Source organism: Octopus sinensis, linkage group LG3 (genome assembly GCF_006345805.1).
Source record: "Octopus sinensis linkage group LG3, ASM634580v1, whole genome shotgun sequence".
Classification (NCBI taxonomy): domain Eukaryota; kingdom Metazoa; phylum Mollusca; class Cephalopoda; order Octopoda; family Octopodidae; genus Octopus; species Octopus sinensis.
In genome coordinates, this window is record NC_042999.1 from 77,553,262 (window position 1) to 77,678,741 (window position 125,480).

Below are 125,480 nucleotides of genomic sequence, written 5' to 3' on the forward strand. Positions count from 1 at the left end.
CAAATGAATCATTTCTAGTTAGTTGATATTTTCTTTATTGAATACTTTTGTTCTGTAGTTTAATGAGCATTTTTCGTATTCTGCTTTCAAATTTTATTTTGCTTACAAATATTATCAATTATCATGTCATTCAGTTTCATTTAAAAAAAAGTATGTATTAGCAACAGAGGCAATATTAATACCAAGAGGTAATATCTATCTCTACTTAACCCTTTAGTATTCAGATTACTCTGTTAAATGTAATGCTTATTTATTCATATTGTTTTGAACTAATCATGCATTATGTTGTAGCTTTGAGATTTCGATGGTGTGCATGTTTAGCTTTAGAATGACATTGTAGAATAGGTGTAAGAGGCTGAATCTTGCCAGTTTGAACATAAAACAGTTGGAATATTTGAGCCGGATATGGCCAGTTTAAACATTAAAGGGTTAAATGTGGATGTTCTGTTAGAACAAACTATACTATGGTAGATACCATGAGAGAAACTCTCATATTGGCTTTCAGTGCAAATTGCACTCTTGCTTATAACACTAGCAGGGAGATAAAACCCCACTATCTCCAGCACCGATTCTGCCATTGTCTCCTGGCTAGCAATATAAGCAAGTGTACATTTTGCACCAAATGCCAATATGAGAATTTCTCATATTGGTATCTACTGCAGTATAGTTTGTCAAAACTTACCTTCAAACCATCTTCCTAACACCTACCATCCCATGATCACCATCCACTGCATGCTCTGCCTCTCTTCCTCATCTGCCTGCTGGCACACTCTCCATACTGACCATTCCCCACTCCAAACCACTCCATTTTCTCTCACCATTCCTTGCTGTTACTTCTTCCTCATCTCTAAACATTCTCCTTCATGTTCTTATGGCACATCTCTATCCCCTCCGTACCACTTACATCCCACCCACTGAACTCTGAGGATAGGGCCCCCAATGTATATCCAATACCATCTATTTCTCTTTCTCTCTTAGTCTGACTGTCCCTATCTTTCACCCTAACTGTGTCTCTCAATTCTTTTCCTATTGGTGTCTTCAATAGTAAGACACCAATCTCTATCCTTTTTTTATACGCTAACTCTCACATGGGACAAAGCCACTTCCCTTGGTTCCACTCCCTCTCCTATCTGAGTGGTTTTCATCTCACAAGTTACTAGGTGACTATGCTGGTGTTGATGCCATGGTAGAGGCACTAGTGTTTGTGCCACATAAAAAGCACCCAGTACAGTCTGTAAAGTAGTTGGGTGTCAGGAAGGGCATCTATCCATAGAAACAATGACAAAGCAAACTATTGGAGCCTGATGCAGCTCTTTAGCTTCTTAGCTCCAGTCAAACCATCCAACCCAAAGATGACAATGAGACAATGATGATGGTGGTGGTGATATATATATATATATATTCAGCCATTTCAAGTGCTGTATTTCTTGGCAAAAACGTCAATGTAGTATACAGTGTAAATAGGCAGTGTACACATTCAAACATCAAGCACTATTTTCCCAAGCCCTGCTGCATTTCATATGGAATTTTTGGTCCATCAAAATTGACCTACCTTTTTCGTCTGTAAATTTTGGTCTGAAACATCTGACTTGTATGCCAGAAAATACAGTATGCAAATCCTATAAGAGAATAATAACAGTAATTTGATATTAGATACTGATCTAGAGAGACACTGTTCCCATTTTCAATAAAATGAATAGATTTGAAATCACTGATGTGTGAAAAATGCCAGTTGGCTATAAATCCATTTCTTTCTGTTGCACATTTTGTTCCTATAAACCTATGTGAAGAATTTTATATATTTTCCCATTATCCTCATGTCTCATCCTTTTTACCATTTAGTTTGAAACACCATAATTTTTGTACTTGTCTCATTCTGTCCTTTATATTGACACCACCAAATTGAACAATATCAGAAAGGTATTGAAATTGTGATGATTTTTGGTTGATAACTTACTAGTGTTTTTTCCCCATTTTCTTTATGTTCTTTCATTGCCCTTCTGTACCACATTTGACTGTTATATCAGTAGCAAATCGAAATATGCTGTAAGTGAATATTTAAATTTGATTTAATTTACCCATAGTTATTTCGTTGAAATCAGATTTATTACTGTTTCAAAACAAAAATCATTGTTATACTAATGGAGTCTAATACTTTCTATTTACTCTTACTCTCTCTTTTACTTGTTTCAGTCATTTGACTGTGGCCATGCTGGAGCACCACCTTGAGTCGAGTAAATCGACCCCAAGACTTATTCTTTGTAAGCCTAGTACTTATTTTATTAGTCTCTTTTGCCGAACCGCTAAGTTACGGGGGACGTAAACTCACCAGCATCGGTTGTCAAGCGATGTTAGGGGGACAAGCACAGACACACACATATATATATATATATATATATATATTTATTTTATAGAAGGAGCTTCTACAGGACTAGAACTGTTTCATTCAAATGAAATCTTCAGGAAGCTGGCTGTCAAAAAAAGGTCTGGTATTTATACATTTAGGCAGATTTAATGGGGTGGTGGTGGGGGACGTTTTTTGGGGTAAGCAGGGCACAAACTATGGAGGGGGTGAGTCATTTTGACTCATCTTCTTGGCACATCTCCAAATTCACCCTCGAACACTCGACGCGTTCTTGCTTCTGGAAAGGCGTGAGCAACCTGGGAATCCATCTGGCAGACACCTTTTGCATATGCAAATGGTCATGAATGATAGTTTCCACAGACCCGGTACTAATCTTGACCTCATGGGCTATTTAGCGAATAATTATGCGCCAATCTTCCAAAATGGCAGCCTCAACTTGACGGACAGATGCCTCATCAATGGCAGAAGGGGGCGACCATATCTGGGAGCTGTTTCCACAGAGTTCCGACCATGTTTGAATTCACGATGCCAGCGTTTTACAAGGTCATATGATGGGGCATCATCACCATAAGTTACTTTCATTTCATCAAAAGTCTCCCGTGGTGTGCGTCCTTTCAAATACAAAATCCGGATTACTGCTCGACACTCAACAGGCTCCATTTCACACTTGACTCGGTTCAAACACCTGTAAATCAGAAACCACAATTAATTCAGAGCTGTAATTTGCCACTTACTCTATAGAGATATAAATGATTGCACATGCAAAATTTCAGCAAGATCAAACAACTGCAAGTGGGTCAGAGGCATTACTTATTGAACGTCCCTCGTATATATATATATATATATATATATATACATACATATATACAATGGGCTTCTTTCAGTTTCCTTCTACCAAATCCACTCACAAGGCTTTGGTTGGCCTGAGACTATAGTAGAAGACACTTGCCCAAGGTGCCATGCAGTGGGACTGAACCCGGAACCATGTGGTTCGTAAGCAAGCTACTTACCACACAGCCACTTCTACGCCTATTACTAACTTTAAGGCAATTAAACATTCAGTACTAACTTGGTACTATGAACACAATGGAAATAAATTTCCTCAAATGCCTCGATAGCTCGAGTAGTTGGTAGCTTTTGTTACTTAGACTGTGTAATTACCAGGGGAGGTGGTTTCTCTGAAAATATAGCAACCAGGAAAAGAACATGTTGGAGAAAGATTAGGGAGTTAATACCGCTGCTGGTAATAAAGATCGTGTCCCTCAAAATGAAGGGCACATATGATACTTGCACTAGAACTGTGTTACTGCATGATAGTGAGACACAGGCCTTAAATGTAGAGGAATTGAGAAGACTGGAAAGAAACAGAGCAAGCATGCTCTATTGGATGTGCAATATAAGAGTGTATGAATGACATAATACAAATGTACTGAGAGAAAAACTGGGTATAAGAGAAATTTAATGTAGTGTACAAGAAAGAAGTCTGTGCTAGCATGGACATGTGATGTGCATATGGATGAGGACAGCTGAAGTAAAGGTCAAATCATAGAATATGATTTGACCTTTACTTCTATCAGACTGAGCCACAAGCTTTACAGTTTGAACTTGTTCAAATGAATCTGCTCTTGTCAATAAGTAATTTTGAGAGGTTCAACATACAAAAATAACTTGTATGTATAATGCTGAATAAAATTATCATCTTAAAATGATAATAGTAAATGATGATGGTAGCATCATCATCATTTTTTAACATCCATGTTCCAAGCTATCATGGGTTGAATGATTTGACAGGAATCAATGGGTTCAAAGACTGCTTCATGGTTCAGTGTTTGCTTTCTAAGACTGAATGTCCTTTCTGACACCAACCACTTAAAATTGTGTCCTGGAAGCCTTTTTCTGTGTCACCAGTACTAGTGAGGTACCTATGCAACTTGCAAAACTATGAGCCCCAATGGGGGCACAGCTAGGAGAATGAGGAATAGAGAGGGGTAAAGTTTGAGGGAAAAGAGCTGGTGCAGAACAGGTTTCTTGCTGTAAAGGAGCTACATGACTACTCACATTTTAGAAGAAAGGGTGGAGGTGATCAGGAGGTGCTGGAAAGCGATAAAAAATAGTGATGTGGCACTGGGGTAGACCTTCAATGTATAAGATAGGAGACATGAGTGGGACAGCAGTGCCAGATGAGAGTCAGGGAGTAGGGAATATCTGATAGTGCTAAGCAGCAGAATAGAAATGTTGGTATAGTAAAGAAGAACCGAACAAGGGATGACAGGCTGCAAGGGTGAATGAGGAAGAAAGAAGATGCAGTATATGTAAAGAATGAGAAGAGATAATTTGGTGCCACAGTGGGGGTGGGAAATCAATGAAAGTGTGGGTGGAAAGAACAGTATTAATGGATGAAGGAATAATAACAAGTGAAGTGATTCTGAGTATTAAGAAAAGTGGTATCAAGGGAGAACATAAGCATAAAACGTCCCAAAAGTGCAATTTGGGAGACTGCAGTAGTCAGACATGCCAGGAAAGAATGCCATAATGCTGAACAGGAATACAAACTGCATAAATCTGATATAAATAAAAAAAAAGTGCAATAAATCATCCAGTCATCTCAAGCAGGTGACAAAAAGGGCAGTGCTTGAATTTGAGAAGTGCATAGCAACCAACCCCAACTCTAAGGCGTTCTGGAAATATGTACGTTCAAAGCAGAGACCTCACTCTCCAGTTAGTCCTCTTCACAATCCCAGATTACTGACGATCCCAAAGAATGTGCAGAACTCATTGCTGAATGCTAAGCAGGCATTTTTACTGTTGAAAACCAAAACATATCATCTCCACCACCTCTACATGAAATTCTATAACAACTAAGGAATTTACAACTGCAATGTAACCTTAAGTGATGGTGTTATGTACCTGCTTCTCAAATGTGATGGGTACTTTCTCCTACACCAGCATTCACTCTTCTTTCAGTTTGGTCTTAACTGGTTGGAGTCCTTCATTCTCAGATGAAAAGAGGTAGTCACAGTCCTAGGACAGCATTCTTCACCCTATGAGATGTCATCTGGTGTACTACAGGGATGTGTTCTTGGTCCCCTATTCATTAACAACATAGATGCCAACTTAAAGAATGCCACAGTGCTGAAATATGCAAATGACATTAAGCCATATCTCAAGATAAAAAGGACATATCCTGAACACTACAGATCTTTCCTGCAATCAGACCTGGACACAATGTAACAATAGATCATAGACTGGCAACTCAAGCTGGCTGTGAACAAGTGTACCACCATGCATTTTGGGAGGAAATACCCAGCAACCACATTCTCCCTCCACAACACTAATATCAAGAAGTCTTCTTGTGAACGTGACCTGGGCATTACTAACTGCAGTGATTTGTGCCAGACAAAGCACATCTCTAAAATTGTCAAGAAGGCTGAGGGTGTCTTGACATCACTCAGCAAGACCATTATCAGCCACTTTTCAGCTATCTATTTAAGGCTGTATATGGCTATGGTGTGGCCACACTTGGAATTTGCATCGCCAGTCTGGAACCCCTATCTTGCTCAGGACATTGACCTCCTATAAAACTGTTCAAAGATGTGCAACCAAGTGAATACCCTCCATCAGGCATCTACCATACTCTGAATGCCTTGCTTCCCTGGGCATAGATACATTGAAGCTCTGATGTATGGCAACTGACTTGGTAAAAACCCATAAAATTATTACTCATCATGCCAACAACCACCTTGAGCACCTTTTTTTGGGCGTCTTGAAGAGGAAAGAAATAGGGTAAAGGGCCCAGTCATGCCTGTGTGTGTGTGTGGTTTGAGTTCAACAAGCAGTATAGCACTTGATCAGTTAAGAGAGTAAAAATATTACCGTAAATAAGAAACATACAACTCTTGTGAAATTCAATAACCCAGGGTTTCTTGGATGAAATATAAAATTTATTTTGTCATTTTGTAATCAGGTGAAGTCAGCAATATGGTTTGGTAATTGCAATTGATCTAATTAAAGTTTGAATGAGCACATATATTGAAAATAAAAAGTGATCATGAGGGGATAATTTACAGCAAGTATAGCAATTTTTTCTTGACAAACGTTGAAAATTTCAAACAAATTCTGGAATAGTCTATGCTCTACCAGGTGATTTATTTTTAATTCCCTCTAAGTAGTACTTTGTACAATGTAGACATGAAAAAATAATAATCTCAATTTTGGTATTTATACAGGTGTGCAATATATCCTCCGTAATTTATGAGACACTGGTAACAGCAAATTATGGCACTGGCCAGAGAGAAACCAAACGATATATAGGGTTTGTGGAAGAGAAATTTAAATCCAGATCAATAACTATCTTTCTACCTTTAGGCATCCATGGAAGAGATATATGTCTCTTTCAACATTAATCTAGAGACTTAAAGATGCCAGAATCAACTACAACAACAATTGGAAGATCCTTTCTAAGACCAGATCTTATATCAATAGGTCAAAAAGATGTGCATGCTCACTTGAAAAACTGCATTTTTTAAAGAACCCAAGAAGCTCCAAGAACAGTATAAACACCAAAAGCAAGATTTTTTCATCATCTCTGCATTTTACAAAGTATATCTTAGCAGGAATTTTAAATTAAATCACCAGACAGACCATAACCCATTCCAGTGTTGGTTTATGATAATTTCAACATTCGTTAAAACAAAACAAAAGCCATTGTCGTGCAGTTATCTCCCTTTGAACGCTGCCTTTTTCAATATACATTTTCTCACTCAAACTTCCAACACGGCGGTTCCCAACCTTTTTACAGTAGTTTCTAATAATCTTTATATATATAAAAGAGAGGTTGTGTGCTGTCTGTCTCCTACGATTTAGATTCCTAACTACTCCCACATTTTGCGGTGCAGTTTAACCAAAACCGGGTATCTTATAGTCGTGATTCATATCGAGCCCTTCTGGGTATTAGCGCGCGTCTACGATGAGTCTACGATAAAAAAAATTTACCATCAATTTCCCCCATTTTTAATGCATTTTTTGGCATATATAAGGGAAGTAACTCTCTAAAATGTTATTATTAAATCTCAGAACGTAAAAAGGTACAGTAACACCACCCCCCTTTGTGGTTAGCCATATTGAGATGGCTATTATACTTTACATCTCTAAAAATGCTTATATAGTTATTTCCCTTACAAACCCGAGCAACGCCGGGCGATACTGCTAGTTTAATTTAAATGAGTTTTCCCATGGATCCCTTTTAATATGCTTATCCTTATGTTTATATATATATATATATATATATATACACATACATACAGCAATAATAAGTCTCTGAGTGAGATGTAAACAGTCGCAGCACGACATCATGAAGTATGCCACCTAAATGTGGCTGACGCATAAGGAACAGTGCTACTGCAGTTTATAGCCCCAGAAAGACATCTCTTCCAGCTGGCTAATGACACACTGTCTTGGCCCTATCAGAATTTGTAACGGGAAATATATATATATGGTTGCTGCCACTATGAAAGGTTGCTCAATAAAGAAAATGAATGGGAGAAAGAGAGTCTGCCGAATGTCAACCCAACAGAAGGACCAGCTATCCGAGTTGACAGTACCTTGGTAGATAAAGCAATTAAAAGTATGAAGACAAGGAAAGACTCCGGCTCATCAGGAATCACTGCAGAGATGCTCAAAATATCTGGCTGTATTGGCTATAGCCTAGTCACCCGTATAGTTAACCAGGTGATACACGAAAAAGTCATACCTAATGACTGGTGTAGCAGCATAATAGTCAACTGGTACAAAGGTAAAGATGACGCTTTAGATACAAATAATTACAGAGGTATCGAGTTGTTGGATCAAGTAATGAAGGTCACGGAGAGGGTCATAGCCCAACTAATTAGGGAGAGAGTCAGTTTAGAGGAGATGCAGTTTGGGTTCGTGCCAGGGAAAAGCACCACTGATGCTATATTTCTGGTAAGACAGCTGCAGGAGAAATACTTAGCCAAAGATAAACCTCTGTACCTGGCTTTCGTTGACATAGAGAAAGCCTTTGACAAGGTCCCCTGATCCCTTATCTGGTGGTTAATGAGGAAACTAGGGATAGATGAATAGTTAGTGAGAGCTGTGCAAACCATGTACAGGGACACTATCAGTAAGGTGAGGGTTGGCAACGAGTACAGTGAAGAATTCCAGATAGAGGTAGGGGTCCACCAAGGTTCAGTCCCCTCCTATTTACTATAGTCCTCCAGGCAATAACAGAGGAATTCAAGACAGGATGTCCCTGGGAGCTTCTCTTTGCAGACGACCTTGCTCTAATTGCTGAGTCACTATCAGAACTAGAGGAGAAGTTTCAAGTATGGAAACAAAGATTAGAATTGAAGGGCCTTAGAGTCAACCTAGCTAAAACCAAAGTCCTAATAAGTAGGAAGGCAGGCAAACCACAAATCCCTTCTGTAGAAAAGGCGTAGGTAGAAACTCTATAAGATGTACCCAGTGTAAGCTATGAACACATAAACGGTGCAGCAATATCAAAGGGAGGCTAACTGGGAAGATAGTTTTTATAAGTGGCATATACTCAGGAGCAATAACCACTGAAAATGTGCAGAGAACAACTAGAAGTATTCGATAGCTTTCGTTACCTAGGGGACCAAGTCAGTAGCAGGGAAGGGTGCGCTGAAAGTGTAGTTGCTAGAATAAGAATAGCCTGGGCAAAGTTCAGAGAGCTCTTACCTCTGCTGGTGACAAAGGGCCTCTCGCTCAGAGTAAAAGGTAGACTGCATGATGCATGTGTACAAACAGCCATGCTACATGGCAGTGAAACATGGGCTGTGATTGCTGAGGACATGTGTAAGCTAGCAAGGAATGAAGCCAGTGTGTATACTCAACAGAGTGTAAGTACCTTGAGAGAAAATTTGAACCTAAGAAACATCAGATGTGGTGTTCAAGGGAGACAACTGTGCTGGTATGATCATGTGGCGAGAATGGATGTGGATAGCTGTGAAAAAGTGCCACACCCTAGCGGTTGAGGGAACCTGTGGAAGAGGTAGTGAAGTATGACCTTCGAATATTAGGCTTCACCAAGGCAATGACTAGTGCCTGGGACCTTTGGAAATATGCTGTGCTTGAGAAGACTCAGCAAGCCAAGTGAGACCATAACCTCATAGCCTATGCCAGGGGTGTAACCAGCCCACTTATGCATACCTTTCCTTCATTGGACACTAAACTCTGCTTGTGAAGACCTGTTGAGGCAAGTGAAATCGAAATCAAATTCGATGACTGGCATCTGTGCTAGTGGGGCGCTAAGAGTATCATCCGAGCGTGATCATTGCCACAGCAACAAACTGGCTTCCATACTGGTGGCATGTAAAAAGCACCATTTGATTATGGTTGTTGCCAGTACCACTTCACTGGCTCTTGTGCCGGCAGCACATAAAAGCACCCACTAAACTCTCGGAGTGGTTGGTGTTAGGAAGGGCATCCAGCTGTAGAAACTCTAACAGATCAGATTGGAGCCTGGTGCAGCCATCTGATTCGCCAGTCCTCAGTCAAATCATCCAACCCATGCTAGCATGGAAAGCAGACATCAAACGACGATTATATATATATATATATATATATATAAATATATGAAATTTTGAATTTAGTTTACGGATCCCCAGTTTCCCAGTACTATCTTCGTGGACCACCAGAGGTCCGCATCCTCCACGTTGGGAACCACTGCTCCAATACATCAAACACAGCTACTAGACCATATCGCTGGCTTTACCAGCTTAAAAAATGGCAAAACAAATTTAGTGTTCCAGCCAGAATATCTTGGGTAGCTGAATATCACAAGACTTATGCACTTCGTATTTATAACTACAAGTACCTATAGAAATTCCATGATAGATACATTTTTTTAGATGGTTAGAAGTTTATATAGAACTATAAATATTACTGTTTCTTTTGAAATTGTATATTTTGCATGGTTTTCATTAAAAAAATTCCGTTCTTCTGGATGAGAGATTCTTTTATAGATCTAAGAGCTTTACAATGACTACAGATGTCCCAAATGTAACTTTCAACCATGTTTACAGTTTTTTGATGTTCTTTCTCATTTTCTACATTGAACACTTCTTTGATTCACATTTTCTCTTCTATGCAGCACCAGTTATGGGTTTGGTGATTTGAGCCTCTGCTTCTCTTTGCATCATTGCCTACACTGTCTCATTCTTTATTTTGTTAGCTTACATTGTCTGTCATCTATAATATATAAACAAATATCAATTCCCAAGCAAGCAGATGATAAATAATTGCACTTACGCACATACATTGTTGGGCAATATAAAAAAGTTAGATCATTAAAAAAAAAATTTAAAAAAACATTTTACTATCTTCACCAACATCATTATTGTTTTCAGTAACAAAGCTGTGTCTAAGTTGTTTGCCAACCAAAATTATTTTCATTTCCTTTTAGTTCAGTTCAGCTGTTTGTTTATATCTTTCTTTTCTTTTTGTCGATGTATCGATCTTTAACAATACAAAATTTAAATAAATTTAAAAACAAAAAAACAAAACAAAAATAACTTCCATAGCAATTTTCTTATTTCACCTTCATTGAAAAATCTATCTATAAGTTTCTTATTACATCTAATATAAGTCTTCTTTCCACCATCCACCCATCAATGTTTTGTCAATGAGTAGATAGATAAATAGATCGACAGATAGAAGAAACTGCCGGCATCAGTTATTAGAGCACTGAATCCTTCAAAACTTCCATGCTTTCTGAGATTCGCCAACACTACACCTGATTTTCTCCCCTCCATACACACACAAGCATGTATCTGACTCATACATTGTTCGCTTTCCAGACATTTGTACATTACTGCATGTACTTTATATGCACTTTCTGACAAGTTGTGGTGCACCTGAGCACTGTATACAATAATTTCATTATTATATTATAAAATGTTATTTTGTCATTCACAATAATATATGATGTTTAAAATTTCCCTCTGCTAAACACTCTCTCTCTCTCTCTTGCTACCTCTTACTTTAACTTTTTAACCATGTTATTCCTCTCTTCATGCTGTTATACTTTCTCTTCATCTTTCACTTCCACTAACTGCATGACAGTGTAATGCATCAGCTGGTATAAGAGATGTAGGACTTTAAGTGTGATTGCTTTAAAGGACTACTAACATGGATTTATGTGGAGTGATAGATTTGGTGATAATGTATTTAAAATTCATACAAGTGAACAATATCTTCATTGATTTTATCATTATATTAAATTAATTTATGTTTCTGCTAACTCCTAATAAAGCATCCAGAAATTTATGCATTGATATCATTGAACAATATAGTCTCTTTATTATTCAATTAAATTAGTTCCTGTGTTTTATATTCTTTAACTCACTTTTAAATTAAGATTTGGAGTGGGGGAATGATTAGTAGAGGGGGCAGGCAAGGCTGAAATATCCATTTACAGATCTGCAGGAGTTGACAATATCACTGCAACAAAATATAGAGAAAACTGAGCTAAGGAAGAGCACAATGAAAATGAAAGTGGACAATAACATAGATCAAGAAGCAACTACCAAGGTCAGCCAACACAAGATAGAAGTGAACCAACTTTGGGCAGTGTTGTAAGCAGCACCGGTGATGTAATTCTGCTGCAGAATTGAGAAGGCAGCAACAATGTTCCATTTAGGTGGCCTTAAATATCAGCACTGATGTGAAATTTCATCTATATAACTCCATCATTCTGCCTACTGCAGTCTGTGCCAGCAAGATTTGGAAGAGCACATCAAGGACAGACAAAAAATGTGTATTCTATTAAAAGGTATTTAGGAAAGATTGTGAGTGTCAACTGGCAGGACTATGTCACAAATGAGGAGTTTCTAAAATAATTAAGGTCATGATCACTACAAAAGATTGTAGCAGAGAACTGATTCTGCCTGGCTAGCCTCATTCTGACTAGATGATCAAAGCATCCAGAAAACAGTCACGAGGTGGGTACCACCTGAAGGCAGGCCAAAGATCACTTGGCAGATGACCTGAAAATAGTCACCATTACATGGAATGAATGTGCAAGAGCAGCAGTTGACTGAATCCAGTGAGGGAAGCTTGCCATCAAAGGTGCTGAGAATCATGTAGGTAGGGAGTGGGACCTAAAGTCAAGAAGCTAATGGAAAGGATGTTAAAATGATTAAGTAAAGACAACAGGCTGGTGGGACTCATAAGATCACTCAGTACATTGGGTGAAGAAATGTTCAAGATATCATACCAACTCAAAAGAGTGGAATCAGTATGGCTTACATCTTGTATTTGATACAAGTGAGGTTGATATATGAAACAAATCACTAACATCCACTTGTAAAGAGTAATATGTTTTAAGGTTTACTTTTAATTCTGATACATATATGAGAAAAATTATCAAAACTCAGAAAATATACTGACTAGAAGACTATGAACTCCTCAATAAAATTGCATCCAACCAATGAATGAACTGAAATGGTGGGAAATCCTATCAAGTGATAGTTGAAATAGAAAATGAAAACATATTGACTGAATCACAGAGAAATAAAGAAATATGTCCAATAAAGAAAAAATTAAGAAAACACATTGGCTGGAAAAGCTTACATAGAAATCCAGAAACAAAAAGACAACATAACATGATATTTAATCAGATAAAGAAAAGTCAAAGTAATTTGAGAAGGGTCTATCAAAGAGAGTAAAGAAAAATCCACAAGTAATATGCAAATTCATTAAAGGCTAAATTAAAAACTAAGTGGAATAAATGAGCTGTATTAGAGTTAGAATAATTTACACCCTAGGCAAGTAGATGAACACAAGACTTGCAAATTTCATCGTCATTTAATGAAGAAAAAGATTTCAGTATTATCTTTATATATAAAAGTGAGGTTGTGTGCTGTCTGTCTCCTACGATTTAGATTCCTAACTACTCCCACATTTTGCGGTGCAGTTTAACCAAAACTGGGTATCTTATAGTCGTGATTCATATCGAGCCCTTCTGGGTATTAGCGCACGTCTACGATGAGTCTACGATTTAAAAAAAAATTTACCATCAATTTTCCCCATTTTTAATGCATTTTTGGCATATATAAGGGAAGTAACTCTCTAAAAATTTATTAAATCTCAGAACGTAAAAAGCTACAGTAACACACCTCCCTTTGTGGTTAGCCATATTGAGATGGCTATTATATTTTACATCTCTAAAAATGCTTATATAGTTATTTCCCTTACAAACCCGAGCAATGCTGGGCGATACTGCTAGTAATAGATAAAATGCTAAAATTTGAAGAACAAACTGCAAAATATCGAAAGGGCAAATGAGATAATAGATCTAAGAACTTTGAAATTCACAAGAACATTTGTACTGAGTTGTGATAAGAAAAGTAAATAATTCACTTCAGGGATAGATTAATCTAAAGGACTTTCAGATAATCTGGCAAAAACCAAAGTCCCAGTAAGTAGCAAGACAGAAAAATTACAAATCACTTCAGGGAGATGGCCCTGATCAATATGTAAGAAGGCCTTTGGTAGAAACTCTGTATGTTGTACCCTGTGCAAGCTTTGGACACAAGGTGCAGCAGCATCACAGGAAGGTTAACAGAGAATATAGTCTTCATGTGTAGCAATTGCAAGCCCTAAAATTGTGCAGACAATAGACTCAAATGTTCAGGGGGATCATTAAAAGTTGTAGATAGCTTCCATTTCCTAGGAGACCAAGTTAGCAGTGGTGAAGGAAGTTGTGAAAGTGTAGCTGCGAGAACAAGGAAGGGCTGGGCAAAGTTCTGAGAGCTTCTACCTTTGTTGGTAACTAAGGGCCTCTCCCTCAGAGTGAAAGGCAGATTGCATGATACCTGTGAACGCACAGCTATATTAAATGGCAGTGAAACATGGTCTTTAACTACAGAGGACTGACAAAAGCTTGAAAGAAATGAAGCTAGCATGCTCTGCTGGATGGGTAATGTCACTATGCATGCACGACAGAGTGTAAATGATTTAAGAGGCATCAGATATTGTGTGCAAGAAAAAACTCCACTGGTTTGGTCATGTGATGCATACAGATGAGGACAGCTGCATAAAGAAGGGCCACTAATTGTGGAGAGAGTACCTGTGAAAAGAGTAGACCCAAGAAGATATAGGATGAAGTGGTAAGAAAGGATCTTCAGACACTGAGCCTCATTGAGGAAATGACAAGAGACCAGATGTGGCTATTTGCTGTACTTGAAAAACGTGTCAAACTAAGTAAAAGAAAATCAGTCTTCCAAACTCATAGGCTTGTCCTTTCAGGTGCTGGTGCCACATAAAAAGCACCCATGCTGGTGGCACATGAAAAGGACCCAGTACACTGTAAAATGGTTGGCATCCAGCCATAGAAACCATGCCACACTGTCCAGCCAATGCCAGCATGGAAGATGGACATAAAATGATGGTGATGAGGTTTATGCCACAATTACAGTTCTATATTTAAGAGATGAGGAATTATGTACATTATTTACAATTGACAGATATTTGTCCTCATCTAGTTTGTTGTTAACACAACATTTTGGCTGATATACCTTCCAGCCTTTATCAAGTGTCTTAGGGAAATTTCGAACGTGGGTTCTCGTTCCTAAGGTATTTTTCGATATTATTACTGTTATTCAGGTCACTGCCTGGAATCGAACTTGGAATCTTGGGGTTAAGAGCGCAGGTTACTAACCCCAAGATTCCAAGTTCTGTTCCAGGCAGTGACCTGAACAACATCATCATTATCATTGAAAAATACCTTAGGAATGAGAACCCAGGTTCAAAATTTCCCCAAGACACCTGATAAAGACTGGAAGGTATATCAGCCAAAATGTTGTGTTAACAACAAACAAGATGAAGACAAATATCTGTCAATTGTAAATAATTTACACCACTAATACATCATTTTCTTTGTTGCAACACCATAAATTCAACAGAATTATTTTGGTCAGTCATCACGACACATGTTTAGCTGAATGAATCTGTCAGTTCTAGTATATTCACTATAGTGGAATAAACTTCAATCTGCACCATCTTACTACTTGTTGATATGAAATGATCATTTTTCATACTATCTGAAATACCCACATTGACATATTGCTTTAAATTACATTGCACATTAATTATTACCTCACTGATTAAGCTGTATTGGTCCAAATGGAAGTGTAATAAACCATTGCTCATGTACAAGCACAATATCAACATTTTGTTATTTCTCTGTGCAACTACAGTGTTTCATACCTTACATATCTACATCTCCTTGCAAAAGGCAGATCTATGCAATTTCAATCTAGAGTCCCTATAAGAACTCGTGGTTAAGATTGAATTGATACAAAGTAACTAAATAACTATCAAGGTTTTGCAAAACCCAATGTATCCGGAGAAGTTAAAAAAAAATACCAAACTGGAGATGCAGTAAGTCAGAGTGAATATGCTGGAAATATAGTAAATATTAAATGAATTATGAAGAGAATTTATGTAATTGTATTCACATTTGGAGTGAGTATAGAACAAGAGGAGAAAGGATTATATCTGAGAATACCAAATACAAAGAAGAAAGAAACAATTTAATAAAAATTTGGAATGGGTAATGGAAAAAGTAGCAACTGTAAACAATATAATTTAAAAACTAGTTGAACAAACAGTAGGAGCAATTAGAAATAAAAGATAATTTTAAAGTAGACATGATTTAGTTCATCACGCACCAAAGGAACCAGCAGTCCAAGATAAGCAGTTCATTAAGGAATCTAGAGAAGAAAACTAATAGGTACTGTACCAAATATACCTAAACCATAGGTACCTAAATCTTGGGCTTTGTACTTGCTATCATCTCATGAAGCCTTAGAGGAAAATATTTTGATCAAAATTGGAAGATACTGAAATTAAAATACAAGCAATCCAAAATGTAATGCTTAAAAAACAATCCCAAGACTTAAAAGATGTAACAAATTTAAAAGAATAAAATGCAATATACATGGAGTGGAAAAACTATATAACAATTTGAAAATAGCAATCAGACACAAAACAATTGGTAAGATTAGGTTAAAAAATTGCAGGGCCAGATCACAAACCAAAGGCTGCAAAGGATGAAATTCAGATAAATTGGAAAGAAATACAAAATACTGGAAGCTGCAAGAAATTTAAAAGATGCATGAGGTGAATATAAGTAGAAGAAACCATTTATTGTACAAGGAAACAAAAAAAATCTGCAGAAAGAAGGGGATGACTATTTGGTTAAGTTCAGTTTGCAACCATATGGATTTCAGGTTCATTCTCTTTATATGGTATCAAAGCAAGTATCTTCTACTACAGCCTTAAGCTGACCAATGCTTTGAAATTAATAGACTGAAACTGCATGGGAGCCTGCCTGCCTGCATGCACGCACACCTCTCATGTCCTGACATTTTTTACATGATAAAACTGTAAAATACTAAGACATGGCATGAAGTGGTGAGAAAGGATTAACTGACGTTGAGACTCACAGAAGGACTGACACTCCTGGCAGTTTGCTGTGCTTGAAAAGACATGTCAAGCTAAGTAAAAGCATGGCTATCTTTGCATACAGGCTTGTCTCCTACATCCTTCAACAAGCTGAGCATTTCTAATCTTGTGGGATTGTAGGTACTACTGCCACATAAAAAACACCTGCATTGGTGCCACAAAGTGCACTCATACTAGTGCTGCATAAAAGCACCCAGTACATTCTGTAAAGTGATTAGCATTAGGAAGGGCATCCAGCTGTATAAACCATGCCAAAAAAGACATGGAGCCTGAGTAGCTCTTCAGCTGGCCAGAGCCTGCCAAACTACCCAACCGATGCCAACATGGAAAACAGAGAAATGATGACGAGGATTAGGTCACCAGTTACCATACTTGGAAACAAGGGTTAGTGACAAGAAGGGCATCCAACCATAAACTACTGCTCCAAAGTTTTGAGTCACTTGTGCCAGCTTGGAAAAGAGAAAAATGTAAGAACAATACTGAAAGGTATCAAAATATATGAAAATAAGAAGGGTTCAAAAACCCTAACTAGGTAGACTAAGCAAACAGCCAGAAGATACAAGAAAATTGTATGGTACACAAATGCTAAAAATACTATGAAGATAAGTTGAAACAAGGGTTAGGGAATATTAATCAGATTTAACAAGATGTGAATCTTGACACGGAGTAATAGATGGAGTGTAAAGTATAGATTATAAATCATTTCAGAAAAATAATGTAAACAGAAATGGACAACTTTTAATTTAGAGAGATATATGGAGCCATCATCATTGTTCAACATCTGCTTTCCATGCTAGGATGGGTTGGACGGTTTGACTGAGGACTGGTGAACCAGATGGCTGCACCAGGCTCCAATCTGATCTGGCAGAGTTTCTACAGCTGGATGCCCTTCCTGACACCAACCACTCCGAGAGTGTAGAGGGTGCCTTTATGTGCCACCGGCACGAGGGCCAGTCAGGCGGTACTGGCAAGAGCCTTGCACAAATGGTGCTTTTTACATGCTACCTGCACAGGAGCCAGTCCAGCGGCACTGGCAACGACCTCACTCGAATGTTTTTTCACGTGCCTGTAAGGATCATGCTCAAATGGTGCTTTTTACATGCCACTGGCATGGAAGCCAGTCAGCTGCTCTGACAATGATCACGCTCGGATGGTGCTCTTAGCACTCCACTAGCACAGATGCCAGTCATCGAATTTGATTTCGAACATCCACTTTGCCATACTTGCATAGATTAGACCAAGGGTGGACTGAGAGTATTAAGGGCCCTCAGGTATAACTGTTTACCAGGCCCCTTTGAAATTATGCTTTAGTAGAGTTAACGTGAAGAGTGCAGGCCCTCAGACAGAGCCCAATTGACCAATGGTTCAATCCACCCCTGGATCAAACAGAATTTGCTAAGGCAAATTTTCTACAGCCAAATGCCCTTTTCACCAATCCTCACTTCTTTCCAAGCAAGGTAATATTTCACCGTGGCCAGATAGGTTTTCATGGAAGACTGGAAATGAAGGACACTGCTTGTATGACAGTGACACAAGTTTACAACAATCATATGAAATTAAAGTGGGACAGTAATATACACAAGTGCAGCCTCTTGACTTTTCAATGATATACATACACTGAATATGTTTATCACAAACAGGCATCTTTCAGTTTCCACATACCGAATTCACTCACAAGACTTTGGTTAGCCCAGTGCTCAAAGGGCAACACCTCCAAGGGGACTGGACCAGAAACCATGCAGAAGCAAATTTCTTACTATGCAGCCAAGCTTCTGCCTACAGTAAAAGAAACAAAACTAAAGTTAAAAATCCAATAAAATGTGATGAAAAGAAACTGGTTTAAGGATATGAGAAGCACTCTTCACATATGTAACTAGGAAAGGCAATGCAACGTGTCCACTTCAGAAAAAGGATTGCCGTCACCGGATTGGCCTTTAGTAAAAAGTTTTCAGGAAACTGCAGAATTGTTTAGAAGTTTTGCAATGATGAGAATAAAGATGATGAGCAGCCTGAATATTATACAATAAATATAGCTGCAGAAAAAAAAAATGCAGTTTTCAGATAGCTATACGACCTGACTATGTATCCAGTTTTAGCTCTGGGTAGCATTCAGTCAAGAATTATTTTAAAGCAGTGTGGTTACAATTAACAAAAACAAAACAAATAAATAAAACATATATCACTAATTTTTCAGTTAGTTTGATGGTGAAAATCATAACGAGAGTAGTTGCAAAACATAAATAATGGACTAATAACTAAATGCTAAGAATTTATCCCAGAGAGAACCCTTTGATATTGTGTACCTGGACTGTAAGAAAACATGACAAGACTACCATACAGAAGTATAGTGTGAAAAGTGGTGCATTTCAAAGATTTGTCCGAAGACTAGGTTTACTACTAATATTTGTAAATGATCTCTGGAAGATATTAAATCAATCTGTAGATTATTTGCAGAGGATGCAAACATAATAGAACTGAGTTAGTCAATAACATGGAAATTAGAATTTAACACAGATAAAATGATATTACTTTACTTTTGGTACAACTCAGACAGATTTTTCACGGAAATGTAATGACAACTCAACTAGTAAACGTATTAATAGAAAGAGATGACATTTAGTAGCCTATATTTCAGTATCGGAACGGCTAGCAAATTGCTAGAATTGATTAAATTTTAGTTTGGTATTCTAGAAAAGTTATGTAAGACTACATATGGAGTCTATTGTTCAGGAATATTCCCCGAGAGCAAGTAAATTTGTTCTTAAAAGAAGAAACCAGCCGTGTATAAAAAAAAAAAAATAATAATAAAAAGAGGGAGGCGGTTTAACAGAAATAAACTTCTAGCAAGGATAAGAAGTCAGGTTTCAATTCTTTGAGGAAAATACAAACAGGTTGAATGGAAACAAACAATAAAAGGTATTTGTCACGTGACCAGGAGTGAGTGACCTGATAAAGCATATGTAAACAAAAACTACGTTAACAATTGATAACTAAACCAAAGTAAACGATATGGTTCTAACTTATCATCGAATCTATGGTTCTATATATTTTTGATCAATAGAGGAAGACAGTAATTTTTTTTTTGTTGTTATTCGACTCACTGCCTACGTGTATGATAAGAGTTTGATATGACGCAATCACTGACGTTCCCAGAAATACAGTTCAGACATCTGAAATTCTAAATAGGCCAATATATTTTGTCTACGATATATAAAAATTTTAAATCTTAGCTAAAAATGGGTTTAATTTCATTCTACATAATTTTAAAATGCTGGATAGTCGGCCACAAGACAACATTGATAGAAAAGTTAATTCTGAACTCGTTTTTATTACCGGATGCTATAATAGTCAGAACAACTTAAGAATAATAAAACCAGCTTATTTTGTGTAGGTGTATTTGATATTTTCTACGTAATAGTTTAAAAAATAAAATTAATACTATCTTATTACGATTTGAATTATATATATATATCTATATATAAATAAAATATCTTTATAGCAACTTTGATGATTAACAGTTTTGAAATAGAAATTTGTTAACGTTTGTAAGTAACAATATGGAAAATTGTTTTATAAACCAGTGCATACAGATTTATTCATCTACATACAAACCAGTTATGTAGCGAAACTGGTTTTGTTTTTATGTTACAATCAATAAATTCTAAAAATCAACATAGGTTTTAATAGAATTTCATGCTCTGTAAAGAGAGTGGTTATTTACTTTTGAGAACCGAGACATCTCGTTTGACAACTTATAGAGGAGTTTTAAAATAATAGAGGCTAAGTTATAAAAACTTAGCAAGTTTATTTTTATTTATAGAAAAGTTAAAACGTTAATGTTTGCAGATTTAAATAGATACGGTAAGAGTTTATAAATGAAAAAATATTTTTTTTTATGCATGTCAATGATGTAAACATAAATGTAAAAGGTTTCGAGTGTGCGTAAAAAGACTATTTAGGGCAAGCATTTGCAATTAGGCCCCTTCCACGCCCTCGACCTACCATAGCTGCAAAACAAGGCCTGCTAGGTACATCTCTTTGCATAGCCACTTGTTGTCGGTAGGAGGGAGTCACTACCCGTGGTCCCGAAGAAATACTACTGGTTAAAGATGGAAAGTCCGTCTCCGATATATGTGAAGGTTTTGGTGTCGAGCTTACCCACGCCCGAGAAGCTGTAGTCGATGCTGGTAACTGGCTCCTTGTATTTGATAGATTGGGAAAAACGGGTTCAAATTGGAATGGATTCTGCAGAACTTCGTTTTCCTCAGAGATATGATTTAGTTCACTGTCACATTCGCTTACAGTATCAGAAACACTAACGTTATGACTGCAACAATTAGATTCATTCTCTGATTTCGTTCCAAATGGATGTAGGTCCTTATTATGATCGAAATAGCTGTGTTTTGTGGCACAAGTAACATTAGCGTTAGTAAGTGGTTTTCGGAGAGCTTCCAATTCTTCATCATCTGCAGAAAAATTCTGCTTAACCTTAGGAGAGTCTTGTTTAGTGTTTTCAGACCAATGTTTGTTTTTCTCAGTAGCTGGACGGGAATAGTTGTTTTTTCTGCTGCCGAAGTGAGGAGGGTTTAACGACACGCCTTTACTTTTACTATCTTTTACGGGAAGATGCTGAGAAGTGAGTGTGAATTCATAAACGTTGACCAGAGAGTCAGACATGGCATACGCATATCTTCGAATAATGGCCAAACTACAATGAATAAGACTAGCCTGTTCATGCCAAGGACAACGAGTATTGGGTTCGTAATCGAATGCAGTGGTTGTCAGCATGTCAAGAATTTGATATTTCGCGACAGAAAAGCCATTATGTTTAAACAAATCCATGACAAGCTTCTCAAGTGCATAAAGTTGAATATATTTTGACCGAGCACTTTCACTTCGTACACTTATCCAATTCAAACAGCTTTCAACTTCTTTAAAATCTCTTGACAAACAATAAAATTGTTTTTTATCAGAAAATTTAAGCAAATCCTTCCACAGTTGGGTATAATCAGATGTAGCCATTTCAAAGTTTTCTATAGGAATTTGATGAGTGTTATCACTGTGAAATTGAGCCTCATATCTATAGCCAACGGGAATAGAACCCGCGTTAATAAATTGGTGCATCTCTTTAGTAATACCCTCTTTCATATTGTATTCCAAAGCAGAAACTTCAACTGGTAAGCATTCGTCATCTGAGGTTTTACACAGTAGCTGGAAATTTAGAAGATAAAACTTTTCGTAGAGTATATCCGAGTTATGCGGCCATTTTGAGGTAACATCTCGATCTTGCTCAGCGTAAAATTTGGCAATTTCGTCGAGGGGTTCAGTGTGGCTAGAAATTAACTGTCCTGTACAGTCCAAACGCGAATCACTTTTCTTATTACTAGTGTTATTCTTTTTACGGGAATTTTCTTTAATTTCGCGAGACATTTTTTCATAAGGATATTTTTCGTTGGTTGTCATCAGCTTCCATTTGGGGCCAGCGATAGCAACAACATCTGCTAAGCCATTAGGGAAATTGTGGCCTTCTAGTTTCATTTCTTCCATCAACTGTTTCATATAATAATAAAAAGCGTTATGTTGTATTTTCTTATTTGGTGGCATTTTTGATGTGGAACACAGTTCCGGATAGACTGACACTACGCACGAGTACCAACCAACTAAGGTGTATATAAATAAGAGTTATCGACCTTGGCACCGTAAGTGAATTTAACTGACAATTCTTTTTTTTTTAACTGGTAAATAAATACTTTTATCGGAATATATCACATATAAAATCACAATAAAAATACAAATCCAAAACCAGGAGATAAAAATACAAAAGCGGAACAAAGAGTGAAAAACAAAAGAAAGCATAAAAAAAAAGAAAGAAAATGGAGAAAAACACAGTTTAAATTAAATTCGGGGAATTCCCAATCAAACTTAGGGGATTTCCAGAATTCAACCGAAACGTTGCCGATTGGCAAGTTCCATATAAAATTATTATTTTTGAACAGTGAAAAAGTCAGTCGCGCACACGCACACACACACATTGATTGTCTCAATTTGCACGAGGACTTGAACAGTGATGCACTCACACACATAAATATATACGTTTTATGTTTTCACGAATCATCCGCTTGGGATTTGTTAACATATTTTTGTATATGTATGAATGCATGCATGTATGTATGTATGTATGTATGTATGTATGTAGGTATGAGGTAGGTAGGTAACGGTTTGTGTGTAAGCTGAAACAGAAAGTACAGAAATAAAAATGTTTTACAGAACTTGCCGAACATATAGTTTCACTTTCTCGAGACTTATACCGATTGATTGTCCAGATTCCTATGTTTTCAATTTAGAAGATTACGATTTTGCGAAAAAAACAAAACAAAAACACGTTTTCAATATTTTAATCCCTCCTCCACCACCAATTTTTTAATTTGTGTCTTGATTTCGACTCATTTTTTAATCCACGTAGAAAAATACTGAGATTACGAATCCGGAAAATTTATATTTGTTTAACTTTACTTAGAAAATACCCCCATTATCCTCCCCATCATCTTCCCGCTTTCAAAAAGCTAAAAACTGCGTATGTTTTAGGCATGCGTAGATTTCTCTTGGAACAGCAAACGAAAAGATATCAAGCCCTCACCAGAAAACCCAGTATGCTAGAAATAACAGCTAATGTCAGGAAAATAGTTTTTTCTCTCATTTGACCACACTTCTTTTCTTAAAGATAAACGGCGTAATCACCCGTTAAAACCATCAAGTTTTGGTATTATTTGATCCTTTCACCCGCATGATTTTCACTAAGAAAAAAAAATTGGACTTTTTGCATGGAATCAAGTACCCTGACCTTCTAATATGCTGTAAATCCTATATTTTTTGTTCGGAAAAAAGTTTGGGGAAACCGGACCCCCCACCATATCCCCGTTTTCTGGATCCAAAAAAAGGGTTTTGTAGCATATTAGGAGGTGACTGGAATTCATTCAACGAAAAAAAAAAAAAAAATTCCAATGGTTCTGGGATATGGCTTCCCACTCACCCTTTTTTCCGAACAAAAATAAGGGGTTTGCATTTTATTAGGAGGCCAGGGTACTTGATTACATGCAGAAAATTTGATTTTTGTTTTTCTTAGTGAAAATTGTGAGGGGGGAAAAGATCAATGGGAGGGGGTGAAATTTCCAAGGCTTCCACCTCACCTCACCCCTTTTGTAGCATATCAAGTCACCAGAATTCATTCAACAAAAAAAAAAAAAAATTCCAATGATTCTGGGATATAGGGGAGGGGGTGCCTCCCACTTTTTCTGAATAAAAATAAGGGATTTGCAGCATACTAGGAGGTCAGGGTTCTTGATTCTGTGCAAAAAATCCGAGTTTTTTGTTTTTTTTGCAATTAAAATTGTGTGGGTGAAAGGATCAAAATTTACCCAAATTTTCAGGTGTTTTATATATTTTGTACAATTTCTGAAAAATGTTCATTTTAAATTTGTATCAAAGATAAGGTTTAAGTTTATATCAAAGACCATGACAAATTGCAAAATAAAATAGTTGGTTTCACTTGGAGTTCAGCTGTAGTTTTGTGCATGCACACAGCAAATGAAAATTGCTGATAATTTTTTTTTTCTTTTCTGAATCACAAATTTCCACTTCTATCTCAATTTTGATGCCAAGCAACATATTTTCATATTGTGTTTATAGCAAATAATTCGTATTTAAGTTTACCCAGTTACAATTGTATTGAACTATGTTTCTCTGCAAAGAAACCTTTGTATGAAAAAATGTTGTGCGTGAGTGTGTATGCGTGTGTGTGTGTGTGTGCTCACATGCATGCCTAGAAAGATTTTAATCGAGAAATGTAGACAGAAATTTTGTATCAAAATAACTTACTTTACATCCCTTGTTTTCAAATCGTTGGATTAATCCCAGCAAAGTGCTCCAAGTTTAGTCACTGATCACGTGTATCTATATAATGTTGAACTGCTATGAACCAGTTTGCATGTGTACACACACACACAGACACACATACACACACGCACACACACATAGATACATGATGGGCTTCTTTCAGGTGCAATCTACCAAATCCACTCAGAAAGCTTCGGTCAGCCTGGGACTATAGAAGCAGACACTTGCCCAAAGTGTCTTTTTCTAAGTTTCTTACTACACAGCCAAGCCTATGCCTATACACATAAATATTGTTTTAAAATAAGTTATACATACCATATAATAGTTTACATACCGTGTTTGCAATTCCTCATATAAATAAATGCTTACAAATTGTGTGCAAAATGAAATGAATCCAGGTTTAATCAGATTAATCAAGTTAGTAAACTTTTAACATTTTTGTAACAACATATTCTCTCCATACATTTTAGGAATGGAAAATACCTAATTAATAATACCTATGCAGCAAGGAGTCAAAAAAAAAAAGTAAGGGAAAAAAAGACATACTCATTGACCAATATTTTAATCTGTACATAAAAAATATGGGTGGTAACATCAGACATGTTTCAGTGTTATTATACATCCTCAGCAAAACCTAGCTTTCTGCCTACTTGTTAAATTAGTAGTAATATGAACCACTATATTGATGTACAATAATGGACTCTTTAAAACTTTCTGATATTTTGTCTTTATCGGAATATATCACATATAAAATCACAATAAAAATACAAATCCAAAACCAGGAGATAAAAATACAAAAGCGGAACAAAGAGTGAAAAACAAAAGAAAGCATAAAAAAAAGAAAGAAAATGGAGAAAAACACAGTTTAAATTAAATTCGGGGAATTCCCAATCAAACTTAGGGGATTTAATTTTGTTTTGAATAGGGGTGGGTGAGGAAAAATGTGATGTTTTTACTGCAATTTTGACTTTGAGACAAAATATAATTTTTACAAAAGTTCACTACCTTACAAAAACTATATCAACTAAACAAATGACCTTCCCTAGATGCATTAAAAGCATTATACCATAATCTGATCATGTAGGCTCTGTTGAACTTTGTTGCATGTGACCAATTGAGGTGCTTGGTGTTGAATTGATATTTTTCTTTCTTCTTCTTTTTCCTCTCCTTTCTTCTTTTCTTTTTCTTTTTCTTTCTTTGCTCATGTTTGTGTTTTATTCAGTTTGAGATTTGTATCTTAATGTGGTTTTGTATTATATATCTATCATATAGATAGATGTTATATATCTAATAAAATAAAGATGAGTCTTTTAAAATCTGATCATTATTTCAGAAAATTAGTGCTGTTCTCTTGGAGCACATAAAAGACAAATTTGTCTCAGGCAAAATGAGTAACACAAGATAATGTAAATTTGCCACTTCAGTTCTCCAGAAAACAGACTCATACATCAACATCCATCCCTAGACATCAGAAAGACAAGAAATGCAAAAGAAAAAAACAGAAATTTAAATATCTAGGTCAAATGCAAGAGGATCTGAGAAAAATGCCAACTTAAAGAAAACCCACAGCACTGAAATATGCAAATGACATCAAGCTATACCTTGAGATAAAAAGGACAGATCCTGAACACTATAGATCTTTCATGTAATCAGACCTGGACTAGCAACTCAAACAGGCTCTGGACTAGTGTACCGCCATGCATTTTGGGAGGAAAAACCCAGCATCCACATACTCCCTCCACAACACTAATATCAAGAAGTCTTCTTGAGAATGTGACCTGGGCATTACTATCAGCAGCAATTTTAACTGGACAAAGCACATCTCTAAAATTGTCAAGAAGGCTGAGGGTGTCTTGACATCACTCAGTAAGACCATTATCAGCCACTCTCCAGCTATCTATTTAAGGCTGTATATGGCTATGGTGTGGCCACACTTGGAATTTGCATCACCAGTCTGGAACTCCTATCTTGCTCAGGTTATTGACCTCCTGGAAACTGTTCAGAGTTGCGCAACCAAGTGAATACCCTTCGTCAAGCATCTACCATACTCTGAATGCCTTGCTTCCGTGGGCATAGATACCCTGAAGCTCTGATATATGGCAACTGACTTAGGAAGCACCCACAAAATTATTAACCATCGCGCCAACAATCACCTTGAGCTCCACACATCTACAAAGTCAGAAAACAGCACAGCTCCCATGACTTTCAGAAACATTTTTCCACACTCAGAGTTGTTGAAGCATGGAACAAGCTACCTTCATCAATTGTTAGTTGCCGAGACATTGCATACTTTAAAACCTCCATGCTTCATGATATTTGCTAACACTATACCTGATATCCACCCACTTCATACTCATGCACATTTGAATATCATGACTCATACACTGTTCACTTTTTGACTTTTGTACATCATTCTATATACTGTACAAGCACCCTTGATGAGTTGTAGAGTACCTGAGCACTCATCATAATCATCATTGTTTAACGTCTGCTTTCCATGCTAGCATGGGTTGGACGATTTTGACTAAGGCTGGTGAACCAGATGGCTGCATTAGGCTCCAATCTTGATCTGGCAGAGTTTCTACAGCTGGATGCCCTTCCTAACGCCAACCACTCCGAGAGTGTAGTGGGTGCTTTTTACGTGCCACCGGCATGGGGCCAGTCAGGTGGTACTGGCAACGACCTCGCTCGAATCTTTTTACACATGCCACCAGCACAGGTGCCAGTAAGGTGATGCTGGTAATGATCATGCTCGAATGGTGCCTTTTACATGCCACCGACATGGAAGCTGGTTAGCCGCTCTGGCAACGATCACGCTCACATGGTGCTCTTGGCACCCTACTAGCACGGGCACAAGTGCCAGTAAGGAAACGCTGGTAATGATCACCCTTGAATGTTGCCTTTTATGTGCCACTGGCACAGAAGCCGATTAGTCACTCTTTCAATGATCACACTTGTATGGTGCACCCCGCTAGCACGGATGCCAGTCATCGAATTTGATTTTGATTTCACTTGCCTCAATAGGTCTTTGCAAGCAGAGTTTATTGTCCAAAAAGGAAAAGGTATGCATATGTAGGCTGGTTACGCTCCTGGCATAGGCCACGAGGTTATGGTCTCATTTGGCTTGCTAGGTCTTACAATAATTTCCTTATTATTATTATTTTAAAATGGCACATAATATGAAAACTTGACTAAAAAAAAATTCATCATACATTATTCTCTACAGCTTCTTCACAATCTGCTGGAGTGTCCTCTTCATGATATATTTACACACCATGCAGTTGAAGAGAAAAACTTAACGAAATTAGTCATTACTCATTTTACCCCATTTTAGATATTTTTTGAAGCTTTAAAATGATCAAATTAGACATTAATGTGGGGAAAAATTGTCTTGGAATCCACAGAGTAAAGAATATTGATTGTTAAACACCAAAAATTATCCAGATATTTTATTAGCAACCTCAATTACAATCGGGTCAAAGTTAAGGAAAACTTCTTTGATAAAAGAGGACTTGCCATCTGACTGTGTTTCAGACTCCTTCAACTTCAAAGTTTAAGCTATGTCCTCAGGATGTAGCTTAAATTCTGCATTATTTTAAAGGATTATTTGCATTTTGCATTAATGCAGGCATGTAAGTCTTTTATTTATTATTAAATATAATAATATAAATCATTTACATGTTTTTAAGTTAACACTTTGTCATGATATTATAACTTTTTTATTCTTAAAGTTTCATCAAGCTATTTCTCTGTTATTTATGATTTTACATACATACATACATACATACATACATACATACATACATTATTATGGCTGCCCCCTCGTTATCGAGTATGGCCATTGCACGAAGCTTAACTGTTACTGGTGCTGTGATCAAATGTGACTTTTTAGCCCAGCTAAAGATCTACAATGTTTTGTACAAAATTGGCAACTAAAACCTTTACTGGTAATAGCCGGCTGTAGTTGCAACTGGGCTTCATGTACGTTTGCATGTCGTTTAAGTCCTCCTGCCGAATTACACTCTCTTCCACATACATACATACATACATACATACATACATGCATTCATATATGCATGCATGCAAGCATGGAAAAAAAAGGATAAGGTAGAAAATGCTAGAATAATTTTATAAAAAACATTTCAGTTCCGGTTTCAGTCACTGAGACTTTTTCAACTGTAAGTATGGAAAACAATTAAATTTTGGAAGAATTAAAAGAAAAGTTTTTTAAAAGAATATTTGCATAGTATTTAAATACAAGGGCATTTTCCTTGTTTCTGCCTATCTCTGTCTCTCTTGTTTACTCTTGTGGGTTCGAGGTTATATATATATTGATCGATCAGATGATGAAATTTACGGAGAGAGTCATAGACCAGTCCAGAGACGTGCAACCAAACGCATACCCTCCATCAGACACCTACCATATTCTGAGCGCCTTGTTTCCCTGGGCATGGATTCACTGAAGCTCCGGCGTTTGGCGACGGACTTGGTAAACACCCACAAAGTTATCAACCACCTCACCAACAACAACACTGAACACCTTTTTGATCTCCATGTGTCTAACACACGTGGACATGCCTACAAAGTCAGAAAACAATACAGCTCCCATGACTTTCGGAAACATTTTTTCACGCTCAGAGTTGCTGAAGCATGGAATAAACTGCCTGCGTCAGTTGTTGACTGCCATGACACTGCATCTTTTAAGGCCCTCATGCTTTCCGAAATCCGCCGAAACTTCACCTGATTATATATACACTTTAGATGAGTTGTAGTGCACCTGAGCACTGTACACAATTATTATTATTATTATTATTATAATTAGGGGGAGAATTAGTTTAGATGAGATGCAGTTTGGTTTAGTGCTACGGAAAAGCACCATGCTATATTTCTGGTAAGGTAGCTACAGGACATATATATAACCAAAAATAAACCTCTGTACTTTTGTTGACTTGGGGAAAGCTTTTGACAGGGTCCCCCAATCCCTTATCTGGTGGTCAATATGGAAACTAGGGATAGACAAGTGGCTGATGAGAGCTATACAAGCTACTTACAGAGATGCTACCAGTAAGTGAGGATTGGTAACGAGTACAGTCAAGTATTCAGGGTACAAGTAGAGGTTCATCAAGGATCAGTCCTAAGCCCCCTCTTGTTCATCATAGTTTTCCAGGTAATAACAGAAGAATTTAAGACAGGCTGCCCCTAGGAGCTCCTCTATGCTGATAACCTTTTTTTTTATAGCTGAATCACTACCAGAACTAGAGAATTTCCAGGTAGTTCTAAAATCAAAGAAGTTCTAGAATCGAAGGGCCTTAGAGTTAACTTAACAAAAACCAAAGTCTTAGTAAGTAGGAAGGCAGACAAATCACAAGTCCCTTCAGGTAGGTGGCCCTGCTTTATCTGTAGAAAAGGTGTAGGTAGTAACTATGTAAGATGCACCCAGTGTAAGCTTTGGACACAAGCTAGAGATAGTAGGTAGCTTCTGTTCCCTAGGTGATCAAGTTAGTAGTGGAGTTGGATGCTCCAAGGGCATAGCTGTGAGCATAAAATTAGGCTGGGCAAAGTTTAGAGAGCTCTCAGAATGAAAGGCAGATTGTACTATGCCTGTGTGCAAACAGCTATGCTATATGGCAGTGACAGCCGAGGACATACATAGGCTTGAAAGAAAGGAAGCCAACATGCTTTGCTGGATGTGCAATGTCAGTGTGCATGTTTGACAGTGTAAGCATCTTGAGAGAAAAGTTAGTCATAAGAGGTATCACATGTGGTGCGCAAGAGAAACAAATGCACTGGTATGGTCATGTGATGCATATGGCTGCGGATAGCTGTGTAAAGAAGTGCCGATCCCTGACATGGATTCAGTCTTGATATTTTTTTCTCATCCAATACCAGTTGACATGCTTGAATCTGAGAGCAATCTCTTCAATTTCATCTGCATCATGTCATAGAGTAATAATCCTCTGACATTCTTCTGCTACTGCCAGCAGAGTTAAATTTTGGCCCTCTTCTAATTTTGTTAATATCTGGGAATGTATATCTGCATCTTTGCTTGCAGTAAGCCCTTCAACAAAAATTAGACACTTGAACATCTCCGGGGTTAACTTATTCAATTTGAATTTCTCATATGTTTGTTAACCACTCCAGCATAGGTGATGAAAAATTTTCATCATCTTTTTAGACTAAATTTAAACATTGCCAGTAAGTATTGAACAGGGAACTTCTTACTATATTTTTCATGTTCAGTAGGGGATTACTTTCTTAAAAGTAATCATACCTTTTTCTTGTTGGACCAACTTTTACATTCTTCTTTGAAGATTTCTTTGTATCTATGAAAATATTCAGAAAAGGTAATCCCTTCTTCTGGTTTATAGCTGAATTCTTCAATTGAGTTTGCTATGCTGTGTGGTGAGTATGAACCTGAAGTATTTTCAGACGTCTTCAGCATTAATTCCAGCAACTGTTGGTTTTGTTGTTGTTACTGCTGTAGTTGTTGTTGTTCTTGCTGCTGTTGCTATTGCAACTACACCACGGAGGCCAATAAGTCTTCCATGTTAAAACAATTTCTTATATATGTTATGTGAACAACATTTTAAAGCAAAGGTGTTTAATATTTAATTTCATATACAGAGTGCAATGGGTAAACTGTCACCATTTTATACTTTTAATTTCGCACATGCACATTATTTGTTTTTGGTTTTGTTGACTACACAATATAGTAGGATCAGTTGGGCACCGTCTGTGATAAAAACAGCACCACGATGCAATTCACTCAGCCAGAAATTTGGAAATGACATGCTGTACTGCTTGGCATTTGCACTGGAAGTTCCAATACAAACATTTCAGAGTGTTTGGGTGCCAATCTGAGGACATGCACTGAGTGATAAAAATCAAACATCTAGTCAACATCATGGTGTTTGGAATGATCATTAGTGATGGTTAAGTTATGCCTCCATTCATCTTCCCACATGGCCTCAGACTCAACATGGAGGCTTACATCAAGTGCCTGGAGGAAGTGCTGCCCTCGGTCAAGAGGGTGGCTGCTGGAAGACCTTATATCTTGCAACAAGACTCTGCACCATGCCACACAAACAGGAGAACTCAGTTATGGCTGTCAGACAATTTCTGTGACCGCATCACACCTAACATCTAGCCACATAACTCCCCCAACTGCAACCCTCTTGATTATTATGTGTGGGGCACAGTTGAGTGAGAGACCAACAAAACTCCTTGTAACACCAAAGATGAAGTGAAGGCAAGGATTATGGCAGCATTCACCAACTTAAACAAGGAGACCATCCAGAAGAGTTGATGGTGATGTTATGCACGCTCACATGCATTATTATGTCTTGCATGAATGGAAAAAAAATTCCAAAAAGAAAAACATTGTTAAACAGTTTACAAGAAAACTGGAGTTAAATGTATGAAACGAGGTAAATTTAGTTAACCTCGCCATCGTCAGTGGTAATGACGAGAACGTGTTGCCTTGCTTCAGTGGTGTACACTTGGTGCAGTAATGATGTTTTTTCTTTGTTTTATTTTATAAAATATATTCATTTTCACTGATTTATTTGCAAATTGTAACAATTATTTTGTACCTCCCGAGAAAAATAAAGGCGTTTCAAATGAGATATGTTTATGAATTATCTCCTCTTGGAATCGAATGTGTTGCTCTTCGGTTTTAGAAATTAGAAATAGCTCACAGCATGTCCACTATGGAAGAGGTGTTTACACCTGCAATACCAGTTGATACAACATTAGATAATAATTACGATTTAAATATTCCTCCTATGACGGGGAATGAATACCTGAGGAGAGTTAGGTATGCAATAATATACATACACTTCTCAGTATGCATTATTTCATTTTTTGTGTATGTCCAATTTTACCCATTCTCTCAGGATTGCATGAAACTGTGACACAATATAAAGAAATTGAGTTAAAAGCAGAAGACTGTTATCTAGTGTAGCCTTCCTTTGTTTTCATGAATAAGAGACTAAGAGTTATATACATACACATAACAAAGAAAGCACCTTTGTCTGTTCTTCAATCCGTCTGTGACCAGTGAGATCGATTACTGCAGAAAAAAACAGCAACAACAAAACAGAGAACACGAGCAGAGATAGACTGATATTCTGGAAGGTTCAATGATTAGTATGGGGCATAGGAGATGGGTAGCGTAGATACATTATAGGTGACAAGAATAGAGGAGACACGTGGTTCTGGGTGGCAATGGGACGAAACTATTAATCTTTTTCGAGAGATCTCTGTAGTAGCACGACAGCTTTTCAGATAAATGTTAGATGTTTCAGTTTCTTACTATCATAGACCTCGATTTACAAAGCCTGATCGCTTGTTTTCATTGTTCAACCCCCTCCCCCCCGATGTTTGGCGTTGTTTATTTGACTGTGTAGCCGTATCATTCTTGTCTTTGTGGTAGCTAGGTATTTATTTATTCAATGAAGTTAAAGCCTACCATAGCTGGAATTTAGATTTGAAATTTCATCTCAGAGTAGATATGTTACTCTGAAGATTTAATCAGAATCGATGACTTTTCACGTGGTTAATATTTTTCATTCATAGTGATGTGGAAGAAAATCTTTGTTTGATCATCTAAAAGTACCTCTTTGAAATTTTAAGCGGACATTCACAAACTGATCGCCTGTGATTGTATGAGGCTGTGACAGGATAAAATAAAGCTAGAACACGAAGGCTTTTCGTTGATGTAGCCTTCGACCTGCTGGTTGTTTTGGTGTTTTCATTAATAACATTATTAAATGCAATCCTAAATGCCACTATTCTAGATGGCATTACTGTCAGGATCTCAGAAATACATAAGCATTTTTGCCATAATGTAACAGTCACCATGGATTGAAACACGTTCTCATTCAGCTGATGAAGTTTACTGTGAAAGGAATTTGATAGTTATCAGGTTGAACTATTATAAATAACGTCTCAGATTGAGACGTGGTATAATTGATTGATTGATTGATTCTAGTTTCAGCTTATGAGCTGTGGCCATGCTGGGGCACCGCCATAAGTAAAATAAAATGCAATGTCTGGATCTGGAGGCTATAACTTATCTTGTTCAAAACGTTATTAAATATAAATTTGATCATTTGTTAGAAATCAACACTCATTAATGACAAAAATAATGTATCTTCAAAGTATTCACCCTCAGTCTTTTTTTCTTTAGTTTATATGAGGGTCGCAGTTATCATCATAATCATTGTTTTGACATCTACGTTTCCATGCATGGGTCAGATGGAGTTTATTGAGGCAGATGCCACTCCTGTTGTCACCCTTCACCTGTTCCAAGAGACATGTTTGTGCAGAATATTGGAAATGTATGACACTGCTTGTATGACAGTAACACTCAATTGCAACTATCATGTGATGCTTAGACAATGGGACACAGTCACACTGTACACACACATGATGATGTTTTTTCAGTTTCACTCTACCAAATCCACTCACAAAGCTTTGGTTGTAGTTGACCATGGAACTGAACCCAGAACCATATGGTTGGGAAGCAAACTTCTCAATCTATATTCACACTTATGCAGTGCCTTAAATTTTTTCAGGTTCTCTGAGATTGGTGCATAGGTATTAGTTTGATTTGGGTCTTATAGGTTTGTGTTGGATAGAAAATAGATACAGGGAAGAAACTTAAGACAAATAAGTTTCAAAGGAGGAAGAATTCGATAAAATATACTGCTTGATTTGACTAAAAAGAAGGATAATGAGCAAAGGGTGCTAACTGCATTGCATGTGAGGGGGTTTGTTTCATAGATTCTTTTAAAAAATCCCATCACTCTGTGTGAGAAGTCCCATAACCCATGGGAATATGTTTGGGGCAGAAAGGATAAAGGAGGAATGTGTAAGATTAGTTTTGGTACTATTTAAAATATTAATACTTGGTGTTTAATATAAACAGTGGGAATTTCACAGGACGGCAGCCCACTTTTTTTTAATCTTAAAAGAAGAAAAAAAAAAAAATTTAGTATGAATAGTAAAAAGAGTGATGAGTGTAACATGTATGTTTGATTAATACCAATGAGGTATGCTGCAAATAAGTTTTAAAAAACAGTCTTCATTATACTAGTAACATAAACAACATACAGGATGTACTGCAGCAATAGGCAGGTATCTGAAGATTCTCATTGAGTGGAAGTTTTGAAAATATGAAACTGAGATGATTGTATTAATATGGTTATATTAAGTAGATGGACAATACTAGCTGAATAGTACTTTTTATGTTGTGTGACAATAAGCATGATATAACACAAATTCAAGTCTTCAAATATTTTATCATCTACTTTATATTTTTAGTTTCTTTAATGGGACTGATTGAAGTTACCTCAAAATAAGCAAATGTTTATAGGCACAGGCATGGCTATAGGCATGGTTGTAGCTATAAGCTAGTAGTGGATGTGTGGTAAGAAGCTTGTTTCTCAATCCCATGGTTTTGGGTTCAGTCCCACTGCATATGGCACCTTGGACAAATGTCTTCTATTATAGTCTTAGGCTGACAAAAGTCCTGTAAATGAATTTGGTTAACAGAAACTGAAAGAAACATGTTGCTTATATATATATATATATATATGTATATATATATATATATATATATATATATATATATATATATATATATATATATATATGTGTGTGTGTGTGTGTGTATGTGCATGCATGTGTGTTACTGATTCCTTTCTCCTTGCCTAGATTTTGCATGATAGTTATAAAATCGAGTGTCACTGTTATGCAAATGGGGTCCTTCATTTACAATCGTTCATGAACACTTGTCTGGTCATGAGGAAATATTTCCTTGCTTGGAAACAGGTAAGGTTGGCAACAGGAAGGACATCTAGCTGTAGAAAATTCACTTCAACAAATTCTACCTCATCCATGTGAGCATAGAAAAGTGAACTTCAAAACAATGATGATGCTTAAATTTGCAAACTCACTAAGTTTATATCATAATACAGACATGAAAACTAAATTTATTGAGTTAAAAAAAATGAGTAGCATCTTGAATTTATTATTAACAATATAAAATTGACCATTTTCTCTTTAGGGATGAAGCATTATGTTGTCCATCAGTGGTTGTTGCTAAATCATTAAACACAGAAGCTATGAATAGAAAGCAGAATGTCCATATTTTAGCAGTATGTATTCTGAATTTCTTGTCCACCATTTCTCACTTCAGCAAACTTTACTACATAACTCAGTCATATGTTAGTTACCCAATAGACTATTTCAATGTTTTTATGTATTGCAGTACAAGATGAAAAAACAGGATTTAGTGCTTTTTTTTGGCAAATTATATACAGTACTAGATTTCGTAATCTTATTGTTATTCTGGAATTCAATCTCTTGATTGTTTGCACTTATCTTTGCCAGTGAGATCCACCTCTTGCATGTAATCTGTAGCTGGCTGTGGGCTTGGATACACTTAGAAAGTCCAGTTCACTGTAATATTTGCTACAATTCTCTGCTCATGACATCTTCAATACAAATGGAGAATTTGGGCAAGAGGTATTTTTATTATTTTTAGATATGTCAGTATCAAGAACCATGTCATTGTAGTCTGTGTTGTGGTTTCTTCAGTATAAAAAAGGTAAAAGCAATACAGCAAAAACATGCATAGGTAGTATTTTGTAGGAGCATTTCTGTAAAAGTCATATATTTAAATAAAGCTGGGATTTGTAATTTTCTGATACTCTTGCCTTCCTAAGGAAATTTGTGTCATAAAAAAGCAACTTATATCAAGTGTTGAAACCAAGTTGTGTTCTCAACTCTTACTCTATAGTATTTGCCATTTGTCATTAACACTAATATTTCAAGAAATAACTTTGTAAAGTCTGTATCTACTTACTTTACTGGTAAAGCATTGTCAGGGAAATATTACTGGTAGTGTGTTACTGATTCCTTTATTGAAGTATTACCAACATTCCTTTACCAGTAATACTGGCACTTATTTTATTGATTGGTGTAATGAAAGGCAATATTTGAATTTCTGACTAAGAATGTAAGGAATTTAGATTCCTACTCCTTTAATCATGTTGCAAATAGTTTGGCAAAAATAGTAAAGGACTAAATTAAATGGAAGGGCATCTTTGGCGTTAGGAAAGGCATCCTGGCATTAGGAAGGGCATCCTTGGTGTTAGGAAGAGTATCCAGCTGTAGAAACTCTGCCAGATCAAGATTGGTGCCTGGTGCAGCCATCTGGTTTGCCAGTCCTCAGTCAAATTGTTCAACCTATGGAAAGTGGATGTTAAATGATGATGATGATGATGATGATTCAAAAGTTAGCTTTGTTCTCCTTAGTTCAGATCTCATCAGAGTTAACTTTGGTATCACTAACATAAGTGCCAATGTGATACAAAGGGAAAATCCATCAACCAAGCCTCTGTATCTGAGAATTAGTTTTTTTATCTTATGTAAAAAAATCAAGGTATACAGAAATGATCATTATTAAATATAACTAATTTTGGTAGTGTACCCACTCGTTATTGCTTGAATAAAATGAAAGTTTTTTTATTCCTCTTCCTCATGTTTACTAATTTATCATTAGGAATCACCTGTTTAAACTTGGAGTATTACTTATCAAATTTACCCTCCTAAAGTTTATATGAACTCTTTTTGAAATAAATACGTTAAGTTAGTTTTAATACCTTTAATGCAGAGAACATTAAGGTTTAACTATAAAAACAAGATATGTTAAAGAAAAAAATGATGACAGACAATGATTGATAAACATTCTTATATGCAAGTAGTGATGAATGCATCACTACATGTACAAGATTGTATATTTATATAAATATCTCATATTTGAACTGAGTTAAGGTTATGATTTTTTATTAATTATTAATCTTATGGAAAAATGTTTAATATTTATATCTATACTACATTTTGATCAGTTTGATCTATGATCATTATTAAGTGTTTTACCTTTGTGTGTATACATAATACTAGATTGTCCTTGAACTATCTATCTTGATTTCTAAACTAAAAGTCATAATGTTGTCATCTTCTTGGTCACTGACACTTGTTTAATAATATAACTATTTTAGGCAATTCATATTTATATTTCAAAAAAGACATCCATATGGAACTGATATCAGGACTAGGATTTACTGATTGAGTTATTAGGAAGTGTTTTATTGTTTTTTTTTTCTTCTAAGTTTCCTCTGTAGTTCTCTACAAGTTATAGAAATTTAGTTCCATATTGATATATAATTTCCTTTCTTGCATCATATATGTTCATCTATTTGTGACTTGTTTTCTACTCATTAAGGCTTTCCAATGTTGTATTCTGATTTTTAGGATGCCACCCAATTTCATCATCATAAGTAGTGAGGTTGGGGTTAAACATCCAACTGCATTTGGAACATCCAATGCAGAGTTCCAACAACCACAATGGTTAAATGTACAGAGGAACAAATGATACAAACTTGTGTTTATTCTAATTTTTCCTAAAATAGTTAGATATAAATATTAATCAGTTTTTGTCTTTATTAATAACCTTTATTAAAAGGTTATTAATCTGAAAAATTATATTTGTAAACATTATTCCTTGACATATTTAGATTTCATTTTTTTTTACCCTTATGTTCTTGAAATTCCCAGAAAGACTGCTGTCTTCCAGCACCAACAGGCTTAGAGCCTTCAGCTGAATGGAATAGGAAACAGATTGCAGATTTTGCAAAAATCAGACAAGTAAGTTGTGTATCACTTATTTATGTTTAAAGTAAATTTAACAATTAAGGACAGGGACACACATCATCATCGTTGTCATTAAATGTCTGCTTTCCATGCTGGCATGGGTTGGAGAGTTTGACTGAGGACTGGCAAGCCAGGAGGCTGCATCAGGCACTAATCTGATTTATCCAGGTTTCTACAACTGGATGCCCTTCCTAATATTTTTTTGCTGCTATATTGAGACTCAGATCTTTTTTCAGTTCACTGGTCCTCTGTATATAGGCACTGGCATGATGGTGTGGTTAAAAAGCTTGCTTCCCAACCTTGGTTCAGTCCCACCTTACAACACCTTGGGCAAGTGTCTTCTACAATAGCACTAGGCCAAGCAAAATCTTGTGAGTGGGTTTGGTAGACAGAAACTGAAAGAAGTTCATTATGTATGTTTGAGTGTGTGTGTGTGTGTATATGCATGCATGTTTGTATGTTCCCTTGTCTAGATATCAATTGATTGTTGTAAATGAGCATCATTTATAATACAAGTGAGGCTGTTCGATTCCAGTATTCCATGGAAACAGGTCTGGCTATGGAGAATTATTACTTTGCTCAGAAAAAGTTGAGCATTAGCAGCAGGAGTGGCATCTGGCTGTGGAAATATAAGGGGACTGAGAATTGAGCCCTTATGGGCCCATACTTGTTTGTGGAATTTGTTTCTGAACTCATTGCTGACTGCACCTCTGTACATGGCTTTTACAGCCTTTATTAGCCATTCCTTTACCCCTTGTGTCCTTAGAGATCACTAAACTACAGTGCATGGAACCCTATCAGAGGCCTTCTCAAGGTAACAAATGCTAGATATTGGAACTTGCTCTGGTGAAGTACTACTTCTGCTGCTGTCTCACTAGGAAGTTGACATTGGTAGTATCTCATACTGGCACAAAGCTGACTTGCATTCTCCTCTGTTTTCCACAAGTTTCATAATCTGGTCCATCAATTTGATATTTCTGTAGTTGTCTCTAACTAGTGCATCTCCTTTACAATCATGTTGTTAGTTGACATTGATACTGTTACATCAGTATAACTACTTCTTGAACTACTTAATTGAATATGCAAATGGCTTGCACATGACTTTTGCAAGATGTTTTAAGCACCTCAATAACTACTCTTATATGATCAGCTGTGTTGCCTGTGTTTCATATCTATTATTGCACTTGTGACCATACTTCTGTCAATTTTAGTGGATGCTCCCTCTTGAGATTTACTTAGAGTAGGTCCTCTCTAATCCATGTATTTTTTTAATATTCAACAAACTCTTATAATAACATTTCCATACTTCTTTCTTTTTGGTTTCAATAAGAGCAAGTGTGCTACTATCATTCCATATGCGCTTTTGCCTAATTTTGTGTCAATTCTCTTCAGCATACTACTTCATAATGCAAAGCACTTCATGTTTCTGATTCTCATGTCACAGAGCATATGCAAATCTTTTACTTTATGTCTCTCTACATGTTAAGTATACTTATATATAGCTATTTATGGGCATGCATGTGTGTATCTACACATGAATATGCATTTTCAGTATTCTTTGTTACAGTTCCTTTTGAAATTTTCTACCAGAATTAGAATTTAAAATAGTGATCCCAGCCAAAGATGAAATACTGGAAACTATCTACTCTTGTCTAATTCTGATTTCTTTTATTAAGTATGTTATCCGCAAATTTGAAAGTTAAACCTAAAACTTTATGTACAACCATCATAAAGCTGTATCATGTCTTTATTTCTTCTATTTTTACAATAATAGTTTTTTTCCCTTTCCAACTTCCTGTTACTCTCACTTTATGTATTAGCCTTTACTATTTTCCTTAGCCTCACTCATCTCACCACCCTTTGTCTTTATCACACATTTTCCTCAAGAACTGTAATCTTTTAAAAATATTGTGTGTTTATATTTAGATTTGGATTGATAAGCATGAACCTAATGTATAGTAGAGGTATGTTTACAGTGTACTAAAGGCATGGATAAAAGGAAGGATGTTATCTTCTAAGTTTCACCAAACTGATGCCAACAGTTATAATGTATAATTGTCTCTACACTAAAACAATGTCTATTGTATGTCTGTTTTATGCTGGACTGTTAGCAATATTGACATGACTTGTAGTATTATCAGTTGTGTTCCTGGATAAGGTGTGTCCATCTGTTTATTTTAGTTACCTACTTTACAGTGAAGTAGCTAACACTAAGCAGGATATCCTGATGTAAAACAATTGCTTCAGTAAAGAATAAGTACATTTTTCTAAAGCATCACTATCATGTTTATATTGATAAATAAAGAAAAAGTAACGAAAACAAATAAGGTATTCAAATTTAATCTGGCAAGATGACAAAATAGGAGGAGAAGGAGTTTAAACAAATGCTATTATAGTTCTTTTATTTGTTTCAGTCATTTGACTGCGGCCATGCTGGAGCACTGCCTTTAGTCAAACAAATTGACCCCAGGACTTATTCTTTGTAAGCCTAGTACTTATTCTATCGGTCTCTTTTGCTGAGCCTCTAAGTTATAGGGATGTTGACACACTATCATCAGTTGTCAAGCGATGGTGAGGGGATAAACACAGACACACACACACACACACACACGTACAATGGGCTTCTTTCAGTTTTTGTCTACCAAATCCACTCACAAAGCTTTGGTCAGCCCAAGGCTATAGTAGAAGACACTTGTACAAGGTGCTATGCAGTGGAACTGAACCCAGAATCATGTGGTTGGTAAGCAAGCTACTTATGACACAGCCACTCCTATGCCTGTTGAAATTATTTTGTTTTCTCTCTCAAATGAAGAGTTAGTTCATATCAGATTCCTTTTCTCCCCATGCCATACATATCCAAACTACTATAGTAGAATGAAGTGACTTTGTGCCCTTAATACTTTGGTCTGTAGTCACATCATTTTCAGTTCAACCCCACTGCATGGCACTTTGGGTGGTAGACTTATATCATAGCTTTGTGTTCACCCATATTTTGCATGGTAAGTTAGGTTGACAGAGACTGTAGAAGCCTGTCAGATGGATTGTACCTGTGCATGGATGGTAGAACTAATACATTATCTAATTTAACATTATCATCATTCTACTGCAGGTTCTTGAATCAAGTCACTAGTTATAGGATACCCTCCCCCATCTTTCCCTCTTGCATCAGTGGTGGGTGAGGGTGGCCTGCAAAAATCATGGGCACTGCCTCTCCTATGGGATGCATTGTAATTTCTTGACATATTAGTCAACGGAATTATTGGAAACAGTACAGCCAGATAGACTTCATTCTCACCAGGACACTGGATAGACAGACATGATTGCTGTTGTGAATTATAATATCCTATCATTAATTCCTTTCTACAATAGTAAATAATAGATAGAAATATAGATATCTTATTTTGTATTGAGTACAAAAATGCAGCATAGTGTTGAATGACATTATAGATGGATACTGTCTTTACCTAATAATAAAGCAATGCATCTTAATTGTTGGCCACCTGTGATTAATGGATTAGATGGCGAGCAGAATAAAGTTTGAATAAAAGCCTTCTTTGAACTGGTTTATGACAATTTTGAATATACAGTCTTTTCCTGGTGAAGAATGGAAGATAAATGCTGTATCAGTGGGAAAAACATAATTTGTTGTAGATATGATATTTATTGGTAAGACAGGTGACTAATAAACTATGGGACAAAATCAAAGACATAAACTAAGGTAGACACAAGCATATATATTATTTATATTATTTGTGAGACAATTGACTGCAAAATAAATATTTTAAATTTTGATATATATCATCATCATCATCATCGTTTAACGTCCGTTTTCCGCGCTAGCACGGGTTGGACGGTTTCGACCGGGGTCTGGGGAGCTCGGGACTGCCCCAGGCTCCAGTCTAGTCTGGCAGTGTTTCTACAGCTGGATGCCCTTCCTAACGCCAACCACTCCGCGAGTGTAGTGGGTGTTTTTTACGTGCCACCTGCACAGGTGCCAGAGGGGTCTGGCATCGGCCACGTTCGGATGGTGCTTTTTATGTGGGGGGGGGAGAAATATAGGGGAGCACCAGTGGGGAGGGGTGGTTCAGAGAAATGATGACAGGTTCTAGGCAAGTAGAACGTAGGATATCAAGAGAGGGGTAATGCATGGTGAAATAGCGTATTGAAGAGGGGGGTTCGAAGAGTAGACACCTATAATTGTGGTGGGAGAAGCGACATCCGGTATAGATGGAGCAAAAATATAGAGATATCCGGTATTGGTGGTGGGGGTGGGCAAGGGCGGGTGCACCGGGAATATGACGGGCTGGCTTAAAAATGCTCTTAGCAAAGGAAGAGGGGGGATGGCAGACAACGTAAAAGAGGGAGAGAGAGAAGGGAAATAGTGGAACCCCGCGAAAATGGGCTGCCATTGAAAAAACCCCTGTATGGAGAAATAATATGCAATACAAGGCGAAGCTGAAAATAGTAATAATAATAATAATAATAATAATAATAATAATAAGCAAATTTTCGACCGAGGATCAAAGGGACAATACTAATACTAATAATAATAGTAATAATAATAAATAATAAACAGCTCAACCACAACATTAGATTAGAAAGACTCTCTTATCTTGGGAACATTTCGTTCTTCGGCCTGACACGGGAATATGACGGGCTGGCTTAAAAATGCTCTTAGCAAAGGAAGAGGGGGGATGGCAGACAACGTAAAAGAGGGAGAGAGAGAAGGGAAATAGTGGAACCCCGCGAAAATGGGCCGCCATTGAAAATATATATATATATATATATATATATATAATATATATATATATGAGTTTTGCTAGTTTAACAATAATGAGCATTTTATATATGTTATTGATAGGTTTTGTTTTAGAATTCACAGCTTAATAAGTATGCTGTCATTCAATGGGATTGTGGGATTAAGTCCAAACATATGAACTTTAATCTAATATGAAATTAAGGATCTAGTGCAATGTATGATCCTTTGTTAAAGTATTACCAAAATAGTTGTACTGTAGCAGAATAGTATTATAGATAGATTTTAACTTTGATTTTCTTCCATACTTAAGATACTTTAAAGCATTATATACATCATTCTTTCAAGCATTTTTGTTTGTTTTAATTACACAGTCACAAGGAAAGGGAAAAGAAAATTAAACCAGTATTTTTTCATGGACACTTGTATGTAGCTGTTTCTGCATATGTTAAAGCACATTTGAAAATAGATAAAAGATAGAAGTAGCGGCAAGTATATAAGAAAGCTGTTCTCTTTTAAGTATTACATATGTGAACTTTACTCCATCTCAAGAATCAAACACTTCAGAGAAAATACAATTTCAAAAGGAATAATGTATTCCATACAACTCTATGCACTTCCAATAATCTTATTGTTTTTAAAATAACCATAGAATTTCCATGAGTATTGCTAGTTTAACAATAATGAGCATTTTAATTAATATTCCTGTACTTTATTACCCTGTCATCGCTATTATTTTTCTTGTATTATATAATTTAAGTTATATAAGTTAATCTTTTTGTTGTTGATTTCTATATTTCTATATTTTGAGAATTTTCCTTAACACTTTCCTTATTTTCATCTCTTCTAGAAACTCAATGAATACAAAAGTACACATGAATCAGAAATAAAGAAAACGAGGCGAAAACTTGTAAGTTCTTGAGAATATTTAGTTTTGCAAAAATATTTTTTTATCCAGCGTGGAAGATGTTTGTAAGCCATTTAAGAACACACAAAAAACTGATAGATTCACTTCAAACATTTAAATTTAATTTGTGTCAAAATATTTTCATCGCTTTGAAACTGCGACCTGTTCACTGACAAAAGTTTGTGCTGCATCAAACCATCTTCCACACTGCAATTGTTTTTGTTTCAACACGCAATCTCAGATCAAGTCACTTGCTATGCAAGTACATCTCCGTAATATTTTTATTCATTTTAAAGGAATAAAGAATAACTTGAGGCATGGTTATTACCAACTAAAATCTATTTTATTAACGTTTTGTAGATGAAACCTATTGATTCCTCTATATTAGTATATATGTTCTTTTTTCATCTTGTGAAAAAGTTGCTCTAAAGTTTTTTACAAGAAAAAAAAAGAAAATGCATGTTATTGTTTAAAATTTAGTAAATAACTAGCAGAATCTCAAAATATGTGTACAAAGAAAAGTATGTATATCATTAAAAGGAAAACCATGAATACCAAAAGTTTAATTGCTTCATTCTTTAAAGTCTATGTGGCTGATCACCCATTAATTTATGTTTAGTCACTGATTTTTATTGTGCTGAAATGTGGGGAAGTTATTGCAATAAAATGTTGAGCTCTATAAAATATAGGTAAACTAGCTGCAAGCTAAGTCTGTTTCATTGTTAGTTGTAATTATTTCACAACATTTGTATTGCTAATGTCCTTGAGAAAGGCATGAACATTGCACAATCTCATTTTTGCTCAGATGTAAACCTGAGGCCATATGCTTCATTCAGTATTTGGAAATAGTAAATGAATTGAACACAGAAGTCTCACCATTTCTCTCCTGAAGTTGGTAAAATTAATCCCATATTAATGAACACTATTAAATATATTTGATAAGATACTGAGCTGGCAGAATTGATAGCATGCCTGGCAAAATGCTTTGCAGCATTTTGTCCAGCTTTAGGTTCTGAGTTCAAATTCCACTGAGATTGACTTTTACTTTTCATCCTTCTGGGGTTGATAAAATAAGTACCAGTCATGAATTGGGGTCAATGTAATCGATTTACCCCTCCCCCAAACTTGCTGGCCATGTGCTAAAATGTGAAACCAATGTGACTATATTTAATAATGCTTAATGCATGATTTCTACTTACTTCATCTGTATGTGAAAAGTTATATTCCTGATATAAATAAAATAATTCTTGATATTTGTACAAAAATATTACTTTGATGAACAACATTTTCTTACTTCCAGATGGTTTATTTTGAAGTATCTTGTCTTTGCCTGCTCTTTTATATGCACATATTGCATTTCAGAAGTTTCATACCCTTCACTTCATACAGTGGTAGATGGAAGTGTATTTTGGTGTATGATGTATTTTTAAATCAAAGGGAAGGTCATTTTTGTGGTATCTAGACATAACAGGGATTCAAGAGAGGGATTTCAAAATAGTGTTCTGTATCATTATTTAGCATCATCAGAAGAAAATAATAGAATCAATGGCTTGTCTGCTAAAAACCTAATTTATCTCTAAAAGGCAATTTGTCTTTTGACTAAACCATAACACAGCAATTTATCTCATCATCTTTTCTCAGACATGGAACACATCTGGATATAGATCAAGCAGTAACAGTTAAATCATACAATTTTAAAAAGTTTTCCTTTTTTCCTTTTAGCATGGTTTTTTTTTTAAAGCTATTTCTTTTTGACAGTTCATCAAGGGTTTCAAATCTTCGTACTCCATGACTGATGGTAAATCGTCAAATTCTATCTCAATACCTAAAGGCTCTATATTACCTCTGAACAGTTCTTTTAGTTTACTATATCTTTCTTTATTGATTATTATTCCTTTGATGTGTTCTGGATATTTCTCTGGTGGCAACTTAACTCTCATAACAGATTTGTATTTTGTGATCTTCCGTTTGATTGCCGTACTCTTGACATATGTGACCATATGCCATTTGTTCTTTCTCTTTTTTACATTTGTTTGTCTCAGCGACGGACGTGGGCTGTCTGAGCAAGTCATTCCTCTTGGTCCCTCTGTTGGTGCGCTAAAAAAATCCTCAACGTCTATGTCCTCCACTACGTGTTACAATAATGTTTCTGCTTCCACGTTATCTTCTATTGTTGGTACTGCCTGTGCATCGAACTAGTTCCTTGTCTCCATCATCCTTTTCTGGATCTCTGGTGGAGAGCTCACACACTCTTTCCTTTTCCTTGTATTCATGACAGTGAATGAGTCTTCTTTGTCTGTCTCCTTCCGGCACTGCCACTTTGGCACTCTGTCCTTCACACTGTTGCTTATGCTCCTCCTCTTTTTCTTTCTGGAGGCACCTTGCTTTCATGTGCCCCTTTTGACCACATAAGAAACTTGTTAGTGGTCTGCCTTCTACCACCACTCTTAGCCTAACATCTTCCAGTAGAATAATCTCCTCTGTGATCTTATGCAAGTCTTTGAGGCTTATTTGTATGGCCATCTCGAGGCCATACCCCCACCAATTAACCTTTTTGGTTCTAGTAATCTTCAAGATTTTAGCTTCATCTTTCATTCTGTGCATGACCGCTGCCACCAGCCATGCTTCCTTAATCTTGAGGGCACTCTGTTGATTGTTACTCTGGTGATGCATTTGCCACAGTATGTTGGCAGAAGTACCCATTCCTGTGTCCTTATCAGCACAGTGGAGTGGATTACTGTGTTCTCTTCATTGGCAAACCTTACCCCCACTGTGCCGTACTTCCTTCCACACGTATAAAAGGTGGTAAGCCTCCTTATGTCTTTGAGGCATTCCTCCATTGCCTCAATTTTTGCAATCTCTATCCCTTTAGAGGACGTGGATAGCGTTCTGTATACCACCCTCCTCTTTGTCACATTATTAGTCAATTCCTCCAGTGGGGTCAGCCTCAAACTGGCTCCTTCATTTTCTATCAATTTACTGCCCTCCTTCCACTTTCTGGGCTTCATCTTGATATCTTGTCTTCAAAAATATAATTTAAAAAAATGTGAGTAGGAGCATCAGGTTGTACTGTCCATGAATTTCAGGAAGCATGGAAGTTTTGAAAGATGTAATGTTTTGACAGCCAACAACTGATACAGGTAATTTATTCCAGGCTTCAGCAATTCTGAATAAATTCTGAATTATGTGCAATAAATTGGTCATACTTCCCCAAATCACCAAATATTTTAGCATTTATTAAATACAATCCCTAATATTATTTAATTATAATAATAATAATAATAATAATTGTGTACAATTATTATAATAATTATATAATTGTGTACAATTATTATAATAATTGTATAAAAATATAATAAAAGTTTTTTAAACATTGAATAGTTATAAGGGTCCATCCAAGTAAAATAGGAATGAAAGGGACCCATAGGTAAAAGATGGTTGAGAACCACTGCTTTAAATGATGTGTGCTTATAATATGTGGTTCATTTGTATTTTTTTGGTTTAAGGGGACATTGAAGCTTGAGACCTTGTCGATTTTCTCCTCAGTCAATGATATATCACCAGAACAAAGAGTCTGACAAGAATACAAGCTCTTGTTCATAGGAATCAACAAACAAATTATTTGCTGATGTGTAAACATGCTCCAATCAGATTCATCTATGGTGGGGTTGCTTTGACTGAGGAGACACAAAGCTGAAACTTCATGGTGACTCAAATTCCTCTTGCATCAATGAAGTGATTAATTGCGTGTGTAATAAATACACATCAGAAGTGAGGAGGCATTGTCTGATGATGAACAAACAACAGCAATCAAAAATATGTCTTCAAATCTACAAGAATGAATTAATAATGAATAAATACATTATTAACATTAGTTTCAAATTTCGGCACAAGGCCATCAATTTTGATTATATCAACCCCAGATCTCAGCTGGTACTTATTTTATTGATCCTGAAAAGATGAAAGGATATAGTCTCCCATGGCAGAATTTGAACTCAGATACATTGTTAATATTTTTAACTGTTTTACATTAATTTTTCCTTGTTTGCATGGTTTATTGCTACACTTTTAGTCATGGATGGGTGAGTTTCTTACACAACACATTGTGAGATTGTTTAATTTCACTTCCTTAATTATATATATTCTATTTTATTGCAGCCTTTAGCGTCTGAAGTTGAAGAATGGTTTAAACTATGTTTTGGAAAGTTGAAAACCCTCACACCAGATGAGTCTAACGCGCTAGAAGGTGGTTGTCTTCCTTTGCTCAGTTTGGTTGCTGTTATGGAGCAGGTAAGACTCTTTTCCGAGCATTTTCTTTGTATTGCACTTGTGCATTTATTTCTTTGTTGTAGACTCTGTATATTTATTGTTTTAAGAAGCTTGCATCAACCTGAAGATAATATGGAAGACATTTGCCTAAGGTGCCGTAGTGGGATCAGTTTGCAATCACAGAACCATGTGACTGCAAATTGAAATGATGCATGAAGATATGGATATGGAAGAAGGTCAAAAAATGCTTGGAGCAATGTCCCTCCAAAAAATAAGTGAGATTTGGAATTTGTCTAAGTATTATGAAGAAACAATGAAAACATGCCAGAAAAGGTCTCACAACTTAACATTAGGTTCATGCCTTTGTCATTTCATGCAGAAGACATGGCTGAATGGTTAAGAAGCTTGGTTTATAACCATATGGTTTTAGGTTTGATTCCACTTGGGTATCTTCTTCTATAGCCCAAGATTGACCAGTGCCCTGTGAGTGAAATTTGGTTGACAGAAAGGATATAGAAGCCTGTTGTGTGTGTTTATTATTTGGGTCCTCAATGTTTAGTGTCCACCTCATATTCTTGTGAGATTCATTGGTCCAGTGGAGCAGCTTTGACCGAGGAAATACTCAACCTGGTTGAAATACTATAGTGTCTCAAAGTCCTCTTAAACTGGTGAACTAGTGTATCATCTGTGTTTTGAACGCACACTATCTGAAAAGATAGATGTATTCTCCACTGGCAAACAAATTTATTTATGTTTACACACACACTCACACACACACATACACACACACACACTCTCTCTCTCACACACACACACACACAACACACACACACACACACATGTAACCATCATTATTGTTTTATGTCCACTTTCCATGCTGGCATGGGTTAGATGGGTTGCCATGGTCAGAGTTAGCATGTATTTGAGGGGTACTGCTCATCTAGATGGGTCAGGTGACCTCACTTTGCTTGTGATTAAGCTTTGGCTTGATTTCTTTGATTGGATGCCAAAAATGAAAGACAAGGGAGATAAGTTTCTCTGACTTGTCATGTACACTAACACAAGTGCACATATAGTCATTCATACATATATATATATATATATATATATATACATATATATAATATATATATATATATGTATGTCATTCATACATATATACATATATATATTATATATATATATATATATATATATATATATATATATATATATATATATATTATATATATGTTATATATATATATATATATATATATACACATACATACATGCATATCATCATCATCATTAAATGTCCACCTTAAATGATGATATATAGCAGTTACCTGCCCTTCACTCTGGTCTGTACTGTATTCAAATGTATTCATATGGCATCTATCGTAATGCCCATGTGTCAGATTGTAGCTAAAGGCTGCGAGTCACCACTCTTCATGAAAAAGGTTCTAAATTCTAACCTGAGTTGTCATTGCTTTGATGTCTCCTGTTCTCTGGAGCAAGCATTTCTGGCTGCGATACTTTTTGTTCTATTAACATCTGTTCTCTTAAATGGGCCTTTCTATCAGCTTGAAGCTCCAACCTCAATTGTTTCTGCTCTGGTGTTTCTTGTTCCCTCAAGCGGGCTTTCCTGGTTGATTCAAACTGAAGTGTTACTTCCTGTTGCTCTTATGTCTCATTGTATTTTGTCATCTCTGAGACTGGTACCTGTCTTGCCTTTCTTCTTGTGTTTCCTTAGCTGTTTCACTTCTGAACACCAGGCTTCAATTGATTGAAAAGTGTTATGTTGTCTTCTATGCATCATATTGAATGTTCTAAGTAAAATATTTAATAGGCTAAAAATGATTCGGTGACATTTAGTTCATTTTTTGCTGTTTCTAAATTCAGTCATGTGGCTTTATTTCATCCAACTACCACCTAGCTTCATAAAAATTGGTCTGGGTGATATGATATGCTTGAGAAGACCTGTTGAGTCAAGTAAAACCAATATCATAGCTGGGGCTGGTGCCCCCTGTCTGGCTAAGGCAGGTCTGCCTGACTGGCTCCCATGTCGGTGGCATGTAAAAAGCACCAACTAATCGTGACTGATGCCAATACCCATTGACTGGCTCTTGTGCCGGTGGCACATAAAAAACACCATCAGAACATGATCATTACCAGGCCTGCCTGACTGGCTCCTGTGTCGGTAGCATGTAAAAAGCACCCACTACACTCTCTGAGTGGTTGGCATTAGGAAGGGCATCCGGCTGTAGAAACTTTGCCAGATCAGATTGGAGCCTGGTGCAGCTGCTGGCTCTTCAGATTTCAGTCAAACTGTCCAACCCATGCCAGCATGGAAAACGGATGTTAATCAAGGATGATGATGATGATGATGAAATATATATATATATATATAAAAAGGAAATGAAGAAAATGCTGACAAAATAATTTAAGTAAGGGAGAGTGTATTTAATTAGGTGAAAGTTCTTTTTACCGGTTGCGCATTTGTTATGCTTATCAAAAGATATTTTTTAAGAGAGATAGAGTTCCTTTCTGATATATTTTTTTTCTCTTATCTGACTTTATGTTGGGTTTGCTGTCTCTTATATGTGAAAAAAGAGGCTCCAGAGTTGTTTAAGATTTGCTTGGTTTCGCGCCTAAAATTTCTTATGGACAATGGTCAATACAATTTTGATTGGTCATTATGAAGGGGTCACTTGAATGTTTGAATGGAAGTTGGTGTTGGGGTAAGAAAATAGGCTCCAGAGATGTTAAAATTTGGTTAGTTTCGCTCCTAAAATTTCTTATTGGTCATAATAAAGAGGTCACGTGGATGTTGTCATAATAGAGAGGTCATGTGAATGTTTAGAATGAATTTTGGTGTGGGTGGTGTATGGAGTTTTCGAAAATAGTGTTGTTGAAAATTCTTATTGTTCAGGCTGGTCAGTAGACGTCATGTGGATATTTTAAATAGCTTTTTAGCAATTAGTTAAGGAGTGTATTTTCCGCTTGACTGAATTTGAGCTGGATAAGTAAGTTCGTTTAGGACAGGAAGAGCTATATGTATGTGTGCGCGCGTGTGTGTGTGTGTGTGTGTGTGTGTGTGTTTATATGTATGTTGGGGTGCGCGCGCATGTATATATGTGTGCGTGTGTGGGTATAAACACACACACACACGCGCGCACACATACATACATATAGCTCTTCCTGTCCTAAACGAACTTGCTTATCCAGCTCAAATTCAGTCAAGCGGAAAATACACTCCTTAACTAATTGCTAAAAAGCTATTTAAAATATCCACATGACGGCTACTGACCAGCCTGAACAATAAGAATTTTCAACAACACTATTTTCGAAAACTCCATACACCACCCACACCAAAATTCATTCTAAACATTCACATGACCTCTCTATTATGACAACATCCACGTGACCTCTTTATTATGACCAATAAGAAATTTTAGGAGCGAAACTAACCAAATTTTAACATCTCTGGAGCCTATTTTCTTACCCCAACACCAACTTCCATTCAAACATTCAAGTGACCCCTTCATAATGACCAATCAAAATTGTATTGACCATTGTCCATAAGAAATTTTAGGCGCGAAACCAAGCAAATCTTAAACAACTCTGGAGCCTCTTTTTTCACATATAAGAGACAGCAAACCCAACATAAAGTCAGATAAGAGAAAAAAAATCTATCAGAAAGGAACTCTATCTCTCTTAAAAAAATATCTTTTGATAAGCATAACAAATGCGCAACCGGTAAAAAGAACTTTCACCTAATTAAATACACTCTCCCTTACTTAAATTATTTTGTCAGCATTTTCTTCATTTCCTTTTTTTATATATCACAACTCGTGTTCCACATCTCCTTTTTTAAATATATATATATATATATATATATATATACATATATATATATATATATATATATATATATTGTTGTATTTGGGGATGATCATGTTGCCAGTTTAGCCATTAAAAACACACGTACTATATATTTGGTGTAATTATTTGTATCTAAAGCATCACCTTTTCTTTTGTAGCAGTTGACTATAGTGTTGCTACACCAGTCATTGGGTATGACTCCTTCGTGTATCACCTGGTTAACTATACAGGTGACTAGGCTATAGCCAACACTGCCAGATATTTTGAGCATCTCTGCAGTGATTCCTGATGGGCCGGTGGCTTTCCCTGTCTTCATACTCTTAATTGCTTTAGCTACCAAGGTACTGTCAACTCGGATAGCAGGTCCCTCTGTTGGGTCAACATTCGGCAGACTCTCTTTCTCCCATTCATTTTCTTTATTTAGCAGGCTTTCATAGTGACGTCTCGAAACCTCTCTCTCTGCAGCCTCGTCTAGTGCAAGTGAACCATTATCCATGTGAACACATTCTCTCTCACACACTGTCTTGCAACATGAAATACCTCAAGTCTTTGGTCCTCATGGCACTGAACATTGGCAACTATTTTCTTATCTGCTTCCCCTCTGGCTAAATAAACCTGCCTCCTAGCTTCCCTTCTGGCAGTCTGATACAATTCCCTGCTACCACCGTTCTTCCAGTCCTTCCAAGCTTGTTTCTTTTCTCTAATAGCCCTGTCAACAACATTGTTCCACCACCATGTTATTTTGGGTCGAGAGGGGGCTTTGCACCATCCACAGATCTGGTCAGTGGCCCTCAACAGGTTCTCCTGTAGAAACCTCCAGTTGTCTTCTACATTGTGATGTATATATATATATATACAGCTCTATAAAGAAGTGCCAATCTCTCAAAGTAGATGAAACACATGGAAGTGGGAGACCCAGGAAAACATGGAATGAAGTACTGAAGAACAGCTTCAGGATAACGAAGCCTTTCAGGCAAAATGACAAAGGACCGAGGTGCCTGACCCCCTGCTGTACTCAGAAAGACCTGTACTCTGCAGCAGAAATGTATATTGTTCAGCGAGCATGTGTGTGTATTGTATGATCTAATAGAGGTATATGCAAGTGCATGTACTTGTAAGTTTTCAAAGGGGTAGTGTATGGGTGTGGAGGAAAGTGAATTAAGAGAATTTTTAGGGTATAAAAGGTAAGGAAATATAAAAATAGATAGAAAATAAGAAATAAGGAGTTATAGGTAATATATTGGTGGTTGTGAGGGTAAATAAAGGTGAATATTTATGAGGGCAAGGGGAAATTAGAGAATGATGTGGGGGTGAGGTGGGGTGGGATTGTTATTTGTATTTTGAGAATAGGTTCTAATTAGCCTATAATTGAACTGGGTCTTAGTTTAACATGTATGCAAAGTTCCGTGAAGATTAGTTTGCTGCTATAAGCAGCAAGATGGTAACAGGCAGACAGACAAAAATTGTCATTTATATATAAGATATCTCTCTCTATATAAACGCCAGTTTGTTTGTCTGTGTGTCTGTCAGGTTGTACCCTCACCCTGACCACGGCTTTCAACCGATTCTGATGAAACTTAACTCACACATAGCCCAATGTCATAATTCAAAACTAACGCAGCGAAAATTTTGAAAAAGTTCCCCCAGTTCTGAGAAAAAGTGATAAATTCGACATGGGGTCGAGAATCTAAGCTTTTTATTTGCAACACATTTTCTGTTGTAGTTTTCGCAACTTGCAATCGATTTTCACCAAACTCATGGTGAAGCTTAATGTTACCCTAAGAAACTTAATTCTGACGTTAGTTTTCCATGCAATACTTTACCATCAGAAAAAATCGATAAAATCATGCCATTTTGGGAAATCGCGTTCAAATTCAAGATGACATATTTTCGACAATATCTTTCACAAATTGGCAGGAATTTTTTTAAAATTCACAGCGAGCATCATGTCTGCTCCAGGGGCTCTTACATACCCGGGCAATGCCGGGCTATGCTGCTAGTGTATATATATGGTTCAAATGTACAGAAAACAAAAGACAAAGACAGGTGAAGGAACAACAAGCAGGTGTATTAGTTGGTAGTTCAGGATGAGTGGAAAAGTCTTTGATGTTTTGAACCTATGCACTTCAATAGAAAGGGATGAGAAGTAAAAAATGGAGAAAGAGAGAGAGAGAGAGAAAATGTGTTGGGATTAACAGTTTCATCAAATGAAAAGGCTAGTTGTCTAAAATAATGTAATAATTGATAATCCTTAGTATGTACTTTTGCTAATTGGGAAAAAATGTACATATAATCATCATTCTTTTACATTTGCTTTTCCCTATTGACATAGGTTGGACAGTTTCCTAAGGCAATGTTTTAAGGTTGGATGTCCTTCCTGTTGTCAAGCCTTTTAGTTGTCTTTTATGACATGGAAGGATTCTGTGAGTCTATTCTAAAATTGGGATTGACTACAAAAATTTAGAGGGAATTTTGCTTACTATCTATTGTACTATAGGAGCACATTTTGAAGGCACTTCCTTTATATAGTGTAGTACAAGTCAACCTGGTAGAACCCACCCATCTTTAACAACAACCATGTGTAGAACCTGTTTTCAGTGTAGCAAACTGAGACAACCAGGTTCATGTACTTTAATGCAATGCTTGTAGGAGTGGTCACTGCATCACATTAGCTTCATAACTTTTGTACTGTGTAATCTCATGATGTAAATGTTCCAGATATATTTTGGTATATCTCTAAAATGTCTCTAAGACATTCATTCTACTCTTTTTCAGCACTGTATTGAACAACTTTTGAATTACCATATGAACTGCTTTGAAAGCATTGGATTCACACACCACCAGGTAAATATTAATAGTTCATTATTATCTAGTTGGACACTTTTAGGTGCAGGAGTGGCTGTGTGGTAAGTAGCTTGTTTACCAACCACATGGTTCCGGGTTCAGTCCCACAGCGTGGCACCTTGGGCAAGTGCCTTCTACTATAGCCTCAGGCCGACCAATATATATATGCATGTGTGTGTTTGTGTGTCTGTGTTTGTCCCCCTAGCATTGCTTGACAACCGATGCTGGTGTGTTTATGCCCTCGTTACTTAGCGGATCGGCAAAAGAGACCGATAAAATTAAGTACTGGGCTTACAAAAGAATAAGTCCCGGGGTCGAGTTGCTCGATTAAAAGGCGGTGCTCCAGCATGGCCGCAGTCAGATGACTGAAACAAGTAAATGAGAAATGAGAGAATGAGTTTTTCATATACGTGAGACTATTGTTTGTATACATGTTATCCTTGCATACAGGCATGTACCCTACATCCCTCTTCAGCTCATGGGTGCTGGTGCCATGTAAATGTGCCTGTGCCGGTGCTACATAAAAGCATCCAGTACACTATGTAAGGTGGTTGGTGTTAGGAAGGTCATCCAGCTGTAGAAATCATGCCAAAACAGACATGGAATCTAACCAGCTCCTGTCAAACTGTCCAACCCATGCCAGCATGGAAAATGGATGTTAAATAATACTTATGAAATGATGATGATGCTAGTGCTAGTGCACTGTCTTAAGTCTGTAGCATTCAGATTACTCTGTTAAATGCAACATATATTTATTCACATTGAATTAATCATGCATTATCTTGTAGCTTTGAGATTTCACTGATGTAATTATTTATGTTTTGAAGGACATTGTCAGGTAGGTGAAAGGCCAGATGGGGCCAGTTTAAACATGGAACAGATGAAATATTTTGGACTGTATATGACTGGTTTAAATGCTAAAGGGTTAATGAAAGCATGTTCGCACATCATCACCATCACCATCATTTAACATCTGTTTTCCATGCTGGTATGGGTTGGACAGTTTGACAAGAGCTGACCAGCTGAAGGGTTGTTCAGGCTCCCTGTCTGTTTTGGCATGGTTTCTACTGCTGAATGCTGTTCCTAATACAAACCACTTTACAAAGTGTACTAGGTGCTTTTATGCAGTACTGGCATGGGTGCTTTTTATGTGACACCAGCACCTATGTGCTTACAAGATTGGGGTTGCTCAGCTGGCTTGGGTTGTAGGGGACAAGCCTGTATGCAAGGGCAGCCATGCTTTTACTTAACTTGACATGTCTTTTCAAGTACAGCAAACTGCCAGGAGTCTTGGTTCCCTGTCATCCCCTTTGTGAGTCACCTTCAACAAGAGACCCTTTCCTATCAACATTTGGCATAAGTCACCTGCAATATCACGCCCTCCTCAGCCAAGAGGTCTTGTTTTTGATTACTTGATGACCATAATAGTGACATAAAAAAGCACTCAGTACACTCTGTAAATGGTTAGCATTAGGAAGGGCACCCAACTGTAGAAGCCATAGAGTCCTTTGGCTTGTTGGATCCTATCAAATTATCTAACTCATGCCAGTATGGAATATAGACACTAAGTGATGATGATAGTGTTTTTTTATACTTAATGCTTACTTTTTAAATTTATTTTATGACATATTTGTTTCTATTGCAGGGTAAGTGGATTTTTGCATTATTAACCTGTCTACAGAAACCTCTTACTCCAGAAGCTTGTTCTGCCATAAGGAATTTGGCAAGGATTTGTGCTCGACTACGGTCATTGATGGTATGTTAATCTGATAATATTACTTCCCAATTTTGGGTTTTCACAAAGTACATTACTAGGATTGCTATTATAATTAAGAAAATTGTAATGTAGTTAGACCAGTTTATAATGTTTACATTGTAGAAAGCTAACAAATGTGAATACATTTTATTAACCGCCAATCCCAGGGGAAAACAAGAGATGTTATCTTGATATGTTTCATTTCTTATTGGCCACTTTTTTTGGAGGACATGTACTCCTCATACCTCCGCCTACAAAGAAAAATAAATACTATACACTATTTAAGTCAAATACAAACTAGGACATGTTTGAAATGGTTTTCGATTAATTTGTACTGTGTGTATTTATCAGAAATAATTTAAATAATTGATAAGTATTTTATGCATCTATTTTATTCTACTTTATTCTAATATTTGGTAATCCAGTCTCTTTGTTCCCTTGCCCTCTCATTTATTTCCAAATTCTCTTTCTCATTCAATGATGTGCACAAAACCTCTACTTTTCTCTTGTGTCTATCTAGAAAGTGTGAGTCCTGATGTGTGTCTATGTGGTGCTTGTTTTTGTATTATTTTGTTTGGATTAATTGTTAATTCTTTAGCCATTGTGTGTCAGTATACATGTATTATATGCGATTCTTTATGTTGACATCAGTGACATGGATTTTCCCTGTTTAAGTTGTGTGTATTTTATGGAACACAACTATACCATCAGTGACACCACAGGTACCAACTATCTTTAGATTGTGGATAATAAAGTGCGATATTATCTCTGATGAGATTTGAATTCAAAGTGTAGTAGGGTGAGGGAGTGACAATGAAAATAAAATATTAGTTTATTTTAAGTGGTACAATGATTGTGAGATGAATGTACTAGGTTATTGGGATCTTTTCGGTTTGAACGGCAGTTTTTAACATAATTTCTAGGTAACTAAAAAATTTTAAACTTCGTATACTGGTAGAATGTGTTTATAAAACATCTTTTTCTCTTGACTTTATTGAGAAAATTCTATAGTTTGTAAGATATTTGTTGTTTTTTTTCTTCAATTTCTGCAATTTCAACCAATCACTGATATCTACTGAGGTAAAAAAACATTCTGTGCTGTATGAATATGTCCCTCATTTAAGAAACAGATTGGGTTTATTTACATTTGTGAAGAAAAAAAAAGATACCCTTCCCACCACCCTAACCCTAAAACAGATTGAAATGCAATAGATCGATACTAGGGTCATAATTATGGGTGATAATTTCATATGACACCGCAAGAAAAAACTACCGTTCAAACCGAAAAGATCCGGTTATTGATTATGTGGTTATAAGTCTCTCTTATTTCCTCCACTGGGTGGTGATTATGAAACTAATAGTGGAAACAGGGCCAGAATGTGAACACTCCTGTTGTAAATCCTTACCCCATCAAGCATAAGTTGAATCTACAGCCATTATCTGTCTGAGCAAGGAACCTAATTATGCTTGCTTGACTATAATCATTAAGATAATGATGTTTGTTCTCATCACTGTTGGTGTGATTTTAATGTATTACAACTTTTTGGCTCACTATATTTAGGATGTTAGCACCTGCTTTACTATTAGTTTTTCATGCAACAGACTTTCTGAGTATTTTTCACCTGTCATTCTTTCATGCCACTCAGTGTTCATTCATGGACATATCTACTCTAGTCATTAAATGATCTAACAATATAGCTAGACTGTGCTTCATCAATTAGTTCTAATAAGACTGAAGCATGTGATCTTTAGCGTACCGCTAAAGATCATACTCATTCCCCTCTATTCTATATGTAATTAATTTAAATTTAAACCAAGCTTTCCTCTCATGTCTTTCTTAACTGGAATTGGTCATTTACACATTACTACATAGTGTCCCAAAACTGGACAGTCAGAAAATTAAGCAATATAGAATATTTTATTGGTTGTAAATTAATCTATGATATTATTTCACTTGTCATGACATTCATGTGTTTGAGAGTTACACTTTTAAACAACACTTAGAATGAAAATGTTGACATAATAATAAAAGTCTTTAATGTAAGGAAATAAGTTTGAGTGTTAAGCTTTAAACGACCTTAACTGTGGAATATAATTAAAGATATTTAACAAAATGAAACTGTAATGATGATCTATAAATTTGTGCATCAAAACAGAAATATGGAATTTCATAAAACCAATGATTTCCACTGATCCTACTAGTTGTGATTTAAAGTAAAATGAAAATTATACTTTATGCATTAAATGATTAAGATAATGCTACTTTTCTCCTCACTGTGTGTGTAATTTAAAATAAAAGTTTTTACCTTACTGCATCTTGCTTTATTGATATGAAGCATATATTTCTTAGTTGAGCTTGTTAATTGTAGTAAGAGAATATAGTTGTAAAGTCTTTTACTCCAATAAATTTTTCCCTCTTTAAGATGGCAGCATATAGTTTGAAATGTACTCTACTTGAAATAAGTGCTGAGGTATAGCTACTATTGTTGTCCTATGAAGTCCATCTTGACTGCCTCTGTTGTAGCCACCACAAGAAGAAACCTTTATGCAATTATTAGGCCTGCTAGAAATAGTGTTCAAGTTCCATGCAAAATCACATCCTATCATCTTGAAAATGGAAAGACATATTGGATAATGTAGTCATAGCTACACTCCATCTGAAACAACTGGACTGCCTTTGAGTACAGGTCTACTCAATCAAGACTGACTTGGAGGCTAAACAACAAAAATAACCAGATAACCACATACATATAAAAAGAAACAGGGCAGTGGAGAAAATGCAACATATCTAAGTTACCATACTCTACTCCACATGTTAAACTTTTTCATGTTGGAATAACCAGTATAATCCTTTATTAGACTGAGACATGCATATCTAAAGTATTGAATTTGTGCTTTAGTGACTGTCTACTTGCTATGATCAAGGCTGACTAGGAAAGTGGTTACTCAATGACAGTGACTAATAAAAAAAAAAATTAATCTACACTAATAGATGAGGTAAAATTGCTTGTTATTAGCTAATTTAAAAAAAGATTCTTTTAGATATTGATTTCTTTTTTAGTAATCACAAAACCAGATATTTTAGGAGGTAACATTATAGTCAAATGAATTGAGCTTAGTATAGCGTCCGCTTTCCATGCTAGCATGGGTTGGACGGTTCAACTGGGGTCTGGGAAGCCTGAAGGCTGCACCAGGCCAATCAGATCTGGCAGTGTTTCTACAGCTGGATGCCCTTCCTAACGCCAACCACTCCGAGAGTGTAGTGGGTGATTTTATGTGCCACCAACACAGGTGCCAGACGAGGCTGGCAGACAGCCACACTCGGATGGTGTTTTTTATGTGCCACCGACACAGGTGCCAGACGAGGCTGGCAGACGGCCACGCTCGGATGGTGTTTTTTATGTGCCACCGACACAGATGCCAGACGAGGCTGGCAGACGGCCACGCTCGGATGGTGTTTTCTTATGTGTCACCGACACAGGTGCCGGACGAGGCTGGCGAGCGGCCACGCTCGGATGGTGTTTGTTACGTGCCCTCAGCACGGAGGCCAGTCGATGCGGTGCTGGCTACGGTCATGTTCGGATGGTTTTCTTGTGTGCCACCGGGATGCAAGTTCCATTGATGTTCATCTATTTTGGTTTGATTTGATTTGATTTGATTTGATTTGATTTGATTTTCACTTGCCTCAACAGGTCTTCACAAGTGTCACAAGAAGGAAGGTATGCACAGGTGGACTGACTACGTCCCAGGTAGGGGCCACGGGTTATGGCTTCACTAGCCTTGCCGGGTCTTCTCACGCACAGCATACTTCCATAGGTCTTGGTCTCTAGTCATTTCCATGGTGAGACCTAACGTCCGAAGGTCGTGCTTCACCACCTCGTCCCAGGTTTTCCTGGGTCTACCTCTTCCACGGGTTCCCTCAACTGCTAGGGCTTGGCACTTTCTCACACACCTATCTTCATCCATTCTCGCCACATGACCAGACCAGCGCAATCGTCTCTCTTGCACACCACAACTGATGCTTCTTAGGTACAACATTTCTCTCAAGGTACTAACGCTCTGTCGAGTAAGTACACTGACATTACACATCCATCGGAGCATACTGGCTTCATTCCTCACGAGCTTACGCATTGTCCTCAGCAGTCACGGCCCATGTTTCACTGCCATGTAGCATAGCTGTTCGTACACATGCATCATACAGTCTGCTTTTACTCTGAGCGAGAGGCCTTTAGTCACCAGCAGAGGAGGTAAGAGCTCCCTAAACTTTGCAGGCTATCTTATTCTAGCAGTACACTTTCAGCGCACCCACCCCACACTACTGACTTGGTCACTAGATAGCGGAAGCTATCAACTACTTCTAGTTTTTTCCCCCGGAAAGTGACGGAAGTTGTTTTCTGCAGATTTTCGGAGGTCAATACTCCCGAGCATCTGCCACATACAAAAACTATCTTCCCAGTTAGCCTACCTTTGACATTGCTGCACCTCTTATGTGTCCATAGCTTACACTTGGTACATCTTATAGAGTTTCTACCTACACCTTTTCTACAGATCGAGCAAGGCCATCTTCCCGAGGATATTGTGGATTGTCTACCTTTCTACTTATTAGTACTTTGGTTTTAGCTAGGTTGACTCTAAGGCCCCCGATTCTAAACCCTCCTTCCACACCTGGAACTTCTCCTCCAGTTCTGATAGTGACTCAGCAATTAGAGCGATAATATATATATATATATATATATATATATATATATATATATATAAATATATATATAATCTATATAAATATATACATATATATTATACATATCATATATATATATATATATATATATAATATATATATATATATTATAGAATAATATATATAATACCTATACTATATATATATATATATATTTATATACATATATATATAAATATATATATTATATATATATATATATACATATATAAATATATATATATATATATTACAGCTATATATATATATACAATATGAATATATATATATATATACATATATAATATATATATATATAAAAAATATATATATATATACATATATAAATATATATACATATATATATATATATATATATATATATATAAATATATATACATATATAATAAAATATATATATATATATATATATACATCATCATCATCATCATCATCATCGTTTACGTCGTTTTCCGCGCTAGCACGGGTTGGACGGTTTGACCGGGGTCTGGGGAGCATGGACTGCCCCAGGCTCCAGTCTGATCTGGCAGTTTTTCTACAGCTGGATGCCCTTCCTAACGCCAACCACTCCGCGAGTGTAGTGGGTGCTTTTTACGTGCCACCTGCACAGGTGCCAGAGGGGTCTGGCATCGGCCACGATCGGTTATTGCCTTTTTTCGTTGCATTGCGGCAGGGGGGGGTTCCGGCAGAGAGGAGAGAGGGAGAGAGAGTGGTGGGGGGGTGCATGTAATATAGGGGAGCACCAGTGGGGAAGGTTTGGGGTAAAGAGAAACGATGACAGGTAGGGTTGGTGGCAGGTTCTAGACAGAATGAAAAGTAGGAAGTAAAACATAGGATATCACGAGTGGGGGGGGGGCTGGAAGGAGATAGCCGGTTGAGGCAGTAGGACACATTTCAAAACAGGAGGAACATAAGATAACAGGTTAAGTGGGACGTTTGATGAGCTGCAGCGCTAGCTGCTTCTGTCCAGGGGGGGGGGAGAGGCAGGGGGTAAAATACATAGTGAGAAGTATATTGAGGAGGAGTGGTAGGAGGAACAGACACACGTAGTGGTGGCGGTAGTAGAGGGGATATCCGGTGAGGATGGTGTAAACAGAGTGTTCTCCGGTATGGGTGGTGGGGGTGGGAGGGCGGGCGAACCGCGAACGAATGGCGGGCTGCGAAGATTTTGATTGGGGACAGTAGATTTAAAACAAACGAATGGCGGGCTGCGAAGATTTTGATTGGGGACAGTAGACTTAAAACAATCGGGGTTTGAAGAAATGAACAGAGTAGTAAGAACAAATTAACTTTGGTACCGAGGGGATAAACAAATTAAAGGGTTATATTTTAAGAACAAGCAGAATTAGTGAATAGATTCGAACATTAAGGGTTAGCAGCAAATGTTATATATATATATATATAATATATATATAATATATATGTGTGTATGTGTGTGTGCGTGTATGTTTGTGTGTCTGTGTTTTCCCCCTGGCATTGCTTGACAACTGATGCTGGTGTGTTATTTCCCCGTTACTTAGCGGTTCGCAAAAGAGACAGATAGAATAAGTACTGGGCTTACAAAGAATAAGTCCCGGGGTCGAGTTGTTCGATTAAAGGCGGTGCTCCAGCATGGCCGCAGTCAAATGACTGAAACAAGTAAAAAAGAGAAGAAAGAGCAAGAGAAAAGAAACTTTATATCAATTATACAACCCACAGAGTAGGGGTTACATTTTCACTGTCTTGCAGGATACTTGGCCACCCAACTAGTGCTGGGTTAATAAAAAAAATACCTGGTACCCCCTGCAAGTTGGATGGCATCGACAAAGGTGTTCAGCAGAGGAAACCATGCTCATGAAGTCCTTTACCCAACCTAGGGAAGTTGGATGTTAAATCATGTCTATTCTGTTGTGACTATGTGTCTAGTTGAATTTGAATTGTGAGGAGATGATTACTATAATTATGAGTTATACTGAATTCGGATTGTTCGGTTTGAACAGCAGTTTTAACATAATTTCTAGGTGACACCTTGGGCAAGTGTCTTCTACTATAGCCTCGGGCCGACCAAAGCCTTGTGAGTGGATTTGGTAGGCGGAAACTGAAAGAAGCCCGTCATATATGTATATATATATATATAGTGTGTATGTGTGTCTGTGTTTGTCCCCCTAGCATTGCTTGACAACCGATGCTGGTGGTTTATGTCCCCGTTACTTAGCGGTTTGGCAAAAGAGACCGATAGAATAAGTACTGGGCTTACAAAGAATAAGTCCCGGGGTCGAGTTGCTCGACTAAAGGCGGCGCTCCAGCATGCCGCAGTCAGTCAAATGACTGAAACAAGTAAAAGAGTAAAAAAGAAAAAGGGAGTAACTAAACACTTTTAAACTTCGTTTATACTGGTAGAATGTGTTATAAAACATCTTTTTCTCTGGGCTTTATTGAGAAAATTCTATAGTTTGTAAGATATTTGTTACTTTTTTTCTCCAATTCTGCAATTTCAACCAATCAGTGACGTCTATTGAGGTAAAAAAAACATTCTGTGCCGTATGAATATGTCCTTGTTTAAACCTTTAGTGTTCTGATTATTCTATCAAACATAATGCTTATAGATTCCCATTGATTTGAATTAATCATGCATTATCTCATATCTTCAAGATCTTGATGGTGTTATTACTTAATGTAGAATAACATTGTAGGGTAGGTGTGAGAGCCTGGATCTGGTCAGTTTGAACATAAAACAGATTAAATATTTTGGCCGGATAGGGCCGGTTTAAATACTAAAGGGTAAGAAACAGATTGGGTTTATTTACATTTGTGAAGAACAAATGATACCCTTCCCCCACCCCTAAACCTAAAACAGATTGAAATGCAATAGATTGATACTAGGGTCATAATTATGGATGACAATTTCATATGACACCGCTAGAAAAAACTGCCGTTCAAACCGAAAAGATCTACAGTTTGTGTTATGAGTAGCAGGATTAAAGCTTTGTATGTGTCTACGACTTTTGATTTCACCTGTATTTTTGACCTGCATTTTCAATCTTTTGAAAATTGCTTTTGACTTGTAATTTAATCTCATTCAATTCATTTACTGTAAAACTGTGTTGGTGTAGTATGTGTATTATTAGTAGCATAATAGACAGAGTTGTGTATAATTGTGTCATTTGAAGTCTATCACATCAAATGAGGCCATATATATAATATATATACATATATAAATATATATTTATACATATATAAAATTATATACATATATATATATATATATATATATATATATATATATATATATATATATATATATATATATATATTATATATATACATATATAAATATATATATTTATACATATATAAATATATATACATATATTTATACATATATAAATATATATACATATTATTTATACATATATAAAATATATACATATATATTTATTACATATATAATATATATACATATATATTTATACATATATAAATATATATACATATATAAATATATACATATATATTTATACATATATAAATATATATATATAAATATATATATACATATATAAATATATATATATATATATATATACATATATAAATATATATATATATATACATATATAAATATATATATATATACATATAAATATATAAATATATATATACATATATAAATATAGATACATATATATATATATATACATATATAATATATATACATATATATATACATATATATATATATACTATATAAAATATATATATATATATATATATATATATATATATAATAGATATAATATATACATATATAAATATATATATATATATACTATATAAATATATATATATATATATATATATATATATTATTATATAGTATATACATATATAAATATATATACATATATACTATATATATAAATATATATATATATATATATATTTATATAGTATATACATATATAAATATATATACATATATACTATATATATATATATATATACATATATATATATATATGCTATATAACTATATATATATATATATATATATATATATATATGCTATATAAATATATATATATATGCTATATAAATATATATATATATATATAATATATGCTATATAAATATATATATATATATATATATAAATCTAGAGGCAAGTGAAAATCAAATCAAAACAAATCAAAGTAGATGAACATCAGGGAATTTGTATCTTTGTGGTACCAGTGCCGGTGGCACACAAGAAAACCATCCGGACGTGGCCGTAGCCAGTACCGCATCGACTGGCCTCCGTGCTGTTGGCACGTAACAAACACCATCCGATCGTGGCCGTTCGCCAGCCTCGTCTGGCACCTGTGTCGGTGACACATAAAAACACCATCCGAAGACCCGGCAAGACTAGTCAGGTCATAACCTGTGGCCCCTACCTGGGACGTAGTCAGTCCACCTGTGCATACCTTCCTTCTTGCGACACTTGTGAAGACCTGTTGAGGCAAGTGAAAATCAAAACAAATCAAAATAGATGAACATCAATGGAATTTGTATCTTTGTGGTACCAGTGCCGGTGGCACACAAGAAAACCGTCCGAACCTGGCTGTAGCCAGTACCGCATCGACTGGCCTCCGTGTTGTGGGCACATAACAAACACCATCCGATCGTGGCCGTTCGCCAGCCTCATCTGGCACCTGTGTCGGTGGCACATAAAAACACCATCCGAAGACCCGGCAAGATTAGTCAGGCCATAACTCGTGGCCCCTACCTGGGACGTAGTCAGTCCACCTGTGCATACCTTCCTTCTTGTGACACTTGTGAAGACCTGTTAAGGCAAGTGAAAATCAAATCAAATCAAATCATATCAAAACAAATCAAAATAGATGAACATCAATGGAATTTATATCTTTGTGGTACCAGTGCCGGTGGCACACAAGAAAACCATCTGAACATGGCCGTAGCCAGTACCGCATCGACTGGCCTCCGTGCTGTGGGCACGTAACAAACACCATCCGATCATGGCCGTTCGCCAGCCTCATGTGGCACATAAAAACACCATCCGAAGACCTGGCAAGACTAGTCAGGCCATAACCCGTGGCCCCTACCTGGGACGTAGTCAGTCCACCTGTGCATACCTTCCTTCTTGTGACACTTGTGAAGACCTGTTGAGGCAAGTGAAAATCAAAATAGATGAACATCAATGGAATTTGTATCTCTGTGGTACCAGTGCCGGTGGCACACAAGAAAACCATCCGAACGTGGCCGTAGCCAGTACCGCATCGACTGGCCTCCGTGCTGTGGGCACGTAACAAACACCATTCGATCGTGGCCGTTCGCCAGCCTCATCTGGCACCTGTGTCGGTGACACATACAAACACCATCCGAGCGTGGCCGTCTGCCAGCCTTGTCTGGCACCTGTGTCGGTGGCACATAAAAAACACCATCCAAGCGTGGTCGTTCGCCAGCCTCGTCTGGCACCTGTGTCGGTGGCACATAAAATCACCCACTACACTCTCGGAGTGGTTGGCGTTAGGAAGGGCATCCAGCTGCAGAAACACTGCCAGATCTGACTGGCCTGGTGCAGCCTTCGGGCTTCCCAGACCCCAGTTGAACCGTCCAACCCATGCTAGCATGGAAAGCGGACGTTAAATGATGATGATGATGATGATGATGATGATGGCCAAATGCTTATTTTAGTCAATTTGTAATGACAAAGTTGCTCATGAACAGATGAGAAAATGAGAAGAATAGAAAAAAAAATATATATTAATTTCTTTTTGGTATGGCAGAAGAAGGCTTATATTTCAAAGGAATGGGAATGGAAAATTAAGACTTACATGCCTTTCTCAAGAGTATTAGCAAAAAAAATACTGATTATGATTTTGATATAATATTTTGTTGTTTTCAAATAAAAGAAGATGTGTTTTTTTAAAATCTACATCAGAAATTTTAAAACATTACAATATCTATTTTCCTTTTACAGAACAGCTCTACAGATCCTCATCTCACTCCATTGAACCTCATTATCTGCCTTGTGTGCCAATATTTTGAACAGAAAGATCTTATCAGCTGTTAAAACAAGAGAGATTTCATTCACAGAAAAGACTGCAAAGATATCTTAACAGCAGCTAATGATTTAACTTATGATTTGAAAGTTAATTTACTCTAATTAGACTTTTGCTGGCTCAGCTTATTTAGAAGAAATATTGGACTGTATATAACAAACCAATCACCTTGTTTATCAACTTACAGCATAACTCAGTGTTTCTACAGGCTGTCTATGATTTTTGCAAGTACATTTCAAAGAGACTTCCATTCTGTTTTTTTTTTCATTCATTATTTGATAAACAAAAGTTTTCTCTTTTATTGTTGTCTTTATTATTGTTGTTGATACTTAGTTTGATCAAACTTATGATCAAAGCCAATTCACCCATGACCAGATCATCTTTTTCTTTATCTAAGAATATAAAATATCTGGTGGAGTTGGATATAGCCTAGTCACCTATATAGTTAAACCAGGTTGTCCATGAAGGAGTCATAGCCAATGATTGGTGTAGCAGCGTTATAGTCAACTGCTACAAAGGCAAAGGTGACGCTTTAGACAGGAATAATTACAGAGACATCATATTGCTGGACCAGGTGATGAAAGTCAGAGGAAGGGCCATAGCTCAATTAATTAGGAAGAGAGTTAGTGCAGATGACATGCAGTTTGGATTTGTGCCTGGCAGGAGCATGACTGATGCTATATTCTTGGTTAGGCAGCTGCAGGAGAAATATCTAGCCAAAAATAAACCCCTGGCTTTGGTTGACGTGCAGAGAGCCTTTGACAGAGACCTCCACTCCATTATCTGATGGTCAATGCAGAAGCTAGGGATAGATGAGTAGTTGGTGAGAGTTGTACAAGCCATATACAGGGATGCTGTCAGTAAGGTGAAGGTTAGCAACAAGTATATTGATGAATTCAAGGTACAAGTAGGGGTCCACCAAGGATCAGTCCTTAGTCCCCTCCTGTTCATCATAGTCCTCCAGACAATAACAGAGGAATTTAAGACAGGCTGCCCTTGGGAGCTCCTGTATGCTGGTGACCTTGTTCTTATAGCTGAATCACTACCAGTACTAGAAAAAAAAATTTCAGGCATGGAAGCAAGGTCTGGAATTGAAGGGCCTTAGAGTTAATCTAGCAAAAGCCAAAGTCTTAGTAGGCAGAACAGGCAAATTATAAATCCCTTCAAGTAGATGACCCTGATGGCCTTGCTCGATCTGTAGAAAAGGTATAGGTAGTAACTCGATAAAATGTACCTGGTGTAAGCTATGGACACATAAGAGGTACCTCAATATCAGAGGAAAGTTAACAGGAAAAATAGTTTTTGTGTATGAGAGATGCACAGGTACAATTAACACCAAAATGTACAGAAAATAGACTCCATCAAATATCAGTGGGGAAAACTAGAAGTAGTTGATAGCTTCTGCTTCCTTGGGGACCAAATTTGTAACAGAGGTGGAAGCTCTGAGAATATAGCTGCTAGAATAAGAATAGGCTGGGTATAGTTCAGAAAGCTCCTAACTCTGTTGGTAACAAAAGGGCTCTCTCTCAGAGTGAAAGGCAGATTGTACGATGCCTGTGTACAAACACCCATACTACACAGCAGTGAAACATGGGCTGTGACCGCCGAGGACATGCGAAGGCTTGAAAGAAATGAAGCCAGTATGCTTCACTGGATGTGTAATGTCAGTGTGCATGTATGGTAGAGTGTAAGCATCTTGAGAAAAAAGGTGGGCATAAGAGGCATCAGATGTTGTGTGCAAGAAAGACGACTGCACTGGTATGGTCATGCGTATGGATGGGAACAGCTGTGAGAAGTGCCAATCTCTAATTGTGGAGGGAAACTGTGGAAGAGGTAGACTCAGAAAGACATGGGACAAGGCAGTGTAGCATGATCTTCGAATGTTGGATCAATGTAACATGATCTTCATGGAGGCAATGACAAGTGACTGAGACCTTTGGTGATATGCAGTTCTAAGTGAAATCGCAGTCATGGCTGATAGCAGTGTCTTGTAACTGACACTTGTGCCAGTGGCATGTAAAAAGCACCCTTCAAATGTCAGGTGATATGCTGTACTTGAGAAAACCCATCAAGCAAGTGAAATTGTCGCTGATGCCACTATTGTGTTACTAGTACCTCTGCAGTCTGGCATTGTCATAATGAAAAACAGTGCCTTTAGCAAGTACTGGACACTTCTAGTGGATTGTTGCGTTTAATTTGTCCAGCTTGTCACCATACACATCCGAATCAGTGGTCCTGCCCATTAGAAGAAGCTCATAACTGTCGATACCCCTCCAATCCCCTGACATTGGAAGCATAACTTTCTTCAAGTGAAGTTCTGCTTTGAAGGTTGTCTGTGGTGTTTCGCTGTTCTCCCATGATCGTTTGCACTTCACATTGTTATAGATGTCGTCTAACTCCATTTTGTTGCTGTTAATCTTAAAAAGCTGGCCAGAGTGAGGTGCATCTTGAATCAAAAACTTTCCTGATCTAAATTGTCAGAACCACTTCTGGCACACATTTCAGTATCCTCTCTGTACACAGCACTTATCTTCTTGGAAGTTTCTGCCACTTTCTCACCATTTTTGAAATAAGAAAAAGCACATGATGTCAATAACATTCATTTTGGTTCTCCATTTTCAGGTGATCCGAAGCACACAAAATAATACCTGTCGCAAGATTGTGTCAAACTACGTTGAAGTATCAAATCTCAAATGAGTGTGCGTACACTGCGGTAAAACTGAAGTTAGCTACTTATTAGTACTTGAAGTTTAGTACCAACAAAAACCAAACATACTTTTTGACTAACGCAATAGATAGCCTGTCAATCCATATTAACCCATTCCCTCAAATGTTTAAAAAAAAAGTCCAGATATTATCTCAGTTATCATCTGGAAGAGTCCACTCGTCTACTAACATATATTGGACTTCTGTAACGAAGAAAGAAACCAACTGTGTTCTTGAAATCTACATTTAATTCTTAAAAAAACCTGTGATCATCTGCCTCAGAGTTACTGAGAAATTAAACCCTAGCCTCTTGCTTTAAAAAAATGTACAATTCTATGCTACTTAATCACATTGATTCCTTTATAAGATGGAACCAAAATAGCTTCTGCTAGAACTTTGCCCTAAGAAGAATTATAGAAGAGCTCAGGATTTCCCAGAAAAAGTTTTCAATTGTATTTGTGGATTCCTCCAAAGCATTTGTTAGTGTCAACAGAAAGACCATGTTACCTATCCTGCTGAACTATGGTATCCCAGATGAAATTATCAAAGCTGTCACCATCATGTGCTAAACCTCATCAAACTTTGTGAAAATCATACAGCAGGAATCCCTCAGGGAGATGGACAACATCCTTAAGCAAAGTCTTCCATTCAAGACAAAGGCTTCACCATTAAGCAGAAGTAATTCAGACATCAATAGAGCATGTATCTCTTTGATCTTGACTATGATCTTACTCTCACAGCTCATCAACAGTGTTACATACAAGATTAATTAGCATCCCTTAAGAATGCCTTAGCCAAAGTTTGTTTCTCAATACAAAGAAGATTGAATATATGACCATCAATGAAGATGAAGCCTAAGAGGCTGAAGACAACCAGTCCCAGACTGGATGTCGACAGACTCAAAAGACAATGGTGTAAGCAAGACTTATTTGCTGCAGTTCGGGTCTGAGCTAATGTAGTGCTGGTCCCTTGACTGAAGCTGTGGGGATGTTGGAAACTTACAAGGACATGCTGTTGTCGACTTTCAAAAAAGGGTCAGGAGATGTGGTCTTTACTGGGAGACCCTTGCATTGGTGGTGTGCAGCAGCAGGGCGAGGTTAGGTGGATGTCCCTCATGATTTATTTTGGGGACTGAGATGTGCGGTAGTCAGAGCACAAAGAAAAGCAGGTTTGAGGAGTTTCTGAGGAGGTCGATAGTCAACTTCATACTTCTGACTCATGTACTGTCTACATAAGAATTATTATGCTTAGGTGGGCAGAGCCTCCCCTTCAGTACTCTGGAGTCTTAGACTATGATGGAATGCTCCCAATGGAGGAGCCCAAGGTGGTGGATCGCTAGGCATTGTACTTTGAAGAGTTGTATAAGGTGGACCAACCTAGTACTGTTCTGAATGCTGTGATGCTGTCAGCCCTGGTGACTGATCTGCCAATCAGCTGTGATCTGCCATCCTTAGGCGAGGTTTGTACGGTGGTAAATCAGCTGAGGAGCAGGAAGGCAACTGGCATTTGTGACATCCATGGCAAGATGATCAAGACAGGTGGGCCTGCTGCAGTTTTGTACTTATGGTGAATCATCTGTTCAATTTGGAGCAGTGGCATCATATCTCCTGACAGGAAGAGAAGCATAATTATCCCTATCTGGAGAGGTAAAGGTGACTGCCGCCATTGTAACAGTTACTGGGCTGTTACACACCCCTTAGTGCCTGGTAAGTTCTATGTCTGGGTCATTCTAAACAGAGTGTGAAATCATTTGCTTGTTACTCAGAAGTTGGAGCAGTCAGGGTTCACACCAAAGAGATCAACTACTGACAAGATTCTGGCTAATAGCGTGTACGCATTGAGTGCTAGAGGGGCTTTTGGCAGGGGCTATTTGCAGCTTATGTTGACTTCCGCAAGACGTTTAACTCGGTGGATAAGGATGTCCTTTGGAAGATTCTTGGGCAGTGAGGTATGGCTCCCAGATAGGCTGGGTTGATGGTGGCCCTATATACTGGAATGGTAAGCACAGTTCAGATTAGAAGCTCAATGTCTGACTTTTAGCCAGTTAGATCTGGGGTCTTTCAAGGTTGTGTTTTGATTCCTACTCTGTTCAAAGTCTGTATGGACTGGACTCTTGACCAGATGGTGGCTCCGTTGAGTTCTGGAGTGATCATTGGTGCAACTAGGATTAATGACCTGAATTTTGCTGATGATGCGGTTATTCTTGTTGAGTTTCTGGGTGTTTTAAGGTGTACTGCCCTTTCACTGAGGAAGTGGAACCACTCGGTCTTAAAGTTTCCTCGGTGAAGACTAAGATCCAAAGTTTCATTGGCTTTCTGGAGCATTCCATCTCACCTGTCTCTGTTGCAGGTGATAATGTCGGAGTTGTCGACCACTTCACTTATATAGGTAATGTGATCTATAGTAGCTTTGAGTCCGAAGTCTAAGAAAGACTGAGGTGTGTATTCTATCGGTCTCTTAGGTCGAACCGCTGTTACGGGGACGTAAACACACCAACATCGGTTGTCAAGCGATGTTGGGGGAAGAAAACACACACAAATATATACATATAGGCGATCTTATATATACACATATATACGACGGGCTTCTTTTAGCTTCCGTCTACCAAATCCACTCACAAGGCTTTGGTCTGCCCGAGGCTATAGTAGAAGACACCTGCCCTATGTGCCATGAAGTGGAACTGAAGCCGGAACTATGTGGTTGGTAAGCAAGCTACTTACGACACAGCCACTCCTAATTGCATCAATTTTATTAAATTTGTCACTCTCAAAATACACCTTTATTACTCCCTTCATATGCGTGTTAATGTTTTACTTTCTTAGAAGTTGTGGTATTTCAATACGCCTAAATTTCCTTCTCTTTCTTTCGACCATACGCATGACAGAATGCGTAAGATCATAGTTTCCTCCCCTGCTCAGAGCAGATCATGTATGAATGAGTCAAAAACAAGAACATCAACTAACACGAAAATCAAATTGTTTAGTCCTTCGGGCATATGGGTGTACTCAGTTTTGTTTAGAACATGATATATCAGAATATATCAGCCACACGCACACTACGCACTTGTGCGCGCGCGCACACACGCACTTACACGCGCACACACGCACTTACACGCGCACAATAAAGAGGATGTAAGAAGATAAAATTAATTCAAAGAAATCAATGAAACAGTATACAATATAGGGGAATGACACCACCTATATCTGTCGAATGGCAACATAGGTCAGTGAAAACCTGAACCAGTCAGTGACTGACACTGATACACATTACAATGTGTTTTCATTAGATTTAACAACACGCTAGTACTTTCAAATTTTATTAAATATCGCAGTGTAACGCTTTCCGAAAAAGTTTTGGGATGTATTAATTTCAGCAAAGAAAATCATGTCATTAAAGAAAATAACCAATATTTATTGTAACTATATCTGAGAAGCAAATATATTTGTCAAAACATTTCACACTTTTGTGACAGGAAAAAATGTTTAAATACAACAGTCTACAGTACACTGGATATTTTTTTTAGCAAAATACATGGTGAGTAAAAATTTTGAAACAAATTATAATTACTTGTACCCTCAATAATGTTTTGTGTGCGTATAAATATGTATGTACAGACATCCTCGTAGAACACAAACACAGACACACATGCAAACGTACATATACCTATTTCTTTACTACCCACAAGGGGCTAAACACAGAGAAGACAAACGGATTAAGTCGATTACATCAACCCCAGTGCGTAACTGCGTAATTTATCGACCCCCGAAAGGATAAAAGGCAAAGTCGACCTCGGCGGAATTTGAACTCAGAACATTTCACAGACGAAATACTGCTAAGCATTTCGCCTGGCCTGCTAACGTTTCTGCCAGCTCGCCGCCTCAAACTCATGCTAACGTACATATACCTATTTCTTTATTACCCACAAGGGGCTAAACATAGAAGGGACAAACGAGGACAGACATAGGTATTAAGTCGATTACATCGACCCCAGTGCGTAACTGGTACTTAATTTATCGACCCCGAAAGGATGAAAGGTAAAGTCGACCTTGGCGGAATTTGAACTCAGAACGTAACAGCAGACGAAATACCGCTAAGCATTTCGCCCGACGTGCTAACGTTTCTGCCAGCTCTAACGTACATATACCGTCAACTTCAGGATTACAGAGGCGCACTTCATTTGTAGAATAACCAAGCTGGCAGAAACGTTAGCACGCCGGGCGAACTGCCTAGCGGTATTTCGTCTGTTGTTACGTTCTGTGTTCAAATTCCGCCGAGGTCGACTTTGCCTTTCATCCTTTCGGGGTCGATAAATTAAGTGCCAATTACATACTGGAGTCGATCTAATCGACTTAATCCGTTTGTCTGTCCTTGTTTGTCTCCTCTATGTTTAGCCCCTTGTGGGCAATAAAGAAATAAGAATAACACCTAACCTGAACCGTGGTAATGAGATAGACGCTCGGAAACTCATTGACTGCTTCCAAGATCATTAACCAGCAGTAGCCAACGTTAAGAAGAAGAAGAAAGTGTCTGATGAAGAATCTGTTACGAAAGCGCTCACGAAGTAAACTAAAACATCCATCAACAAGCTCACTCCAGATTACATGCCATATGTAGCGTAACCTATCCATCTATCTGTCTATCTATCTATCTATCTGTCTGTCTGTCTGTCTGTCTACTTTTACGACCCTAAACCTCCTACAGAAACTTAACCTTCTTGTATTTTACTATCTTTTGTTACCCTTTATATTATATATACGAGGAGGTGCTAAAAAGTGCCTGGCTTTGGGTAAAAGAAAACAAAGGAAGATCAGTTAATCATTTTATTCAACATATTCCCTTCTCAGGGTCCTTCAGTTTTTCTAAGCCATATAAAAGAAACTGGAAGGTTGGGCTTCCAGCCAAGCCTTTCACGACACCCTCAAAGTTAGAAACTTTTCAGCACCCTTCGTCTGTGTGTGTGTATTGTGAGTAGTCCACACATTCGAAAAAGAAGCACATTCTAAGTCAGAGTAGTAATATACGTATTTAGAAGGTTGTTTGTTATGGCTGGTCAGAAAGTGACCATTGGTTTCTCACCTATAAAGCACTTAGCTACATAGGCAACTCGTCAGAATCAGTGGCCAGAGGCACATAGCCTCTCTATCTTTTTTGCACATGTATCTGTGTATGTTCTGGTCAAACTCTTTACCGGGTTCCTAGATATTGGTGGTGGAAGAACCGAAGTTGGAGAAGTGGTAGTTATTGTCAAAATGGTATGTTATTGATATGTAGGTATGATAAAATATATTTCTTTTCATATGGGCAAGTGCTAAAAATTTCACTTCTGTAGTTTATGTGGATGACTGAGTGTTGAGAGTTATTTAATATGGCTCTTTTCTCTGTTAAGTATAATCTGCATTTATATATAGACTTAGATATTTAGATAAGATTTGGCCAGAATTGGTCCAGGCCATGACTAACTTAACAACACCACCTGGAAAAGACATTTTATGTTTCATATAACTGTCATTCTTTGGCCAACTTAGTCCACTCAAGCAATGAGTTATTGTTTGTAGAGATATATCTGGGTGTAGGTGGTTTTATATGGAATTTGTTGGAGAAATTCATCTAGGAACCGTTTGAATGTTATGAGATCCTTTTGCTTCTCTTATGTGTCTTGATATGATGTTAAAGTTGAGGTAAAATAGTCTTGTCCTAGTGTTGTGATGTGATGCATGATTGTTGTAGAGGATAGATGTGACATGGGAATGAAACCTTGAGTGAATTTTAAAGTTGGTGTTAACATCATTTGGGCAATGCTATTGGAATATTTTCCACATCATATTAATCATATAGTGTTTAATATAGTACTTAGTATTTGTCAATTAAATTCATAGAAAACCAGAGCGAAACATTTGGTGACAGTGGGACTGTATACTATACTCACCCTAATTGTTGTGTCTATATTAGAAATCATTTGCATTGACTATTATATTGATACAAATGTGTTTATTAGACATTGTTTTACCCAAGATAGAAGTGTATGAATGAAAGAACATGAATGTGGTGGTTCAACCTGCTTGCGATAGTAAATTTCCACCGAATCATACTGCCATCGTCTTAAAACCAGCCTTGCATGCACAGGGGAAAATTTCAGATGATCATGACTGCTGATCTATTCAGTAATGGTTGACCTGGGGTTAAAAGACACTATAACAACTCTGTCTATCTGCGTGTGCCTCTGTCCCCCTCTCATTCTCCCCTACTCTCTCTACCTTTCTCCTTCCCTCTTCTCTCTCTGTGGTGAGTTAACTTGGAAATTCCAAGTGACAATGTAACCTTCATTTAATTAAGCTAGGTTATGTAACTTCCTGCTCCATCCCTCAGTTTTGATATATATATATATATATATATATATAATAATAAATCTCTGAGCGAGATATAAACAGTAACTGCTCTATAACATAAGGGGGATCAGCCATCTGAATGTGGCTAGGGACAGGACGGGGTAGTGGGGGTGTTACTGATGCATTTAGCCCCAGGCGATCATCAACGTCACCAGGTGTCAGCCCTTCTGGTGACGTTGATGATCGCCTGGGGCTAAATGCATCAGTAACACCCCCACTACCCCGCCCTGTCCCTAGCCACATTCAGATGGCTGATCCCCCTTATGTTATATATATATATATATATATATATATATATATATATATATATATAATATATATATATATATATATATATATATAATATATATATATATATAAAATATAATAAATGTGAAAATGAATTTTTGTATGTCAGTGTGTCACACTTAGACCCCTTCTCTCACTATTCAATGACACTCATGATGGGGTGAGAATAATAGTAGGCATAGAAACGGTGAGGGTGGTGGCGAAGACAGATAGAGAGGGAGAGAGAAAGAAAAAGAGAGACAAAGAAATTTAGGGAGAGTTGATGATGTTTTATTAAAAGTAGTAGTGTTGATGGTGGCAGTGGGAGTAATAATAAGAGAGTGAGAGTGGGTATGTGAGAGAAAGAGGGAGATGATGTACAACTTTAATACATATATATATATATATATATATATATATACACACACATACACACACATAAAATTCACTTTAATTGAAATAAAGTTTCCCCCAGATTAAACATATCTAATATAATAAATGTGAATGTCAATGTGTCACACTTTTTCAGCTTTAATAAATTCTTTCACTGGAAGTACAAAGCTTCAAATTTTAAAAACTTTGATCACTGTTTTTCTTCCATCTTGCATACTGGCAACCAACACCTTAACAACACAGTCTTTACAATTGGTGACAACTCCAATGTTCCATCCTATTGTTTATCTATTATTGTACAACTAAAAACATAACCATTACATACACGCACAGACATATATATAAGGCAGAGAATATTATAGTAGGGAAACACACGTGCTGGATATATACATAGAAAGAGAAAAAAAGAAAAAAACACAAAATTTGTTTTACAGGATTTAAGAGTATATTAGAGCCATGATAATGAAAATATACAATTTTGTACAAAATAAGGTTTTGTTCTTTCAACATAATTGAAGTAAGGACCGATTTCACATTGCTCATCAAGCTGAGAGTTGAATAATATCTTCATTATCATGGCTCTAATATATTCTTAAATCCTGTAAAACAAATCTCTGTTTTTTCATCTTTTCTCTTTCTATATATGTGTGTGTGTGTTGAATAAAATGAGATGACAAAGCCTAGGCTGTATGGAATATTCAGGACATTTTTAGAGAGAAAGTTAGTCTTACAGCTGTTTCTGGGATATTATGGATATCCCTTCATCAGAGACAATGTGAGAGAGTTAAATAGAGGGACATAGTAGAATTCAATATAAGGAGTTATTTTGGAAAAGGATGGAAATAAGAGAATAAAAGTAAAAATAAAAATATATGTAGGATGTTATAGTTGCAGTTCCAGTATCTGAGGAAAGTGGTGTGTAGAAGTGGTAGAAATGCATCTTGTCCATCGTATATAAATTCCGATAGGAGTTCATATTTTGTCATTACAAATGGAAAATGTGGACACATAGGTTCCATGTGCTGTTCATTCAAATGGGTCTTGTGGCGTGAATGAAATTTTAAGAATGTAGTGGTAGTATTCAGTAGATAGAGAAAAGAGGATAGATATGCTGGAATGAGGAGAATGGATATGTTAGAATGATCAAAAGGAATGGGTGAGGAGATGAGGTGGGCAATGTTAATTGAAAAGTTAACTTCATCAATCGTTAATCCGTTAACCAAAAAGTTAATTTCGTTAATCCGTTAATTCTTAGAAAATGTAACGGAAGTTATCGTTAATATGTTAATGTTAACTTTTATTGAAAAATGTTTAATACCCCACTGACTTTGTTGCCTCATAATTTTAAAAAAAGAAAGATACTTTTTAACAAAATTTTCACCAAATAATCGCTTATATCCTGTAGATTGAAGAAATTTGTAGGCAAAATTTTTGGAAGGGAGGCTGAGGGGGGAGGAGAAGCTTCTGAAAAATGGAGTTTCAGATCAGATGGTTCACATAAATTGGAATTTCTCCGTTTTGATGGGTTTTTTTCCAATGTTTTTCACCAAAGTCTTCAGAATGATGGGAGGCATCTTTTCACAAAGAAATGAAAAGAATTTTGAAAATTTATTTTTTCCACTCCCGCCACCCCCTTACTACACCAGTCCGAAATTATTTTGACCATTTTTCTTTTTTCCTTATGTACTTAAAACCTGTGAGAGACACATTTTCAATTAAAAAAAAAAATTGTTAATAATCTCAGAGGAAAGTGTGTGATTTACAGGAGATCTGGCAGTTGCTTTTAGCACATCCCAAAATCTCCCACCTTGTTTCTTTCTCACTCACACATCTATTGATATTTTCAATATTTTTCTCCCCATAAACAAATTTTATGGAATGGTGATGTCAAAGTAACACACGTGTAGTCCCAACCGAGCGAGGCCGTATTATGTGTGTGTGTAAGAAAAAAACACCTAAAATCATTTAATGTTCATATTAATCTGTCAAATGTAATGCTCATTTATTCATGTTATTTTGAATTATTCAGGTTCAAGAGGGGTGTCTACAATATTTGCTTGTAACTTTGTAAATTTTCTACATAGAGATTTGAAATTTTGTCAGTGGGTGCTTTATATACCACTGATTTATAGTTATGTAATTTTAGCTGATTTTGCTGAATAAATTTTACTTTTATGGGCATGTAAATTTAATTAATAGGTGTAAAAACAATAGCATTATTGAAAAACAATAAAATAGAAATTCTTAATGCATCTTACTTGTTTGATTTGTTACTAAAATGATCCCAGATGGCAACCAACAAAAATTTTGCCACTTTTCAAGATGAGGTACATTAGTTTGAATTAATTAAAATACTGGTATAATCTGTACAAGATTTAATTGTTTTGGTAAATATTTTGTATCTTGGTGTGGAATAATTTTTTCCATTGTTTTTTTTTCGGGTGCATTCAGTGTATCTGACTTTTAAATCTGCCGCAAGCCACTTTTTTCTGGCAAAGAAAGGTAGGAGGGATGGTGGGGACCTCAAAGTTTCCCACCGAGGGAGTTTTGTTTTGTGGGTCTTTTTTCATTTCTAGGTTATTTTGCATGCTTTCAATGAATGTGACATTGAAATCATGCATAAGCGGCTCCTTTTTCCAGAAAAGGAAAGATTTGGCTATTTTTAGCATGCCCTACTACCACATAACTATTTGTATTTGCACCGAAATGTTTACCAACTTTTTTCCTTCCATTTATTTTTTCCACTTTATAGAAGTCAATATTTTCTTTGTTGACATCTGCCTCAGCAAGGTCACAGATCAAGTGAAAACACATCAATCACTGTTCCCTCTTGATAGGACAAAGAAATTTCCTGCTGTTTTTGCAAGCAACAAGCGGATGGATTTGGTTTCAAATCCAGGCAGGGCCAAATGAGGTCCTACAAGTTATTTATGATAATAAATGACATTATATCTGGGTTAATAGAATGATGCGTACATTATTAAATATGCTAAGACAATCTGAAAACAATAGGAACTTTAAAACGTTTACCGATTTTTATGAAATTTTGGGGTTAACAGACTTGAGTTAATGGAGGCTAAATGTAATGGAAATTAATTAGTCAGATAAAAGTTAAATTGTTAACGAAAATGTTAACTTCGGTAATTAACGATTAACGTATTAATGGACTTACACCCAGCTCTTGCCGCCAACACTTTTTTCTGCAAAATAGGGGTAGCTTATCCTGTTCAAGCTATATTATTAGCATCATTCTGCGTTTGAGAATTTAAAATCACTTCTTTAACTTTCTAAGATATCTCAATGCTTCTAAAGCAAACTTTGTTTGTCTACGTTCATCATAATTTGAATTTAATATATATATATATATATATATATATATATATGTTAGCATCTGCTAATACTTTACATGTACCATGTCCTCACATTTTTTTGTGTTTGTTCTTCGGAGCGCTAACAGCTCCATCTGAGCGGGGTCACTGCCAGAGCAGCTGTCTGGCTTCTGTGTCGGTGTCACAGAATAGAGGAAGGCCTGTTTAGGACTTTGTTGAAGTGCTCAGCAGATCTTTTCAGGATTGCGTTTTTGTCAATGAGGAGAGCAGTCCTGTCAGCACTGAGCAGTGGTGATGTTCCAGAGGATTGCAGCCCGTAGATGGTTTTCAAGGCATTGTAGAAATGTTCAAAGTTGTTGCTGTTGGTATACTTCTGTATCTTATCTGTTTTGTTGCTGAACCAGGAATCCCTCACCTCTTTGAGCTCTACCCGGACCTTGCTTTTGATAGCATTGTAGGCTGTTTTCTTGGAACTCAATGTGCTGTCTTAGTTGGGGACTTCGTAGGCTTCATGCTTCCCATTGAGCAGCTTTTGAATTTTTTTTATCATTTCCTTCAAACCAGTCTTGGCGTCTACACATGTCCTGGCCCAGATAACTGAGTGCAGTATTGTACACCACATCTGTGAACACTACCCACTCCTCCTCTACTGACTTTGTACCAATGTTGAGTTGGCTCAGCTTGGTGCTCAGGTTTTCACTGAGGTTCTGTTTCACATTGTGTCGGTCCAGTTTGCTGATGTTTAATTGCTTGTTTGCCGGCTTTCTTTCTGGTCATAGCCTGGTATGGATGTGCCTGTGAAGTTTTGTGAGGATGAGTCTGTGATCTGTCCAGCATTCTGCACCACACATGGCCTTTGTCACCTTAACATCCAGCTTGTTGCGTCTCCTGACTGTGACATAGCCTATCAGATGCCAATGCTTGCTGTGTGAATGCATCCAGAACATCTTTTTGTGGTTGGGCAGGTGAAACACTGTGTTGCTGATCAGCTGGTCATGTGCTGCACAGGTCTTCAGCAGTAGATGACCATTGCTGTTGCTCTTGCCAACTCCATTTCTCACAGTGACCTCAGTAGTTATTTCTTACAGTCTCTTTTACCAAACTAGGTTACGGGGATGTAAATAAATCAGTACTAGTTGTTAAGTGATAGGAGGACATGCACAAACACAAAGTCACACACACATAGCTATGTATAAAAACACACATTTCACTCTTTGTGATGTACTTTTTGGCAATGGTTGGGAGAAATCAGCAATAGGTGTGTGGAGGTCACCATGAGAGATCAAAGATAGTTGAATAAATGAAGGAGCCTTTATGTGGTCACTAACCTTTTAGAAGTAGCAGCCTAAGCAACATATCCTTCAGTGTGGTCCTGGGTTCTCTTCACAAAGTAAAAAGACTTGATGGTTACGAATAAAACTTCGATCATAGTTCTGTTTGCTCACAGCAGGTTTGGAGGGTAAACAAGTACAATATCAAAAATTGTAAAGACCTAGCATTTAAAGCAATTTTGAATGTTTTATTTGTTTGTCATCCATGACTAGAATATAGATGGGGAGGTACAAGTTTGTAGTGATTGTGTATTTGTACTTTTGAAAGGATTTAGGTTATCATTGTTGGAAAATATTCTCCAGGTCATTGCTAACTGAAATATGTGTTTATATTGTTGATGACACCTGTCTGTGGAAGTTCAAGATGGTGTAATGAGTGCTGTGAATTACTAAAGAATATGTGTTGCTAGAAAAATATAAAGAATGCTGTAAGTTTTTCAAAATAGTAGCTTAAAAATATCTCAATGATAAAATATCTACAATGAATGTTCAAAAGTGTTCTCTACAATATTTAATACAGATCTTGATCTCTTACAATAATAATACCTAATTGCTGTCAAACCTGTTCTGTTGCTGTTGTTGTTATTTATATCCAGATTGACTCTGAATGAGCAGACATAATCAAAGGCATTCTATCCTGTAATTTGGGGATTTTGTCTATCAAATATATCTTTTTATTATTTTAATGACAGAATGCAATTGAAAAGAGATTTGTCTGCTATTTTAGAAGGTCGAGTGCCCTTTTATGCTAGTCAACTTTGTCCTGTTGTTTAACAATGAGTCATGTTCATTTAGAGAGTCTGAAAATAAGAGCAAGCATGGCTATATGGTTAAGAAATTTGCTTTACAAGTAAATGCTAACCTAGCTTCTGTTGTCTTTAATGGTTATAGAAAACAATATTTTCTTCATGTTTTATAGCTATTTTAATTAGACTTCATCTATTCTTTGCTATATAATTTTGTAGTTTTACTGTGGATATTATTTCATCATAGTTTTCTGCTTGTAGATCTACCCCTTTCATGTATACACAATAAATGCATTATTGTACTGAATTTTGGGTGGTGCATTCTAAATGCGGCCATTATTTTTTTTTCATTTTTTCTTGTTTTCTTATCTTAGTGTCTAGCTGAGAATAGTATAACCATAACTTATTACTGGAGCAGCTGCAAATTGGCGCCTAACACCTTATATCTTTTTAACTAATTTTCATTTTGTAATAATCTCATGCATGCATAATATTTCTTTGAAGCGATTTCTTTCACCTGTGTAGAGCACACTGTCTTGTTCATTAATTTCTAAAAATTTATAGTTTTCTCTTGGCTGCTTCTTTATATAACATATTACTGTATGTTTTTTTTTCAAGTTCATTTTCCTCTTTTCAAAGGTAGCTAGCATGATTTTCTTAGCTGACTTTCATATAAATTCGTTTAATTTATCCGTGTAATCTATGCAAAAGTATTTTATTGCTGCAGTGTAGGTCATCCATATACAAAATATGGCTGATTGTTCTCACATAGCATTTATATCAGAGTCCAATCTGGTTTAATACATTGGTTAAATGTACTTACATCAAACAAACCACTATTTTGCTTATTTTAAAAGGAATTATTTGCCCTTGATACATATTATTGGTACTACTTTCTTCACGGCTAATGTTAGTGTAGTGAGTGTGCGATTTGAATATAGAGGCACCTACCTTCTCTTTGTAGTGACGGAGATCCTCCAGAGATGACTAGTCCTTCCTCACAGCCCCGACCCGAACACTAACGATAGCAGCTGCTAGCCCAAACCCTTAGCGACGTCCTGGCACGTCTTGTGACCTGCACGACCCACGTTGGAAAGGTCAATTTCCGCTCCCTGCGCACGCTAGACAGCTGACCCCTTCTGCTTGCCCCAGCTTCCGGTCAACGCACCCCGCTGCTGACGTCCGGCTGCTGACGTCCAGCTGCTGACGTCATCCCACACGCCACCCTGATCTTAAAGATCACAATCTCTCCGCTCCATGTTGTATTCTACCATCCAACCGGGAGAGCGCCTTGCTCATCAAGATCTTCTCAAGCTGGGCTCCTCATTCTCCCCCTCTCCCGAATCATCATCCGTCGAAGCAACAATCCTGCAATGGTCCAAGACGTGTCGTGGTGTGCCATCTACGGATACGTTGCTTCTGGAATTGATCGCCGTCACCGTTCCTCTGCTCCATTGAGACGTACAGCGCGCCTTTGGTGGCTTGACCCAGACTTCCTCCCCTATTTTCACGCGAACGGGTCCCTTCTCTTCCTCGTGACCCTCCGGCGCTTTGCTCGGGTGCCTCCATTCATATTTGAACACAGCTCTCTGCGGCACAGATTCCTCAGCTTGTCCGGATCGGGGAGACAAGTTGTACCAAAAAACTGCTTCAAGCGGCGAAATGTGCCCTCTTTCCGCTATGGCCTTGACTGTCCGATGGTGCCACTCCACGATCCCGTTACCGCCCGGCCTATACGCTGCTCTGAACAAGCGTCGCACGTTCCACCGATCAAGCATAACCCTCAATGCTTCCGAACGAAATGCTGCCCCGTTGCCCATCAGTAGTTCTTCCACGGGACCTCTCTCTAAAAATATCCCGTTCAGGATCTGCACGATCTCGTCAGCAATGCCCGATCTCAACTCCCTCCAAATGGCCAGCCGGCCCGGCCCACAGTCGACCATGGAGAGGTACATTCGCTGACGGTAGTGTGTCACATCCACAGCTAGCCTTTTCCAGTTCTGCTCCACGGAAAGGCTTCCCTGTCCATGCCCACACGGAGCAGGGTCGATGGACTGACACCTGTCGCAGCTCCCGACCACCTTCCGGACGCTTCTCCTGGTGACGTCAGCATCAATTTTTTTTGCCAGATACAGGGTCCTGTCCACACCCAGGTGATGCATAGCGTGCAGTTTCTTCAATTCAGAGTCATCCAACTGACGCCGCAGCTATCCCTTTCCGGGCCTCCTCTGGTTCTTCCAACCACGCCCTTTTCACCCTGGTCAGTACGTTCGCCTTGTTTTTCTCTGAAGGCACGAAAACCACGTTCAGCTTCAGTCCGAATTCGGCGATCAATTCACCTAGAACTCCTAGACAGCGCTTCACTAACATCTCCGCAGCACCTTTCGTCCGCACTCTCCTGTCACCGGTGATCACCGATCCTACCCAGCCAAGCACAGTGGCCGAATCCGTCCGCATTTCAATCGTGCGCAGCCCCCATTTCAAGGCCAAGTTCACCCCTTTCAGCAGCGCGTCTAATTCGGTGACATTGATGTGGTTGAAATCATCTGCTTTCCGAAGCCAGGCCGCGTCCTCCACCGCAGTGCCTTCGATTGCCAACACCACCCCTATCGCTATACTGCTAGCATCACACCAGACGGTCCCGCATTTCGTCTTGGGCACGTACCAGTTCCCCCTGACCGGGTCTTCCGCTCTTGTCCTCTCTAGGATCTCCTGCATCATCGCCACCGTCCCTTCTCCCACCTTGTCACCCCACCTCTCTCCCTCTGCTCATCTCTTGGTGTAACTACACGCCGTGCGCAGCCATCCAGCGATCGGGTAGTGACCGACCAACTTCCCACACACCGAGAACAGCTCTCTCCTGCTGACGCTGGAACTCAGCTCTGGGATTTCATTTCCTCTCCGGAACACCAATTCACCTGATCCATCTCTTCGCAGCTTCAGCCCCATCGCGGCTCCCCCTTCAATCGACTCCGGTGGCTTAGCAATCAGTCCGAACTTCTCCAGATGTCTAACTACCTCGTTGGCTGGCACTACAGTTTTGTCCACCAAAATGTCGTCAATGTAGGAGCTGGTGGCCTTTCTAATTTTGCCGTCTTTCCCTAGGACGGACCTAAGCACTGCCGCCATGATCTTCGTAGCGGAATTCAGCCCGGAACCCAGCCTGGTTAGACAGTACGTCCGGCCCTTGTACCGCACCAGCTGATATCGCCATAGTTTGTCGCTCACATGGAGCTGCAAGTATGCCAATCTCAAGTCGACAATCGTCGCTGCCTCAGTCGACTGTCTCCACTTACGTAATGCCTCACCACAAACGTCTGTCGCCTCACCTCCCGTGTGACACGATATGTGCTGGTTTAGCTCCCGAAGTCCAGCACCGGTCTGACTTTTCCCTTCGTAGGCTGCACCACCGCCATCAGATGTAGCACTCCGCCCGCTACCTCCTCCTTCCAAGGGACAAGGACCCCTTCCTCGATCCACCTCTCCACCTCGTCTTCAAACTCAACCCTGGCGTGGCCTTTCAGGGTATGCTGGTAACAGCTCACCCTGTTCTCCAGTGTCGGGGGCTCGTCCTTCCATTTCCACTCTATCGTCCACCGCTGACCATCGAACGCCGCCTGAAAGACTTTGTCCTCGATGGTGTAAGCGGCGCAGTCCCTCGCGGGGTTCTGCTCCCTCTGGCGATCCTGACTCGCAGTGCACGACGCCCCCACGCTTCCGAACGTGACCTCATTTCCCACAACACTGACGCCACCGAGGCAGTTGATGGCGTCCATCCACATCACCACATCAACTCCATTTATCACGCGTTCGGCCACAATTGCCTGTAGCCTTAGCGTCGCGCCGCGCACCACTATCTCTACCTTGCTGCTGCCTCTGCAACGGATTTCGCTGCCGTCGACCGCCCGGACACTACACACCCCGTTCCATTCCTTCGTCACCCTCGAAGTCACCAGGGTGGTTGTACAGCCCGTATCCACAAGGGCCTTGAACGTCTCCCCCTCGGCCTCCACGTCAATCAATGGCAGCGTCTCCAATAGCGCCTCTACTCGTTTGAGGGGAAAGTTCGAGAGGCAGTAAGTTCCCCGCGGTCGTTTCCCTGGCCGCAATCACGGGCAATGTGCCCTGTCTGCCTGCATCGAAAGCAAACGGGCCCCGGCTGCGTACAGTCCCGCGCCATGTGCGGTCCCTGGCATCTAAAACACCGTCCTGAGAACGGCCGCTCTCGTTGCACGGTGAGCTTCTGTACCTCTTTCTCGGGACGTCGTCCGTCTTTACGCGCTTCCGTCACCGCCATCGCTATCGCCTTCCGCCCAGAGTGTCTCGTCAACGTGCGAGCATGAGCTACAAGTTCGCTCAATTGCATCTTTTTAACCCCGGGCAGTCGTTGTAGGTGAATCCCTACATCGTCGGGGAACCCATTCACGAACGCCAGTCGGGCTGCTCTCTCCAGTCCTTCTCCGGCAAACCCGGCCAGAGTCGCTAGCCTTCTAGCTTCTGATGCAAAATCGTCCACCTGGCCTCCCGTCCACCTGATTGCACCTAGCTTAGCGAAAGCTGTGTACTCGCATTCCGTGTATGCGTCACACAAGCGTCGCTCTATATTCTCATCGCTGAGCCGTTCCTCTTCATCCATCTCTAGGTAAAGCGACAATGCACTCCCTTCCAAATACAGCGCCATAAGACTCGCCACGTCGCTTATGCCCTGCAGTCTCGCCACCAGCCTGATTTTCCGAATCCAGGCCACTACATCGCCTTCGCCGTTAAAAGGTCTGACAACGTCACTGGCGATCCTAATTTTTGCAGACATCGTGTTGAAAAAAAATGTGAATGTTTACGAACTGCCGAAATAGCTTGTAGTGAGTGTGCGATTTGAATATAGAGGCACCTACCTTCTCTTCGTAGTGACGGAGATCCTCCAGAGATGACTAGTCCTTCCTCACAGCCCCGACCCGAACACTAACGATAGCAGCTGCTAGCCCAAACCCTTAGCGACGTCCTGGCACGTCTTGTGACCTGCACGACCCACGTTGGAAAGGTCAATTTCCGCTCCCTGCGCACGCTTGACAGCTGACCCCTTCCGCTTGCCCCAGCTTCCGGTCAACGCACCCCACTGCTGACGTCCGGCTGCTGACGTCCAGCTGCTGACATCATCCCACAGTTAGTTGAATTTATCTCGTCTAGACGCTAAGATGAGAAATCCGTTAATAGTAGACAGTCTTTGTTATGCTTAGCCCCAGGACCAGATTTAAACCATGATGGTGGGAGAGGGGAGGGCACTTCAAGTTCAGTGGGCCCCTTATACACGAGAGTTAAAATCTTAGAAAATTACCAAATTTACATCTCAAAACCCATCTGTTTAAAATAATTTAATTTGATGAGTTAGCAGAGAAAGTTTAAATAAATGACTGAAAATCTTGCTTTATAGATACACTTTTGCAAAATTCAAATTTCATTTTTCACACATGCACTTGCAGTGTTTGACTTTTCCCTCATTGTGAAAAGTACAATGGAGGGAAGAGTGGTTTTTTTTCATTGTGCGTTACAAATTTTCAGAATATAAGATAAAATGACTGAAAATTATGAAAAAACAAAGTAAAAATTTTTGTGGTTGTTGCTGTTCCAAAAGCATGATGAGTGTGTGTGTGTGTGAAAGAGAGAGAGAGAGAGAGAGAGAGGGCGGGTGGGTAGAGATACCCTAATTTAAAAGACATGAATTTAAAAAATTCTTCTTTTAAAACAGCTTCCCTTCATTGTTTTGTAATGTGTGAAAAAGAAAAAAGGTGGGGAAACCCTGACAAAAATGAGGAAATTCAAACAGTTATTTTCAAAAGTCTGCTTTTCCAGTTTCCAGTAAGAGTAGGTGGGGCACAATGAGTAATACTTACTACATTTTTGACTTTGAAGAAAATATATTTTTTGCAAATGTTCACTACCTTGCCAAAACTATATCAGTGAAGTAAAGATCTCTAAATGCAGTAAAACCTATAACATATTCAGAACACTATTTCAGAAAAGTATCACTGTTCTCTCTGAGCATATAAAAAAACAAATTTAAGCGGGGTAAAAAGACAAGACAAGGTAAATATGCCCTTCCAGTTCCCCAGAATTGAATTTGAAGAAAGAGTCATACGCATAAACATCCATCCTTAGACATCATAAATGCAACAAAATTTAAGATATCTTGGTCAAATGAAAGAGGATTATGGAAAAATAGCACTTATGAAATTAATGAAACTCAACATAAAATATTCTTTAGAGCTTCTTCACCATATCTCATTGCTGAAAATTATCCAGATATTTTACGAGCTATCTCAATTACAATCAGGTCAAATTTGAGGAAAAATTTCTTGAAAATGGTACCTGTCAACTATGTTTTAAACTCTCAACTTCAAGAGCAACTATATAGACCAATTTTTACTCCCAACTACGTAACCAATACTGACCAAATTTTACTCCCAAAGATGATGCAATGGTACAAAATGAGAGAAAATAACAAGAAATCAGAAATTATTCATTTTGACCTAGTTACTAATTTTGCCCTGCTTCCATATAGTAATTCGAAGTGCTTGATAGAATGACAAAAAAATACATACAAAAATAAGAAAGAAAAAACGGTTTGATTTAAAAAAAAACATTTGAATATATATGCAATAATTCTAAAGCTGAGAATGCTTTTAGCTGTTGAGAGATGTAATTTTATAATTAAAACTAAATTCAAAAGTTTTCTTTACTTACATGCCTCATAAAATAAGACCAGTTTTCAAAGCTTCACTGAAATAAGTTTAGAAGTAGACGTGTGTGTGTGTGTGTGTGTGTGTGTGTGTGTGTGTGTGTGCGCGCGTGCATGCGTGTGTGTGTGTGTGTGCCTTTTGCTGCTATTGGTCAAACCAAAGTCAAGCTCAGTCATGTGTTGAAAGAAGGAATTTAGCCTAGAAACAATAACATTTTTCTATCAATCTCTTTATCTTTATATACATTTATACTCACACACATACACTCACAGATACATACATACATACATTTTCAGGAATGTTCTGTTGTTTCCGTTGTCCCTTGGGAATTGTAAGTGCCTTGGGTATATTTTTAATTAGATTATTTGGTGTTTTTAAAGTGGCAAAATATATGGGTATTTATCATAAACGACAATCCATTACATTTTTTAAGCAGTCAAGATACCTTTGCATATTGAAAGAGAACCTCTTCATGCCTGATTGCTGGGAGGTTGGAGGACCTCCTGTATTCAGTACAACATACCCTTCCTAGCAGGGATCCTCTCCAAAATCTAGATACCTAGGGCAATTGCCCCCTCTCCACCTCTATAAATCCAGCCCTACTCAGCTCACTGCCCCTTTGTCCTTATACAGTGAAAAGTAATTTACTTTGCTGACCAGTGATTGATTTTTACAACCTTATGACTTCGTTTTCTTTCAGTTCTATATTTAAGAGATGAGGAATTATGTGCATTATTTACATTATTTACATTCAACAGATATTTATCCTCATCTCGTTGTTAACACAACATTTTGACTGATATACCCTCCAGCCTTCTTCAGGTGTCTTGGGAAAATTTCAAACCTCTCATTCCTAAGGTATTTTTTGATGTTATTATTATTGTTCAGGTCACTGACTGGAATCAAACTCGGAATCTTGGGGTTAGTAGCCCACACTCTTAACCACTACGCCATATGCCCGTGGGCATATGGCATAGTGGTTAAGGTTTGAAATTTCCCCAAGACACCTGCAGAAGGCTGAAAGGTACATCTGCCAAAACATTGTGTTGACAACAAAGAAGATGAAGACAAATATCCGTCGAATGTAAATAATGTTCATTTTCTTTGTTTATACTATTTTGTTGTTAAGTTTTACATTTGGAATGGTCTTTTGTTGGTCTGTAGGAGTAACTGAAAGAAACTCTGTTGAATACATGAAAGCGTGTGCTGTCATTTGATTAAGAAAAACCATTGGGAATCAACTGCCTATTATTCAAGACTGTGAGGTGAAGAGAGAAGCAGTGGTAATACATTTATTTCCTCATAGCTGATATCACAGTATATGTGGTAGTTCACTATAAGAATCACATTTAGGAGCATTGGTATGATACTGACCCTGAATTCATCTTCTTTGAAGTGCTATATGAAGAGGTTGTCAGTAAGAGGTTATGAAATATGACATGTAGTCAGGGGTAGGGGGCAGTTTGAACTTACAAGGTCTAAAGATTCACCGAGACCAGAGCTGTACTCTGTCGTGGATGCAATAAAAAGTGATGAGACTGGTGGTGCAGAACAGACAGCCCTACTGTTACACTCATGGCCGTAAGATATGCATGAGGATTTTGCACCTCGAGAAAGTTAGTAAGACAGTAGAAGAGACAGCAACAAAATCAGCTGCAACAATATCACTGCCAGCTGAAGTTCTGGTAATGGCGGAGGAGATCACCTTGTCGACAAGGTCGAAACCCTCTTGTAGTAGTACCATTCAATTCTCTTGTAGGGATAAAGTGAAAATGGAGATTGGAGAGGAGAGGCGCATGATTCAGAGAGTTAGGGATTCTTGTCTGAGGTTGTCTGCAATGTATCATCACACCCTTAGCAAATTATATCACACATACAGAGGGCTAAATGTTAAGAATTACCAACAACATTCACGCTATACACAGAAGACTTAGCAAAGAAAGTAAAGCAATGCACAAACACACTTAAAAGCACTTGCGATTACAATATTTGGTTAGAGCAAGAAACATTATTGGAAATTAGCAATTCATTTAATGATAGAGAAATTATATTAAGAGTTACAATGAGTCCCAACTTGGATGACTTTAAATTTGCAACTATTATGGCTTTGGGAAAGTAGTCTTTCAAGACTATTGAAACTGACATGGTTGATGTTAAAGTGCTACTTTAGTATACCATCTATGTAGCCAACATGATCTGCTACATCAAATTCTACTATAGTATGCAATCTACATGTTTCATTTATTTATTATGGCTTCAATAAAACATTCTTACATTTTTATACGTTTATTTAAAAAAATTAAAATGAAGAAGATTTGAAACATGTTTACTAATTTTATGGGTGAATCAAACAAACATCAACTAGAAGAGTAAAAAATAGATGATTAAAATTTTTATACGTTTTATACATTTATTATTAAAAAGAAATTAGAATGAAGTAAATTTGAAACAAGTTTACTAATTTTATTGTTAATACATTTATCATTAAAATTTATTATTTAATACATTCATTATTAAAAAGAAATTAGAATGAAGAAAATTTGAAATGGTGCTACGTTGGTAGCACCCTTTCTGCGAGTTTCCTTCATTTCTCCACCACAGTGATGACATGGTGCAACATTATCTTCTTCATCTAAAAGGCCATTTCTTTGTAAAAATGCAACTGCCTTCATCTCGTCTGTGATCTCGTTGTAGAACTCTTTAGCCAACATCTTGAGGGTTCTTTAGATATTCAGATATCAATAAGCAGGTAAAATCACAGAAGGCAGCATGGGTCGGCTGTGAAGACTAATGTCTATGCTGGTCTGAAGTGTGTTGTTGATGCACCTTGTTGAGTTGGAACTGGAGCTTTGACACTCGAACAACATTCCATTTATGCTTCATACTCTCTAACCAGACATTCTCTTGAAACCGATACAGGTGTTCTTGTTCTTGATAAGTATAAATAAGCATAAGCAGTTTCATGATACGTAGATCACATACCAACATAGCACCGATGTTAATCTTTAACAACTTCAAGTTCATGTCTGGAGGTTAAATACAAGCAAGGAGGGATTTTGAGAGGGTTGACATTCTAGGGAAGAACTTGGATGAGTAGTTAGTGCACAGTCTGTTGGGAAATGAGAACATTCTGAACATTGCCATGAAACAGTGTTTCGCATTTTACTGATACCATACAATTGCCACCATCTACATCATTGTAATAGTCCAGAGTTACGTCTTTTCTCTAATACGCTTAATGATAAAATTTTCAGCATTTACCACCGTTTCTCTAAATTATTATTGTTTAGCTCAGTTATTTTCCATTTTATCAATTATACTTCATTATATCAATCTATCCTCTAAACTCTTCTCTTACAAGTTTACTGTCGAAAAGCTCATGAGACTTAACTTACAATAATATTTTCTGATTCAGATTTCATTTATAAAAGGTACGGAAATATATTCAAGATGGGTATGCCCATATGAAGTATCTACTCACGTTGCTGAGTATTTATAACAGAATCCAGTTGCAGTAACAATGAAATTTTTGCACAAGATTTCATAGCCTCAAGTATGAGTTACACTCCCCATTTTTGTCATGAAAGTGAGATTTAAACTGTGTAAATACGGCACACACACACATTTACGTCTATACTTTATATATATATCATCATCATCATCATCGTTTAATGTCTGCTGTCCATGCTAGCATGGGTTGGACAGTTCGACTGGGGTCTGGGAAGCCAGGAGGCTGCACCAGGCCCAGTCTGATCTGGCAGTGTTTCTACAGCTGGATGCCCTTCCTAACGCCAACCACTCCTTGAGTGTAGTGGGTGCTTTTTACGTGCCAGGCGTGGCTGGCAACGGCCACGATTGGTTGGTGCTTTTTACGTGCCACCAGCATGGAGGCCAGTCGAGGCGGCGCTGGCAACAGCCACATTCAGATGGTTTTTTTACATGCCATTGGCACTGGTATCACAACTACAATTTCCGTTGATTTTTGATCGATTTCGATTTCACTTGCCTCAACAGGTCTTCGCAAGCAGAGTTTTGTGTCCCAAGAAGGAAAGGTATGCATAAGTGGACTGGCTACATCCCGGGTAAAGGCCACGGGTTATGGTCTCACTTGTCCTGCCGGGTCTTCTCACACACAGCATATTTCCAGTAGTTGTGTAAAGCCAGAACAATGCGAGAAGGTACAAAGTAAACTACAAATTGAAAAGAAAATAGAACAAAGTTGAAGCTTTACTTTTTATTTCTATATTTCGGAGTGAAGACCCCTTATTCAGGACATTCAGAAAAGTGGTAGTTGGAAAAGGCTGTTTGCTCAGATGTGGGCAACAATCTTTTCCAACAACAGCCTTTCCGAATGTCCTGAAGAAAGGGTCTTCACTCCGAAATATTGAAATAAAATGTAAAATTTCAACTTTGTTCTATTTTCTTTATCTTTTGTAGTTTACTTTGCACCTTTTCGTGTTATTTCGGCTTTACACAACTACATTCTTTAAAACTATACCTCACAATGCTTCACCAAAACTACCTTATATATATATATATATATATATATATATATATATATATTAAATTAGAGATAAAACTACTATTAGGCAAATCAAATTCGAATTATTAATTGAATTTAAATTATTGTTATTGAATTAGGTTATGGGCATGAAACAATCATAGTGGTTTTACTTTTTATCTTATATTAAACTTTTTAATACTTTTTGATAGTTATATATATTTAAAAATAAAAAAAAATTAAAATTAAAATTAAACTAAAATTAAAATAATAATAAAAATAAAAATAATAATATATATATAAATTTATAAGTATAAATCAATAATTGAAAAAAAATTTTTTAATTTTAACTTTAAATTTAAATAATTTAAATTTTGAATTTTATATTTTAGATATTTTGTATTTTATATTAATTAATTTTATTTCTATATTTTGGTTTATGGTTTTCACTGTTTGATTTGCCTAATAGTGGTTTTATCTCTAATTTAATATATATATTTATACTGTAAAATTAGGTTTAATCCTAAATCTAGTTTTTCCCTGTAAGTTTGGATTTACTGTATGTATGTATGTATGTGTGTATGTGTGTATGTGTGTGTGTGTGTGTGTGTGTGTGTGTGTGTGTGTGTGTGTGTGTATGTATGTATGTATGTATGTATGTATGTATGTATGTATGTATGTAACACACACACACAAAATATATCAGATGAATGGATTATCTGGCTGCTACAACTGTTTCATTAAGAGTCTGTATCATAATGTAAACATGCTGCAGTCAATTATGCAGTGACATATTGATTAATCAACTGATCATCAGTAGGTGAAATTTCTAATCAAGTGACATTTCTAAAAATTCTCCAAAATAAAAAATTTATGAGGGGTTATACGGGGTGCTTAAACCAGAATTCCACCTATGTATGTATGTCTGTATGGGTGAACTGATCGCTGAATACGCAAACCAGGTGTAACACTCTACATCCATCAAGACCTAACAACAATCCATTAGAGCACTTACCTAGCATACCTAATTGTTTAGATCACCTGTGAACTAAACCCACCACTATTTTGTATGAGTGTGTATATATATATATATATATATATATGTCTGTTATATCTTGTCATTATTTCTTATTGTACACGCAATGTTATTTTGTCTAGTTCGAAGTGGAGTTAGAAAATAACAGACGTGAACATAACATACTTGATAATAGAAATATTAGTAGCAAAAATATTAATTATAAAAATAATAATTTAAATCTTAGTAATACTAATATTAAAAATAATAATTCTCCTAGTTGCAGTTGTAGAGTTAAATCCTGTTGTTCTTTATTAGGCCGATGTTTTACCCAGAACGTAATATATAAATGTACAATAATAACTACAACTAATAATTATATATATATCGGTTGTTTGATTAATTTGAAATAGCATATATACAGTCCCATGTCGTCTTTTAAACTTAAACATAAGGCAAATTGTATGTTATTATCTAGTAAGATTTGGGAATTGAAAGAAAGTGGAATTGGGTTTAGCCTCAAATGGGAAATAAAAAGAAAAGCTCAGCCCTATAGAAATAGCAGATATGGGTGTGAGCTTTGCTCTATGGAAACATATGACATTTTTAAGCATAAAGATAATGGCAACCTGATTAATAATCGACTAGACCTTAGGGTATTATGTGTACATAGTGCCACCTGTACCTTTAAATATTTTAGAAAGTAGCACTTTATTGATCTTGTGATTTAAAACCTATAATGTACTTCTTGGTTTAAAATCAGTGTATAATTAGCATGTCCTACAGTATTAATATCCCTTTAGTTACTACAGAGTATCAGTCATTACAGCTACAAGCTAAATAAGTAAATAAGCAATTTTTAGTTTTAAATACTTGAATTATTATACAATTTCTATAAATCTTCTCTATTGATGTTACTAAGTTGGTACTTCATCATTATTTTTAGTGATTAAGCTATTTTATAACTCTTTAACTCTTTACTCTTTTACTTGTTTCGGTCATTTGACTGTGGCCATGCTGGAGCACCGCCTTTAATCGAACAACTCAACCCCGGGACTTATTCTTTGTAAGCCCAGTACTTATTCTATTGGTCTCTTTTTGCCGAACCACTAAGTGACGGGGACATAAACACACCAGCACCGATTGTCAAGCAATGCTAGGGGGACGACACACACACACACACACACACACATATATATATATATATATATATATATATTATATATATATATATATATATATGTATACTGTAGGACATGCTAATTATACACTGATTTTAAACCAAGAAGTATATATATATATATATATATACATATATATACATATATACGACGGGCTTCTTTCAGTTTTCCGTCTACCAAATCCACTCACAAGGCTTTGGTCGACCCGAGGCTATAGTAGAAGACACTTGCCCAAGGTGTGGGACTGAACCCGGAACCATGTGGTTGGTAAACAAGCTACTTACCACACAGTCACTCCTGCGCCTATCCTTACATTTTCTATAAATCTTCTCTATTGTTGTTACTAAGTTAGTACTAATTGGTACTTCATCATGATTTTAAGTGATTAAGCTATTTTATATCCCTTTCTATGGTGTTCTACCCTACCTGATCATTTTAATACTTTTTAATACTTTATAATTACCGTTAGATAAACCTAAATTTTTGTACCCCTATAAATTCATACTTAGCTTATATAAAACAATATGGGTATCTTCACAACTTAAAATTAAACTGCTTAGATTATTATTTAATCAATTTATAGTAAATTTGTTCTTTCACCTCAATGATTACCTTAAATTTTAACTTTATACAATATGGATATATTATTTTAAATAGTTTTAGTAATTAAGTCTTTTATCCCTTTCTTAAAGTGTTCAGTCCTCCTGATCTTAGTATTTATAATTAGCGTTATACAAGCAGCCCTTCTAATTAAGTACCCTCAAGAAACTGTAATATCATGTATGGATTAACACTAATAACTTTTAAAATCTATATAATACCTCTTAATTTAATTTAGTATATAATTAGCATGTCCTTTTAACAACAATTATTCCTTTAACCAATACTGGGTTTCAGTCTTGATTGAAATAAGCTAAATAAGTTAATTAACAATTTTTAGCTCTTAATATTTAAATTATTATACATTTTCTACAAATATTCTCTATTGAAGTTAATAAGGTATAGATATTTTATTATGGTTTTAGTGATTAGGCTATCTTTATTCCTTTTCTATGTTGCTCTACCCTAACTGATCATTTTATTATTTTATAATAGTCTTTAATAAATCTAATCTTTGTATCCCTATTAATTCATACTTAGCTTATAAAAGACAATACTGGTATCTCTACAACTTAAAATAGTTCAATTTAATTAAATTAGTATATAGTTAACATGTTCTTTAACCTCAGTGTTCCGTTATTAAATACCAGTCAAATTGATCATTCTCCATAGATATCATCTAATAAGTTAATATTTAGATAAATAATAAGTGTAAGTATTAAACTATTTCTTTGTAATTTTCTTTTCCTCTCTCTATCGTGGTAAAATTTGGTATATACTCAAAAGTATTCAAAGAAGGTTTATCCTCTTTGTTATAATATCATTCTTAATAATCTTCTTAATTACCCTAAATTTTAACTTTATATAATAAGGCAATATTGTTTGAAATGATCTTTAGAAATTACTTGATTTATCCCTTTCTTAAAGAGCTCTACCCTCCTGATCTTAGTATTTATAAGGGCCTTTATATAAATAACCCTTCTAATTATGTACCCCAAAGAAACTATAAATGTCATGATTGGAGTAATAATAATTTCTTAAACCTATAATATAACCCTTAGTTTAAAAAAAAAATAGTGTAAAATTAGAATGTCCTATAACTTAAATATTCCTTTAGCTAATAACAGGTATCAGTCTTTTATTGATGCCAGCTAAAGAAGTAAATATATAATTTTTAATCTAATATATATTGAATTATTATACGTTTTCTATATATCTTCTCTATTGTTGTTAATAAGCTACATATACTTTATCATGTTTTTAGTAATTAAGCTATTTTATTCCTTTTCTATGGTGGTCTGCCCTACCTGATTATTTTATTTCTTTATTATTTTATAATTAGCCTTTATTTATTTATAAAATAAATCTAATTTTTACACATCTATAAATTCATACTTAGTTTATATAAAACAATACTGGTATATTCACTACTTATAATAAACTGCTTAGTTTATAATTTAATTAATATATAGTCAGCATGTTCTTTTATCTCAGTACTCTTATATTAAATACCAGTATATACCAATTAATAAATATTCACAGATACCATCTGATGAGTTAGTATTTAAGTATATAATGTTTAAATATTAAACTATTTCTGGATAATTTCTTTTCTTCCCTCTATTATGGTAAAAGTTTGGTATATACTCAAAAGTATTCAAAAATTTTTTATCCTTTTGATATAATATTCTTCTTAATAATCCTTTGATTAACCCTAAAGTTTAATTGTATACAATATAGCAACAATGTTTAAAATATTTAACTATAGTACTACATGATAAGATTTCACCTGTTTCATTATCAAGGGTCTGCTAGTGCCTGCCCCCTTAATTGTCAGCTAATATCTTGATTTAAGTTTTCCTTTACCAAACCTCATGATATTGCTTCTAATAAGTCTTGATTTTTATGACTATACCCACAATGATTTCTGTCCACTCCCTCAGCCCTACCCCTAATAGACACTGCCCCTTGTTCTCTCGACCTTAGATATAAAAGGATTTGTTAAAAATAGTCTGTCAATTAAAACTGACCCCATAAAAAACAGTGACAAGCAAAAATCTGTAACAAGTCTTTCTTCATGATACCTTAGTAGCTTCTAAGCTGAAGGGAAGGCAGCATGTTCTTTGTCTATCTCCTTAACTTCTTGGAGATTTTTGGTAAAATTATACTAATGTGTCCATTTGTTTAATTTAATTAAATTCTATGTCTTTGTGCACCTGAAGATTGCTCTGTATTAAAATTGATGTAATGATTGCATTGTTCAATTAAATAGAGTTGCTTGAAACGATTGTACTGCATTACCTCTGGATGTGTGTACATGTATGTATGTGTGTGTGTGTGTATATATATATATATATATATATACACACACACATACATACATGTACACACGCTCACACACACACACACATTTCTGCATCTGTATTAGGCGTTTTGTTCGTGTTTGGGTGTGTACTCATAAAACTAGTCTGTCGGGTGTGTACTCATAAAACTAGTCTGTCAATTAAAACTGACTCCATAAAAAACTTGTTGCTTATTTTGATTTTAATCACCTTATTTTGAAATTGTATGGATAATACCGTACTAAATTCTGGTGCCTCATTATTATCAAAGGAATTCCAACTCTATTTTTTATGTTTTATCTATATTCTTTATAATATTAATGTAGAATATAGAATATATAGTATAAACAGTATATATAGTAAAATGAAATGAAGTATTGATTGTCTTATTGAATAGATGAAATATTGAATATCAAATATTAAGGGACTAGTATACTTTCTGGCATTTAAGCAGTCTTCAAGGTCCCAGGTTGTGACAGGAATGTTTCAACTGTAGTTGGCTGGCTGTCTTTTGTTCTTTATACACATTTATACACACACGCGCGCGCACACGCACACAAACACACGCACTCGCGTGCGCACATACACACATACACACATATATGTATACACGAATATGCACATTATTTTAATATATATATATAATATGAAAGAATATTATTCCAAACTTACAGGGAAAAATTCAATTTAGAAATACTAAATCAAATTTCACAAAATATAATATATATATATATATATATATATATAAATTAGAAAAAAAATTGAGGTATGGTCCTGGTTGTTCAAGGACTTATGCAGAAATCCTTCAACTCACATGCATATGGGCATCACACATACCCTTAATATCACATAATATAAACTTATGAATCCACAACCTCATGAGTTTATAATCTCGTAAACCAAGTTTGACGTCAAAATATATGAAAAATATGTGAAACTCCACAGTTATGAGTACACACCCAAATACGAACAAAACGCCTAATGCAGATGCAGAAATGTGTGTGTGTGTGTGTGAGCGTGTGTACATGTATGTATGTATGTGCGTGTATGTATGTATATATATATATATATATATATTATATATATATATAATATATATATATATATATATATATATACACACATACATACATGTACACACACTCACACACACATTTCTGCATCTATATTAGGCGTTTTGTTCGTATTTGGGTGTGTACTCATAACTGTGGAGTTTCACATATTTTTCATATATTTTGACGTCAAACTTGGTTTACGGGATTATAAACTCATGAGGTTGTGGATTCATAAGTTTATATTATGTGATATTAAGAGTATGTGTGATGCCCATATGCATGTGAGTTGAGGGATCTCTGCATAAGTCCTTGAACAACCAGGGCTATACCTCAATGGCAGTAGACGATGCAAACTTTGCCTGGTTGAGAGGGCAAGGATCCTAAAAATTTCGCTCGACCCGAAGGCCTTCTTGAATTCCAAAAGCGAGATATTTTGTAAGTGCTCTCGTGAGAGAAAATTCAGGTTGAAGACATGGAATTTCTCGCTAGCTGACGAGTGAACGGACACAGCAGGAATCGCTCAAAAGGAGAATTCCATTTCTTTCACAAGATTTTCATTTCGAAGAATTTCGTTTCAGGTTTCTTTCTACACAATTTTGCCGACCAAATGTGCATTCTTACCTCCATTATGAAAGAGGTTATGTACACCAGCAGGTCTGACAACCTGCCTGTATTGTCAAGAGCAATAATAGACTTGAAAAGAACAGTAAAAGGACCGACCATAACCAATAATTCTTTAAACACACACACACACACACACACACACACACACACACACACACACACACACACACACACTCATACACCTCGTATATCTAGCCCTTTCTATGATAAGTATTGTCTTAAAAATTTTAATTAGGTGCATCGTGTGTTTATCCTCTCTCTTTCGCTCCATTTTTTTATTCTCTTTTTCTCTCTCCTCCGTTATTTTCATTCACATTTCGACCACGTTTAAGTCATATGTTCAAGAGATTGCATCAAGACATCTGTGTAAAGGATTGTATCTGATCTCTTTTTAAGCCGTACACTTTACTACTCCTTTTTCTCTTCTGTTAGCCAATACTCCCTCACATCCCCACTTCAGATGTTACCAACGTAACATTGTCCACCTCACTCACTATCCATATTCTTTCTCCCCTCCACCACTCTCTCATTATAATTACTCTATTTCTTTCATCATAATTTGCTCCCTTTACCATTCCTTTTCGTTTTTCTGTCATTGCTCTCCTATTCATCTTCTCAGTCATGTTACGCGTGACCAAACGAACACGCAATAAGGACTCTTAAACCTTACGGGGTACAAGGCAACTCCACTATTACTGGTAACGCAATAAAGTACCCTCTGTAAAGTAGATATAGCAAAGGATCAAGAGAACCCTTCGTCTTGCTTAACCCCTAGCACTCATAACATAAATGTTGAGAATTAAAACGTGCTCTGTCAACTTTTCTTAGACTGGGTCATCAAGGTGTAGAAGTTGTCAGAGCTAATTTTTTTATTGTACTCCGTATTCTCCATTAACCTTTAAAATATATCCTACGTATACCCTGGAATTTCTGTGTGTACATCCAACGATGAATGCAAAGTTTTGCTGATCACGCCTGATAACCATAAGCGGTGAGCGTGCCCTGGAGATACACTACTTGGGGCTTACCCTGAAACAAGGTTTGGATACTGCATTTAACTCCTACTTTCTAAACCTTAATTCTTTGACTTGAAATTCGACTTATATATGCTTCTATAGCCCAGAACAGACTAATGCCTAATGAGTGAATTTGGTAGATGGAAACTGTGTAGAAGCCTGTTATATTTGTATGTGTGTGTAAATCTTAGTATTTGTGTTTATCCCCTAGCGTTGGTTTCTTTACGTCTTCGTAATTTAGCAGTTCGGTAAAAGCGACCCAAAAGAATTGGTACCATACTTAAAATAAGTAGTGGCGTCTACCCTTTTTCGACCAGCCTTACAAAGCGGTGCACCAGCATGACTGCAGTCCAATGACTGAAACAAGTAAAACAATAAATAAATAAATAATAAAGAAAACACGAGGTGTTTGTTTAGGGGGATTGGCTTTAAGGGACTACGTGGTGACATTTTTGTTGGTTTTATGAGAGTGTGAGCACGGCAGGTTTTGATGTACTGTGCCTATTTATTCTAAATTATACAAACACTTCTAATCTATGAAATATATTTGTTTTATCATTAAAATATATATTTACTCTTCCACTAATATCTATTCCCTATAATTTTTTTCCAGAATAATACAAAAGAAGATGGAAGCAGGTGTTTGTTTAAAAATCCAGCTACTTTGCAGTTTATTAAGCACTTGCTTTTTCAAACTCATTCCTTCAAATCAAATTGAAAATAATACTTTTCTGTGTATATATGGTGTTAGAAAACTGTCTGAAACCAGACTTTTTAGTATCGATGGAAAACTCCTGGAGACAACAGCTCGCGCATTCGTTCATATCAATACAACTTCCTCAGAAAACGAATGTGTGATTGAATTAAAACATTTAAATATACCACGTATCAAAATCCGTATTTTGATCTATTTCTTTTCGTGTTCTGATGAGCTGACTGTTAGGCTGGACACGACGGATGTTGAGACCATGCCACGCAATATTTTATATTTACAAATTCAAAGTTGCTTAATGTCCCAAGAAGATGTTGGTAAACTAGAAAGTCTTTATGATTTGCGTGTGTTAACTTATTTTAAGACTATACCATCATCTGCTATATGGTCCGGGAATAACGAAACTGACAATGTAAAGGGTATTGATAATGTTGTTTCATACAATATACAGGCGGACAGAAATTACTCTTCCACTTTACCATGGGTATTAACAGCGAACAGAACTTATCCCACTATAGCAGAACTTTCTCTCAGCGGTATCGGCTTAACCGAATTTCCTGATGAAATGCGGATTAGATTTCCAAATTTGCAATCACTAGAAATTCCCAATAATAAACTTATTGAAATTCCCAAGTTTCCATATACTGAGGAGACTTACAAACTTCCACTCGGGCTTTCTAGAACGCCATATATGCAAAACCATTATGCAGAAGTTTTCGGAATTAAAGTGAAACCAAACTACTTCAGAAGAATATTAAATTTGAACGGCAACCAAATTACAAATCTATCCGATAACTGCACTAGTGGATTTTTACAAGTGCTATTCCTGGAAAAAAATGGTGTAGTTAATATATCTGACCATGCTCTTTCAAGTATTTACGGTTTAGATACACTTACCCTGGAGAATAACTTACTTATACAGATCGGGGAAAAGCAATTCAGCTATTGCAAAGATCTTCAAAGTTTGAATCTAAAATTTAACAAAATTTCCTGGATTCATTCAAGAGCTTTCAGACATAATAAAAATCTTTTGAAATTGGATTTATCCAATAACAAGCTTGTTTCATTGGAGGAAGGAATATTTACAGCATTAGATAATATGAAAACACTGAATTTGGAATATAATCAGATTCAAAACCTTTCTTGCAAGAGTCTACCGCTGTCTTCTATTAAGTTAGAGGAAATAAATTTACGCAACAATACTCTTGAAACCTTACCTATATGTTTCTTTTTGATACGCACGTTGAAACAAGTCGATCTAAGTTTTAACCAGATAGCGATAGGAAAAGTATCAATTCTACTTGGGTTGATTAATTCATCAGAGCTCATTCACAGTGTTGTCTATTCAGCAAGTTCATCAGTTGATTTATACCGAAAGCCGAAAGAACGGCGGTTAATTGATCTCTCTTATAATCAAATCCACCGATTAGATTTCAGTAATTTCACTGAATCTAACCATCGTACCATGGTGCTAATTTTATTAAATTTTGAACTTCGTTTCACAGGTAATTTAATTGAATGTGATTGTCATTTGCTTCCACTTTTAGACTTCTTCATTACTCACAGAGAAAAGCATTATTTTGATGGAAGTGAATATTTTTACCATAAATGGAGATGTGATTCGCCAAGCGAATTTAAAAATACACCTATTCTATCTCTTAAAAAAGAACAGCTTTACTGCTCTGAAGCGATGCTTCATTGTCCGACGAATTGCATGTGTTACCGTCGTTTAGTACAGAAAACAGTTATTGTTGATTGCAGACATAGAAAAATTACTGTCTTTCCTCTTACTATGCCAGACGGTAAACTTGAAGTATGGCTTCAGTTTAATAACATTACTAAACTTGTTAACAGGCCGTATCTATCTCAGATTACACATCTTAATCTTACGAAAAACAGTATTACTTCATTGAATCACACTGTGATGAGAAATATGGTAAACCTCAAACAAATGATTTTGAATTGGAATCTTTTGACTACATTACCTAAAGAAATACAATATGTTCAATTTGAAGTCTTAAATATCAATAATAATCATTTTTTTTGCGATTGCACAAATATATGGCTGAAAAAATGGTTACAGAAATCAAGGGAATCAATTGTGAATTGGCGAAGAATTGTATGTAATACTGTAGGAGATAAAGTTCTGAATATTGTAGAGGTTCCCAATGACAAGTTTATCTGTAATAATCCGAATGATAATTTCAACAAGACGTTAACGTTAGGGCTATCCCTTGCTCTAGCTATTCTAATTTTACTTGTTTGCCTTTTCTTATTCATTCACTATTGGTTGGAAATAAAAGTTATACTGTATGTCTACTTAAATATTCGCCCATTTGACAGTAATCCCCAAAAAATAGATGATGATTTAGAACCTATTGATACGCTTATAGTGTATTCTAAATCACTTTCTGAGTGGGCCACCGAAAACATTATTAAGAATCTCGAAAAGTTGAGTTTCAACGTCTTAGATACGAACCGTGATCTCCTGATTGGTATGAGTTTTCAGGAGAACATACGTGTAGCCGTGTCCCGAAGCAAATACAGTATCATTGTTCTGTCTGAAGAAAGTATCGAAGACTCACTGGTACAAATAGCTCTTTCGTATACTTATGAAAAAACACTCAGTGTGAGACCAACATATATTATACTTATCTTACACGATATTAAAAGAAATATAGTTAAAAATAAAAATCTCAAAAAATATTTGCACAGTGGCCGTTTTATAAATTCCACAGACCACATGATGGAGAAGAAATTATTTTATATGCTAACCGGTAGAAACTTATATAACAATCATGACATCCCGTTACGCCGAAGAAAATCTTACAAAGTATTTTTTCCGGAAGTTTTGGGCTCTGCCAATACACTGAATGAACAAAAGAAGTATGATATTTTCATTAGTTACCCTGACCAGACTTATAAATTTGCTACTGGACCTTTATTATCCACTTTACAATCACGTGGCTATTCCATCTGCTTACCAGATCGAGACTTTGTCGTCGGCTCAGCTAAAGAAGAAAACATATTGAAGGCCATTAAAAGCTCAATTAGAACCTTGATTGTTATCACTGAATCTCATGTGGAAGATGAATGGCAACTATTTACTCTAAGAACAGCAGTCCAATGTTCTCTTAAGAAACCTTTCAATTATTTATTATGTATTTTAGATTGTATTGAAGATAAAAACAAACTCGATCCTGAGACGCAGGCTTATGTTACGTCTCATGTTGTTATTGATAAAGACGATCCACTGTTATGGAAGAAATTGTTTCGTTCAATTCCACCAGCAAGGACAGTTGAGAACTCTACACCTTCATTTGACTCAAGAAAATCATGAAGATGTTACATTAAAAAAAAATAATACTAATAACAATTCACAGACTTAAATATCTTATAAAGAAACATTACCATCATCTTTTATGTATTATTTATTTCGTTTAAAAATCATCTACATTTGGATCTTTTCCTTTTCATGGGCAGCTCGATTAATTAATTTTCTTTAACTAAACACTTTGAAACTTCGTATACTGGTAGAATGTGTCATAAAGAAAATCTTTTACTCTTAGCGTTGTTGAGAAAAGTTTCTATTTACGAAGTTATTTCGTGTTAAAGTTGTCATATTTCGGTAATTTCAACCAATCAATGACGTGTATTCAGCTGAATAAAATTACTACTGTGGTTTGTCAACAACAACTTCCGGTGGTGTATATTTCGTTTGTCACTGTTATTTATGACATATTTCATCTCAGTTACGTTCTTATGGATAAATGAGTGCATCTGAAGCATGTTTACTTCATGACACCACTACAATCGTTCGTGCATTTCCACTGCTTTTAGGTTTTTGTTTTCCTGTTTTTCAGCTACTATTTCCGGAGAGACTTCCTCCCCCACCATTTTCTCGCAAATTATTGTTTTTAAAATTTTCTTTTGCCAAAAAACCCAGCTTTTCGGATACGGAGATTCCAGAAAATTGCCAAAAATCGGAATTTTGAAATTTTTTGGCCCCCACCCCACTTACTCCACCCTCCTCCAATTTCTTCATTTTTCACTTTTTTCCGTAACTCTTACCTTACAACCCTAACCCTAACCCTAAAACACTAACCCTAACCTTAACCCTAATCCTAAAACCACAACCCTAACCCGAAAACCCTAAAGGTAAAACCAGTACAAACGCACAAACGATGTCATAAATACCAGTGACAACCGCCGATAGTTGTTGACAAACAACAGCAGCAATTTTATTCAGCTGAATATACGTCATTGATTGGTTGAAATTACCGAAATACAACAATTTTAACACGAAATAACTTCGTAAATATAAACACGAACTAACTTCGTAAATATCAACAACGCTAAGAGTAAAAGATGTTCTATATGATACATTCTACCAGTATACGAAGTTTCAAAGTGTTTAGTCAAAGAAAATTAATTAATCGAGCTACCCATGAAAAGGAAAAGATCCCTACATTTTGTTCATTCATCACATTTTCAGTTTCTGTATTGTATATATTCATTCGATTGTATATATTCATTTACGCCGTCTTTATTCCAAGCTTCCCGTTTCTATCATATTCAAGACTATCTTGAAAAATGTAACGGACTTCATGTCAGTGAATAAATTATCAGGCTGAGTAAAAAGTAAGCAACGTTTTGAAACATGAAATTCATCATAATATATTTCAACAATGCGGACATTTTATTCATCAAAGTAAGTACCATTACAATCAACACATTTTTTTCCAACGAGTTACAATTTATTTATTCCAGTAACATAAAAACCTGGAGTTTTGGAGCTGATAAACTCTTTGAGCGCACTTTCAGCATGGATTTGATTTTTGAACTCCTCTCGCAGGAAACCCTCGAGGTGCTTGAAAAAGGTGGTACTCGGTAGGAGAAAGGCCTGGGGAAAATGCTGGATGGAATATGCTCTTCTTTTTTTTCTCATTCTTTTTTAAGAACACATTTTTCTCGAGTAAAGTTAAAAAATGTTCATAATAAATTAGTTACCTTTAATCTGAAATTTTCGATCCTTTTATAATCCACAACCGGCGGCCTTCCATTAAAGTACACGGGCCCGTGAAACCTTATGATAAATTCGCTACAATATTTCCATAGGTTGTCGCTCATTTCCTCGTTCACCAATACACACCTTTCTTCTCCGAACTTCCCCTTAGGTAGTTTCACTCTAATCAAATTTTTTTTTAATCTTTTCCATTTCTGCATTCATCCTTCCTTCCGTATCCATTTCTCCTTCTATCTCCTCTTTCTCACTCTGCATCGGATCAGTCTGCTTATTTTTATATAAGGAGCACTTCAATTTCATGTGCCCCCTTTCACTGCAGATGTAGCAATTGGGTCTGCGACCCTGCACTATCACTTTCAAGGAATTTTCCCTTACAATCTTTACTTAGTAGGGAAGCCTTTCTATATCTACAAATGTGGCGAAGAGCCACATCTCCACTCCGCTTCCCCAACAATTCAACATATCCGTTCTTCCAATAAGTCTGAGCTTCGGCTTATCCTCAGTGGTCGCTAAAATGGCCGCTGCCAACCACTCCGTTTTAATTTCAGGCGGCACCCTAGCTATCTTGACCCGGATGTGGCGCCTACCCTTATATGTGGACAACAGCGTCACCCTGTCCTACCTCGGGACATCTGTGGAGTGTGAGGCCGCCTCTTCTTTGGTTGCAAACCTCACCTCCACTGTTCCATATCTCCTTCCTCTGCTCACAAATGTCGCCTTTTGCATGATGTCCCCTAGGCACTCCTGTACGTCTTCTTCCGATATTTTCTCAATTTTATTTTTGGTGACCGCTTGTGTGCGGTACACCACTGTTTTTTCACTTTTCTCTTCTATTCACTCTTGTGGGGTGACCAACTTGATTGCGCCTCCCTCCTTCTGCACCAAACACAAACCTTTCAATATTTCATCTTTATCACAGTGTATCTTCTCGGCTTCCAACGGGGTAGCTGTCTTTGCCGCAGCAGCTTTCGCGAAGCTTTCCATAATGCTACGCTCTTCCTCACCCCCACTGGGAAAAAAGAATCACGCCAACAACAGCAAGTAACAACAACACACGTGAGACACTTCAACAATAAAATCAACAGTAAAATCACAACAGTTCTCACCTTCTCACAAAAAGTCACATTGAAAATCAGTTGTTCGAACCAAACGTTTCGTTGCTTTTTTTTTTATTACCTTTAAAAAGGCGTACATCGAAACTAGAGAGATAAATACAACACATACAGACAATACACAACGAGACCTAACATAGAATCGGGGAACTAAAATTATAAAATAGGAATTTGAGAAAAGAAGTAAAATTAAAAAAAAAAGCGAATGTATTATATGAAAAGATGATACAACGAGGCGGAATGCCTACTCGACTCCCGAAGCCGAGTGGTTACATTTAGACAGTCTTTTTCTTCATTATTTTTTAAGAACACATTTTTCTCGAGTAAAGTTCACAATTTTCTTTACCTTTTTTTCAAAAATGTTCATAATAAATTAATTAGCTTTTTCCTGTAATTCTCGATCCTTTTATAATCCACAACCGGCGGCCTTCCATTAAAGTACACCGGCCCGTTCATACTTATGATAAATTCACTGCAATATTCCCATAGGTTGTCGCTCATTTCCTCGTTCACCAATACACACCTTTCTTCTTCTTCTCCGAACGTCCCCTTAGGTAGTTTCACTCTAATTAAATCCTTCCACTTCGATATTCTCTTCTCTACCTCTATGGATTTCGTATTAAAAAATCAGTTCCTTTATACTCGCTGGACTTCGCACCGTCTGGTCTCCTCTCTGGATTCTTTTCCACTTCATGTGTTAGTTCAGGCGGCTCTTCATCTCTTTTGTCCGCTTTCCCTGCTTCAACTGTCGCTCTCTGTAAGACTTCCCTTGACCTCGCTTTTTTTCTTCTCTTGGGGCTGACGAACCCCAAGATCTCTATTCATGACGTGAACCGTCATGTAACAGATTTTTTCTTCGTTTTTCTTCTCTTGTTTCCTCGCTTTTTTGTATTGACGTGGCTCGCATTTTTCTTTTTCTTTTTCTGGGGAGTGTGGTTTCAATTTCCTCTTGTTCTGGATAAGAGCTCGCCCTGCCCCTTTTTCTGTCATTGGTGTCGCTTGTGATGACGTCCCTGGTTTAGTCTCCTTCTCTGTCACTTCTTTCTTTTTTTCGGCTTCTTTCGGTTTGCAGTCTACCCTGAAGTGGCCCGTCTTTCCACACTAGAAGCATCGAGACTGGTGACCTACCATCACTACCAGACAGGTCTCACCAACCTCGATGCTTTCGGTTATTTCTTCCAGCGTGGACTGCTCTGCCTGTATAATTAACCGCACGCTTTGACCGTGCCAGTTGCGTGGCTCCATCACGGCAGCGTCTAGAACTGCAATTCTTTCCTCCAGGCCCATTGTTACTGCCGTGACGAGCCACTCTGGGTCCACCTCAGGGGGAATATTAGTGATATTGATTCTAGATGTCCTACCCATATATATGGGCAGAAGCACCACTTCCTCTGTCTTCAAAGGTTCTACCGAATGGAGCCGGGCTTCTTCTGTCGACTCCATCCTGACCTCGACAGTTGCAAAACGTCTTCTTCTTGCTACATATCTTATTCCATATCGGCTTGAGGCATTTTTCTCTTTCAGCCTCCACAACGTAGTAAATTTTTCTTTCCTTGACTTTGTATGTCTTGAAAATCAATATTTTCTTTTCTAACTCTTGTTGAATGCTCTTTGGAAGAGCCACTTTGATTTCATACCCCTCGCTTGTTAACAGTTTTTTATGTTCTTCCATGTTGCTAAGGTTAATTTTTTTAACTTTCGCCCCCGCCGCAGCGGCGAAGTCAAGCTATTTCTTTGTTTTTTCTTTTCTCTCTTCTACTTTTTCTTTCGTTAATAGACTCGGTACATCAACATTCTTTCTCGAAGTTGACGGCTTCATTATTTTGTGTTCATGTGTACTATTCCTTCTCATTTGCGGACTCTCTTCGTCAGAATCTTTGTAAAGACGTGATTCTACAATCTTCTCCATGATTCTACAATCTTCCTCCACCTCGACGTCTTGCTTCTTCGGATTAGCCATAATGCTGGCTCCCCCGCACGAGGGAAAACAACAATTGTTTTAACGATTTAACAGCAACAACGTTCAATAAATGTTCAACAATAACAAATATAACTTTTTAACAATCCACCTCTTCACAAACAATAACACAATCCAACAAATACTGAAAAATTAATAACTCCAACTCACAAAATCCGAAGCAAACGTTCCGTTGATATCGCGAGCATTTTCATCTGCTTTACGTCCTTTTTTAAGTTGAATAGCAAACCTGCTCGAATATTGCTCTTTGACAATTCCATTTCAGATGACTGTAACAACGGTGAAAAAAATATCAATGTTAATTTATTGATGCATTTGGACCAGTCTATGCCTGTATTATCAGAAAATTGCAAAAAAATGTTAAAAAAAATTCAAAACTCTGCAAAAATCCGGTACAAATTCTTCATTGTCCAAAACGTTGCTTACTTTTTACTCAACCTGATACATCATACATAATTGAGTCGTTATTTTCACTTGTGTGTATATCTAATCGAGTTAAGTATATATGCATTTTTGTTTGATATATATTTAAGTTCTTCTTTGAAGAAATTTAGATCCACGTTAACACTCATTTTCTTTGTATCTTGTCATTGGATGTTACAGTATTTTTGTGTGTACTGGTGTATTTTGAGAAGACAAACGACTTTCAGTTGCTATATATGTTGTTGATATTGGCTGCAAGTATCGTGGTAAAAGAAACTCCGTCTTGTGAAACATACAGAATATTTTGAAGGATCTTTTTACAACTTTATGTTGGGGCGATGTTAAACTCCTCCTCCTTGTCGTCGTCTTTGTAGTCGTCGTTGTAATCATCATCTTCATTAGCTGACAGAAGAGTACCGCCAATTCCACCAACAAAGGAAATCCTCAGAATATTGTTCTGTCAAGTAAACATAAACACGATTATATACATGCGCGTACACACATTCTCATACGCAGATGTATCTCAGCTTTCCTCCGCGTCACACGAGCTCTCCTTTGCGACTCTTCATATAAAAAAAAAACTAGGAAGTGGATGCGGAACCATGGCAAGTCGTGGGAATAAAGAGGAAAAGATTACCAATGATCATTGCCCCTTAAAAAAATAGAGAAGTCGACTCCCCCTCCCCACGCTCCCCCAAAGGCTGCAATCCAGTCACCTACCGCTACAGCCACCATCGCTACAAAAATAGCATAGACAATAGAAACAACCAAACCCATACCTACCACAACAAAAGCATCTAGGCACAAACAGCAGCAGCAACGACGTCGACAACAACAATTCTAACAAAAAGCACAAACTCACCTAACTTCTTTCTTTGAAGGAAGAGCGATGAGTTGACGGAGTATGTGAAGCAGAACAGAGAAATACAGAGGAGGGGAAAGTATCAGCCAACTCCTGTTAAAGAAAGCAGCCGACAGACTTTTGATGAGTAACAGGCAAAGAAATCTCCAGATAATTGCCTTTGAAATTTCCTCATGCCGTGGAGGCTTCCAAAGTGAAAATGGTCTATGCAGTATTGCAGAGGAACTTTAAAGTACCTAGAGAACTGATTTCCTTGGTTGACCTAATATACGGTAACTGACCTCCTCTACTAACTCTCCTCCCAACATATCAATACTGAGAATTGGTTGCTCGACACCTGAAAACCGAGAATCGGTTTTGGTAGTCTGGGGTTGGTCTGAAGGCTTAAGTACTTCTTAGCGACATCAGGTAAGGAGATGTAGATGTTACCGATGAAATTTCCGGAACGCGCGATTACGTACACTTTCTCCATGACTACGAGATATACGTATCTTTCGGTCTGCCCAGATCAAGTGGAAGTTGCAATATTGTTTCGGAAAAGTTTAGATCTCGAGACACGGACGATTTTCCTGGACTCGGATGATAAGTTGGTGGTACTAAACGTGAACAGCAGTAAAGGTAATGCCTTCAGAATAGTGCCATCCCCAATTGGGTAGGTGGTCAAATATAGTCATGTGACTAGATTCACGCTTGGAATCGTCCCGCCCATCAGCATTTGTAGACAACTGGAAAGGCATTTTAGATATGCGCTAGAATTATAAAGGAGTAGCCGATAGAAAGTGGGGTGTAAAAGCCCTGCAAAACTACTCAGGCAATTCCAACTGTCTCTTCAGTACTGACTGGATTTCTTGAATGTGTTAATATGGACTTCATCTAGATCACATCACGATCGATCATTTGTTAGATAGGTGGTTAGGGGTAATGTCCACAATTTTGTTAGTCGAACATACAGAATACAAGTTTCTGATCTGCACAGTCAACAAAGACAGGACGTTCAGGTATGGACACTGAACGTGATTCTCTTAAAAGAAAGCTATCAGAATAAGTTGAATTTAGTGTAGCAAAGAAGAAGCGATAGAGAACAATAGGTTATAAGGGGCACTAGTTAGTAAATTAAAGGTGGCGACTAGATAAAGCATATAACGGCTGTAATGACAGCGGTGAAAATGTCATCGACTTTCATCACCGCGAAACACGACGTTTGCAAGTCAGAGCCAAGTCATCCAAGACACGAAAAAATAAGAGTCTGTGTGGCAAAAATGCTATGCAGAAACAAAACCACCGTTAGGTCTTTGACAGGCCGTAATGGTCTTACTATTCGATTCCGTGCAAGTGAGTGCAGTTTTTCAACCAAAGTTTACCGGACCGGGTGTAGTGGAGGATGGGAGGCAGTTGATTTTAATGTATATATCGAAGACCAGCATCAGCCCTCGTTAGAAATAAAGTGTTGCAACTCCCCATCTTCCGTTAATGGCGTGAGGTTGTGTAAATTAAATCAATGTACGTGGATGGTATGCCATACAGGTTTTATGGATACATACTATACAAGTGCATCCCTCACAATTGGAAGCAGGCTTGGAACATTCCCGGATGTGTTAGCTGGGAAGTGGTGGGACTGCTGAGGAAGGACGCGAACAAAGAAGGTAATAACAATTTCCGTGGCTAAGGTGTTTGCACAGATGTTCACCAGTTGCGTAAACCTGTGCGATTTCTGGCTGATCTGCCCACTACAATCTTTTATTTATGTAGTTCAACAAGAGTATGAGTGGGAAGAGGGTTGAAAACGTGATTCAAATTATTAGTGCTTGTGAAAGTCTTACGCAGAGAGATTGCAAGCGCAGACACGACAAGGTAGCCCAAAACCTTCACTGACTACTCTGTGTCTCGGATGACTTAGCTCTGACTTGCAAACGTCGTGTTTCGCGGTGATGAAAGTCGATGACATTTTCACTGCTGTCATTACTTATATCTATAAGAATGCCATATTAATATGGCGATAACGATGTATATATATATATATATATATATATATATATATAATATATATATATAAAGTATACTGTAAAGTGTTAATATGTATGTATAACATGTAATATATACATATATATAATAAAAATAGTCGAACATACAGAATACAAGTTTCTGATCTGCACAGTCAACAAAGACAGGACGTTCAGGTATGGACATTGAACGTGGTTCTCTTTAAAGAAAGCTATCAGAATAAGTTGAATTTGGTGTAGCAAAGAAGAAGCGATAGGGAACAATAGGTTATAAGGGGCACTAGTCAGTAAATTAAAAGTGGCGACTAGATAAAGCATATAACAGCTGTAATGACAGCGGTGAAAATGTCATCGACTTTCATCACCGCGAAACACGACGTTTGCAAGTCAGAGCTAAGTCATCCAAGACACGAAAAAATAAGAGTCGTTTAATTGGTCTGCGTAATGGTCTTACTATTCGATTCCGTGCAAGTGTGTGCAGTATGTCAGTCTTATTTAATTTCTTAATGGTCTTGCTGCTCTTTGTTTATGTAGTTTGATTTCTTTATCCATCAGTTTCAACTAAGATAGAGACTCGAGTAAAATTAATAATAGAGAAACAAAAATAAAACTTTGGAAACAGCCTAAAGGAAGATAACTGAGAAAGACTTGAAAGTCAACGTAAGATCATAATCATGTAAAGTAAAGTAAATATAACAAGTTATCCAGATATGTACGCTTGGAGCGGCCTCTCTAAACTTGCAATGCATCTTTTTAAAAAAAGTAAGCAAGCAAGCAAACACGGGTAAGAGAGAGCTATGCAAATGTCTTGAAGAACAACCTGAAACAAAAGGAGAGAGGGGGAAAGTGGGGAAAGGAGAGAAAAAAGAGTGAATGAAAGAAATATAAGGAAAGAGTGAGAAAGGGAGAGAAAGACAGTGAGAGAGAGACAGAGAAAGAGAGAGAGAGTTTGTATGTGGGTGTGTAAAGATTTCCGTAGGTTTTTTTTGAAAACTGTTATTATGAAACTCACACACATACTCACACACACACACACACACACACACACACACACACACACACACACACACACACACACACACACACACACACACGCACACACACACACACACACACTCACACACACACTCTCTCTCTCTCACACACACACACCACACACACACACACCACACACACACACACACAATGAGGACATTAAATGCATGACGAAAGTAATATAGCTGTCATGTCACGTATGATCGATACCTTTTCACGCTTGATTCCACACGCTTGATTGGCTGTCGTTGTGGTGGGTCTGGAGTGGCATATTCCTTTCTTTTTTTTTTGTTGTGTTTTAAAGAAAACCTAACAACACTCGGACGAATCGAGAACTGATATGTAATTGCGATAAACAAACAGCAATAGTGGCAACAATAGCAATGCTAACAGAACACCCACCCATAACAACATCATCATCATCAACAACAACAATCACTACAACTACCACCACCACCACCACCACCACCACTACTACTACTACTACTACTACTAGAAGCAGTATTTGTTCCGGCTCTTTATGTTCATATCCTGCCAAGGTCAAACGTTGTCTTTCATTCCTTCGGAGTTGATAAAATCACGTGCCAGTTAAGTACTGAAGTCGATAATATCAACTAGACCCTTCCCTCAAAATTTCTGACATGGTGTGTAAAAGTATGAAGCCGTTATTAGTAGTAAATATAAGGCGGTGAGCTGGCACAATCGTTAACACGCCGGCCGAAATGCTTAGCGTTATTTCGCCCGTCGCTACGTTCTGAGTTCAAATTCCGCTGAGGTCGACTTTGCCTGTCATCCTTTCGGGGTCGATAAATTAAGTAACGGTGGAATACTGGGGGTCGATATAAGCGACTCATCCACTCCCTACAAATTTTATGCCCTGTACCTGTAGCAGAAAGGATTATTAGTAGTAAATATGCGATGGATTGGCAGAATAGGTAAAATGTCGGCGAGCTGGCAGAAACGGTAGCACGCCGGGCGAAATGCCTAGCGATATTTTGTCTGCCGTTATGTTCTGAGTTCAAATTCCGCCGAGGTCGACTTTGTTTTTCATCCTTTCGGGGTCGATAAATTAAGTACCAGTTACGCACTGGGGTCGATGTAATCGACTTAATCCGTTTGTCTGTCCTTGTTTGTCCCCTCTATGTTTAGCCCCTTGTAGGTAATAAAGAAATATATAAGTTCTGAGTTCAAATTCCACTGATATTAAATAGAGGAAATGGTTAATCGTTTCTATTGGCCACAGTACAAAGGTGAGAGTAGAGAAGGAAATTCTGCCTTCTTGTGTGTTCAACAAAAGGTGGGTGAGAGAAGTGGCCAGATTAGTGAAACTGAAATAGGCTTATTCCGAGTGTGCTTTTCTAAGTTTTTTTGTTTGTTCCTTCTCGAGCCATGTCTGGCTCATAAGGGCCTGTTACTCGGTTTCCTAGGCGTATAGGTTCCCCACATGGACGGGACGCCGGTCCGTCGCAGGTAAGCTGCAAGATGCAGGAGGAAAGAGTGAGAGAAAGTTGTGGCGAAAGAGTCAGCAGAAGTTCGCCATTACCTTCTGCTGGAGCCGCGTTGAGCTTAGGTGTTTCGCTCATAAACACACACATCGCCCGGTCTGAGATCCGAACCCTCGATCTCTCGACCGCGAGTCTGCTGCTCTAACCACTGGGCCACGTGCCCCAACCTTTTCTAAGTAGGAGGAAAGAAGCAAGGAGAAGGCACTTTTGACGTCTTGAATGTGGTAAAATAATCTGGGCTTCTGTGTTGTGTGTGTGTGTGTGTGTGTGTGTCTGTGTGTGTGTGTGTGCATGCGTGCGTGCGTAGAAGGAGAGGTTCCCTCCAATTATCTAATGTGGCCTTTCTCATATTTGAAGGACTTTTCTTAATGAAATTCTCTATTGTTATAATGTTTTCTCTTGATTTTATTCGATGAAATCCTCAATTTTTTTGTGTTTATATTTTGTCTTTTTGTTTGTTCTCAATGCCATGGAACCCTGTGGTCAATAAAATGAAATATTATCATTATTATTGTTGTTGTTGTTAATGCTGTTACTGTCATCGTCGCCATCACTACCACCACCACCACCACCACCACTACCACCACCACCGCCGCCACCGCCACCACCACCACCACCACCACCACCACCATCATCATCATCATCATCATCATCAGGGTTGTGTATTGGCAGCATCTTTAGAGCATCAGAAAAAATGCTTGACATCGGCACATGCACATTCCACCCCACGCCGATCACCAACCCCACTACCACCACCATGGTCGCCATCACCTCCACCACCATGGCCACCACCACCACCATCACCACCACCACCACCATCATCATCATCATCGTCATCATCATCATCATCATCATCATCAGGGTTGTGTGTTGCCTGCATTTTTAGAGCATCAGAAAAATGCTTGACATCGGCACATGCACATTCCACCCCACGCCGATCACCAACCCCACTACCACCACCATGGTCGCCATCACCTCCATCACCATGACCACTATGGCCACTATGGCTTCCACCACCACCATCATCATCGTCGTCGTCGTCGTCGTCATCATCATCATCATCATCATCATCATCAGGGTTGTGTGTTGCCTGCATTTTTAGAGCATCAAAAAAAAAATGCTTGACATCGGCACATGCACATTCCATCCCACCTCACTCCGATCACCAACCTCACCACCACCACCACCACCACCACCACCATAATCGTCATTATCATCATCATCATCATCATCATCATATTAGGGATGTCATCGCCGTCGGCGGTATCACATTATTTATTGTTATTGAAACTGCAGCAATTTCCTCTCAGCCGGTCAAACGACAACTGTTTCATCTTTGAAATATTGGTGAGTGTTGCTTTACGTAGATATCCTGGGCTGCTCCGTGAAATAGGATACAACAACAACGACAACAACAACAACACGCAAACCACAAGTTGATAAAATAGCACAGACATTCGTGCAGAGGATCCGTGTTTTAAAAGCATTCCTTCCAACTGATTAAACATTGTTAAAGAAAAAAAATCAATGAAACACAAAAGAAAACAAAAAACTAAGCAACTATTATATTTTATGACTTGGTGAGACATTTCAAGATTGAGCGCCTCCCCCCCTCACTCACATACATACATATAATCATACACACACACACACACACAACACTCACATACGCACATATACTCACACACACACACACACACACTCACACACACACATATACTCAACACACATATACTCACACACACATATAATCACACACACATATATACTCACACACACATACGTGTGTGTGTATATATATATATATATATATATATATATATATATATTATATATATATATATATATATTATATATATATATATACACACACACACACACACACACACACACAGAGACACACACACACACACATGTACTTTCAAAAACACACGCATTCACACTCGGGAAGCATTTTGTATAAACTATCAATTCGACGTTTCAATCGATGAATATTCACACAGTCAATATTCAATACTAAAAAAATTAAAACACATACATAGACACACACGAACACACGCATGCACGTGCACATACACGTACACACTGACGTGCACATACACCCGTACATACACCCACGTGCAGAGATCCGTGAGGCATACGTAATAATTTTACAAGGAAACATCAATGACACAGGTGAAACTGCAGAAGCTTCTTAACTAGTAATTGTCAGCTGATAGAATCCATTCGGAGCTTCCGCATTGGAAATGACAAAATCATTATCGTTTGGAGGCGCTGCAAGAGGAACACGCCCAATATCAAGAAGAAAAGACAAGAGAAGAATAAATAGAACAAGCTAGAGACAATTGTCTATCTATCTATCTATCTATCTATCTATCTATCTATCTATCTATCTATCTATCTATCTATCTATCTATCTATCTATCTATCTATCTATCTATCAATCTTTCTCCACCCCTCTTTCTCTCTCTTTATCTATCTATCTCTCTCTCTCTCTCTATATATATATATATATACACACACAGACATACATACATTCATTCATACCTACATGCACGCCACCTCCACACACAGACAGACGTGTGTATCAAAAGCTGCAAATAGGCATTGACGGATTGTCAGATGTCATTTGAAACAGACTGGATATGATCTTTACGATTGAAGAGACGTAAAAGACAAAAGCAAGAAAACTCCATGATGAATTTTAAAAATTTGAATTGGTTAATACTGATAACACTATCAGGTAAAGTATATATTGTATGGGTTTTTGTATGACATTTATGCATCTTTACGTTTTAATTCTCCCGGCCAGATGGTCGCGGCAATGCTGGAACACCGTCATTTACGTTTCTGTATTTGACCCAGTCCGGTAATTGTATTCATATATGAACAAAATATAAGCGTCATGTTCCATGTTATATTTCGGGATGATCATTTTGTGTTCTTTTGCCTAATAAACACACGCAATATACGTTCATCCTTCTTCGGCATTATTATTGTTCTTATTCTGTGTCCTTTGTCTTAAATATTTCGTCACTCATCCTGTGACCTCTTCAATATGTAACGAAAGATTTAAGATGAAGGACACAAAAACAAGTCCAATAATAAAGCTAAAGTGATGAACGAATATATAGTGCGTGTGTTTATTTGGCAAAAAAATTACCATCCCGAAGTATAACAATATAAGTATCATGGTTTCCGTTATACAGATATATATCAAAAGTAAATAGATATCATCCGTTCTAAGATTCATTTTTAGACAAAATAATGTCTGACATTGATGCTTTTAACCTAGAACTCAGTAGGCATGCCGTGTGCACAATACATTAACGAATTTGAAGTACTACATAGAGTTTGTAGACATGAAACGGTAAGATGAGGCCGTATCTATTTGCTTTTGAGATGTCTCTATCTATCTATCTATCTATCTATCTATCTATCTATCTATCTATCTATCTATCTATCTATCTATCTATCTATCTATCTATCTATCTATCTCTTTCTATCCCCCCTCTCTCTCACTCGATATATATATATATATATATGTAAATGCGTGTATATATTAGGGTGTATGGATTTATATATATGATCTTATGTTGTTGAATTAAGCTGGTTATTATCAGTGTCTAGGCTTTTGTTGCAGGATCTTTCGAAGCTGTATGAGTACATGTGCATACATACATACATACATACATACATACATACATACATTACATACATACAACATACATACACACACACATACACACACACATACACACACACACATACATACATACATACATACATACACACACACATACATACATACATACATACATACATACATACATACATACATACATACATACATACATATCTTCCAGAGCGTGAAACTAATACATGTTTGTTGTCTATACCACCTATCTTCGTCTTTTGTTTTTTTTGTGAATTCTCCCTATATATATATATATATAATATATATATATATATATATATTATATATATATATTATATATAATATGTATATATATGTATATATATATATATATATATATTAATATATATATATATAATATATATATATATAATATATATATATATATGTACACATGATGGACTCTCCCGTCGTTAGACGACGTATGAGGGTTCGACAATTTCTGATCGAACAACCTTGCAGATGGTTTGTTTATAATGAGCAAATGTTTGTGTACAAGTAAGCCCACTTCCTCCATCAAATCGACATTACCTGTACATGTCAGATGACGAAATGATCGCAAAACAAAGTGAAATGAAGTGCACAAGAGCACAACACAACGCCCGATCTGAGAATCGAACCCACGATCTCGCAATCGTGAGTGCAACACCTTAACCACTGAGCCATACGCTTTCACTTATATATATATATATACATATTTTTTTTCTTTGCCTTTCTTTTACTTGTATCACATGTACATGTAAATGCGTTTATATGTATCTACTACCTGCTAAACGACTAGAATATTTTATATATTTTCTGTTTCATTAATGGTCTGTTATTTTAACGTCTTTATTTGCTCTTTCCTTTCTGGTTCATTGAAGCTTAGTTTCTTAAGTTTGGCAGTGATGTAGTTGCTTCCATAATCAAGTACCCCAAGAAATACAGTTATAAATCTTTAACATTATGACGATGTTATGTATGTATATCTCTTCTGTATTAAATTATTTAAATTCTTCTTGGAATGAACGAAAGTAACGTTACATTTTAAACCTGAGAAAAGTCTTGCCTAGTTTTACTGTTCCGCTTACACATTGTATTTGTAATGTGCGAATCAGTTGGTTGATTTCTTTTTCTGAAAATCCAAGCTTATCTAGACTAACAGTTAGGCATTTACTTACAAAACCAAGTGCTTCGTATAAATGTAAATTTGTAATCCGGACATAGAAGCTGGCAGTTTCGAAACAGTTGTCCACATTTATTTCCTTTCTCCTTGATTTTCAAAGAGATATTCACATCAGTATAGGCGCAGGAGTGGCTGTGTGGTAAGTAGCTTGCTAACCAACCACATGGTTCCAGGTTCAGTCCCACTGCGTGACATCTTGGGCAAGTGTCTTCTGCTATAGCCCCGGGCCGACCAATGCCTTGTGAGTGGATTTGACAGACGGAAACTGAAAGAAGCCTGTCGTATATATGTATATATATATATATATATATATATATATATATATATATATATATATATATGTGTGTGTGTGTGTGTGTGTGTGTGTGTGTGTGTGTGTGTGTCTGTGTTTGTCCCCCTAGCATTGCTTGACAACCGATGCTGGTGTGTTTACGTCCCCGTAACTTAGCGGTTCGGCAAAAGAGACCGATAGAATAAGTACTGGACTTACAAAGAATAAGTCCCGGGGTCGATTTGCTCGACTAAAGGCGGTGCTCCAGCATGGCCGCAGTCAAATGACTGAAACAAGTAAAAGAGTAAAGAGAGAGTATCAGCAGGACAGCTGACCTCTATGACGGTACATACTTTTTCTTGTCTGTTCTGAACAACGATATCCAGCCTGTTATGCTTACACTTGACAGACGTATGTATGTATGTATGTATGTATGTATGTATGTATGTATGTATGTATGTATGTATGTATGTATGTATGTATGTATGTATGTATGTATGTCATTATTCAGTTTTATTTGAAGATTTCTTCCAATAGAGAAAGAGTCAGTTTGTAATCTAGATCCAAGGCTCCTTCATTGGAATTTCATCAACATTAACAGGGTACTTTTGTATGTATATGTGCAGATTTATGTATGTATTCCCATGCATATAGTTGCATGTCTAGACATGTTCATATATACTTATATGATAAACTTTTGGAAAGTTTTACAGATTTTTACAGTTCCTGTGATGACTTGGATCTGTAGACTTCCTATCTATCTCCTTTGATCCCCCCTCTCTCTCTACATTTGGGAAGACTAATTTCTCAAGATTGATGCTACAGCAGCGTGTTACATGTTCCAATGCCTCAATAATTACAGGTATAGACTTGGACTTTTAATCTGGATAGTGTAACTGTAGACTTCTCAGTAGCTTAGCGTAAGTATTTTTATTTTTCTTAAAGCTGATCTTTAGCTTTATGGTAACATCATTTGGACAGCTGATTTCCACAGCTAAACAGTTTCTCTTCTCTATTCCAAATCACTATGTCAGGTCTCCACCAGTTTACAATATAAGTTACAACTTCATCGAGATTATTTACAGATTATTTGGAGTTCCGTTATCCATTCTGTAGGTAGTTAACTTCATCTGTGAGTGACTGCTAGAAGAACAGATGATAGAAGGAGAGGGAAAGGGTAAAAAAGAATTTAGTCAAGTAAAGAGGGTGGAGGTTGCGTAGTCGTGTGGAGACAAGCCATATGTGAAATGCTCCTTTGGGTCAGGGGCGAAACGAAAGAGAAAGAACCGAATTTGTGTTCCGTATTTATATTTTTTCGTACTAAATTAGGTCAGACTAAACAAAGGGTTTTCCATCTCTTACCTGTTTTGACCTAAGTTTGTCTTGAAATAGCCAGTTAAAGAATAGAACTTATCTATATTTAACAGTTCCCGTCCATAAATTTCTGAGTGTAAACGCAGAGAACAATAAAAAGGACATTTCTAATCCTGGCTTAGAATCTAGGAAGCTATTCGCTAAACATGCAATAATATGACTTGAAACATTATTAACCAATAACGAACTCCTCTATTCTTTCTTTTCGTACCTAACTTGGTCTGGTTATCAATTTCATTGGCTATGAGTTACAATGTTGTATGTAGTACAACTTATATTATTAAAGGAAGTAGCTAATAACGGTTGCTGCAACTCATAGGACACTGTAATATTAAAAGAAATTAAATAAGATAATTAGTGACAGACTTATTTTCCCTACCTAAATATTTACTTTCCCTGTCTATTCCTTCGCAACGGTTTCTTTTAAGCTCATGTCGAACGCTATTAAATTTTCTCAATAACAAATGCAGCCAGCCTACATCACCGGTCTTTACTCATTGTTGATTGTAGATAGGGTTCTGTGAGTCAAGTTTCAGAAAACCTCACCCGGCAGAAGAATTCTTAGAGTAATTACACCATTACACGACATCATCCTCATCGTCGTCGTCGTCGTCGTTTAACGTCTGCTTTCCATACTGGCATGGGTTGGATTGTCTTATAATTAAAAACAATGATTTCATTAACACCTTCAGAACTCATTGCAATAATTTCATTCCTGCTGGTTTTCAACTAATCTTTGAATACAAACATTAGTGGCAGGATGCCTATTTTATTCTGGTGCCGAAGCCATATTTTGACAATGTTCCGCGGTCAATCTAACAATATCATTCAATGAAACAAAGGCTTGACTTATTTCTTCCATTTATTCACCCCTTTCTATGACTGTTTTAATAAATGTGCCCAAAATTATAAAATAAAGCTCAGTTTTGATTGTGGATCATCTAACGACTCATCGTTTTATTTATAATCGTTCATTTTTTAAGTTTAAAATTCGTTTGTGAACGCCCTTATCCTTTTTCTATAATTCAGCACTTCTTCAAGTCAATGTTCGTTTAGTCTCAAGTCACATGACGAATTTTAAACTTAAAAGTTGATATTTCCCTCTGTCAGAGCCTTGTATTAATCGATTTCCGTGGTGCCCACTACTATTACAATGACGTATATGCTAGCGTGGTTCTGCTGCACTCCCAGTCCTTCAAGAATTCAGCTTCTATAGAAGTGGCTCAAGCGTCAGCATATACAGAAGGGATGAGAGACGACACCTTTAACGGACCGAGCGTATGATTTGAAACGGTTTCGATTTGCTGTTAATCTGACCGCTGAGTACATACTGCAGTGCATTAAAGTGATTCAGCCTCCAAAGACGCGGTCGAGGCTGATTGCAATGAAAACAACCTCCTAGTAACGATGACCAATCATATCGAAAGCTTTCATCAGAGCCTCACTGAGGCTAGATTTGTTACTCTATCTCTACGATGTATCGCTTGAGGTGGAGGTTGTTTGCGTTTTCTCGACCATACTTTAAACGATAAACTTATCATTTACACCTTGACCAACATCCTAAACTTGATATTTAGTAGTTATGGATCAGAAGTTATCAACTGTGTCACCCTTCTTAGGGTCTTTTTTCAGTAGCACCACCATTTCGCATCTTCCAGAACTAGGAATTATCAACGTTCTGCTGCCAGCTTCAGTAGAGGTCTACCACGATATCTCCGAACAAGTCTGGCATATAAGCGTAAAGCTCGTAGGTTAGACCATCCAAACCAAGCGATTTGCGCCCCACACAACCACTTACTACTACATACATTTCAGGTGCTGTTATCGGCTTTACGTGTTACTCCGCATCTTCGGTCGGGACCTCGGACACACCAAAGTAGGCATTGAGGTCCTCTACTTTTTCTGGTTCATCAGCCATCCTGAACAGTTAACTAAAATACTGCTAGAAAGCAGCACACATCGTTTTGGTACGCCAAGGGACGAATTGTGGCTTTCTTGTCGCGCTACGCCCCTGAAGGCCACCAAACAATTTTCGTTCCTTCGTGTTTTAGGTAGCGTGTCTTAACTATTACGATGAAACCTTCGTAATTTTCGTTGAAGAAACTGCCAAGAGCCATTTTTGCTGCTTGTAATTTTGTTGGAATGCCTGTCCTAATTTCCCCTTCTTATTTATCACTAACTCTCCCTTTAATCTAATTATTTTTATTGCCAGCATGTGATTGATGTTGTATTTCATTGATCTAGAAATACCAAAAGAAGTTTTATCTGACATTCAGGATGTCTTATATCGGGTCTGACAAAAATATTCTTGGGATGTTTTATATGACACATTCTACCATTGTCCGAAGTTTGAAAGTGTTTGGTTACAAAAAATTATTTTAAAAATCTGTCGTTCAAAAGGTAAAGTTCCAAAACCTCTGTGGTACTC

At 37.1% G+C, this 125,480-nt stretch overlaps 4 protein-coding genes across 5 annotated transcripts in view; 3 read left to right on the forward strand and 1 right to left on the reverse strand.

Annotated features, from left to right (window-relative positions):
- Window positions 1-20,297: 20,297 nt before the first annotated feature.
- On the reverse strand, window positions 20,298-22,624 carry LOC115209220 (protein maelstrom homolog). Its single transcript, XM_029777487.2, has one exon. The coding sequence runs from the start codon at window positions 22,475-22,477 to the stop codon at window positions 20,825-20,827; it is 1,653 nt and encodes a 550-aa protein (XP_029633347.1). The 5' UTR covers window positions 22,478-22,624; the 3' UTR covers window positions 20,298-20,824.
- Window positions 22,625-32,428: 9,804 nt separating this feature from the next.
- On the forward strand, window positions 32,429-67,967 carry LOC115209619 (gem-associated protein 2). Of its 2 annotated transcripts, XM_029778070.2 has the most exons (8): window positions 32,429-32,582; window positions 35,838-35,928; window positions 38,393-38,482; window positions 44,095-44,154; window positions 48,310-48,441; window positions 55,063-55,131; window positions 56,777-56,887; window positions 67,585-67,967. In XM_029778070.2, the coding sequence occupies exons 1-8, from the start codon at window positions 32,467-32,469 to the stop codon at window positions 67,675-67,677; spliced, it is 762 nt and encodes a 253-aa protein (XP_029633930.1). In that variant the 5' UTR covers window positions 32,429-32,466; the 3' UTR covers window positions 67,678-67,967. The 2 variants fall into 2 exon arrangements, with proteins under 2 accessions (XP_029633930.1, XP_036356996.1); XM_036501103.1 differs by lacking the exon at window positions 56,777-56,887 and having other exon boundaries at window positions 67,584-67,967.
- A 4,950-nt stretch (window positions 67,968-72,917) lies between these two features.
- LOC115209351 (protein toll-like) lies at window positions 72,918-106,022 on the forward strand. The gene is made up of 2 exons (XM_029777719.2): window positions 72,918-73,906; window positions 102,506-106,022. Exon 2 carries the CDS (start codon window positions 102,522-102,524, stop codon window positions 105,942-105,944), a length of 3,423 nt encoding a protein of 1,140 aa, XP_029633579.2. The 5' UTR covers window positions 72,918-73,906; window positions 102,506-102,521; the 3' UTR covers window positions 105,945-106,022.
- A 13,151-nt stretch (window positions 106,023-119,173) lies between these two features.
- LOC115209491 (mucin-17-like) overlaps window positions 119,174-125,480 on the forward strand; it is a 178,771-nt gene continuing 172,464 nt past the window's right edge. Inside the window, exon 1 of the mRNA XM_036501104.1 lies at window positions 119,174-119,288. Coding sequence (XP_036356997.1) covers window positions 119,243-119,288 — 46 coding nt within the window. The 5' untranslated portion in view covers window positions 119,174-119,242. The remainder of the gene's footprint in view (window positions 119,289-125,480) is intronic.

What these genes read in the sequence shown, in the direction of transcription:
- LOC115209220 (XM_029777487.2), bottom strand. Translation starts at nt 22,477, where the DNA reads ATGCCACCAAATAAGAAAATACAACATAACGCTTTTTATTATTATATG.
- LOC115209619 (XM_029778070.2), top strand. Translation starts at nt 32,467, where the DNA reads ATGTCCACTATGGAAGAGGTGTTTACACCTGCAATACCAGTTGATACA. An exon ending in AGAATGTCCATATTTTAGCA is followed by an intron (nt 35,929 to 38,392) that starts GTATGTATTCTG and finishes TGAAATTCCCAG; the next exon opens with AAAGACTGCTGTCTTCCAGC. An exon ending in CTCGACTACGGTCATTGATG is followed by an intron (nt 56,888 to 67,584) that starts GTATGTTAATCT and finishes TTCCTTTTACAG; the next exon opens with AACAGCTCTACAGATCCTCA.
- LOC115209351 (XM_029777719.2), top strand. Translation starts at nt 102,522, where the DNA reads ATGGAAGCAGGTGTTTGTTTAAAAATCCAGCTACTTTGCAGTTTATTA.